Source organism: Amblyraja radiata, chromosome 3 (genome assembly GCF_010909765.2).
Source record: "Amblyraja radiata isolate CabotCenter1 chromosome 3, sAmbRad1.1.pri, whole genome shotgun sequence".
Classification (NCBI taxonomy): Eukaryota; Metazoa; Chordata; class Chondrichthyes; order Rajiformes; family Rajidae; genus Amblyraja; species Amblyraja radiata.
Genome location: NC_045958.1, coordinates 105,377,591 through 105,521,769, shown reverse-complemented (window position 1 = coordinate 105,521,769; position 144,179 = coordinate 105,377,591). Strand labels below are relative to the sequence as shown.

General features: G+C 49.1%; 2 protein-coding genes across 2 annotated transcripts; one reads left to right on the top strand and one right to left on the bottom strand.

Annotated features, from left to right (window-relative positions):
* Positions 1-35,834: 35,834 nt before the first annotated feature.
* fbxo4 (F-box protein 4) lies at positions 35,835-53,814 on the bottom strand. The gene is made up of 7 exons (XM_033018511.1): positions 53,604-53,814; positions 48,690-48,916; positions 45,684-45,904; positions 44,443-44,518; positions 41,483-41,682; positions 39,098-39,273; positions 35,835-36,140 (listed from the first exon to the last, which is right to left on the bottom strand). Exons 1-7 carry the CDS (start codon positions 53,769-53,771, stop codon positions 36,060-36,062), a joined length of 1,149 nt encoding a protein of 382 aa, XP_032874402.1. The 5' UTR covers positions 53,772-53,814; the 3' UTR covers positions 35,835-36,059.
* Positions 53,815-94,807: 40,993 nt separating this feature from the next.
* Positions 94,808-142,587, top strand: oxct1 (3-oxoacid CoA-transferase 1). Its single transcript, XM_033018510.1, has 16 exons — positions 94,808-95,205; positions 104,618-104,726; positions 106,672-106,762; positions 112,163-112,298; positions 117,204-117,353; positions 120,148-120,254; positions 121,358-121,418; positions 122,762-122,869; positions 125,200-125,314; positions 129,034-129,128; positions 129,803-129,851; positions 132,053-132,125; positions 135,713-135,788; positions 138,104-138,193; positions 139,394-139,471; positions 142,441-142,587. Exons 1-16 carry the CDS (start codon positions 95,122-95,124, stop codon positions 142,558-142,560), a joined length of 1,542 nt encoding a protein of 513 aa, XP_032874401.1. The 5' UTR covers positions 94,808-95,121; the 3' UTR covers positions 142,561-142,587.
* Positions 142,588-144,179: the final 1,592 nt, after the last annotated feature.

Here is a 144,179-nt window from a genome sequence, read left to right as displayed (position 1 = left end):
CGTAGTCGGGATCGAACCTGGGTCTCTGGTGCTATGAGGCAGCAACTCTACTGCTGTGCCACCGTGCCGCCCTTAGTGCACCCTAATATTGGAGTGTATCCTCCACTGGAGAGGGATAAGATAGACACAAAGAGCTGGAGTAACTCAGTGGGATAAGCAGCATCTCTGGACATGTCTGTAGAAGGGTCTCAGACCCAAAATGTCACTCATCCCTTCTCCAGCTTTTTCTGCCTATCTTCAGTTTAAACCAGCATCTGAAGTTCCTTCCTGTACAGAGGGATAAGATATACAGTGGCTTGCAAAAGTATTCATACCCCTTGAACATTTCCACATTTTGTCACGTTACAACCACAAACGTAAATGTTTTTTATTGGGATTTTATGTGATAGACCAACACAAAGTGGCGCATAATTGTGAAGTGGAAGGAAAATGACACATGGTTTTCAGATTTTTTTTACAAATAAAAAACTGAAAAGTGTGGGGTGCAAAAGTATTCAGCCCCCTTTACTCTGATACCCCTAAATAAAATCCAGTGCAACCAATTGCCTTCAGAAGTCACCTAATTAGTAAATAGAGTCCACTTGTGTGTAATCTAATCTCAGTATAAATACAGCTGTTCTATGAAGGCCTCGGAGGTTTGTTAGAGAACATTAGTGAACAAACAGCATCATGAAGCCCAAGGAACACACCAGACAGGTCAGGGATAAAGTTGTGGAGAAGTTTAAAGCAGGGTTAGGTTATAAAAAAATATCCCAAGCTTTGAACATCTCACGGAGCACTGTTCAATCCATCATCCGAAAATGGAAAGAGTATGGCACAACTGCAAACCTACCAAGACATGGTCGTCCACCTAAACTGACAGGCCGGGCAAGGAGAGCATTGATCAGAGAAGCAGCCAAGAGGCCCATGGTAACTCTGGAGGAGCTGCAGAGATCGACAGCTCAGGTGGGAGAATCTGTCCACAGGACAACTATTAGTTGTGCACTCCACAAATCGGGCCTTTATGGAAGAGTGGCAAGAAGAAAGCCATTGTTGAAAAAAAGCCATAAGAAGTCCCGTTTGCAGTTTGCCACAAACCATGTGGGGGCACAGCAAACATGTGGAGGAAGGTGCTTTGGTCAGATGAGACCAAAATTGAAGTTTTTGGCCTAAATGCAAAACGCTATGTGTGGCGGAAAACTAACACTGCGCATCACCCTGAACACACCATCCCCACTGTGAAACATGGTGGTGGCAGCATCATGCTGTGGGGATGCTTTTCTTCAGCAGGGACAGGGAAGCTGGTCAGAGTTGATGGGAAGATGGATGGAGCCAAATACAGGGCAATCTTGGAAGAAAACCTGTTAGAGTCTGCAAAAGACTTGAGACAGGGGCGGAGGTTCACATTCCAGCAGGACAACGACCCTAAACATACAGCCAGAGCTACAATGGAATGGTTTAGATCAAAGCATATTCATGTGTTAGAATGGCCCAGTCAAAGTCCAGACCTAAATCCAATTGAGAATCTCTGGCAAGACTTGAAAATTTCTGTTCACAGACGCTCTCCATCCAATCTGACTGAGCTTGAGCTATTTTGCAAAGAAGAATGGGCAAAAATTTCAGTCTCTAGATGTGCAAAGCTGGTAGAGACATACCCCAAAAGACTTGCAGCTGTAATTGCAGCGAAAGGTGGTTCTACAAAGTATTGACTCAGGGGGGGGCTGAATACTTTTGCACGCCACACTTTTCAGTTTTTTATTTGTAAAAAAATTTGAAAACCATGTATCATTTTCCTTCCACTTCACAATTATGCACCACTTTGTGTTGGTCTATCACATAAAATCCCAATAAAATACATTTACGTTTGTGGTTGTAACGTGACAAAATGTGGAGAAGTTCAAGGGGTATGAAAACTTTTGCAAGCCACTGTATATGCATATGGATAGACAGGTTGATTAAGGATAGTTAGCATGGTGTTGTATGTGAAATATCATGTCTTACAAATTTAATGAAGAGGTAACCAAAAAGGTTGATGAGAGCAAGGCTGTAGAAATTGGATCTATAGACTTCAGCAAGGCCTTTGTTAAGTTTTACATGGTCGGCTGCTCTGGAAGGTTAGATCGCATGAGATCCAGGGGTAGCTTGCAGACTGGATGTAGAATTGGCTGCATGGAAGGAGGCAGGGAGTGTTGGTAGGGGGGGGGGGGGGGGGGGGTTTGGACTGGAGACTCTTGACAAGTGGAGTGTCTCAAGTCGTTGTTGGGCCCATTGCTGTTTGGGGATAACATCAGCGATTTGGGTGAAAATGTTCAAGGTGTGGTTAATAAGTTTGGAGGTGACATGAAAGTGGGTGGTGGTGAAGAATTACCAAAAAATTACAGCAGGCTCTTGATCACTTGGGCAAGTGGGCTGAAAAATGGCAAACGCTGTTTAATGCAGATAAGTATAAGGTGTTGCATTTTCAGAAGTCAAACCAGGGCAGGTCCTTCACAGAGAATTGTAGTGTACTGGGGAGTGTTGTAAAGCAGAAGGCTAGAGTCATAGTCATAGAGTAATATAGCGTGGAAACAGGCCCTTCAGCCCAACTACAAGGCCCAGCTACACTAGTCCCACCTGCCTGCGCTAGGTCCATATCCCTCCACACCTGTCCCAACCATGTACCTGTCTAACTGTTTCAATAAAGGTTGGGATAGTCCCAGCCTCAGCTACCTCCTCTGGCAACGTGTTCCATGCACCCACCACCCTTTGTATGATAAAGTAACCCCTCGGATTCCTATTAAATCTTTTCCCCTCCACTTTAAACCTATGTCCCCTGGTGCTCGGTTCGCCAACTCTGGGCAAGCGACTCTGTGCGTCTACCCGATCTATTCCTCTCATGATCTTATGCAACTAGGAGTAAGGTTTATGCATATAGGAATTCCCAGAAAGTGTCATCATAGGTATATAGTGTGGTAAAGATGGCTTCTGGTACATTGGCCTTCATCAGTCAGCGTATTGAGTATAGAAGTCGCAACATTACGTTACGGTTGTATAAGATGTTGGTGAGGTCATGTTTGGAGGACTGTGTTCATTTTTAGTCACCCTGCTATAGGAAGGATGTCGTTATACTGGACAGTGTGCAGATAAGATTATCAAGCATGTTGCCACATATTTGTGGGGCTGAGCTAAAGGAAGAGAGTGGGCAGGCTAGGACTTTATTCCTTGGAGTGTTGGAGGCTTGGGTCAAATGGTGTCATTCTATACTCCAACGTTTTATGAATTTATGCACCAGTCGTAGCATCTCATTGCAGTCTCGGGTAGGAAGCGGCCTTTCCAAGCACTCCAAGCCGCTGAGAGTGTTCTCCCCACACTCCGTGTTCCATCATCCGGAGAGAGGGCCTGTAACAGTGGGCCGCCGTCGCGGTGACTGTGGAGGCCTCAATAGGCCCGACCATGGGTGAACAAGAGGAAGAGGACTGGACTTTGTTGTCTTCCCTCACAGTGGGAACCATTGTGGGGGATGTTTTTATGTTTACTGTTAAATTCTTTAATGTTGTGTTTTATTTTTATTGGTGTGCTGCAAATGGCAAGTCAAATTTCACTACACCAATTGATGTATGTGACAATAAATGACAATAAATGCCCTTTGTCCTTTGTTCTACCATTATGTGAGCATACAAGGTGAGGCAGCACCAGCATGCCATAGAGAATGGACGGATTGCAGAGAATACGTATCACCCCTGCCATCGGGAAGAAGGTGCAGGAGCCTGAAAACTGTAACGTCCAGGTTCAGGAACAGCTTCTTCCCCACAGCCATCAGGCTATTAAACACTACAACCTCATATAAGCTCCGAACTACAATAGACTATTATTGTTATTATTGCACTGTTATTGTTGTTTGTTTTTTATGTGTATGTGTGTGTATATGTACTGTATATGTGTATGTATTGTATGTGTGTGTATGTACTGTATGTGTGTGTGTGTATGTATTGTATGTGTGTATGTATATGTACTGCATGTGTGTATGTGTGTGTATGTACTATGTGTGTGTGTGTGTGCTATGTGTGTGTATGTACTGTATGTGTGTGTATGTACTGTGTGTGTGTACTGTGTGTGTGTGTATGTACTGTGTGTGTATGTACTGTGTGTGTGTGTATGTACTGTGTGTGTGTGTATGTACTGTATGTGTGTGTATGTACTGTGTGTGTGTGTGTACTGTGTGTGTATGTACTGTGTGTATGTACTGTGTGTGTGTGTATGTACTGTGTGTGTGTATGTACTGTGTGTGTATGTACTGTGTGTGTGTGTGTGTATGTACTGTATGTGTGTGTATGTACTGTGTGTGTGTATGTACTGTGTGTGTATGTACTGTATCTGTGTGTGTGTGTGTGTGTGTGCTGTGTATATATGCACACACTGAACTTTTTCTCCCTCTCGTTTATTATATTGTTTATAGTGTACTATATGTTTACTAATGTGTAGGAAGTAACTGCAGATGCTGGTTAACGCTGAAGATAAACACAAAAAGCTGGAGTAGCTCAGCAGGACAGGCAGCATCTCTTCAGACTGAAGGGTCTGGGATGCTGCCAGTCAGTCCGTGTGAGATACTCCAGCTTTTTGCATCTAGCCCCTGAATCTGGTGGTACACAGGGTTAAGCTTTTGTATTTTCTGCCCGATGAGGAAGAAAACAGTTAGGATCGTGCTTTACTGTTGTTAGAGCTGTACTCATTTGGGCAAGTCACCAACCTCTGCAGATGCGCCGTAAAAAGCATTTTATTTCCTCCCCCCCCCCCCCCCCTCCACCTAGCCATAGCAGATTCCCCCTAGTCCTCACCTTTCACCCCATCAGCCAGCGTATACAGCACATAATCCTCTGATATTTTTGCCGCCTCCAACGGGATCCCATCACTAATCACATCTTCCCATCTCCACCCTTTTCCGCCAAACGCAGAGACCGTTCCCTCCGCAACTCCCTGGTTAACTCATCCCTTCCCCCCCCCCCCCCCCCCCCCCAAACCACCCCCTCCCCAGGTACCTGTCCCTATACCTCCTCCCTCGACTGTCCAGGGACCCTTTCGGGTTAGGCAAAGGTTCACTTGCACCTCCTCCGACCTCATCTACTGTATCCACTGTTCCAGATGTGTACTCTTGTACCAAACGTAGACTGGGCGATCATTTTGCTGACCACCTTCACTCAGTCCGCCTGGACCTACCTGATCTCCCGGTTGCTGGACACTTTAACTCCCCTTCCCATTCCCACGCTGACCTTTCTGTCCTGGGCCTCCTCCATTGTCAGTGTGAGGCTAAATGCAAATTGGCGGAACAGCACCTCACATTTTGCTTGGGCAGCTTACACCACAGCGGTATGAATATTGATTTCCCTGCATCCCCTCTCTTGCCGTCTCTCCCCACCCTAGTTGTCGCACTGATTTCAAAGTCGTCTTGTTGAGTCTCATTGTCTGTAACTCATTTTCACCCAGCCCACAGCTAACAATGGCCTGTTTCCTTTATCATTACTTTTTTGCATATCATTCATCCATTTAGGAATATCGAAACATAGAAAGTAGGTGCAGGAGGAGGCCATTCGGTCCTTCGATCCAGCACCACCATTCATTGTGATCATGGCTGATCATCCACAATCAGTAACCCGTGCCTGCCTTCTCAACATATCCCTTGATTCCACTAGCCACTAGAGCTCTATCTAACTCTCTTTTAAATTCTTCCAGTGAATTGCCCTCCACTGCCCTCTGTGGCAGAGAATTCCACAAATTCACATCTCTCTGGGTGAAAAAGTTTTTTCTCATCTCTGTTTTAAATGGCCTCCCCTTTATTCTTAGACTGTGGTCCCTGGTTCTGGACTCCCCCAACATTGGGAACATTTTTCCTGCATCTTGCTTGTCCAGTCCTTTTATAGTTGTATATGTTTCTATAAGATTCCCTCTCATCCTTCTAAATTCCAGTGAATACAAGCCCAGTCTTTCCAATGTTTCTTCATATGACAGTCCCGCCATCCCAGGGATTAACCTCGTGAACCTACGCTGCACTGCCTCAATAGCAAGGATGTCCTTCCTCAAATCAGGAGACCAAAACTGCACACAATACTCCAGATGTGGTCTCACCAGGGCCCTGTACAACTGCAGAAGGACCTCTTTACTCCTATACTCAAATCCTCCCGTTATGAAGGCCAACATGCCATTAGCTTTCTTCACTGCCTGCTGTACCTGCATGCTTACTTTCAGTGACTGGTGCACAAGGACACCCAGATCTCGTTGCACTTCGCTTTTTCTCAATCTGACACCATTGAGATAATAATCTGCCTCCTTGTTCTTGCTGCCAAAGTGGATAACCTCACATGTATCTACATTATACCGCTCAGCCATGCACCTGCCCACTCACTCAACCTGTCCAAGTCATAGAAACATAGAAACATAGAAAATAGGTGCAGGAGTAGGCCATTTGGCCCTTCGAGCCTGCACCGCCATTCAATATGATCATGGCTGATCATCCAACTCAGTATCCTGTACCTGCCTTCTCTCCATACCCCCTGATCCCTTTAGCCACAAGGGCCACATCTAACTCCCTCTTAAATATAGCCAATGGACTGACCTCAACTACCTTCTGTGGCAGAGAATTCCAGAGATTCACCACTCTCTGTGTGAAAAATGTTTTCTCATCTCGGTCCTAAAAGACTTCCTCCTTATCCTTAAACTGTGACTCCCTTGTTCTGGACTTCCCCAACATCGGGAACAATCTTCCTGCATCTAGCCTGTCCAACCCCTTAAAATTTTTGTAAGCTTCTATAAGATTACCCCTCAATCTTCTAAATTCTAGCGAGTATAAGCCGAGTCACCTTGCAACCTCCTAGCATCCTCTTCGCAGTTCACACTGCTATTTGTTCTATATCTCTCTGCATCACAATCTATATCTCACATTTCCCTTTCCCCGACTCTCAGTCTGAAGAAGAACTCAGGCTGAGTTACTCCAGCTTTTTGTGTCTATCTTGGGTAGTGCATGCACCACAGGATACCTGACCTCCTGAAGCAACACGAGCTTCAGAACATTGAACAGAGCTGCAGAGGAACACACCTATTGTTCCCCGATGCCTGCGCTGAATATGATGCCAAATGAAACTAAATCCCTTCGGCCTGCACGTGATCCATATCCTCTCCACATTCACAAGCCGAACTCAATGCCTCTGTCGTATCTGCTTCCACCGCCACCCCTGGCAGCAAATTGCAGGCACCCACCCAGTCTGTGTAAAGAAAAACCTTGCCAGGAAACTGTCAGAGCAGCAGACTGAGACAGAGGTGTCGGAGATGGAAGTTGGAAGAGACCAAACAAGGAGAGAAAGAACAGAGCCGAGGCAGAAAGTAATAAGTCCTGTGGAATATCGAAGCTGGTCTTTCCATTAAATACAGAGAAGGCAAAGAGAACTGCAAACATAAATGCTTAAACAGACTGCACCTATGAAGAGAGGAAAAGGAGTTAACATTACAGATTGATGAATTTGCATCAGTAATGGATAGCTCAGATCCAAATCAGATACAGACTGGTAATGTGAAATGATTGAATTCAGTGTCGAGCTCTGTGTGCTGTAATAGGCCAAAGGCAGAGATGGGATTGAAAGTGAATTAAGAAAATTAAAGTCACAGGCACCTAAAAAGCTCAGAGTTAATCCCGTAAACTGAACATAGCAGGCCTGTAACTCTTAACGGAGAGAAGGCAATGCTGGTGTCAGATGGAGGTGTGCAGAGGGAAGTAACCCTTGCCGCCCCATCCTAGTTCCCAGACATTATATTCACTGTTCTCCTGATAAAAATTTACTAATTCTATGCCTCATTGTCACCTTCCCCATAGCCAACAATTTCCCTTAAACTTCATCCCCTTTGATCTCTCGTTTTCACACCTTGCCCTTCCATATCTCTGTGTCTCCCTCTCCCCTGACTCTCAGTCTGAAGGAGGGTCTCGACCCGAAACGTCACCCGTTCCTTCTCTCCAGAGATGCTGCCTGTCCCGCCGAGTTACTCCAGCATTTTGTGTCTGCCCTGGGGGATCGATGTCTGTGGAAATTGGAAATTGGAAATTGCCTATTCGGCAATTGTAAATCTGCAGTGTCGTGGACAAACGAAGAGATCAGACAAGAGGAAAAATAACCGGGTCAAGATGGATAGTAATAGGTGATGTGGGACATAAACATAGGCCTTCCTTGAAAGAAGGCAGTCATTTTTTAACAACACTAGGAATCTTGAGATATATGTACAACTAATTTTAGAAAGTATATAAAAAGCAAGAACATGGTTACAAAAGCAGATGTGGAAATAAATTAAAAGGCTCAGAAATGCAGTAGCATTCCACCCAGGCAGAATGGAATGCTGAACTGAGGGGCCCAAGAAGGGAATCGTGTACCTTTAGCCTAAATTGATTTGACTTCCCATGTATGAGTTACTGTTTCCGTGAGAGGAAGGAAAACCCTCAGCAATGCAAGTTTACACTCGGGATCAGATCCATATTTGTCAAAGTGAAGAGAAGGGTAAAATTCTACCGTTGGGGATAATTTGATTTTGGCTTTGGCTGCAAGCGTTCAGTGTTCAGTGTTCTGCATCTAACAGAGCATGGGTGGAACTAGGGTTGCCAACTGTCCCGTATTAGCCGGGACATCCCGTATTTTGGGCTAAATTGGTTTATCCCGTACGGGACCGCCCTTGTCCCGTATTTGACTGCTACTACTCGGGTCGAGGGGACTGTCGGGTTGGAGGGCCGCGTCCGGCCCCGCCTCACCCGTCCCGACGTAGTGCAGCCCATGGAGTGCAGCAGCAGCAGCAGCGCCTCGCCCGTGGCCCCGTCGGTCGGTCGGCAGCCCGGCCAGCTGTCCGACCTTCGGACCTTCGCTTACCGCCGACACCACCGCCCCTCCTTCTCATGGCCGATCATCGGTTCATGAGTTGGATGGGGTGCCGGGCCAAAACTCCTCAGCTGGCCCGCCGGCTGGGCTTTGTGTGTAGCCCAGCAACCGGGACAACTCATCATTCACCCAGCCACGGCCGAGTCAGTCAACGAATTGCCATCGGGAGTTTGACATTTGGCATTTTGTCCCGGATTTGGGAGTCAGAAAGTTGGCAACCCGAGATGGAATCCACATAAGAGTCTGTGGTGACAATATGCTGAAAGGTCCAAATCACAGCTCCCCAAGTCCCTTCAATCTCTCTCCTTCATTTAGGCTCCAACAGTAACTAGAGGCAGAAAACACTCACGGGAGTCATTGACTTAGGAAGAGGACTTTGAGGAAACAATGAGTTCATAAGTGTGTCAGAAGGAGCTGCAGATGCTGGTTTAAGCCGAAGATAAACACAAAAAGCTGGAGTAACTCAGCGGGTCTGGCAGCATCTCTGGTCTCAACCCGAAACGTCACCCATTCCTTCTCTCCAGAGATGCTGCCTGTCTCGCTGAGTTACTCCAGCTTTTTGTGTCTATAATAAGTTCATAAGTGGTAGGAGCAGAATCTACTCCACCATTCAATCGTGGCTGATCTATCTTTCCCTCTCAATCTCATCCTCCTCCTTCTCCCCATAACCCCTGACACCCTTACTAATCAAGAATCTATCTATCTCTGCTTTAGAAATATCCATTGACTTGGCCTCCACAGCCGTCTGTGGCAATGAGTTCCACAGATTCACCACCCTCTGACTAAAGAAATAATGGTATTTCTTATTCAATTCATCACATAATGGACGATAAATAATTCAGTTTCTTTCAATGGAGACGGCTGCACTATGATGGGGATTAAGACCATAGATCATAAGTGATAGAAGTAGAATTCGGCCATTCGGCCCATCATGTCTATTCCACCATTCAATCATGGCTGATCTATCTTTCTCTCCTAACCCCATTCCCCTACCTTCTCCCCAGCACCTCTGACACCCGTACTAATTAAAATGGAGGAGCCAATGGTATTGGTGGCAAAAGGGACAAAACAATCGGAGAGCCAGTGATCGGCATGGCCTTGCCCGAAGGTGCGTCATTCGGCGTAACCGGGGGGAGCTGGAGAAGTCGGGTGCGAGGAGCAAGGGCCTGGTGGGAGGGTAAACCGGGGTGTTGACTCCAGCATATTCAGGGACGGCTGCAGGAGGTGGCGCCGGGACACAAAGATGGCCGGGCGAGGAGAGGAGAGGAGAGGGACGTTGGTTCACGGGAACTGCTCCAGTACATCGAGCGGGGGGGGAGACAACCGGACCGTGCAGTGTGAATAATGGCGTCAAAAATGGTGGCGACCGCATGTGTAATAAATGCAAAATGAATTTCACTCTACAGTGGCACATGTGACCAATAAAACACTATTGACTATCGACTATTGAGGAGTGGAGAGGCAATGTGGCAGAATGATGTTTATTGGGGTGAGTTGAGAATGTCAAGGTTGGATGGGCCAAAGAGTCTCAAACATGCCGTGGTGTGCAAGAAGGTGAGCAGCGTGCATTGTGACACGGTGGAAGCGTCTGTGTGTGTCAAGAACAAAATGAAGGAAAAGCACTGCAAGGTGCTCAAAGTGCATCCTCTATTATGAGGATGTTGCCAGGACTAGAGGGTGTGAGCAATAGGGAGAGGTTGAGTAGGCTGGGTCTCTATTCCATGGAGCACAGGAGGATGAGGGGAGATCTTATAGAGGTGTACAAAATCATGAGAGGAATAGATCGGGTCGATGCACAGAGTAGGGGAATCAAGGACCAGAGGTCATGCTTTTAAGGTGAAGGGGAAAAGATTTAATAGGAATCCGGGGTCTATTGGTGCGTGCATGGAACAAGCTGCCAGAGGAGGTAGTTGAGGCTGGGACTATCCCATTGTTTAAGAAACAGTTGGACAGGTACATGGATAGGACAGGTTTGGAGGGATATGGACCAAGCGCAGGCAAGTGGGACTAGTGTAGCTGGGACATTGTTGGGCGGTGTGGGCAAGATGGGCCGATGGGCCTGTTTCCACACTGTATCACTCTGTTAGTCTAAGTGCATGCGTCAGCGGGGAACACACAATCCTTTCACTAATTAAATCTTTTTAAGCTGATAATGACGATAATTCTTTGCCGCAGAAGGCTGTGGAGGCAAAGTCAATGGATATTTTTAAGGCGGAGTTGGATTGTTGATTAGTAAGGGTGTCAGGGGTTATGGCAATGAATTCCACAGACTCTGACAAAATAAATAATGGTAGTTCTTATTTATTTAATTGCATAATGGGCGATAAATAGTTCCGTATTTTTCATTGGAGACATGGCTAAACTATGAGGGGAATTAAGATCATAGATCATAAGTGATAGGAGTAAAATTAGGCCATTCGGCCCATCAAGCCTACTCCACCATTCAATCATGGCTGATCTATCTCTCCCTCCTAACCCCATTCTCCTGCCTTCTCCCCATAACCTCTGACACCTACACTAATCACCGTACTAATTAAAATGGAGGAACCAATAATATTGGCGGCAAAAGGGACAAAACAATGGAGAGCAGTCAGTCGGCGAGACCTCGCCCGAAGGCTCATCTGTCAGCGATCAAAGGTAGATAGATTCTTGATTAGTACGGGTGTCAGGGGTTATGGGGAGAAGGCAGGAGAATGGGGTTAGGAGGGAGAGATAGATCAGCCATGATTAAATGGTGGGGCAGACTTGATGGGCCGAATGGCCAAATTCTGCTCCTATCACTTATGATAGTGTATCACATGATAATGTATTTGCAATCCACATGAAATGGAGAAATAATAGCGATTGGCAGCAAAACAAAACAGCACGGTAGGAATTATAACGTAGGGCGGAAAGAAGGCGTTATCCATTCCATCATTATCTCTCACCCTGGTTGTTTTCTACATGAGGGAGAGGAATACACAGGGAAGGTTGCCAGCTCCAAGTCTTGCTTCAGCAAATTAATTAACAGTCCTTGCTGGCACTCCTCCCAGCAACACATCCTCTGGGCATAGTTTACTCATTTCAACATAACACTGTTGTGACTTTTTCTCGCTGGCTGACAACAGCAATACAGGCCATGCCTTTCACAATCAGTGTGTTTCCAGATACCACGTGGTCATAGAGTCACAGTGATACAGCGTGGATACAGGTCCTTCAACCCAACATGCCCACGCTGACCAACATGCTCCAGCTACACTAGTCCCATCTCCCTGCCTTTGGCCCAGATCCCTCCAAACCTCTCCTATCCATGTACCTGTCTAACTGTTTCTTAAAGGTTGGGATGGTCTCAGCCTCAACTACCGCCCTTTGTGTGAAAATGTCACCTCTCAGGTTCCTATCAGAGGTCCTCTGGTCCTCGATTCCCATACTCTGGGTAAGAGACTCTGTGCATCTACTCGATCTATTCCTCTCATGATTTTATATATAAGATCTCTATAAGATCACCCCTCATCCTCCTGTACTCCAGGGAATAGAGTCCTAGCCTACTCAATCTCTCCCTGTAGCTCACACCCTCGAGTCCTAGCGACATCCTCATAAATCTTCTCTGTAGCCTTTCCAGCTTGACAGCATCTTTCCTATAACATGATGCTCAGAAGTGAACACAATACAGAACTGAACTGAACAAATGCGGCCTCACCAACGTCCGATACAACTGCAACATGACCTCCCAACTTCTATACTCAATACTCTGACTGATGAAGGCCAATGTGTCTAAAGCCTTTTTGACCACCTTATCTACCTGCAACTCGACCTTCAAGGAACCATGCACCTGCACTCCTAGATCCCTCTGCTCTATAACACTACCCAGAGCCCTACCATTCACTGTGGTCTGCCTCTGCGTTTGTTTATCGGCCAAGGCATTGAGTACATCATGTTACAGTTGCGTGAAACGATAGTTTGTGCGGTTCTGGTCACCACATTGTAGGAAGAATGTCATTAAGCTTGTGAAGGTGCTGGAACAATTTACCAGAGTAGACACAAAATGCAGGAGTAACTCAGCGGGACAGGCAGGATCTCTGGAGAGAAGGAACGTATGACGATTCGGGTCTTCAGATGTTGACCGAATTGGAGGCCTTGAATCACATGGAGAGATGAGTTAGGTTTGGCTTGTTTCTCCTGGAGGAAAGAAGGCAGAGGGGATACAATAACGTTGTGAGAGACTTGGATAAGCCAGATGGGCCGTGTCTGCCTCCCATTGTAGATGTATTTAAAACCAGAAGGCAGAGGCTTATAGTGAGAGGGAGGATGTTTAAAGGACATCTGACGGGTACATTTTTCACAAAGAGCATTTAGTATCTGGAATAAGCAGTTGGAGGAGATGATGCAAATCAATAATCAATAGTGTTGTAATTGTCACATGTGCCACTGCAGAGTGAAATTCATTTTGCATATATTACACATGCGGGTGTCACCATTTTGGCCCTATTATTCAAAGTTCAAAGTGCGGTCGGCCCGCGCGCTCGATGTACTGGAGCAGTTCCCGTGAACCAACGTCCCTCGCCTCTCCTCGCCCGGCCATCTTTGTGTCCCGGGGTCAACTCCTGCAGCCGACCCTGAAGATGCTGGAGGCATCGCCCCGGTTCACCCTCCCGCCGGGCCCCTTGCTCCTCGCGCCCGACTTCACCACCTCCCTCCCGGTGACCCCGACCGACGAGCCTTCGGGCGAGTTCCCAGTTAACGCCGACCGATGTTGTTAAAGAATAATAGCCAAAGCTGGAATGGTATTTTATCTGAGGTTTAATTATCAATTCATAAAGGTTTACTTTGATTTGTTTGCTTTTGTGCCTCATGTCTTAATAAAGCTAAGAGTTTAGTTTAGTTTAATTTAGTTTAGTTTAGTTTAGAGAGACACTGCGGAAACAGGCCCATTCTGCCCACTGAGTCGGTAACAATCAGCAATATCCACATATTAACACTGTCCTACGCACACACACTAGGGACAATTTACATTTACCAGGCCATTTAACCTACAAACCTGTACGTCTTTGGAGTGTGGGAGGAAACCGAGGATCTTGGAGAAAACCCACGGGGAGAACGTGCAAACTCCGTACAGACAGCACCCGTAGTTAGGATCGAACCCGGGTCTCCGGCACTGCATTCGCTGTAAGGCAGCAGCTCTACCGCTGCGCCACCCTGCTGGAGATGTGGAACACAAGCCGGGGTTAGTGGTTATAACATGTAGAAAGGAAGTTTGAACATACAAACTCCATACAGACAGCAGCCGTAGTCGGGATCGAACCCGGGTCACCGGCGCTGTGAGGCAGCAACTCTACCCCTGCGCCACCGTGCCGTCCTAAGGCTATGACTAATTTTAATGAAGAACGAGAACCACAATCTTTATTCGGTAACAAAGTTCAGAATAAATGTGTTCATGTGTCAGGCACAACAAGAATTTAATTAAAGAGTCTGAAGAAGGGTCTTGACCCGAAACATCAACCATTCCTTCTCTCCAGATATGCTGTCTGTCCTGCTGAGTTACTCCAGCATTCAGTGTCTATCTTCAGTGTAAACCAGGAAGGAACTGCTTACACATTTAATTAACAGAACCTGCTTTTACATGACGTGCATGAAGTATATAAAGAGCCTGTCCCACTTGGGCGACCTAATCCGAGAGACTAGAAGAGTGTCTTCGAACTTCAAGCTCGAGGGCACTCTCCTGGAAAGCCTCGAGCTGGATCGACCGGCCGTGTTGAAACCGTGAGCTGCATCGACCGAACTGCGAGCTGCATCTACCGGACACACACACACGCACGCACGCACAAACACACACATGCACACGCACACATGCGCGCACACACACGCACGCATGCACGCACACACACGCACGCACGCACGCACGCACGCACGCACGCACAAACACACACACGCACGCACATGCGCACACACACACGCACACACGCACGCACACACACACGCACGCACACACACACACACACACACGCATGCGCATGCGCGCACACACACACACACACACGCAAACACACGCACGCACACACACACACACACACGCACGCACACGCACGCATGTGCACACACACGCACGCACGCCCGCACGCACACACACGCATGCGCACACACACAAACACACACACACACGCACGCACACGCACGCACGCATGCGCACCCACACACACACACACACACACACACACACATCGCGAAGGCGGCTGCCAGGGTCAGCGGAGGAGCGCTGTCTGTGAGATGAAGAGGAAGTAAAACGGCTGCCACAAAGCACGGTAAGTCCTTTAGAGAGCGCGGGAGGGGGGAGAGAGAAGGGGAGAGAAGGGGGAGAAGGGGCGAGAGAGGGAGTGAGGGGGAGAGAAGGGGCGAGTGAGGGGGAGAGAAGGGGGAGAAGGGGGAGAAGGGGAGAGAAGGGGCGAGTGAGGGAGTGAGGGGGAGAGAAGGGGAGAGAAGTGGAGAGAAGAGGAGAGAAGGAGTGGAGACACTTTTAAGAAGTATAATAAAGTTTAGCGGGCATTTTACCTACCAGTCGGTCTTCCTCGGTCCTGAAAACTCCAATGAGCCAATCAAAATGCCCAGTCAGCGAAGGACATTTTGGCGGTTTTTAACAAGTAAGAAAGTATGTGTTTCATGTGTGACTGGTGTATGCCGGAAGCTGCTGTACTCCAGAAGGACTGAGCCACTCCGTGCGTCACGCCCTTTGACCTTCCGACCTTACGTGCAACCCCCCTATTCTGGAGACATTTATTCAGAAGAAGAGTCTCGACCCGAAACGTCACCTATTCCTTCTCTCCAGAGATGCTGTCTGACCCGCTGAGTTACTCCAGCATTTTGTGTCTATCTTCAGGATAAAGAGTATACCAGGAAAGTATTGAGTATTTCACCATGGGGCATCGAGAGTTTTACCTGGAATGTACCAAGAATTTCTCCTGAAAGATATTGAGATTTTCAGCAGATGTGTATCCCGTTCTAACACAGTCTGTAAAATGAATGAGCCGCCAATTTGCACACTTGAAACACACCAAGGCCTCTGCAGTAGATAGCATCAATGAACCATTTATCAATGAACCATTGTCATTATCTGAATTCCTCCAGATGGCCTGGCAGCATAATTGAACCAATGCCATGTCCGTCTCCTCAGCATTAAGCGCTGCTTGCACTCAGAAGCACTCCAAAGAGGAGGCCACGTTTGCACGACCAGCTGGAGAATGCCAAGATTCTGCTGCAAGTTTCCTCTCAGTCAGAGCTTACCAGAAGCACAGAAGAAATACTCCAAATACAATCTCGAAACTTCTTCGAAAAATGTAAGTGATTAAGCATTTGATAGAAAATAATGTGAAGGGTTTTAGGGAAAGGGTGGAAAATGGGCCGAATTGATTGTTGCACGATGAAGCTACACGGTGGTGCAGCAGTACAGTTGCCGCCTTACAGCACTTGTAGCACCGGAGATCCGGGTTCGATCCCGACCATGGGTGCTGTCCATGCGGAGTTTGTACGTTCTCCCTGTGACCTGCGTGGGTTTTCTCCGGGATCTCCAGTTTCCTCCCACACTCCAAAGACGTAATAATAATAATAATAATAATAATAATAATAATAATAATAATAATAATAATAATAATAATAATAATAATGCATTTTATTTATGGACGCCTTTCAGAACACTCAAGGTATGTAGGTTAACACGTACAGGTATGTAGGTTAATTGTCTTGGTGCATGTGTAAATTGTCCCTAATGTGTGTAGGACAGTGTTAATAATGTGCAGGGATCGCTGGTCAGTGTGGACCCGGTGGGCCGAAGGGCCTGTTTCCACCTAAAACTCTCTAAACTAAACTACATGAATCTTATGGGCTATGATTTGTTGTATGACTTCTCAAGAATCGAATCAATTTATTTTGCAATAGAATGTGATTTTTTTTTGTGTAAAAATCTTTTTCACACTTAAATTAATGGGTACCCGGGCTAGGGCATATGTAGTTTCATCCATTTTTATGGAGGAGAGACAAACTAGGGTGTGTATGCACCGATGGATCTTTGAGATATGGTTCTCCCCTCTCTAAATTGCCCAAGTTCATGTTCATAAGTGATAGGAGCAGAATTAGGCCATTCGACCCATCAAGTCTACTCCACTATTCAATCATGGCTGATCTATCTTTCCCTCCTAACCCAATTCTCCTGCCTTCTCCCCATAACCCCTGACACCCATACTAATCAAGAATCTATCTATCTCTGCCTTAGAAATATCCATAGACTTGGCCTCCACAGCCGTCTGTGGCAATTAATTCTAGTGTGTACGGAGTGGGTGAGAAAGTGGGATAAGATAGGACTAGTGTGAACGGGTAGACCCGGTGGGCCAAAGGAGTCCGTTTCCACGCTGTATCTCTAAACTAAACCGACCTTCTTATCCGGATGCTTGTGGCTACAAAACTCACAGCTCAAAGCTGCCTCTCATTCAGTTCTTAAGTCTGAAGAAGGGTTTCGGACTGAAACTTTGCCTTTTTCCTTCACTCCGTAGATGCTGCTGCACCCGCTGAGTTTCTCCAGCTTTTTTGTGTACCTTCTAATTCAGTTCTCATTGGCACCAAACGGCCATCTCAGATAGAGGAGGTGAAGAGGGAACATATTTGTGGTCTGTAGAGTTATGAAGGTAGCTAGTTTAGTTTAGTTTAGAGATACAGCGCAGAAACAGGCCCGAGTCCGCGCCGACCAGCAATCCCCGCACACTAACACTACCCTACACACGCCGGGGACAATTTACATTTACGCCAAGCCAATTAACCTACAAACCTGTACGTCTTTGGAGTGTGGGAGGAAACCAAAGAACTGGGGAGAACAAACAAACTCCATACAGACAGCACCCGTAGTCAGGATAGAACCCGGGTCTCTGGCGCCGTGAGGCAGCAACTCTACCGCTGCGCCACCGTGCCACCTCCAAAGCCAGTGAAATGAAAACGTCACTCTTACAGGGGCAGATGAAGGAATGTTCAGCACAGGATATGGCTTCGAGGCTACTAAAATAAATCATAAAAGAGTCTTAATAAAGTTGGAACAGATTGTACAAAGTGCTGAAAACAAAATATTTATTCCTGTGCTGAATGGAGTGATTTTTGCAGCCCGGCCATACTGGCAGGGAATCAGAAGTGCCTGCCTGCCTGCCAGCAGCTCAGAGTTCACTTTCCCTTTCAGTTGCAACAACTAAATAAACATCGTTACTGCTCGCTCTCTCTCCAACACTGGCTTCTGAGATTTTTGGACAGGAATGAGGCCAAAATCGTCTCAACCTCAAGAGAAAAATGATTCAGTCCAGTGAGTTAAAAGGGTAAATGCGTGCTTCAGTGGAGGGGACCACAGAGCTAGCTCAAGGTATAGACTCACAAAGGAGAGCAGATGGTGGAAGATGGAAGTGCCTCTTATACTCACTGCCCCGACTGATGAAGGCAAACATACTGTATACATGTTATCTCCTTACGTTGCCACTTTCAGGGAGCTACGGACTCAGACCCAAAAGACCCAGATGAACATTAACCATTAACGGTGGCGCAGCGGTAGAGTTGCTGCCTTACAGCGCTAGCAACGCCAGAGACCCGGGTTCCATCCTGACTACGGGTGCTGTCTGTACGGAGTTTGTACGTTCTCCCCGTGACCATGTGGGTTTTCACCAAGAACGTCGCTCGGTTTCCTCCCACGCTCCAAAGACGTACAGGTTTGTTGATTAATTGGCTTGGTATAAATGTAAATTGTCCCTAGTGTGCGTTAATGTGCAGGGATCACTGGTCGGTGCGGACTAGGTGGGCCGAAGGGCCTGTTTCTGCACTGCAACTCTTAACTAAACTAAACGTCTTATGGTCTTATCTTCATTCCCATTGCCTGAATCTATTGATTTGGAGGGATGGGAGTGAGAGCAGGCCGCCGAAGCTTGAAGAGGAACCTGTACTCTCCCTAATGCATGCAAACAGGCCCTTCAGCCCAAATTGCCCATGCGACCAAGATGTCCAGTCCATGCTACTCACACCTGCCTGATTTTGGCCCATATCCTTCTAACCCTTTCGTATCCATGTGCTTGTCCAAAGCTGCAATATTACTGACTTCCTATCTCTTATACTCAATGAAGGCAAACTTACTATATGCCTCTTTTAATATATTATCTACTCGTTTAGAGATACAGCACAGAAACAGGCCCTTCGACCCACCGAGTCCGCGCCGACCAGCGATCCCCGCACGCTAACACTATCCCACACACACTAGGGACAATTTACATTTACACCAAGCCAATTAACCTACAAACCTGTACGTCTTTGGAGTGCGGGAGGAAACCGAAGATCTCAGAGAAAACCCACGCAGGTCATGGGGAGAGCGTACAAACTCCGTTCAGACAGCGCCCGTAGTCGGGATCAAACCCGGGTCTCTGGCGCTGCAAACGCTGTAAGGCAGCAACTCTACCGCTGCGCCAACGTAACCACCCACTTGGGTGAATCTTGGGTTGTCACTTTGAGGGAGCAATGGACATGGACCCTCAAGATCCAGGGGTGGAAATCCCAGGGGGGACAGGGGGGACACATCTCCCCCCCCCCCCCCCCCCCCGACCCCTGTTTTGAGAGGTGGGGGGTAATAACAACATCTGGAACACTTTTCCTGCATCTACCCTGTCCAATCCTTTATAAATTCTAGATGTTTCTATAAGATCCCCTCTTTTCCTTCTAAATTCCAGTGAATTCAAGCCCAGTCAACCCATTCTTTCATCATATGTCAGTTCCGCCATCCGGAGAATTAACCTGGTGAACGAGGTTAATTCCCGGGATGGCGGGACTGTCATATGTTGAGAGAATGGAGCGTCTGGGTTTGTACACTCTGGAATTTAGACGAGTGAGAGGGGATATTATTGAAACATGTAAGATTATTAAGGGTTTGGACACGCTAGAGACAGGAAACATGTTCCTGATGTTGGGGGAGTCCAGAACCAGGGGGCCACAGTTTAAGAATAAGGGGTAAGGCATTTAGAACGAGGTGAGGAAAAACTTTTTCACCCAGAGAGTTGTGAATCTGTGAAATTCTCTGCCACAGAAGGCAGTGGGGGCCAATTCTCTGGATGTTTTCAAGAGAGAGTTAGAGAGAGAGCTCTTAGGGCTAAAGGAATCAAGGGGTATGGGGAGGATCAGGAACGGGGTACTGATTGTGGATGATCAGCCATGATCACAGTGAATGGCGGTGCTGGCTCGAAGGGCCAAATGGCCTTCTCCTGCACCTATTGTCTATTGAACTTATGTTGCACCCCCTCAATAGCAAGAATGTCCTTCTGCAAGTTTGGGGACCAAAACTGCACAAAATACTCCAAGTGTGGTCTCACCAGAGCCCTGTACAACTGCAGTAGGACCTCCTTGCTCCAAAGCTCAAAGGGACGAGCGTTTGAGGAGAAGCTGAGAGGCCGAGTAGAGACTGAGGGAAGCCGAGGAGAGGAAGGAATTACTGAAAGAACAGAAAGGTCAGTGGGAAAGGCTGTCTGAATTGATCAAGGGAATTTTGAATTGCAGGGGACTGCAGCTCAAAACAGGCGCTGATAAATGATATTGGGGCCATTTTGCAAGGGTTCAGTCCCAGTACAGATCCTCACTCGCACAGGCACAGTGTGTACTATTAAGTACGATAGTTATAGCTCTGGGTCTCTACTACTTTTGTAACAGGATCCAATTAGTTTTACACAAAATGCTAGAGAAACTCAGCGGGACAGGCCGCATGATGCGGCCTGTCCCGCTGAGTTACTCCAGCATTTTGTGTCTCGCTTCGATTTAATCCAGCATCTGCAGTTCTTTCCTGCACATATCCAGTTAGTTTTAGATCAGTTTAGTTTAGAGATAAAGAGGAACCAGGCCCTTCAGCCAACCGGGTCCGCGCCGACCAGCCATCCCCGCACACTGACACCATCCTACACACACTAGGGACAATTTTGCATTTACACCAAGCCAATTAGCCTACAAACCTGCAAGTCTTTAGAGTGTGGGAGGAAACCGAAGATCTCGGAGAAAACCCACGCAGGTCACGGGGAGAACGTACAAACTCCATACAGACAGCACCCGTAGTCGGGATCGAACCCGGGTCCCTGGCGCTGTGAGGTGGCAACTCTACCGCTGCGCCACCATTTTATATTTAGGTACCAGGTAAGGGACCAAAGCCTAGAATATGGTTGCAATAGAGACAGAGGGTCATCAGCTTATTGAGCAGCGAACAATGTAGCCCAGGAGCAGGCTCTTCATGCTGAACATGATGCCAAGTTAAACAAACCTCCTGTGCCTGCACATGGTTCACATTCCTCCATTCCCTGCATGTAAGATCATAAGTGAGAGGAGCAGAATTAGGCCATTCGGCCCATCAAGTCTACTCCGCCAATCAATCATGGCTAATCTATCTCTCCGGGGATACTGATTGGGGATGATCAGCCATGATCACATTGAATGGCAGTGCTGGCTCGAAGGGCGGAATGGCCTCCTCCTGCACCTATTGTCTATTGTCTTAACCCCATTCTCCTGTCTTCTCACCATAATCCTTGACACCCGTGTGCTATCCAGAAACCTCTTAAACACCTCACACTTGCCAGAGTTAAAATTCCCATTCCTTGGCCCACCATCCCAACTGATCAAGATCCTGTTATACACTTGGATATCCTACCCCATTGTGCACGATGCCATCAACTTTGGAATATCTGCAAATTTACTAACAGTTAATTGCAAATACCAGTCTGTTGGTGATGATTTCTTGAAAGTGTTCTTCGACATAGTAAATTCAATTGGAGACACAAATAACCAGCGAACCTCCCAAATGCACACACACTCCCGTCCTACTCTCCAAGCCTCCCAGTCACCCTCCTCCCTTCCCCTCCTCCATATATTAACACCCCTTCCCCAAAGTTACATATTTCCCTTTTAACCCCCCCCCCCCCCCCCCCCCCCCCCCACTCCTCTTAACATATGAGGAGCGTTTGTCGGCACTGGGCCTGTACTTGCTGGAGTTTAGATGAATGGATGGGGACCTCAGTGAAACATACAGAATAGAGAAAGGCCTGGATAAAGTGGATGTGGAGAAGGTGTTTCCACTCATGAGAGAGTCCAGGACTAGAGGTCATAGCCTCAGACTTAAAGGACGTTCTTTTAGGAAGGAGATGAGGAGAAATTTAATTTTAAGTCAGAGGAGGGCGCCAGCAATGGCTGCCTCGCCCACAGTCTGTCTGTCCTTTCCTTCTTTGTGTCTGTTTTGTTTGTGTTATGGCTGTTTGTAGACAATACACAATAGGCAATAGGTGTAGGAGGAGGCCATTCTGGCCTTCGAGCCAGCACCGTCATTCAATGTGATCATGGCTGATCATCCACAATCAGTACCTCGTTCCTGCCATTTCCCCATATCCCCTGACTCCGCTATCTTTAAGAGCCCTATCTAGCTCTCTCTTGAAAGCATCCAGAGTTGTATCCAAATTTTGTATGGCTGTTTGGTAATCTGAATTTCTCTGTACCTTAATTGGTACAATAAACTAACCTTTGTACCTTGAACATTAAACATTGAACCTGTGGAATTCTTTTCCACAGAAGGCTGTGGAGGCCAAGTCAGTGGATATATTTTAGGCAGAGATGGATAGATTCTTGCACGGGTGTCAGGGATTATGGAGAAGGCAAGAGAATGGAGTTAGGAGGGAGAGACAGATCAGCCATGATTGAATGGCGGAGTAGACTTGATGGGCCGAATGGCCTAATTCTACTCCTATCACATGATCTTTCTCCTCCACCCCTGTCCCCTTCAACCAATATCCCACTGACTTTACATTTCACTTCTCTCATTATCTGACACCCTTTTGTCACCTCTTCACCTCTAGCCTTTGTTACTTACTCCACCCATCTGCCAAATCACCCCCCTCCAACCCCCCCCCCCCCACCCCCCCCCCCCCCCCCACACACACACGTATCCACCTATCACTAAGGAGGAAGGAACTGTAGATGATGGTTTAAACAGACTAGAGGCATAAGAGAGGGGTCTCGACTCGAAACGTCACCCATTCCTTCTCTCCAGAGATGCTGCCTGTCCCACTGAGTTACTCCAGCATTGTGTGTCTGTCACCTCGGAGGCTTTACCTCCTTTTTCCAGCATTCTCCCCCCCCCCACCACTCCATCAATCTGAAGAGGGATCCCAGGCCGATAACCTCTGTCCATTCCCTCCACACTCCTCCAGCACCTTGTGTTTGTTTTGCTGGTCCATTTATTTGCAGCTTCCGTGACATCGGGCAGGGCTGGCTACATTTATAAGGCTGCAAAGGAAGAATAACGACTGTAAACTATCTCTCAACTTGTGTTGGAAGGAACTGCAGATGCTGGTTTAAACCGAAGATAGACACAAAAAGCTGGAGTAACTCAGCCGGACAGGCAGCATCTCTGGAGAGAAGGAATGGGTGAGGTTTCGGATCGAGACCCTTCTTCAGACTTAATTTAACTTGACAGCTGTCGACTAGCTTATTTTCCACTACATCAAGGGCTAAATTGCTTAACAAATATTGTGAAACATGTTCTGACTGCTGCTCATTCTTTGACAGATTAATGTTTGTTTGGCACTTAAATCTTTAATTAAATTCCCGAGTTCACCTTCCTTTTGAAAAAAATAAAGGATCGTGAAATAAAGCAGTATAGGAAGGAACTGCAGATGCTGGTTTAAACCGAAGATAGACACAAAAAGCTGGAGTAACTCAGCGGGACAGGCAGCATCTCTGGAGAAAAGGAATGGGTGATGCTTCGGTTCGAGACACTTCTTCAAACTGAGAGTCGGGGGAGAGGGAGACACAGAGATAAGGAAAGGTAAGGTGTGAAAATGATGGACATCAAAGGGGATGAAGTTCAAGGAAAATGTAGAATGGATCAATGTTAGCTGGGGAAGGTGACAACGAGGCATCTATCTATCTATCTATCTATCTATCTATCTATCTATCTATCTATCTATCTATCTATCTATCTATCTATCTATCTATCTATCTATCTATCTATCTATCTATCTATCTATTCTATCTATCTATCTATCTATCATATAAAAGTCTCGCCCCAAGACTGGACAGACTCGGCTTGTACTCGCTAGATTTTAGAAGATTGAGGGGGGATCTTATAGAAACCGATGTTGGGGAAGTCCAGAACAAGGGGTCACAGTTTAAGGATAAGGGGGAAATCTTCTAGGACCGAGATGAGAAAAACAGAATTCACTGCCACAGAAGGTAGTTGAGGCCTGTTCATTGGCTATATTTAAGAGGGAGTTAGATGTGGCCCTTGTGGCTAAAGGGATCAGGGGGTGTGGAGTGAAGGCAGGTACAGGATACTGAGTTGGATGATCAGCCTTGATCATATTGACTGGAGGTGCAGGCTCGAAGGGCTCGAAGGGCCGAATGGCCTACTCCTGCACCTAATTTCTATGTTTCTAAGTTTCCCTCTTTGCACCCCTCTCCCTCTCCCACCCATCCCTCTCTCCTCCACCCCCCTTCACTCTATACCCTATCCCCTTCCCTCTCTCCCCCGCCCCCTTCCCCCTACCACTCTGTCCCTCTTCCACCACTCCCCCTACCCCTCCCTCCCCACTCTTCCACTTCTCTCCCTCACCCCACCCCTTTCCCTCCCCCACCCCCACCCCTCACTCTCCCCCTCCCTTCCCCCTCCCTCCCCTCTCCCCCCACACCCCTTCCCCAACCCCTCTGACCCTCCCCACTCTTCCACCTCTCCCCCCTCCCACTATCCCTCCCCACTCTTTCCCCCCTCTCCCCCACCTCTCTCCCCCTCCCTCCACACTCTTCCTCCTCCCTCCACTCTTACCCCTCCCTCCTCCTCTCCGTCCCCATCCCTCCCCCCCCCCCACATCTCTCTCCCCTCCCCATCCCTCTCTCCTCCCTCTCTTCCACTTCACCTCTCTCCCCCCTTCCCCCTCCACTCTCCCTCCCCACTCTTTCCCCTCTCTCCACCAACCCCTCTCCCCTTCTCTCCCTCCTCCCCTCCCTCCCCATCCCCCCCCCCTCACCCACATCTCTCTCCCCATCCCCCTCTCTCACCCCCTACCCTGCTCTCCTTTCCCTCCCAAATCTGTCCCGTTTCATCCTCCTCCTCTTCCCTCCCTCCCCCCTTCCCCCCCCCCCTCCCCCCACCTGTGTGTTTGGGGGATGGTTAATGTGAGTGTGATGCCTCAGCCCCCCCCCCCCCCGCAAACGCCGTTGGGGAAACAGACCCAACGGGTCTGCACTTGGTCTAGTACATAACTAAAACTCTGAGCTTGTTATCTTCCGGTTTGTGTGGTCTTTCTATTTTCGCAAAAACGGTTCACGATAGCTACGATTTTTCGCCAGTTCACTCACCGTTCTCCTTGGCGAGTGCGCCAATTTTCGTTCCAATCGGTTGAATGTCGTAAAAGTTAGTGAGGTTTAAAAATCTTAAAAACCGCACGTGCGCAGATCGATCTCTTCTCCTGCCGTTCAGTGCCGCGCGGATTAGTCTCTTCCCCTGTCACTCACCGGGACGCTCCGCCCCTTCCTGTGCCATTGCGTCTTTACTGGAGCTGAGGATGGCCGGCGGAGGTTTCCAACCGGACACAATTTTCGGAGGGACCCGAAGCAGCCCAGCCCCAAGCAGCCCAGAGACGGAGACCTAGCCCAGCATCGGAGACCCAGCCCAGAATCGGAGACCCAGCCCAGAGTCCGCTGTGAGTCCCTATCGCACTGCCAATTCTGGTCCCCCTCACTGGATCCTCCCCCCGTCCCCCGTAATACCCCCCTCACGCCCATAGCTCTTCCCCCGTCTTTTCTCCGAGCTCACTCCCCTCCCCCCCTCCCCCCGCCTACAGACCCCCTCCCCCCACAACTTACCGCTGGCTGGTTAGCACACAACAACAACTTTTCACTGTACCTCAGTACACGTGACAATAAACTGAACTAAACTACAATGAAGTCAACGTATAATAGAATCCCAACAGGTACAACAAAGAAGGAGGCCATTCGATCCATTGTATCTGTGCCAGAGTAATTTATGAGTTCCATCCAACTGACTCCATCACTTTTAAAGTCTTACACCACAGAAACTGGCCCACCATGTCTATGCCAATGGCATGGTTGGACAGATGGTCGAGCTGCTGCCTCACAGTTCAAGCCCAACCTTAGCTGCTGTCTGTGCGGAGTTTGCACGTCTCCCCTGTGACCGCGTGGGTTTACTCCGGGTGCTCCGGTTTCCTCCCACATCCCAAAGGACGTGCGGGCGTGTAGGTTAATAGGCCTCTGTGAATTGTCCCCTGTGAGTAGGGAGTGGCTGCGAAAGTGGGATAACATGGAACTAGTGTGAACGGGCCATTGAGAGTCAGTGTGGGCTTTGTGGGCCAAAGGGCCTGTTTCCATGCAGTATCTTCCGATCCAACCATAAAGTGCCAATCCATATTAATCCCACACTACAGCACAGGGGCAGGTCCTTCAACCCACCTGACTGGGCCAACCATAACGCCAAATCAAACCAATCCCAGCTGCCTACACAACGTCCATATCCCGAGGCGGTATGGTGGTGCAGCGGTAGAGTTGCTGCCTCACAGCACCAGGGACCCGGGTTCGATCCTGACAATGGGCGCTGTCTGTACGGAGTTCGTACGTTCTCCCCGTGACTTGCGTGGGTTTTCTCCGAGACCTTCGGTTTCCTCCCACATTCCAAAGAGATGCAGGTTTGTCGGTTAATTGGTTTGGTGTAAATGTAAAATTATCCCTAGTGGGTGTAGGATTGAGTCAGTGTGCGGGGATCTCTGGTCGGCACGGAGTCGGTGGGCCGAAGGGCCTGTTTCTGTACTGTACAAAAGTTCGCTCTATTCCCTGCCTGTTCATATGTCTGTCTAACTACTTATTAAACATTGCTATCATTTCTGCTTCTACCACTTCCCCTGGCAGTGCTTGGTCTGTAGTATTTGACATTTTCTTAAATATTTTGAGAATTCACATACATTTCTGGTAAATCTCTTCTCTCAAGAAAACAATCCCCAGACTCCCCAGTCTATCCTGCTATCTCCCATTCCAGCAATCACTCTCATATATCTTCCCTGGGCCTCTCTATATTGCTTTCACATTCTTCCTACAGTGAGTGAACAGAAATGAAAATAATACTCAAGTTAAGGCCAAACTATGTTTAATGAAAGTTCAGCATTACAAAGGCAATGCATGAATTTTATGCTCTTTGCCTGTATCAGGTCTATGACTATATATGAAAATAAAATCTACTGCAGATGCTGGAAATCTGAAATAAAATCTGCTATCCTCAATGTTAGAACTTACCAGACCAAGTGGTACCAAGATATCCTGTCCCCCGCAGGGAGGGGGGGCACGGCATCGGCGCTCAACCCATAGGCAGGCACCCCTATCACCCCCCACAAGGAGGGGGCAGGGGGTGGGTCGTGGTTTAGGGGGGTCAAGGGGGGGAGTGGGGTGGGTTGTAGGGGGGAGCAGGGTCAGGGGGATCCGCGAATTGGCCAGGCCCAGGAGCAAACCGACAGCGAGATTCCCCTCCCGATCGGCCCTCCCCACTCCCTGCCTTGTGTCCAAACACCAGGATCGTGGGACTAAAATGCGACCAAAACTTGAGGAGCAGCCCCTTCAGATATTGGTACAGGGTCAGCAACCTCTCACACACCATTACACGTGGAATGTGGTCACTTCCTCGCCACAGAAAATACAGGCCGGCCCTGTGCAACATTCTCCACCCCTCCCTCTCTCTCTCTCTCTCCTTCTCACTCTCTCCCTCTCTCTCTCTCCCTCTATGGCAGCTTAGATTAACTGGGGCCCAGGCCAATTTCCATTTTAGAGGCCCCCAAACCAAGATCCCTTTGAAGCAGGCGTGAGGCCCATGGCAAATGGCACTCAATGCCCCCCCCCCCCCAACAGGGCCTGCTTTGGCAACCTCTCCTGCTGCCGTTTCTGTTGGCAACGTCCCATTGTGATATCATTGTGGCACTCGGCAGCTTGAGAGCCAATTGTGATTTGCGCACTTTGAGTGGCATTGTGACATCATCAGTGGAAATGTTGTGTGCGAGAACTGTGTTTTGCCTTTTTTTAGAATAACTTGAGAAATATAGGATGAAATCTCAAGTGAAGCTGAGTAGGGCGTGGTCGAGAAAAATGTGAGTTTGAATATGTAAAAATGTAAGCGCTAGCGCGTAGCGTTTTGAGAAAGATACAAAGCATACATACAACACACATTCAAGATGAGACTTTTAATAGTATATAGATAGATGGTTCACACAAATATTTCTGCAATTCATCCTACCGCAACTAGAGCAGTCCTGACCACTACTAACCACCTCATCAGAGACCCTTGGACTATCTTTGATCAGATTTTACTGGCTTTATCTTGCCCTAAACTTTATACCCTTATCATGTATCTGTACACTCTGAATGGCTTGATTGTAATTTTAGTTTAGTTTAGTTTAGAGATACAGTGCAGAAACAGGCCCTTCGGCCCATGGAGTCCGCACTGACCAGCTTTACCCGCACATTAACACTGCCCTACACACACTAAGGATTTGCATTCATACCAAGCCAATTAACCCTCAAACCTGCATATCTTTGGAGTGTGGGAGGAAATGAAGATCTTGAAGAAAACCCACGCAGGTCACGGGGAGAACGTACAAACCCTGTTCCGACAGCACCCGTAGGCAGAATCGAACCCGGGTGTCTGGCGCTGTGAGGCAGTAGCTCTACCACTGCGCCAACATGCCGTCCTAAAATTACAGAACCTACAAACTTGCACATTACAAACTTGCTTCATGTGTTGTCTTTCCGCTGGCTGGGTAGCACGCTGCAAAAGCTTTTTGATGTAACTCAGTATACGTGACAATAAACTAAACTGAACTGAAGTTTCCATAACGCCAACTGGATATAACATGTGTGATGAATTAGGGAACATTATTATATCATGTGGACCAAATTCCCTTTAAAGAGATTTTGATAGGGAACTGGAGAATCATTTCAAAGTTACTTTGACAAATTAACATGCAAAAAAAAAACTGTCTTGAATTTAAACAAAAAAAAAACTGTTTCCATGTAACCTCCCTGCAGTAATCAGACACCACTTCATCTGTAAAGCCAGCTTTATTTTAACAGCCGGTGGCCATAGAAATTGACGTGATCACTTCTATTGATACTAAAGCAATGATATCTTATTAAACAACGCAACAAAAGTCTTTGGTAGACAAAAATACTGGAGAAACTCAGCGGGTGAGGCAGCATCTATGGAGCGAAGGAAATAGGTGACGTTTCGGGTCGAGACCCTCCTTCAGTTCATATTCCTTTGCTCCATAGATGCTGCCTCACCCGCTGAGTTTCTCCAGCATTTTTGTCTACCTTCGATATTTCCAGCAACTGCAGTTCTTTCTTAAACATAAAGTGTTTGGTAGGCAACCAAATTAAACATGGATATCGAAAATCCTGCAGGAAAAATAACTTTGTTAATAAGTCTGAAACTACAAAGCCATTAACCCTCTTTCCCCCATTGACACAATTTCTGTAAAGGGTACGGGAAGATTTACGAGGACGTTACCAGGACTAGAGGGTGAGAGCTATAGGGGTGATCTTATAGAGGTGTATAAAATCATGAGAGGCATAGATCGGGTAGACGCACACACTCTTGCCCCGAGTAGGTGAATTAAGGACCATCGGTTTAAGGTGAAGGGGTAAAGATTTAATAGGAATCTGAGGGATAACTTTTTCACACAAAGGGTGGTGGGTGTATAGAATGAGCTCCTAGAGGAGGTAGTTGAGGCAGGGACTATCCCAATGTTTAAGAAACAGTTCCTGTCCCACTTAGACAACTTTTTATGCGACTACAGGAGACTATGCAGTCGGCAGATGGTCGTCACATGTTCGCGGGTGGTTGCCGGGGAGTCGCCTTCATGGGCGTGAGGAGTTCCCGCATTCTCGGAACTAGTCGCGGCTTCATTCTGGTCGCCGCTAATTTTTCAACATGTTTCAGAATTCTCGTGCCGTAGGTGCAGTGGCAGTGGTAGTGGGTCGCCAGGGGGTCGTAGGTTGTCGCCGGTGCTGACCGGTGAATTTCATTAGCTCATTGGGGAAAAAAAACGGTAGTTTTCAGAACCAAGGATAACCGACCGGTAATGTTAAATGTCCGCCGAGCTTCACAGCTGTGTATCTCTGGCTTATTAAAAGTGGTCTCCACTCCATCTCTCCACCGCATCTCCCCCCTTTTCCCCCTCTCTCCCCCCTCTTTTAAAGGACTTGTGTGATCCTTCCCGTACACTGTGCTTTCACCGTCTTAATTACAGCGCCAACCTTCCTGTTCATCGCGGTGTGCGTCTGTATCACATTGGCTTTGCACCGTGTGAATTTCATTCAGACAGTGCTCCCCCCGCTTGCCCTGTCCCCCGCCTGCCCTGTTCCCCGCCTGCATAACTGGTTGGTGAAGGAGGCGATGTGTGTATGTGTGTTTTCCACTCTGACAGTCGCCGTTCCAGTCGCCGATTTTTCAGCGACCTGCTACGACTTGACAGTCGCCGGCAGTCGCCTGAAAAATCGCCTAAGTGGGACAGGCCCATTAGACAGGCACATGGATAGGACAGGTTTGGAGGTATAAGGACCAAACACAGGCAATTGGGACTATTGTAGGTGGGACATGTTGGCCGGTGTGGGCAAGTTGAGCTGAAGGGACTGCTTCTACTTTGCATCACTCTAGGACTCTATAACTTTATAATGTGAATTTCCATAACACAATGGATGACATTTTGGGTCGAGGCCCTTCTTCTGTGTGAGACGACTGTCGGAAGAAGGGTCCTCATCCGAAACGTCATGCCTGGCCCACTGAAGTACTGCAGCACTTTGTTTTTGCTGAACGACCTACTTCTGTGATGTGCTCTGATTTCATCAGGGAAAGTGTTGCAGACCCTGGAGTCGCTTGGCTTTGCCAGATCTTGGCTTGGTTGCCAAGCTGATTCACTCTAAGCCCTCTATTGCCAAAACCCTATCTCAACATGAGCACCACGTCGCCATCACGAGGCCATGCATAGTCATTACAAGACCATGACCCCAGCTGATGTACAACAATTTCAGAAATGGAAAAATGTATTGCTGTATTGTCATCTCATTAAAAAATAATATTTCATATCTAAATTTAAACTTTCCTCTCACCTTGGGTACAGATCAGGTACAGATCAGTGGAGAAATGTATAGGAAGGAACTTCTTCTTCTTGCGTATGACGTGCACAGCCTAAAGTTGACTTGTTCTATTTGATCTTGGATTGATTGCATTAGTCGAAACAGGGCAGACCACATTAAGGTTGCAATCTCCCACTGCAGGAAGGAACTGCAGATGCTGGTCTACACCGCAGATAGACATAAAATGCTGGAGTAACTCAGCGGGAGAGACAGCATCTCTGGAGAGAAGGAATGGGTGACATTTCGTGTCGAGAAGATGAGTCTCGATCCGAAACGTCACCCATTCCTTCTCGCCAGAGAAGCTGCCTGTCCCGCTGAGCTACTCCAGCATTTTGTATCTATCTTCTGTGGTGGGCCGGCATGGTGGCGAAGCGGTAGAGTTGCTGCCTAACAGCGCCGAAGACCCCGCCGGGTTAGATCCTGACCACGGGTGCTGTCTGTACGGTGTTTGCACGTTCTCCCCGTGACCTGCGTGGGTTTTCTCCAGGATCTCCTGTTTCCCCCACACTCCAAAGACGTTCAGGTTTTGTGGGTTAATTGGCATGGTATGAATGTAAACTGTCCTGACTGTGTGTAGAATAGTGTTAAGCCCCTGTCCCACTTTCCCGAGTTGCTCTCGAATTCTCCCGCATTTTCCCCTTGATTCAAACTCGGACAATGTCCGTAGCGAGTCCTTAGGAGTCCGTAGATATTTTGAAGCGGCTCGTAATGCCAGCTGTAGGTACTCGGGGCATCAGGTAAGTCGGGACGTTTTTTCTGCATGTTGAAAAATGTCCACGAGTAAACAAAATAGCCCTACGGCTGGCATCTCCGAGTTTGAATCAAGGGGAAAACTCGGGATAATTCGTGAGTAACTCGGGAAAGTGGGACAGGGCCTTTAGCATGCAAGGATCATTGGTCAGTGCGGACTCGGTGGGCCACGGGGCCTGTTTCCGAGTTGTATCTCTAAACCGCAGATAGCAGATGGAGTTTAATATCAGAAAGTGTGAGAACTCCATCTGCTATTTAGGTTACACTTTGAGAAGTCAAATCTAAGGGGACAGTATACAGTTAATGTTCACACCGCTGGGGTGGGACCTGCCCAAGCAAAATATGAGGTGCTGTTCCTCCAAGTGGAGGAGGCCCAGGACAGAAAGGTCAGTGTGGGAATGGGAGGGGGAGTTGAAGTGTTTGGCAAACAGAAGATCATGTAGTTCTAGGCCAAGGGTTCCCAACCTGGGGCAAATTTACCCTCAGGGGGTATATTTCACCTAACCAAGGGGGTAAATGTGTTGATTCTGGATATATACATATTTTTTCTCATTGACTGACTGTGTTTGGTACTGGTATACCGTTCATCATTAGTTGTTCATCAATAAGTGAAATAACATTGTTATGTGCTATTAAAGTTGCCCGGGGTAAACGGGACAAAAAAGGTTGGGAACCCCTAGTGTAGGCAGACTAAACAGAGGTGTTCAGTGAAACGATCGCCAAGCCTACGCTTGATATCACAGATTGATCGACTGATCCTTTGATTGAGCTTGAGTGGAGCGTGACTGTTTGGGGCTGAAGGGGATGTTTCTGTGCTGAATATGTTGTAAAATATCTCTCTGCAAAAGGACTGCAGAATGTTAAAGAAAATGGCTCACTACCGCCACCTTCTGAGTAACTGGGCAAACATGCCAGTGATGTTCCCATTGCCAGTCTGAAGAGACTCTTCTGTCCTGGGCCTCCTCCATTGTCAGAGTGAGGCCTAGCGCAAATTGGAGGAACAGCACCTCATATTTTGCTTGTGCAGCTTACACCCCAGCGGTATGAACATTGACTTCTCTAACTTCAAGTAACCCTTGCTTTCCCTCTCTCTCCGTCCCCTCCCCCTTCCCAGTTCTCCCACCAGGACTGTCTTCCTGATTAAATGTTATCTTTCTATGCTTCGTTGTCACCTTCCCCTAGTTAACAATGATATAGTCTACATTTTTCTTGACCATCGTCCACTTTGATGTCTCATTTTCACACCTTACCCTTCCATATCTCTGTGTCTCCCTCTCCCGACTCTCAGTCTGAAGAAGGGTCTCGACCCGAAACGTCACCCATTCCTTCTATCCAGACAGGCAGACATGCTGCCTGTCGCAGTTAGTTACTCCAGCATTTTGAATCTATGTTTGGTGTAAACCAGTATCTGCAGTTCCTTCCAACACATCTCATTATATGACTTAAGTCCTTCTGGGAATCGACTAAACTGAAGAAGAGGCTAAACATCACTGAAAAATCACCAAACTACATTTAGAAAACATTTGCATAAGAAAGAACTGCAGATGCTGGAAAAATCTAAGGTAGACAAAAATGCTGGAGAAACTCAGCGGGCAACTTCTATGGAGCGAAGGAATAGGTGACGTTTCAGGTCGAGACCCTTCTTAGACATAGACATAGAGACATAGAAATTAGGTGCAGGAGTAGGCCATTCGGCCCTTCGAGCCTGCACCGCCATTCAATATGATCATGGCTGATCCTTTTCTTCAGACTGATGTGGTGGTGATGGGGGGTGGGGGGGGGGGCAGGAAGAAGAAAGGAAGAGGCAGAGACAGTGGGCTGTGGGGGAGCTGGGAAGGGGAGGGGAAGGAGGGAGAAAGCAAGGACTACCTGAAATTGGAGGTCAATGTTCATACTGCTGGGGTGTAAACTGCCCAAGCGAAATATGAGGTGCTGCTCCTCCAATTTGCGGTGGGTCTCGCTCTGGCAATGGAAGAGGCCCAGGACAGAACGGTCCACATAGCTCCATAGATGCTGCCTCACCCGCTGAGTTTTTCCAGCATTTTTATCTACCTTCGATTTTTCCCGCATCTGCAGTTATTTCTTAAACATTTAGAAAACATTTGGTCAGGTACATGACAGGAAAGGTTTAGAGGGTTATGGGCCAAACATGGGCAGGAGGGACTAGTGTAGATGCAGCATTCTGGTCAGCAATGCCACGAGTTGGACCAAAGGGCCTGTTCCCATGCTGTAATTCAGGCAGCATTCTCAGTCTGAAGAAGGGTCTCGACCCGAAACATCACCCAGAGATTCTCCCCAGAGATGCTGCCTGTCCCGCTGAGTTACTGCAGCATTTTGTGTCTGTCCAACATTCTGGTATGCCTCTTTTGCATCCTCTCCAAAGGATGCAACAAGGATTCACGAGAATGCTGTCACTGGCCTTTTGTCCAACCATCTGCCTATCAAAAGTGCATGTTCTTAAGTGATAGGAGCAGAATTAGGCCATTCGGCCCATCAAGTCTACTCTGCCATGGCTGATTTATCTCTCCATCCTAACCCTATTCTCCTGCCTTCTCCCCATAACCCCAGACACTCGTACCAAAGAAGAATCTATCTATCCAAAACCCCCTTCACCTGAATCCACCTATCACTAGGCCTGGCGTGAATACAGGGTCAGACACAAAATGCTGGAGTAACTCAGCGGGACCTGGAGAGATGGAATGTTCCAGTGATGTTTCGGGTCGAGACACTTCTTCAGATGTCTCCAGCCAGTATCTTCATGTAAGAAGTATCTTGCAGCTCCGCTCTTGCTCCCCCCACCCCAGTCGCGACAGAGATCGCGTCCCCCTGGTCTTCCCCTTTCACCCCATCAGCCCTTGCACACTGCACATAATCCTCCGGCATTATCACCACCTCCCAACGGGATCCCACCACCAGCCACATCATCATCCCACCTCCCCCTTCATACCTTCTGGGGCGTAAGCTGCCCAAGCGAAATATGAGGTGCTGTTCCTCCAGTTTGCGTTGGGCCTCACTCTGACCGTGGAGGAGGCCCAGGACAGAAAGGTCAGTGTGGGAATGGGAAGGGGAGTTACAGTATACAGGGTCTCTGCCCTTGGTATCATGTAGTCCCAGACCTGGGCAAGGATGCAGACTCCCTGCTTGGTGCGACAAAGGTTAGAGATCTGAAATACAGTGAGCTGGCCATTGGTATCATGGGGCCCCAGACCTAGGCAGGGACACAGACACTCTCCTCTTGACATTGAGATACTGTCCTAAACAAAGGCACTGATGGTATCTTGCATCAAACGTAACTCTGTTCCTGAATTTGGTTCATTCTTTATATTCCTCTGATCTGATTCTTTTCCCAAGACAAGGGATGTATTACTGAAGCTTTGATAAGGTGCTGGTCAGACCACTTTTGTAGTATCGTAATGTTGGGCCCGATATCTGAGGAAGGAAGTGCTGGCTCTGGAGAGGGTCCAGAGGAGGTTTACGAAAATGATCTCAGGAATGATTGGGTTAACATATGATGAGCGTTTGACGGCGCTGGGCCTGTACTCGCTGGAGTTTAGAAGGATGAGGGGAGAGAACCTCATTGAAACTTACCGAATAGTGAAAGTCCTGGATAGAGTGGATGTGGAGAGGATGTTTCCACTGGTGGGAAAGTCTAGAACTATAGACTCAGAATTAAAAGATGTAACTTTAGGAAGGAAATGAGGAGGAATTTCTTTAGTCAGAGGGTGGCGAATCTGTGGAATTCATTACCACAGACGGCTGTGGAGGCCAAGTCAATGGATATTTTTAAGGCGTAAAATGACAGAAAATGCCTTCTCCCCTATGATATGGGGAGAAGGCAGGAGAATGGGGTTGAGAGGGAGAGATAGACCAGCCATGATTAAATGGCGTAGCTGGGCCGAATGGCCTAATTCTGCTCCTATCACTTATGAACATGAATGGAGAAGTTAGCCATGTTGCCCTCAATTCCATGGGGCTGGATAATTTCCGTACGAGGCACGTGATTGGCACTGCAAAGTGACTGCACATGAAGATGACTACAGTTCACCCAGAGATATTTATCAAGACTCCAATAATACAGAAGGAAGATAGTCTGAGACATGATCAGAGGTTCAGCAATATCAACCCACTTTTACCGTGAAGTAAAATTGTGTCAAGAGCAGTTTATTCTCACGAGAAATGGGGGTCAGGTGAGCTTGTCGAATCCAAGGTCCATCCCCTTATGGTCCCCGTCTGCTTCGTCCCAGCCGTCCCTGGAAAGATTCACAACCTCCCGAGTTCCCGAAGAATCCATTCGATGCCCTCAAGAAATCCAGCAAGTGTCTCTGCATCAGAATCCTGCGTCTAATCAAAGAGATAACGGGAATTGAGGGTGCTGTCACTACACACTCACTGCTAATAAAGATGCATATATCCAGCCTGTGGGTCTATCCAGTGGAACCAGCTTGGATCCCTTATCCCTGTGGAACGCACCATACAAACATTCATCAACGTTTGGATTGCAGTTATAGAATCGTTCAGCTTGGAACTAGGCCCTTCAGCCCAACACATCCAGGCCCACCAAGTTGCTTAGCTGAAGATAAACACAATTTCCACCAGGTGGCGCTTCGATGGCAGCCTCGCCTACAGTCTGTCTGTCCTTTTTTAAATTTTTCATCGTGTTTTAAAAGTTTGTGTTAATGTTCACTGGTTTGTATAATGTGGGGGGTGGGGGAGGGGGGGTGGGGGAGGGGGTCGGGAGAATTTTTTTTTCAATCTCTAACCTTACCATGTTTTCCAGGTCGTATCTCCGGTCCCTCTGCGGCCTAACATCATGGAGCTGGCGGCCTTGATCGGGACTGACTTTGAGCCCCACCTCGGAGACGTGGACTTACGATCAGAACAGATCCCTAGTCTGGGATCGACGCTCCAACCGTGGCCTGCGGGCTTCACCATCGAGGAGCTCGCAGTCTTGGGTAAGAGACCGATGTCGGGAAGCTCCGAAAGCCACACGACGTTCGAATGGCCCCAACCCGGGGTCGATCGCCCGGCGCGGGGGAGCTGAGATTCCCCCCCACCCGCCCCCCCCCCCGCCCCCCCCCCCCCCGAAGCTGGAGCTTGATCGCCCCGACGAGGAGGCCTGCAATCAGCTACGGGAGTAAGATCGTCCCGTCAATATAGAAACATAGAAATATAGAAAATAGGTGCAGGAGTAGGCCATTCGGCCCTTCGAGCCTGCACCGCCATTCAATATGATCATGGCAGATCATCCAACTCAGTATCCTGTACCTGCCTTCTCTCCACACCCCCTGATCCCTTTAGCCACAAGGGCCACATCTAACTCCCTCTTAAATATAGCCAATGAACTGGCCTCAACTACTTTCTGTGGCAGAGAGTTCCAGAGATTCACTACTCTCTGTGTGAAAATTGTTTTTCTCATCTCGGTCCTAAAGGATTTCCCCTTTATCCTTAAACTGTGACCCCTTGTCCTGGACTTCCCCAACATCGGGAACAATCTTCCTGCATCTAGCCTGTCCAACCCCTTAAGAATTTTGTAAGTTTCTATAAGATCCCCCCTCAATCTTCTAAATTCTAGCGAGTACAAGCCGAGTCTATCCAGTCTTTCTTCATATGAAAGGCCTGACATCCCAGGAATCAGTCTGGTGAACCTTCTCTGTACTCCCTCTATGGCAAGAATGTCTTTCCTCAAATTAGGAGACCAAAACTATACGCAATACTCCAGGTGTGGTCTAACCAAGACCCTGTACAACTGCAGTAGAACCTCCGTGCTCCTATACTCAAATCCTTTTGCTATGAATACTAACATACCATTCGCTTTCTTTACTGCCGGCTGATCGACTACGCAAGGTTAGAGGCCCCCGACCTCCCGCTGGAGGTCAAAGAAGGGAGAGATTAAACTTTTTTTTTCACCTTCCATCACAGTGAGGAATGTGGAGGAGTCACTGTGGTGGATGTTTGCGTTAAAATGTGTTTTGTGTGTTCTGTTGCTTTTTATTGGTATGACTGTGTGGCAAATCAAATTCCTCGTATGTTGCAAAACATACTTGGCTAATAAAGTATGATTATGATTATGAAATGAATGGGTTAACACATGAGGAGCATGTTAAAGCACTGCGCCAACAGTCGCTGGAGAGACACAAAAAGCTGGAGTAACTCAGCGGGTCAGACAGCATCCCCAGAGAAAAGGAATAGGCGATCGTTACTCTCTGCATATCTGTCATTCACATGTTCTATATCTCTCTACATCACTCTCGATATCTCTCATTTCCCTTTCCCCTGACACTCAGTCTGAAAAAGGGTCTCGACCCTTCATATTCTCCAGAGATGCTGTCTGGCCCGCTGAGTTACTCCAGCATTTTGTGTCCATCTTCGGTTTAAACCAGCATCTGCAGTTCCTTCCTACTCAAGATGCTTAGCTGAGCTAGTCCTACATGCATGCACCTGGATCATGTGCCTCTTATCCATGTACCGCGCCAAATGTCTTATAACTTTAAATATCACACTGTAGCCACCTCTGAGCTGGCAACTCATTAATGTTGCCCCACCTGCTGTGTGAAAGAAGGATGCCCCTCAGCTCCCTTTTAAATCTTTCTTCTCTCAACTTAAGAGCATTCCAGGGCACAGTGGGTAGAACCTCTGCCTCATAGCACCAGAGCTCCGGATTTGATCTTGACCTCGGGTGCTGTCTGTGTGTGGAATCTACATGTTCTCCCTGTGACCGCTTGGTAATCCTCCGGGTGCTCCGGTTTCCTCCCACATCCCAAAAACGTGCGAATTGTAGGTTACATAGAAAATAGGTGCAGGAGTAGACCATTCTGCCCTTCGAGCCAGCACCTCCATTCATTGTGATCATGGCTGATCATCCACAATCAATAACCCGTGCCTGCCTTCTCCCCATATCCCTTGATTCCACCAGCCCCTAGAGCTCTAGCTAACTCTCTCTTAAATCCATCCAGTGAATTGGCCTCCACTGCCCTCTGTGGCAGGGAATTCCACAAATTCACAACTCTCTGGGTGAAAAAGTTTTTCCTCATCTCAGTTTTAAATGGCCTCCCCTTTATTCTTAGACTGTGGCCCCTGGTTCTGGACTCCCCCAACATTGGGAAACATTTTCCTGCATCGAGCTCGTCCTGTCCTTTTATAATTTTATACGTTTCAATAAGATCCCCTCTCTGTTTCACTAATGTTTCAGGTTCCCCCCCCCCATCACAACTGGTCAACGATGCTTCTCCTCACCGAGTCTCCCTGCCACTCAGTGTGCTTGGTTGAGGAGTCCATTTTGCTTTCCATTTAGAACTTACCAGCCAAGGCACATCCAGCAGGGATAGCTGTAAGTGGTGCGATAGGTGAACACAGGGTACACGATTCATGTCAGGCTGGGAAACACAGGACAACACCAGGAGTGGGCGGCCTGCAGGCCCAAGAGCCCGGTTGATCATAGCCTGGATCTGGAGACATTCCTCTTTCCGATCGTGCTCTGAGGGAGAGAGTACGTTAAATCTAGAAATGTTATGCCCTTCATTGAGTCATCGAGTCATACAGCATGGAAACAGGCTGTTCGGCCCAACTTGCCCATATCGACCAAGATGCCCCATCTCCTTTGTCCCTTTTGCCCGTTTCCTCCCTCTCAACATTGATGCAACTTTACGGGGCCATTAACGCGATAACGCGCAAATAAATAAACAATAATCAATAATGCAATATATTAATAATCACTAATAATCAATAGCTGGACCATAATCGTGCAAATCCCAATTACATAGCATTATCTTGATATAATATGATGGCACAATGGGCTAAGTGTTCGGCTGGCGACCGGAAGGTAGCCGGTTCGAATCCCGCTTGGAGTGCATACTGTCGTTGTGTCCTTGGGCAAGACACTTCATCCACCTTTGCTTGTGTGTGAATGATTGGTGGTGGTCGGAGGGGCCGTAGGCGCAGATTAGCAGCCACGCTTCCGTCAGTCTGCCCCAGGGCAGCTGTGGCTACAGAAGTAGCTCACCACCACGGAGTATGACTGAGGAGTGTATGAATAATGCGATGTAAAGCGCCTTGAGTATTCTAGAAAGGCGCTATATAAATCCCATCCATTATTATTATTATTATAAATGCAGAATTATCCATAAACCTGGAGCAGAGAAATGTAATGCTTGATGATTTATATGAGTCTGAAGAAGGGTCCCAACCCAAAACATCACCTATCCATGTTCTCCAGAGAGCCGCCGTTACTCCAGCACTCTGTGTGTTTTTTAATAAACTAGCATCTGCAGTTTCTTGTGTCCAGAAAATATCCTGTTGGTTCCCCATTATTATAAGGTTAAGTCATAGTCATACATGCCTTTCAGCCCAACTGACCCATGCCAACCAAAATACCCCATCCACACTAGTTCCAAAGTAGTTGAGGCAGGCACTAGAACAACATTTAAATGACATTTGTACAGGTACATGGATAGAAAAGCTTTTGAGAGACATGTACCTGTACAAATGTCATTTAAATGTTGTTATAGTGCCTGCCTCAACTACCTCCGGCAGCTCATTCTATATACCTTCCACCCTCTGTGTGAAAAACCTGCCCCTCAGGATGCTGTTAAATCTTGCCACTCTCACCGTAAACCTCAACCCCCCATGTAGATGGTTTATGCATGCAACCTATAATGTAGCTATCTCAATACCACTAACCACGCCCAGCCATATCAGTATAACTGTGATATCCTCCCCTTGTTCCTCCCTGTTTGTTCCAGTACGCCTGAAGACTAGATGCAGTCAGTACTGGGACGTGTGTAACATGTGCCTTAATTAAAGACTCAGTAAAGGTTACAGTGTGTCCGACTCCACTCCTTTACACCCCAGTTCTTGGTAGCCCTAACCTAGGAAGTAAAGGTTGCTCTGGGTCGACACGGTGGCGCAGCGGTAGAGTTGCTGCCTCGCAGCGCCAGAGAACCGGGTTCTATCCTGACTACGGGTGCTGTCTGTACGGAGTCTGTACGTTCTCCCCGTGACCAGCGTGTGTTTTCCCCGAGATCTTTGGTTTCCTCCCACACTCCAAAGACGTACAGGTTTGTAGGTTAATTGGCTTTGGTAAAGATTGTAAATTGTCCCTAGTGTGTGTGTAGGATAGTGCTGGTGTACGGGGATTACAGGTCGGCGCGGACTGGGTGGGCCGCACTGTTTCTCTAAACTCATACTTAAATGCGGTCTCGGGAGAGGCAGATGTCGGGAAGCTCCAACGACACAAAGGTTCGACCAGCCCCGACCCGGGGTCCGATCGCCGGCGCGGGGGAGCTGACATCCCCCTGATGCAGGAGCTCGATCGCTCCAATGCTGGGAAGACCAAACGCCGCCGGCTACCGGAGTCAACATCGTCCCGCGGGAGAGCAAAGAAGGGAAGAGATTTAACTTTTTTTGCCTCCCATCACAGTGAGGAATGTGGAGGAGTCACTGTGGTGGATGTTTATGTTAAAATGTATTTTGTGTGTTCCGTTGCTTTTTATTTGTATGACTGACTTGGAAAATTAAATTCCTCGTATGTTGCAAAACATACTTGGCTAATAAAGTATTATTGTGATTGATTGTGATCGTGATTGTAACTAAAATGTGCGCATTCACAGGTGATGTGAAAAACATTCCCAATCTTGTTTGGGACTTGCAGAGACAGAGGGCAGGTTTAGAGTGAGAAATGCACTAACTTCTCCTGGCTTCAGCATTGGCCACGTAGATGAAGCCATCCACCAGCCTGCACACCTGCTCCACCTGCGGGATGACGCTGTAGGATGCCCCCAGCCGCGGGGGGTCACCATCTGCTCCATCCACGTCAGCAACTCCTTGTGGCACGAACAGTTTATTAATGGCTGCACTTTCCTCCATTCTTGCACACTCTCTTTCTTTCCTGTAAAGGGGATGGTGGCGTAAGAGAAACCAGTGACTTGCAGCCCGCATTAGCCCGCGGTTCTCAGTTTGGTTCAGTTCAGAAACAGGATCTAATGGTGACCTACACTATCTTCACTGAAGTACACAATATCACGAAGGGCACGGATAAAGTCAACCCTCGCAATCTTTTTCTCTTGGTGGGGTATTCTAAAACTAGCGGGCTTAGGCGTAAGTTGAGAGGGCAGGGGTCTAAGAGGGATCTGTGGGGCAAATAGTTAATTCAGTGGGTTTCAGTTTAGTTTATTGTCACGTGTACCGAGGTACAGTGAAAAGCTTTTGTTGCGTGCTAACCAGTCAGCAGAAAGACTGTACATGGTTACAATTGAGCCGTCCACAGTGCACAGATACATGATAAAGGGAATAATGTTTTGTGCAAGGTAAAGCCAGCAAAGTCCGATCAAGGATAGTCTGAGAGTCTCCAATGAGGTAGATACTAGTTTAGGACCGCTCTCTAGTCGGTGGTAGGATGGTTCAGTTGCCTGATAACAGCTGGAAAGAAACTGTCAGGATTGGGTGAATGGTGGTCAAGAATAATAAATAGCTATTTCCTCTTTATTCTTCTGCTTTCTACCTTATTTCGACCTTATCTTCACTCTATTCTCTTTCTTTTCTCTTTTTCTTACTTTCCAATATCACACACCTCTCTATTTCTTTTCTATTCTCTTTCTGTCTCCTTTTTACTGTTAAAATACAACAAAAAAATAAGAAGCTGTACATGAACTGTAACATGTCAATATATACTAGGTACCTACGGTACCATATTATTGTACTTACTTCTAATTAAAAAATTTTTTTTTTAAACAGCTGGAAAGAAACTGTCCCTGAATCTGGAGGTGTGCTTTCTCACACTTCTGTACCTCTTGCCTGATGGGAGAGGGGATGGGTTCTGGTTGCCTCATTGCAGGCAGGATCAGAATGCTTTGGACAGGTTGTAGAAGTCGTTCCCCAGGATGCTGCCTGGAGCAGATATTAGTTCTGAGGAGAGGTTGGACAAACGTGGATTTTTCGAAGATTGAGTGGAGATCTGATAGAAGTTTATAATATTATGAGAGGCATAGGTAGAGTTGACAGTCAGAAACCTTTCGACCAGGTTGGAAATGTCAAAGACGAGAGGGTAAATATCAAAGTTTACATTGCAAGTGTAAAGAAGAAGAATGGACCTTATTTTTAATACAATAGATGCAGGAGTAGGCCAATCAGCCGTTCGAGCCAGCACCGCCATTCACTGTGATCACGGCTGATCATCCACAATCAGAACCTTGTTCCTGCCTTCTCCCCATATCCCCTGACTCTGCTATCTTTAAGAGCTCTAACTAATTCTCTCTTGAAAGCATCCAAAGAATCCAGGCAGCCATCACCCTCTGTATCCAGAAGTATCCAGAAGCATACAGAGGGTGGTGGGTGCCTGGAACAAGCTGCTAAGGGTGGTGGTGGAGGCAGGTACAATAGTGACTGTACAAGGCTTTTAGATATGTACTGTAGGTACATGAATCTGCAGGGACTGGAGGGCTATGGATCACGTGCAGGCTGAGGAGGTTAGTTTATCTTGGCATCCTGGTCAGCATGGACATTGAGGGCTGAAGGGCCTTTTCCTGTGCAGTACTGTTCTATGTTCTAGCCAGTGATAGGCACTAAATGCTGGTGTAACTCAGCGGGACAGGCAGTATCTCTGGAGAGAAGGAATGGATGACGTTTCAGGTCCAGACCCTCTTCAGACTGGAGAAGTCACTGACATCTTCCGCCAAACGTCACCCTAGCTTCTTCCAGCTTCGCACAATAGCTAAATTCAAACCATTCCTCCAATCCGACGACCTTGAAAAGATCATCCACTCATTGATTTCCTCATGCTTTGATTACTGCAACACCCTTTACACTGGCATCAGACAATCATCCCTGTCCCGCCTGCAATTGGTCCAAAATGCCGCAGCGAACCTTCTGACGGGCACCCGAAAAAGGGACCACATCACCCCGATTCTGGCCTCTCTCCACTGGCTCCCAGTGCGGTTCCGTATAAACTTCAAGCTCCTCCTATATGTATACAAAGCCCTTAACGGGCTTGCCCCCACCAATATCAAAAATCTGCTTACCCACCATTCTACCTCCAGGTCCCTCAGGTCGGCCGACTTGGGGCTACTGACTATCCCGCGGTCCAGGCATAAGCTCAGAGGCAACCGCGCTTTTGCGGTTGCAGCGCCTAGACTATGGAACAGCATCCCCCTTCTCATCAGAACTGCCCCCTCCATCGACTCCTTTAAGTCTAGACATAAAACCTACTTCTACTCACAAGCGTTTCTTGAGGTCCTCTGAGGGAGCGCTGTATGTATGTATTTATGTATGTATTGTTAGATCTATGTACCACTGTATGTGGCACGTTAGTACCTGCACTGATGTAAAGCACTTTGGTCAACGAGAGTTGTTTTTAAATGTGCTATAGAAATAAAATTGACTTGACCCATTCCTTCCCTCCAGAGATGCTGCCCTGTCCCGCTGAGTTACTCCAGCATTTAGTGCCTATCTTTGGTGTAAACCAGCATCCGCAGTTCCCTCCTACACATTTTGTTAGCCAGCGATCTTAGGGTTATGGAGCAAGCAAAGTAAATGAGATGATGAAGAGATCAGTGGTGAAGCAATGAAATGGAAGAATGAACTGTAGACAGTGAATCTCACATTCCTGAGTCCCTAAGCAGTGTTCAGCTTTTCTGTACCAACAATTGCTTACCAGGTCGTTGAATATAGAGTCAGGATGTTAAACTTGTGTTCTCTGTTGAAGAAGAAGCTGATTCCTGATCCAATTCCTGCAACAGTAAACATTGCAGCAACAATAGTGATTTTCCCATCTAACACTACCCAGAACACTGTCTTTTTGGCAAGCCAGCCACGGTTAGGTAGCCAGCCTCACTGAATGCATAGCACACAACAATTTGAGGTGGCACAGCGATAGAATCACTGCCTTACAGCACCAGAGACCCAGGTTCCATCCTGACTACGGGTGCTGTCTGTACGGAGTTTGTACGTTCTTCCCGTGACCTGCGTAGGTTTTCTCTGCGTGAGATCTTCGGTTTCCTCCCACACTCCAAAGACGTGCAGGTTTGTAGGTTAATTGTCTTGGTATAAATGTAAATTGTCCCCAGGGTGTGTAGGATAGTGTTAGTGTGCGGGGATCGCTGGTCGGTGCGAACTTGGTGGGCCGAAGGGCCTGTTTCCGTGCTGTATCTCTAAACGAAACTAAAAGCTTTTCACTGTACCTCGGTAGATATGACAATAAACTAAACTAAAGAATTGGTCATGAGTTTTGATACTGCAAACATGAAATGGATGAAAGAACTCTTCCATTCTCTCCCTCACTAGTTTAGTTTAGTTTAGAGATACAGTGCGGAAACAGGCCCTTTGGCCCACCGAGCCCGTGCCGACCAGCGATCCCCGCACACTAACACAATCCGACACGCAATAGGGATAATTTTACATTTATACCAAGCCAATTAACTTACAAACCTGCACGTCTTTGGATTGTGGGAGGAAACCGACGATTTTGGAGAAAACCCGCGCAGGTCACGGGGAGAACGTCCAAACTCCGTACAGACAGCACCCATAGTCAGGATCGAACCGGGGTCTCTGACGCTGTAAGCACTGTAAGGCAGTAGCTCTACCGCTGCGCCCAACAACATTATGCCACCCATACACACTCAGTCCATAAGTTGTAGCAGCAGAATTAGACCATTCGGCCCATGAAGTCTATTCCACCATTAAATCATAGCTGATCTATCTTTCCCTCTCAAACCCATTCTCCTGCCTCTTCCTCATAACCCCTGACACCTGTACCAATCAAGAATCTATCTATCTCTGCCTTAAAGATATCCATTGGCCTGGCCTCCACAGCCTTCTGTGGCAATGAATTCCACCAGCTGAAGGGACCAAGTATTTCAAACTCTCAATCTAAGATGTTCAACTTGAGGGACTCACCGTCGATCTGTCTTTGTGGCAAGCCCGCCAAAGGCAGCAGACTCGGTGAATTCATCATCTTTGTAACCAGGGACGTGTCCAGTTGCTCCAGCCCAGGTCCGAACATGGCCAGCCGAGGTTCTGCCTGGGATACCAGGGAGTAGAGGAAGGAGGTCACCGAGCTGTAGACTGGGTGACTGGATTTCCATTGCTTTCTGCTCTCTGGACAGCTCCTCAAATATCTGCACAAACACATCCATGTTATTGATGGTTTAGAAACATAGAAAATAAGTGCAGGAGGAGGCCATTCGACCCTTCGAGCCAGCACCGCCATTCATTGTGATCATGGCTGATCGTCCACAATCAATAACCCGTGCCTGCCTTCTCCCCATATCCCTTGATTCCCCTAGCCCCTAGAGCTCTATCTAACTCTTTCTTTAATCCATCGTGATTTGGCCTCCATTGCCCTCTGTGGCAGGGAATTCCACAAATTCACAACTCTCTGGGTGAAAACGTTTTTTCTCACTTCAGTCTTAAATGGCCTCCCCTTTATTCTAAGACTGTGGCCCCTGGTTCTGGACTCGCCCAACATTGGTAACATTTTTCCTGCATCTAGCTTGTCCAGCCCTTTTATAATTTTATATGTTTCTAGAAGAATTCCCCTCATCCTTCTAAACTCCAGTGAATACAAGCCTAGTCTTTTCAATCTTTCCTCATATGACAGTCCCGCCATCCCAGGGATCAATCTCGTGAACCTACGCTGCACTGCCTCAATCACAAGGATGTTCTTCCTCACATTAGGAGACCAAAACTGTGGTCTCACCAGAGCCCTATACAACTGCAGAAGAACCTCTTTACTCCTATACTGAAATACTCTTGTTATGAAGGCCAACATTCCATTAGCTTTCTTCACTGCCCGCTGTACCTGCACGCCAACTTTCAGTGACTGGTGTACAAGGACACCCAGGTCTCGCTGTACCTCCCCCTTACCCAACCTAACCCCAATGAGATAATAATCTGCCCCCTTGTTTTTGCCACCAAAATGGACAACCTCACATTTATCTATGTTGCATCTGCCCACTCACTCAATCTGTCTAGGTCACCCTGCAACCTCCTAACATCCTCTTCACAGTTCACACTGCCACCCAGCTTTGTGTCATCCGCTAAGTTGCTAGTGTTGCTCCTAATTCCCTCTTCCAAATCATTAATATATATGGTAAATAGTTGCGGCCCCAACACCGAGCCTTGCGGCACTCCACTCGCCACTGCCTGCCATTCTGAAAAGGGCCCGTTCACTCCTACTCTTTGCTTCCGGTCTGCCAACCAATTTTCTATCCAAGTCAACACCCTACCCTTAATACCATGCGCTCCACTTTTAGTCACCAGTCTCCCGTGCGGGTTTGTTACCAACAGACCAGCCACAGTAGCAGTCATGTTGTAAAGCAGACAGCAAGGAGGCAAGAAGTGTGGATTTCTCAAGTTTATACAGTAGAGACATCAATATTCATGGAGTCATGCAGCACGGAGACAGGCCCTTCGGCCCAACTCGTCCGTGCCGACCAAGATACCCCATATAGGTTAGTGCAGATGCTGGATTAAATCGAAGATAGACACAAAATGCTGGAGTAACTCAGCGGGTCAGGCAGCATTTCTGGAGAGAAGTAATGGGCGACGTTTCGGGTCGAGACCCTTCTTCAGACTGAAAGTCACGCAAGAGGGAAACGAGAGATATAGACGATGATGTAGAGCGATATAGAACAAATGAATGAAAGATATGTAAAAAAGTAACAATGATAAGGGAAAGAGGCCATTGTTAGCTGTGGGCTGGGCAAGAACGGGCTGGTGTGACTTGGGTGGGGGAGGGTTGGAGAGAGAGGGAATGTAAGGGTTACTTGAATTTAGAGAGATCAATATCCATACCGCTGGGGTGTAAGCTGCCCAAGCGAAATATGAGGTGCTGTTCCTCCAATTTGCGCTGGGGCTCACTCTGACAGTGGAGGAGGCCCAGGACAGAAAGGTCAGTGTGGGAATGGGAGGGGGAGTTGAAGTGTTTGGCAACCGGGAGATCAGATCAGGTCCAGGTAGACTGAGTGAAGGTGTTCAGCCAAACTATCGGCCAGTCTACGTTCATTCTCGCCGATGTATAAGAGTCCGCATCCAAAACAATGTATACAGTAGATGAGTTTGGAGGTGTATCGGGATAACAGTGAAAACCTTTCTTTGCTTGTCAAATAAACATGCTATATAATCAAGACATACGCAAGTGCAACAGATAGAGCAAAGAGAAAAACACCAGAATGCAGAATATAGTGTTATAGTCTTATAGCATTACAGTTACAGAGAAAGTGCAATTTTTTTTAAAGTGCAGGGTTTGCAATGAGGTAGGTTGGAAGATGGGGAGTGCATCCTTAGTTTATGGGAAGTCTTGTCATAGTCTGATAATAGAAGGGAAGGAGCTATTCCCGAGTCTGGTGTTACGTGCTTTCAAGGTTTGGTATCTTCTGCCCGGCGGGAGAAGGGAAGCACGGGGTTTAGGTTAAGCAGCCTCTGCTCAGTTCACAGAGGTTTTGGGATTCATTAGTACGGGTGTCAGAGGTTATGGAGTGAAGGCAGGAGAATGGGGTTGAGAGGGCGGCATGGTGACCCGGGTTCGATCCTGACTACGGGTGCCGTCTGTACGGAGTTTGTACGTTCACCCCGTGACCTTCGTGAGTTTTCTCAGAGATCTTCGGTTTCCTCCCTCACTCCAAAGACGTACAGGTTTGTAGGTTAAATGGCTTGGTAAATGTTTAAAAAATAGCCCCTAGTGGGTGTGGGACAGTGTTAGTGTGCGGGGATCGCTGGTCGGCGCGGACACGGTGGGCTGAAAGGGCCTGTTTCCGCTCTGTATCTCTAAACCAAACTAAAAAAACTAAACTAAACTAAATGATTGAATGGCGGAGCAGACGATGGGCCGAATGGCCTAATTCTACCCCTATCACTTCTGACCTTATGACTGCCAACACCCAGGTCCAGAGCTTCACTCACGCTGCCATGTAGTCCTGCTCTGCGTTTTGGGTGAGTGATTTACTGAGCAAGGCGGTGTCCGGTAGCGAGAGGTAGTCCACAGATTTCCAGAGAGGAAGGTCCCGCTGTAGGAAGTAGCGCCACAGCAGTGGGTCACGCACCACGGCGTTCCAGTACCCATTAACGCTCCCCAGTTGGCAGAGATCCCTGGGCGACAGCAGGCTCAAGATGTGAAGCTGCACCTCCACCTAAAAACAAAACCACAGCAGACACTGTCAGCCTACAGTTCAAACGTCAGAGGTGGAAGCGGGTTGGTGGGAATAGGGCTGCTGAAACGATTGGGAAGCCAATGATTAGCCAAAGCAGCAACCAACAGAAGCATCATTGATTAGTTTAGCTTGGTTTAGAGATACAGCACGGAAACAGGCCCCTCCGCCCACCGAGTCCGCGCCGACCAGCGATCCCCGCTCACTGACACTATCCTACACACACTAGGGACAATTTACAATTATATCAAGCCAATTCACCTACAAACCTGTACGTCTTTGGAGTGTGGGAGGAAACCGAAGATCTCGGAGAAAACCCACGGGGAGAATGTACAAACTCCGTACAGACAAGCACCCGTAGTCAGGATGGAACTCGGGTCCCTGGCGCTGTAAGGCAGCAACTCTACCGCTGCGCCACCGTGCCGTCTCAAATTTGTGAGACATGTTTTTAAGATACCTGGATCACTCTGCATCTCAGGGCTCAGTAATCTCTCACCATTTAAAAAATAATGTTTTCCTGTTGAAATCTACCCTACAAAATGTAACATTTTCCACATTATAATGTGTTTGCCAGACCTTTGCACATTCATTTATTCCATCATTGTGGCCTCTTTATGTCCTTTCTGTGAATAATTTTCCAAGCTATTTTCACATACAATTAATAGCAGTCCCCTAGTAGCATTGAGGTTTAGTTTAGAGATACAGCGCGGAAACAGGACTATCAGCCCACCGAGTCTGCACAGACCAGCAATCCCCACCCACTGACACCATCCTACACACACCAGGGACAATTTACATTTACAGCAAGCCAATTAACCAACAAACCTGCAAGTCTTTGGAGTGTGGGAGAAACCGAAGATCTCAGAGAAAACCCACGCAGGTCACGGGGAGAACGTACAAACACCGTTTGTACGACAGCACCCATAGTCAGGATGGAACCCGGGTCTCTGGCGCTGTAAGGCAGCAACTCTACCGCTGCGCCACCGTGCCACACAAGCATTACAACGCATTAAGTTGGACAGGGTGGACAAACTTAGATTGTTTTCCGCAATGTCAGACGCAGAGTGGAGATCTGGGGGAAGTACATACAATTATGAGCGGTATAGATAGGGTACATATAGTCTGGTATGCCAGGTTGTCATAGACTATAGGGCATAGGTTTAAGATGAAATAGGAAGAGTTTAAACACCAAGAGTGGTGGGTGTCTGGAACACTCTGCCACAAGAGGTAGTGGAGGCAGATACGATAGTGGAGTTTAGAAGGCACTTGGACACATAAGCAAGCAGAGAATCGAAGGGCACACAAAGGCTTGGATATGGAGTGGATGTGGTCAGGATGTTTCCACTAGTGGGAGAGTCTAGGACCAGAGGTCACAGCCTCAGAATTAAAGGGCATTAGGAAGCAGATGAGGAGGAATTCATTTCCATAGAAGTCTGTGGAGACCAAATCAATGGATATTTTTAAGGCGTAGATAGATAGATTCTTGATTGGTACGGGTGTCAGGGGTTATGGAGAGAAGGCAGGAGAATGGGGTTAGGAAGGAATGATAGATCAGCCATGATTGAATGGCGGAGAAGACTTGATGGGCCGAATGGTCTAATTCTGCTCCTATTACTTATGAACAAACATCAGCAGGTCAGGCAGACCTGACCTCACCTGCTGAATGACTCCAGCACTGTATCCTTTAGTGTATTAGTATTAGTTCATTGTTGAGTTTAGTTTATTGTCACGTGTTCCGAGGTACAGTGAGAATCTTTTATTGCGTGCTATCCAGTCAGTGGAAAGACAAGACATGATTATAATCGGGCCATTCACAGTGTACAGATACATGAGAGGGGAATAGCTATTAGTGAAAGGTAAAGCCAGTAAAGTCTGATCAAGGATAGTCCGAGGGTCATCAAATGATGTTGTTGTTAGTAGTTCAGGACTGCTCTCTAGTTGAGGTATGAAGCAGCATCTGCAGTTCCTTGTTTCCACAAACCATGTACAGGCAGGTGGGATTAGTTCAGATTGGTATCATGATCAGTCATTGTGGGCCGAAGAGCCTGTTCCTGTACTGTTGTGTGTTCTATCATCCTCTGAAGAACCATAGAGATTTGGTTCTCTGATCAGGGAGGAAAGGGTTGGCGGAGATGGAAGTGCGAATCTCCGACAAATGCAACTGGAAACCTGCAACCTTATGGTTTATGATGCATAAGAGAGAATGTAAAGGCCTCAGTGCATGAGATATACAAGGGATGGACAACTCAGAAGTTGATAAGTGAAAGGAGCAGAATTAGGCCATTCGGCCCATCAAGTCTACTCCGCCATTCAGTCATGGCAAATCTATCTTTCCCTCGCAACCCATTCTCCTGCCTTCTCCCTGACAACGTACTAATCAAGAATCTGTTCATCTCCGCCTTAAAAATATCCATTGATTTGGCATCCACAGCCGTCTGTGACAAAGAATGCCGCAGATACACCAAACTCTGACTAAAGAAATTCTTCATCTCCTTCCTAAAGGAACGTCCTTTTATTCTAAGGCAATTCAATTGTATCACATTGGGTCTGTTCTTCTGAAAAGGGAGAGCATTAATGTCTGACCAAAAACCACCAGGATACACAAACAGCACCTGACATTTTGCTTGGGCAGCTTACAACCCAGCGGTATGAATATTGACTTTTCTAAATTCAAGTAACCTTTGCATCCCCCTCTCTCTCTCTGCCCTCCCCAACCCTAGTCGACGTACTAGTTTCACTGTCGTCCTGTTGTGTTTCGCTGTCTGTGTAACTCATTATCACCTAGCCCACAGCCAACAATGGACCATTGTGGGCTCCACCTTTTCTTGATCATCGTTACTCTTTGCATATCTTTCGTTCATTTGTTCGAGATCGGTATATATAATGCCGTCCATATCTCTCTTTTCCCTTTTCCCTGATTCTCAGTCTGAAGAAAGGTCTTGACCAGAAACGTCTCTCCAGAGATGCTGCCTGACCTACTGAGTTACTCCAGCTTTTTGTGTCTATCTTCAGTTTAAACCAGCATCTGCGGTTCCCTCCTACACATAAACAAAGTAGTTATCTTTCAATTGGAACAAGTAAGATAGTCCTAGTAACCTGCACTGAGTTTAGAATCACCTGGTCCTGTCACATGAGGAGAGATTGGAAGAATGACAGTAAATCACACGAAAAGAAATCTGAAGCTTCGTAGGACTTTGGTTAGGCAACATTTGGAGTATTGTGTGCAGTTCTGATCAATGCGACCAATGCAGCCAAACCAAAGACCGATAAAACTGCCTTAAAAGGCTACAAGGCTAATGCATTGTTCGCAGGAAGGTTACAGGGTCAGAGAGCACAGTCCCATGACACGGGGTGAAGTATTTAAAACAGAAACAAAAGACATGAATTCACTCAGAGAACGGTCAACCTCTGCAATTCTAGTCACACATCACGGACACAGGCCCTTCGGCCCAAATCGTCCAAGATGCCCCATCTAAGCGAGTCCCACTTACTGTGTTTGGCCCATATCCCTCTAAACCTCTCCTATCTATGTACCCGTCCAAGTGCCTTTTACGGTGGCGCAGTGGCACAACTGGTAGACCTGGATTTGATCCCAACCTGTGTGGAGTTTGCACGTTCTCCCGCGACCCCGAGCGTGGGTTTCCTCCGGGTGCTCCCACATCCCAAAGACGTAGCGGGTTCGCAGGTTAATCGGCCATCTGTAAATTGCCCCCAGAGTGTAGGGAGTGAGTGGATAGGAAAGTAGGATAACATAGAACTACTATGAATGGGCGACCAATGATCAGCTTGCACTTGGTGGGCCGAAGGGCCTGTTTCCATGCTGCTTCTTTCAATCAAATATTACTATAATTCCTGCCTCAACTTCCTCCTCTGGCAGCCCGCTCCATACAACCATCACCCTTTGTGTAAACAAGATCACCCTCAGGTTCCTATCAAACCTTTAATTTTTCTGCCTGTTATAGTTATTGGGTCATACAGTGTGGAAACAGGCCCTTCGGCCCATCTTGCCAACACCAGCCCCATCTACACCGGTCCCACCTGCCTGCTTTTGGCCCATATATCCCTCCAAATCTGTCCTATCCAAGTATCAGTCTAAATGTGTTAAAACGTTGCATAGTCCCTGCCACAACTACCTTGGTCCATACACCCAGTGTGAAAAAGTTTCCCCTCAGTCTCCTATTAAATCTTTTCCCCTTCACCTTAAATCTTTTCACCTTAAATCTTTCCCCTTCACCTTAAATAATTTCCCCTTCACCTGAAACCTTCCCCCCTTCACCTGAAACCTTCCCCCTTTACCTGAAACCTTCCCCCTTTACCTGAAACCTTCCCCCCTTCACTTGAAACCTTCCCCCTTCACCTGAAACCTTCCCCCCTTCACCTGAAACCTTTCTCCCTTCACCTGAAACCTTCCCCCTTCACCTGAAACCTTCCCCCTTTACCTGAAACCTTCCCCTTCACCTGAAACCTTCCCCCCTCACCTGAAACCTTCCCCCCTTCACCTGAAACCTTCCCCCTTCACCTGAAACCTATTCAGAAGGAAGTAGATTTTCTAGGTCAGAAGTGGGAAGGTTGAGGCGGAGAGGTGGGTTAGTTGGGTTGTCAGTAGAGGGGGGTAGCAGGGTTAGAGGGGTAGAGCGGCCTGTGGCGGGGCCGAGTGCTCGCTGGTTACCGGGAGGCTGTGTAGAGGCAGTGGGTGCGTCGGCGACGGCGGCGGCGCTGGGCCGGTGTGCGGGCTGGTCCACAGGTAGCGCTGGCGGAGCTGACTGATACCGGCCCGCAGCGCCTTGTCCAGCCCGCTCCCGCTCCACTCACTGCCCGCACCCCGGGCACTCGCCATCCAGACCCGGCCCGACCCGACCCGGGCCACACGGCAGACGACAGCCTGCGCAGCAAGTTCCAAAGATCCTATAGCGAGACAAGATCCTCCTCTCCCTCTGTCAGCAATGCCCTCCTCTCCAGCACCGTCAGCAAAGTATTCCCCTCCCACTGTGAGCAAGATCCTCCCATCCCCGTCAATAGAATCCTTCTCCTCTCTGTCAGCAGCATCCTCTTCTCTCTTCTCCTCCCCTTACTTCCCCTCACTGTCTGCACTCTCCTTCCCTCACACCCCCTCCCCTTCCCTCACATCCCCTTCCCCTTGCTAGATGCAGGAAGATTGTTTCCGATGTTGGGGAAGTCCAGAACAAGGGGTCACAGTTTAAGGATAAGGGGGAAATCTTTTAGGACCGAGATGAGGAAAACATTTTTCACACAGAGAGTGGTGAATCTCTGGAATTCTCTGCCACAGAAGGTAGTTGAGGCCAGTTCATTGGCTATATTTAAGAGGGAGTTAGATGTGGCCCTTGTGGCTAAAGGGATCAGGGGGTATGGAGAGAAGGCAGGTACAGGATACTGAGTTGGATGATCAGCCATGATCATATTGAATGGCGGTGCAGGCTCGAAGGGCCGAATGGCCTACTCCGGCACCTATTTTCTATGTTTCCCTCACACCCCCTCCCCTCACACCCCTTCCCCTCCCCTCACACCCCCTCCCCTTACACACCCTCCCCTCACACCCCCTCCCCTTACACACCCTCTCCTCACACCCCTTCCCCTCACACCCCTTCCCCTTCCCTCACATCCCCTTCCCCTTGCTAGATGCAGGAAGATTGTTTCCGATGTTGGGGAAGTCCAGAACAAGGGGGTCACAGTTTAAGGATAAGGGGGAAATCTTTTAGGACCGAGATGAGGAAAACATTTTTCACACAGAGAGTGGTGAATCTGTGGAATTCTCTGCCACAGAAGGTAGTTGAGGCCAGTTCATTGGCTATATTTAAGAGGGAGTTAGATGTGGCCCTTGTGGCTAAAGGGATCAGGGGGTATGGAGAGAAGGCAGGTACAGGATACTGAGTTGGATGATCAGCCATGATCATATTGAATGGTGGTGCTCGAAGGGCCGAATGGCCTACTCCTGCACCTATTTTCTATGTTTCCCTCACACCCCCTCCCCTTACACACCCTCTCCTCACACCCCCTCCCCTTACATCCCCTCCCCTCACATCCCCTCCCCTTACACACCCTCACCTCACACCCCCTCCCCTCACACCCCCTCCCCTCACACCCCCTCCCCTCACACCCCCTCCCCTCACACACCCTCCACGCACACACCCTCCCATCACACACCCTCCCATCACACCCCCTCCCCTCACACCCCCTCCACGCACACACCCTCCCCTCACACCCCCTCCCCTCACACCCCCTCCCCTCGCTTCCCCTCCCCTCGCTTCCCCTCCCCTCAGTCAGCAAACTACTGCCCTCTTCTCACTGTCAGATCTTTGGTCAGCACGATCCTCCCTCCCCCTCACTGTCAGCCAAAGTTCTCCCTGCCCTCAGCACTGGCCTCCTCCTACTGCTTGTCACATGAGCTGGCCAGCCCCTCTCTATCCTCCTCCATCCCTGTATCTTGGCCTTGCTCACGATCCTCATGTTTGTAAACAAAACTCAGCATTTTATTTTTGGAAACTTATAATTATACACGTCTGGCTTCCAACAAGCAAGTTCTAGAAGTTGCAGACCATATATAGTCATACGGAATGGGAACAGGCCCTTCGGCCCAACTTATCCACGATGCCCCATCTAAGCTAGTCCCATTTGCCTGCATTTTAGCCCATTTTCTTTGAAATCATTCCTATCCATGTGCCTGTCAAGTGTCTTCTAAATGCTGCCTCATCTACATTGGGCGGCACAGTGACACAGCGGTAGAGATACTTACTGCCTTACAGCGCCAGAGATCCGGATTTGATCGTGACTATGGCTGCTGTCTGTACGGAGTTTGTACGTTCTTCTCGTGACCGTGTGGGTTTTCTCAGGGAGCTCCGGTTTCCTCCCACACTCCAAAGACGTACATATGTTTGTAGGTTATTTGGGTTTGGTAAAAATTGTAAGTTGTGCCTAGCGTGTGTAGGATAATGCTAGTGTGCGGGGATCGCTGGTCGGCGTGGGCTAGGTGGGCCGAAGGGCCTGTTTCCGTGCTGCATTTATAGAATAACGTAAACTTTAAACTACTTCCTCTGGCAGCTTGTTCTACTTACCCACCACCCTCTGTGTGAAAATGTTGCCCCTCAGGTACCTCTGAAATCTTTCCCCTCTCACCTTAAACCTATGTCCTCTGGTTCTTGAGCCTCCTAAACTGGGGAAAAGACTCAGTGCATTCTCAAAATAAATGGGCTAAATATAACCGTGATCATGCTGAGCGTTCTGTGAGTTACTTGTCTAGAGAAGCTGGAAGCTTATTAGCATTTTCAAAAATACATTAGTGTCCTTGAGTTTTTATGAATCTCTCCTCAAACACTCACACCACCCTTTCAACGTCCAGTACCTAACCTTAAATTACAAAGTGCCATAGTAACTCAGCAGGTCCGGCAGCATCTGTGGAAGGAATTTGCAGATGATATTTCGAGTCAAGACTATTTTAGACTCAGGGCAGATGTCGTTTGAGGTTGGGACCCGTCTTCAGACAGTAACGTCATTTGCCTTCAGTCTGTAAAAGGTCTCGATCCAAAATGGCGTCCACTCATTCCCTCCACAGACGCTGCCCGACCTGCTGAGTTCCTTCAGCACTTTGTGTTTTGCTCAAGATTCCTGCTTCGCAGTTCCTTGCCTCAACATAATCAAGGGGCAGATTCAGAAACAGCTTCTTCCCTGCTGTTATCACACAACGGATCTCTGGTAATGCGAAGAAAATATTTCTAATTTTCCAATCTGTTGGTTGAGTCTTGTTTAGCTTAGAGATACAGCACGGAAACAGGCCCGTCGGCCCACCGAGTCCGTGCCGACCAGCGATCCCCGATCACTAACACTATCCTGCACACACACTAGGGACAATTTACAATTTTACTGAAGACAGCTAACCTGCAAACCTGTACGTCTTTGGAATGTGGGGGGAATTTGCAGATCCCGGAGAAAACCCACGCAGGTCACGGGGAGAACGTACAAACTCTGTACAGACAGCGCCCGTAGTCAGAATTGAACCCGGGTCTCTGGCGCGGTGAGGCAGCAACTCTACCGCTGCTCCATCGTGGTTTATTATTTTTACGTGTTCCGAGATAAAGTGCAAACCTTTATTTGCCCGCTATCCAGTCAAATCATACTGCACAAATCATTCAATTCAATTCAATTCAATCAATGAGTGTAGTATACACAAGCTATACACAAGCACAATGGGTAGTATAAAGAGATACATATGAGAGTGCAGAATACAATGTCACAGTGCAAAAGTGTTATTGTTCAGAAAACATGCAGGGTCTACCTTCTTGTGGCCTTTGCACTTGTTCTTATCTGTGCACTTTCTGTGTAGTTTAGTTTATTGTCACGTGTACCGAGGTACGGTGAAAAGGTAGCTCTTTACACTACATTCTGCACTCGGTTTTATATATGATATGTGTTTATATATGATATGATTTGATTGGATAACACACAATGTTTTACACCGTATCCCTGTGAACACAATAATCCAATATCAATGGTAGACACAAAATGTTGGAGTAACTCAGCGATTCAGGCAGCATCTCTGGAGAGAAGGAATGGGTGACGTTTTGGATCAAGACCCTTCTGCAGCCTGATGTCAGGAAAGTGGGCGGGACAGATAGAATGTAGTCGGAGACAGTAGGACTGGTGGGAGAATTGGGAAGAGGGAGGGGATGGAGAGAGAGGGAAAGCAAGGGCAACTTGAAGTTAGAGAAGTCAATGTTCATACCGCTGGGGTGTAAGGTGCCCAAGCGAAATATGAGAAGATAGACAAAAATGCTGGAAAAACTCAGCGGGTGCGGCAGCATCTATGGGGCGAAGGAAATAGGCAACGTTTCAGGTTGAGACCATTCTTCAGACTGAGTCTACCTTCGATTTTTGTCTACCTTCGATTTTCCAGCATCTGCAGTTCCTTCTTAAACAAGCTAAATGTGAGGTGTGTTTCATCCAATTTGCGCTGGGCCTCACTCTGACAATGGAGGAGGCCCAGGATATTGGGAATGGGAGGGGGAGTTGAAGTGCTAAATCCAATATTAATACCAGAATGCGCTAAAGCCAGCAGAGGGCGCTCCAATACGGGTCAACACCTCTCCTAAGTACACAAAAATGCTGGAGAAACTCAGCGGGTGCACCAGCATCTATGGAGTGAAGGAAATAGGCAACGTTTCGGGCCGAAACCCTTCTTCATAAGCTGTGTGGAGACAAAGAACTGCAGGTGCGGCTTTATACCAACGATAGACACAAAGTGCTGGAGTAACTCAGCGGGTCAGGCAGCATCTCTGGAGAAAAAGGATAGGTGCCGTTTTGGGTGGAGACCCTTCTTCAGACTGAAAGTAGGGGTGGGGTTGAATAGCTGGAGGCAAGAATAGACCAGGACCAGTCAAGGCCGCCCACAAATGCCCTCAGGCAGAGCATTGCCTGTTAGCCCCAGGCAATCTCGGGAAGGTGTGGTCTCAAGAAAAACAATGTGAAGAACTGTGGATAGGCACAAAATGCCAGAGTAAAGGGCCTGTCCCACTTGGCCGTCATTTACGCGTTATTTGTAAATTAGGTCGACGCGTTGTGACGCGTGGGGTGTGCATGCGTTACGCATGGTGAGGCGTGGAATCGTATGCGGTGGCACGTGGTATTGCGCGGAGCTCCAGGATTTAGTACAGGAACAAAATCCTCGCGCGCCACGTGCGTGACATATCGCGTGCGCACGCTGACGGATTGGGTGCGCACGCTGACGCATTGGTGTCGCACGCGGGCGTCCTGATGTCTCACGTGTATCGCGTGGTGACGCATGGTTACGTCACCGTGCGTCAACGTCCTGCCGCTCGCCGCAGGGTATTCTAATGACGTCACGGGCACCAGATGACTGTGCTGACGCGTGATGACGCATCGACCTATTTTACATATGATACGTAAATGAGGCGCAAGTGGGACAGGCCCTTAACTCAGCCGGACAGGGAGCACCTCTGGAATGAATGAACGGGTCAAGGCTTCAGACTCTGGGTACATTTGGAGGAAGAGAGGAGGGGAGAGGAGTGTAGCTGGAAGTTACTTAAAATTAGTGAATTCAATGTTCATGCCGCTGGGGTGTAAGCTGCCCAAACAAAATATGAGGTGCTGTTCCTCCAATTAGCGCTGGGCTTCACTCTGACAGTGGAGGAGGCCCAGGACAGAACGTTCAGTGAGGGAATGCGATGGGGAGTTGAAGTGGTTGGCAACCGGGAGATCCAGTAGGCCTTGTCGGACTGATCGCAAGTGTTCAGCGAAACGGTCACCGAGTCTACGCTTGGTCTCGCCGATGTACAGAGGGCCATACCGAGAACAGTGGATTACAGTAGATGAGGTTGGAGGAGGTGCATGTGAACCCGAACGGATTGTCGGGGTCCTTGGACGGAGTCGAGGGGGGAGATAAAGGGACAGGTGTTGCATCTCCTGCGGTTGCAGGGGAAGGTACCCGGGGAGGGGCTGGTTTGGGTGGGAAGGGACGAGTGAACGAGTTGCGGAGGGAACGGTCTCTGTGGAAAGTGGAAAGGGGTGGAGATGGGAAGATGTGAATAGTGGTGGGATCCCGTTGGAGGTGGCGAAAATGTGGGAGGATGATATGTTGGATACGGAGGCTGGTGGGGTGAAAGGTGAGGACCAGGGGCACTCTGTCCATGTTGTGTCTGGGGGGGGGGGTGGGGGGGATGAGGGGGATAGGGGATGGGCGGGGGGGGTGGGGGGGATGGGGGGTGAGTGGGTGGGGGGATGAGGGATGGGGGGTGAGTGGGTGGGGGGATGGGGGAGTGGGGGGGGTGAGTGGGTGGGGGTGGGATATGGGGGGTGAGTGGGTTGGGGGATGGGGGGTTGAGAGCAGAACAGGACACAGAGGAGACACGTGTGAGAGCACCATCTACTATCAATTCCTCCGTCTCTGCCGCATCCGTTCCCAAGATGAGATGTTCCATACTAGGATATCCGAGGTATCTTCATCCTTTAGGGAACGTGGGCTCCCTTCTTCCGTCATGGATAAGACCCTCTTCAAGGATTCCCACCATCCGGGCTGTGCCAGAGACCCGGGTTCGATCCCGACTACGGGTGCTGTCTGTGCGGAGTTTGCACGTTCTCCCTGTGACCTGCGTGGGGTTTCTCAGAGATCTTCGGTGTCCACCTACACTCTAAAGACGGTTCAGATTGTCTACTCTTTCCATCTCGTTCTTCTAATCTCAAGAGACTGCCGATCCAATCGAGTCATAGAGTCATAGAGTGATACAGCGTGGAAACAGGCCCTTTGGCCAAACTCACCCACACTGGCCAACAATGTCCCAGCTACACTCGTCCCACCTCATAGAGTCATAGAGTGATACAGCGTGGAAACTGGCCCTTTGGCCAAACTCACCCACACTGGCCAACAATGTCCCAGCTACACTCGTCCCACCTCATAGAGTCATAGAGTGATACAGTGTGGAAACAGGCCCTTCAGCCCAACTTGCCCACACTGGCCAACATGTCCCAGCTGCAACTGGTCCCACTTGCCTGCGTTTGGCCCATATCCCTCCAAACCTGTCCTATCCATGAAGCAGTCTAACTGTTTCTTAAACGATGGGATAGTCCTTGCCTCAACTACCTCCTCTGGCAGCTTGTTCCATGCACCCACCACCATTTGTGTGAAAAAGTTATCCTATTAAATCTTTTCCCCTTCACCTTGAACCTATGTCCTCTGCTCCTTGATTCCCCTACTCTAGGCAAGAGACTCTGTGCGTCTGTCTACCCGATCTATTCCTCTCGTGATTTTGTACAATCTGTTCCATCTTTTTTCACAGGAGAAAGCCATGCAGGAAGCAATGTGTTGAACCTTTGCTGTACTCTCTCACCCTTTTCAAAACTACCCTGCTTATAAAAAGTAACAGCATAACTCCTTGAAGGACAAAATGATATCACAGGCGTGGGAGGTTTAATAGCAGACTGATTGCAATGCTGGCAGAGATACAGTACATTTATAGTGGTTTATTATTACCGCATGTACCGAGTATAGAAGAGCTTTCTTTGCGTGCTATCTAATTAAATCGCACTATACCTGAGTGCAAACAAGCCATAAACAAGTACAACAGGTGATTCAGAAGGAAAAATACCTGGATATAGTGTTACAGCATTGTAGTACTACAGTTACAAAGAAAGTGCAAATTAAAAGAAAGTCCAGGGGGCCACAATGAGGTAGGTTGGAATACCAGGTTGAATGGCTTCCCGTAATATTAATATTTCACGAATTTACCCCAAAAAGTGAATGCAGATCAGTGAAGCATCATTCCAGCAAAACAGACCTCCCCTCCTGCTTCCAGTTCCAATTCACAATGGAGCAGGAACAGAATGGGTTTTGATTTTTCAAATGTGGAAGGTAAATGCGCGCATCTCTCTGTCTCTGTATCACCTCAACTGTTTCTCCCAGACGCAGAGCCGTACAGCAACACCGCACAGAAACTGCATCTAAAAGTGATCTCACTGAAGTGCACAAGATCTTGAAGGGCATGGATAAAGTAAACTCTCGTTAATGTTTTCTCTTGGGAGGGTATTCTAAAACTAGGGGGCTTAGGCTTAGGCTTAGGATGAGGGGAGGGATTTAAGTGGGATCTGTGGGGCAAATATTTCACTCAGAGGGTTTTCACTGTACCAAGGTACAGTGAAAAGATTTTGTTGCGTGCTAACCAGTCAGTGGAAAGACAGTACATGATTACAATCGAGCCATTCAAGAGGAGGGTATGTGGTGGTGGGTATGTGGAACGAGCTGCCAGAGGAACCTACAGAAGCAGATACAATTGCAACGTTCCAAAGACATTCTAACCATCTAAAGAAGGGTCTCGCCCCTGAACGTCCATCACTGATTCCTTTTCTCCAGAGATGCTGCCTGTCACGCTGTTACTCCAGCATTTTGTGTCTATCTTCAGTGTAAACCAGCGTCTGCAGTTCCTTCTTACGCATTCAAACTGATATGTGGACTGTGTGTGTAGGCTGAAGAAACTGCTGATGCTGGCTGACACAAAAGGTAGACACAAAATGCTGGAGTAACTCAGCAGGACAGGCAGCATCTCCGGAGAGAAGGAATGGGTGACGTTTCGGGACGAGACCCTTCTTCGGACTTGTGATGACCCCAAAGGAAGGAAAAAGTAACCTCTGTTCCCCATTGCCGTCACATCGAGATGATGTTTAACCTGACCTGAACGGAAACCTCTGGAGACTTAGCGCCCCACCCAAGGTTTCCGTGCGGTTCCTGGAGGTTGCAGGTGGTTGCAGGTAGTGGAAGCAGGTAGGGAGACTGACAAAAACCTCCGGGAACCGCACGGAAACCTTGGGTGGGGCGCAAAGTCTCCAGAGGTTTCCGTTCAGGTTTCCTAAGTGGGACAGGGGCATTACGGGGTTTGACATTACGGAATTGCACCCGCAAGGGAATTATTCCCATACTTGTTAAGGGAACCGTTGTTGGGTAAAGGGGTATAACACGACAATCCTCAAGAGGACATAGAGTTAATGGGAGCCCGATATACAACAGGGTTATCCAAGGCTCATATGATGGGAGCAGCACAACTTAATGAGCAATTGGAACAGTTGAGAGATGATGCGGAGAGTGGCAGTACTGGGATAGAACGCTGCCGAGACACTTAGTAAGGTTGGGGAGAACGCATCACAAGCACTTTCTTAAGGAAGGTAAAATGCTTAAACCGTATGAGGGTACATTAAATAGAATGATAGACAGAGTGAGCAATATTTCTCAGGAAGACCATAGGGAACAGGTAAGTGGTGTTTATTCCAACTGGCTAATGTCTCATGGACAGGGTGGCATTCTAGCGTTGGCCAACCACCAAGTCCCCAGTTGTATGTCGAAACAACAACTGAAACAATGGAGTCAGGACATGCAATGTGACTGTGACATAGAAACATAGAAACATAGAAAATAGGTGCAGGAGTAGGCCATTCGGCCCTTCGAGCCTGCACCGCCATTCAATATGATCATGGCTGATCATCCAACGCAGTATCCTGTACCTGCCTTCTCTCCATACCCCCTGATCCCTTTAGCCACAAGGGCCACATCTAACTCCCTCTTAGATATAGCCAATGAACTAGCCTCAACTACCTTCTGTGGCAGAGAATTCCAGAGATTCACCACTCTCTGTGTGAAAAAAGTTTTCCTCATCCTAAGATCGCTGACTACAGCGAGTCAAGTGGATCAGATCTGCCAGATACTCAGGGAACATATAATATTGGAGTTCTCCATGTTCCACACCAGCTGAAGAAGAAGACTTTTATCCTATGCCAGGTGCATTATATTGGACAGTATAAGCAGGGAGCTTGGATGACATTGCATAATGCTCCTGACCATGCTGTGATAGTGGATGGAAAACAAAGGGCCCTCAGATTGGATTGATGTCATCAAAGAAGAAATAATGAGTACGATGGAGTCAGGTTGTGGATTTACTCGTTATAATAACTGTGAGAAAGCACAAAAGAAAGCTTGTGGGGAATATAAAAACCGACTAAAAGTTTCTATAGGTATGTAAAAAGCGAAAAGATTAGTGAAGACAAATGTAGGTCCCTTACAATCAGAGACAGGTGAATTTAGAATGGGAAACAAGGAAATGGCAGAACAGTTAAACGAGTACTTTGGTTCTGTTTCACTATTTCGAGTTTCACTGTAACTTAATTGGTGCGCGTGGCAATAAACTGACCTTTGAACCTTTGTCTTCACTAATGGGCCTGTCCCACTAACACGACCTTTCAGCGACTGTCTTCGACCTTCAAGCTCGAGGGCACTCGCCTGAAAAACCCCGAGCTGGATCGACCGTCAGTGATGAAAACGCGAGTCGGATCGACCGTCTGCACACACACACACACACACACACACACACACACACACACACACACACACACATATACGCACACACACACACACATATATACGCACACTCACACACACACACACATATATACGCACACACACACACACACACACACACATATATACGCACACTCACACACACACACACATATATACGCACACACACACACACATATATACGCACACTCACACACACACACACACTCACACACACACTCACACACACACACACACACACACACTCACACACATATACGCACACTCACACACACACACATATATACGCACACTCACACACACACACACACACATATATACGCACACTCACACACACACACACATATATACGCACACACACACACATATATACGCACACTCACACACACACTCACACACTCACACACACACACACATATATACGCACACTCACACACACACACACACACTCACACACACACACACACACACACACACACACACACACACATACGCACACTCACACACACACACACACACACATCGCAAAAGTGGAGGCCAGGGAAAGCGGGGGAGCGCTGTCTGAAATTCACACCCGCGATGAACAGGAAGGTAAAAGACGGCTGGCACAGTGTACAGTAAGTCCTTTAGAGAGCGTGGAGGGGTGGGAGGGGAAGAGAAGGGAAGAGAGGGTGAGAGAAGATCTGGTGGGAGGGAGGAACTGAAGGGAATCCACATTGGACAGGAAATGGTGTTCGGTAAACTGTTGGGACTGAAGGCAGATAAATCCCCAGGGTCTGCATCCCAGAGTACTCAAGGAGGTGGCCCTTGAAATCATGGATGCATTAGTGATAATTTTCCAATGTTCTCTCGACTCTGGATCAATTCCTGTGGACTGGAGGGTAGCTAATGTAACTCCACGTTTTAAGAAAGGAGGGAGAGAGAAAACGTGGAATTATAGACCAGTTAGTCTTACATCGGCAGTGGGGAAGATGTTTGAGTTGATTATTAAAGATGTTATAGCAGTGCATTTGGAAAGCAGTGACAGATCGGTCAAAGTCAGCATGGATTTATGAAGGGAAATCATGCTTGACTAATCTTCTGGAACTTTTTGAGGATGTACCAAGTAGAATGGATAATGGAGAGCCAGTGGATGTGGTGTATCTGGACTTTCAAAAAGCCTTTGACAAGGTCCCACACAAGAGATTAGTGTACAAAATTAGAGCGCATGGTATTAGGGGTAGGGTATTGACATGGATAGAGAACTGGTCGGCAGACAGGAAGCAAAGACTAGGAACTAACGGGTCCTTTTCAGAATGGCAGGCAGTGACTAGTGGGGTGCTGCAAGGCTCGGTGCTGGGACCCCAGTTATTTACAATATATATTAACGATATAGACGAGGGAATTAAATGTATCATCTCCAAATTTGCAGATGACACAAAGCTGGGTGGCAATGTGAGCTGCGATGAGGATGCTATGAGGCTGCAGGGTGAATTGGATGGGTTGGGTGAGTGGGCAGATGCATGGCAGATGCAGTATAATGTAGATAAATATGAAGTTATCCACTTTGGTGGCAAGAACAGGAAGGCAGATTATTATATGAATAGTGTCAGATTAGGAAAAGGGGAGGTGCAACGAGAGCTTGTACATCAGTCACTGATAGTAAGCATGCAGGTACAGCAGGCAGTGAAGAAAGCTAATGGCATGTTTGCCTTCATTGTGAGAGGAACTCCCTCTTAAATATAGCCAATGAACTGGCCTCAACTACCTTCTGTGGCAGAGAATTCCACAGATTCACCACTCTCTGTGTGAAAAATGTTTTTCTCATCTCGGTCCTAAAAGATTTCCCCCTTATCTTTAAACTGTGACCCCTTGTTCTGGACTTCCCCAACATCGGGAACAATCTTCCTGCATCTAGCCTGTCCAACCGCTTAAGAATTTTGTAAGTGTCTATAAGATTCCCCTTCAATCTTTTAAATTCTAGCGAGTACAAGCCGAGTCTATATGAAGAAAGACTGGATAGGTCCCACATAAGAGATTAGTGGGCAAAATTAGGGCACATGGTATTGGGGGTAGAGTGCTGACATGGATAGAATATTGGTTGGTAGACAGGAAACAAAGAGTAGGGATTAACGGGTCTCTTTTAGAATGGCAGGCAGTGACTAGTGGGGTACCGCAAGGCTCGGTGCTGGGACCTGCAGCTATTTACAATATACATCAATGATTTAGATGAAGGGATTCAAAGTAACATTAGCAAATTTGCAGATGACACAAAGCTGGGTGGCAGTGTGAACTGTGAGGAGGATGCTATTAGGATGCAGGGTGACTTGAACAGGTTGGATAGGTGGGCAGATGCATGGCAGATGCAGTTTAATGTGGATAAATGTGAGATTATCCACTTTGGTAGCAAAAACTGGAAGGCAGATTACTATCTAAATGGTGTCAAGTTGGGAAAATGGGAAGTACAATGGGATCAGGGGTCCTTGTTCATCAGTCAATGAAAGTAAGCACGCAGTGAAGAAAGCAAATGGCATGCTGGCCTTTATAACATGAGGAGTCGAGTATATGAGCAAAGATGTCTTTCTGCAGTTGTACAGGGACCACACCTAGAATATTGTGTGCAGTTTTGATCTCCTAATTTGAGGAAGGACATTCTTGCTATTGAGGGAGTGCAGCGTAGGTTCACAAAGTTAATTCCCAGGATGGCGGGACTGTCATATGCTGAGAGAATGGAGCGGCTGGGCTTGTATACTCTGGAATTTAGAAGGATGAGAGGGGTTCTTATTGAAACATGTCAGATTATTAAGGGTTTGGACACGCTAGAGGCAGGAAACCTGTTCCCGATGTTGGGGGCGTCCAGAACCAGGGGCCACAGATTTAGAAGAAGGGGTAAGTCATTTAGAACGGAGATGAGGAAACACTTTTTCACACAGAGATCTATGAGTCTGTGGAATTCTCTACCTCGGTGGAGGCCGGTTCTCTGGATACTTTCAAGAGAGAGCTTGATAGGGCTCTTAAAGATAGCGGAGTCAGGGGATATGGGGAGAAGGCAGGAACGGGGTACTGATTGTGGATGATCAGCCATGATCACAGTGAATGGCGGTGCTGGCTCGAAGGGCCGAATGCGGGCACGTGCCGTTACGGTAGGCAAGATAGGCACTGCCTACCCTGACTAAAATTATAAAATGGTAATTATTAAATATAAATAGTAAAGGCATGGGAGAATTATGCCTATCTAAGAGATCGATCTCTTAGGTAGGCATAATTCTCCGTGCCTTTCACCCGCAGCACTTGTAACACGCGAAGGTCTGTGCAGCCCACGTGCCGTCAGCGCTGCTTCAAGCCGTCAATGACAAGCGGGGCTGAAGGCAGCTGAAATTCTGCCTTTGCTGTACTGCGCATGCGCAGCAGCCTACAACGCATGCGCAGCGCTAGTATCTTGGCGGGGTTTTCAAACATGGATTGCCATTATCTGAAGAGTATCTTAGGAAACAAAGAGAGAAGAATGGAATTTGTGTACCAATAATGTGGTGAGTGCATTTCTTGGTGCTGTATGCTTTTAAATACCGTATTTCCCGAAGTGGGGGGGGGGGGGGGGGGGGGGGGGGGGGGAGAGAGTTCCTTTCACAGCGTATGGGGAGTCTGGCCAGGGGTAAAGGTAAGGCAACTTTATTTATATAGCACATTTCATACACGAGGCAGACTCAAAGTGCTTCACATAAAAACATGTCATACAATAAAATGAAATAATAAAATGGAAGAATTAAAAGAAAAGAAAAGCAAAGTTAAAAATGCATTATAGAAAAGTGCAAAAGTTAAAAGTGCAATGTAGTTAAGATTTAGCTGAAAGCTAAAGTAAACATAAAAGTTTTCAGTCTTTTTTAAAATTGGTCAAAGTTGGGGCAAGTCTTAAATCTTCAGGAACTTTATTCCAGCTATTTGTTGCATAGTAACTAAATCCTGCTTTCCCATGTTTTGTATTTACTCTGGGAATCACTAACAGATTGGTCTCAGAAGATCTTAGCGGTCTAGAAGGCTTATATAGTGGAAGCATGTCAGTGATATACTTTGGTCCGAAACCATGTAGTAATTTATAGGTGAGCAGCAGGATTTTGAAATCAATTCTCTGACATACAGGGAGCCAATGTAAGGATTTACGAATTGGTGTAATGTGTTCAAATTTTTTGGTCTTTGTTAGAACTCTAGCAACAGCGTTCTGAACAAGCTGTAGCTGCCTGACAGTTTTTTTCGGAAGACCTGCAAGGAGACCGTTACAATAATCTAGCCTACTAGTAATAAAGGCATGTACAAGTTTTTCTAAGTCTTGAGCTGACATGAGTCCTCTTAGTCTTGCTACGTTTTTGAGGTGATAGTAGACCGATTTTGTTACTGATTTGATGTGACTGTCGAAATGTAAATCTGAATCCATAATAACCCCGAGAATTCTGGCTTTGTTTGAAGTTTTCAGGGACAGAGAGTGAAGGTGTTGGGTTACTTTAAGCCTTTCTTTTTTAGCACCAAAAACAATTCTCTCCGTTTTGTCCTTATTTAGTTGGAGGAAATTTTGGCACATCCAGTCTTTGACTTGCTCAATGCACTGTCAAAGCAGATCTATGGGGTGATAGTCTTTTGGTGATTGGCGGCGCGAATCTCGTCAGCAGCGGCCTCTGCAGTCCGTCTGCATTTTTATTATTTTATGTCTATGTTTTTATGTAGTTTTTGTTATTTTTGTTGGGGTATGTGTGTGGGGGGGTGGGGGTGGTGTGGGGGGGTTGGGGGTAACTTTTAAATCTCTCCCTGCACGGGAGACCCGACCTTTTCTTTGTCGGGTCTCCGTTGTCGTTGGGGCTGCAACGAGGAGCGGCCTCCAACAGGAAAACCGGGGGCTGTGGTGCCGACTACTCACCTCACCGTCGCGGAGCTGGCCGAGTCCAGAGCGGGTGGAGCTGTGGTGGACGCTGCTGCGGCCCGACCCCCGGAGATTCGGTGGCTGCAACTGCGGGTTTGGCGGACAGTGACACCGGGAGCCCGCGGGTCCCTGGAGGGAGACCGCTTTTCGGGGCTTCCGCAGCGGCGACTTCTCCCGCCCGAGTTGCGGGGTTGAAGAGCTCCTGGAGCGGGGCCTTACAGCACCGCCCCGCGCGGCTTGGAATGGCTGCGGGACTCTGCGAGCGCACGCCGGGGGCTCTAACACCAAGACCCGGTGCGCGACCTTGCATCACCCGACGTGGCTTTAATGGCCACGGGACAATCGCCATCGCCCGCCGGGGGCTTTGACTTTGACTCTGACATCGGGGGGGGGGGGAGAGTGCAGTGGAGAGAGAAGTTTTTTTGGCCTTCCATCACAGCAATGTGATGGATGTTTATGTAAATTATGTTGTGTCTTGGGTCTATTTGTTTGTAATGTATGGCTGCAGAAACGACATTTCGTTTGGACCTCAAGGGGTCCAAATGACAATAAATTGAATTGTATTGTATTGTATAGATTTGAGTGTCATCGGCATAGCAGTGGTGGTCAATATTATTATTTCGCATGATTTGCCCTAGTGGGAGCATGTAGATGTTGAATAAAGAGGGCCCTAAGATCGAACCTTGCGGGATTGGTTGGTTCTGATACAAAGTCGCCAATGGAAACAATTGGTTGCGGTGAAGTTGCGGGGAGGGTAGGAGTGGCCTACTCCTGCATCTATTGTCTATTGTCAATTGTCTATTGTCTATTGAAAGGCTTCCTGTAATATTAATATTTCACAGATTTATCCCAAAAAGTGAATGCAGAGCAGTGAAGCATCATTCCAGCAAAACAGACCTCCCCTCCTGCTTCCAGTTCCAATTCACTGTGTAGCAGGAACAGAATGTGTTTTGATTTTTCCGATGTGGAAGGTAAATGTGTGCAACTCTTTGTCTCTGTATCACCTCAGCAGTTCCTCCCTGCCACAGAGCCGTCCAGCACAGAAACAGCATTTAAAGGTGACCTACTGTCTTCACTAAAGTATACAAGATCTTGAAGGGCATGGATAAAAGTTAGCCTCGCAGATGTTTTCTCTCAGTGGGGTATTTCAAAACTAGCGGGTTTAGGATTAAGGTGAGGGGGGGAGGGGGGGGGTTTAAGAGGGATCTGTGGGGCAAATATTTCACTCAGAGGGTTTCAGTTTAGTGTATTGTCACGTGTACCGAGGTACAGTGAAAAGCTTTTGTTGCGTGCTAACCAGTCAGCGGAAAGACAAGACATGATTACAATCGAGCCATTTTGGTGGTGGATATGTGGTCAGGAGTTCCCCCGCCACGGGTACCATGAAAATCCCGTGCTACCCGCTCCATGGTCGGATAGTTGGCGACTGAACCATCTCCCCCACCTGGCTTGCCAGGTGAGGATTTGGCTGTGGACCCCCAGCAGGACCAAAAACAATGCCTGTCAAAGGGCGGACGAGCTCCTAGCGAGCCAACGGCCATTCATCCACACTTCAGTAGAGGTTGTGATCACTGTTGTACACGGCATTGTAAGGAATGATGATAAAGCACACACACACACCAAAATCCGATACTTCCAGCGGCGGAAGTCCGCAGGAACTGGAGGACAGAGATGTGCGGTGCGTCCGTCACCGTTCCCGTCGGAAACCAGCGCCACTGCATCGCTAATGTTTTCAACGATGATGAATGAATGAATGACGTATGTGGTGGTGGGTGTGTGGAACGAGCTGCCACAGGAAGAGGATACAATTACAATGTTCAAAAGACATTCTAACCATCTGTAGAAGGGTCTGGACCCAAAACATCCGTCACCCATACCTTCTCTCCAGAGATGCTGCATTTCCCACTGAGTTACTCCAGCATTTGTGTCTGTCTTCGGTGTAAACCAGCATCTGCAGTTCCTTCTTACAGATTAACATAGAAACATAGAAACATAAAGAATAGGTGCGGGAGGAGGCCTTTCGGCCCTTGGAGCCAGCACCGCCATTCATTGTGATCATGGCTGATTGTCCCCTATCAATAACCCGTGCCTGCCTTCTCCCCATATCCCTTGACTCCACTAACCCCTAGAGCTCCATCTAACTCTCTCTTAAATCCATCCAGTGATTCGGCCTCCACTGCCCTCTGCGGCAGGGAATTCCATAAATTCACAACTCTCTGGGTGAAAAAGTTTTTTCTCACCTCAGTCTTAAATGACCTCCCCTTTATTCTAAGACTGTGGCTCTTGGTTCTGGACTCGCCCAACATTGGGCACATTTTTCCTGCATCTAGCTTGTCCAGTCCTTTTATAATTTTATATGTTTCTATAAGATCCCCCTCATCCTTCTAAACTCCAGTGAATTCAAGCCTAGTCTTTTCAATCTTTCCTCATATGACAGTCCCGCCATCCCAGGGATCAATCTCGTGAACCTACGCTGCACTGCCTCAATCACAAGGATGTCCTTCCTCAAATTAGGAGACCAAAACTGTACACAATACTCCAGATGTGGTCTCACCAGAGCCCTATACAACATTCGAACAGACATGTGGATAAGTGTGTGTAGGAAAGAACTGCAGATGCTGGTTTACACCGAAGATAGACACAAAATGCTGGAGTAACTCAACGGGACAGGCAGCATCTCTGGAGAGTATGGGTGATGTTTTGGGTTGATACCCTTCTTTGGACTGAAGAAGGGTCTCGACCTGAAATGTCACCCAATCTCTGGAACTCTCTGCCAAAGAGGGTAGTTGAGGCCAGTTCATTGGCTATATTTAAGAGGGCGTTAGATGTGTCCCTTGTGGCTAGGGGGATCAGGGGGTATGAAGAGAAGGCAGGTACGGGATACTGAGTTGGATGATCAGCCATGATCATATTGACAGTATGTAGATTCTTGATTAGTGCGGGTGTCAGGGGTTATGGGGAGAAGGCAGGAGAATGGGGTTGAGAGGGAGGGATAGATCAGCCATGATTGAATGGCGGAGTAGACGATGGGCCGAATGGCCTAATTCTGCTCCTATCACGTGTGAACCTGAACTTATGAACAGCACGGGAACAGGCCCTTCGGCCCACAATGTCCGAACATGATTTTCACACAGAGAGTCGTGAATCTCTGGAACTCTCTGCCACAGAAGGTAGTTGAGGCCAGTTCGTTGGCTATATTTAAGAGGGAGTTAGATGTGGCCCTTGTGGCTAAAGGGATCAGGGGGTATGGAGAGAAGGCAGGTACGGGATACTGAGTTGGATGATCAGCCATGGTCATATTGAATGGCGGTGCAGGCTCGAAGGGCCGAATGGCCTACTCCTGCACCTATTTTCTATGTTTCTATGTTTCCTTCGCCTCAGATATATGGATAGGATGAGTGTAGATGGATATGATCAGATCACCTTTCTCTCTCTGCTGGAGGAATTCAGCAGGTCAGGCAGCGTCTGTGGAGGGAAAGGAAAGGAATTGGGTTGCTTCTTAATTCTGAATCCGATCAGAAATGTCACCTGCCCATCCCTTCCACAGACACTGCCCGACTTGCTGAGTTCCTCCAGCACTTTGTGCTTTGCTCAAGATTCCAGCACCTGATTTCCCCGTGTCACCTGTCCCTCTGTGTCTTTGTTCCCTCTTTGTTCGTCCGATCTCCCCGTGACCTGCGTGGGTTTTCTTCGAGTTCTTCGGTTTCCTTCCACACTCCAATGACGTGCAGGTTTGTAGGTTAATTGGCTTGGTGTAAATGTAGAATTGTCCCTAGTGTGTGTAGGATAGTATTAGTGTGCGGGGATCGCTGGTCGGTGCGGACTCGGTGAGGGCCTGTTTCCACGGTGTACTGTATCTTCGTTTTAGTTTTAGAGGTACTGCGCGGAAACAGGCCCTTCGGCCCACCGGGTCCACGCCGACCCGCGATCCCCGCACACTAACACTATCCTACACTCAGTAGGGACAATTTACATTTATACCAAGCCAATGAACTCACAAACCTGTACGTCTTTGGAGTGTGGGAGGAAGCCGAAGATCTCGGAGAAAACCCACGCTGGTCACGGGAAGAACGTACAAACTCCGTACAGACAGCACCCGTAGTGCGGGATCGAACCATGGTCTCCGGCACTGCATTCGCTGTAAGGCAGCAACTCTACCGCTGCGCCACCCTGACTGACTATCTCTAGCTCAGGTTTCTAATTCTCTTTCCCTCCCCTCGCATCCAGTTTTGTGCCAACCTAGTTTACGTCATGCTTATTGTAGTCTCTTTGTCACCACCCCCTGGCTTGTGTTAAGTCTCATTGAAGGGTGAGCAAGGTCATCGATGCCTGGTCTCTGCCGGACTGATTCAGCTATGTGAAGAATCCGTGTGAAGAGAGACATGTTCTCAGCTGCTGCCTGTGAGCTATTGCCAGCGAGGGGCTCATTATTTCCACGGTGCTTGACATTGTTCATGTTGAAGCGGCAGAATATCTGCATGGAACATTGGTCAATGGTCGAAGATAGACAGACAAAACAAAATGCTGGAGTAGCTCAGTGGGACAGGCAGCATCTCTGGAGAGACGGAATGGGCGACGTTTCGGGTCAAGACCCTTCTTCAGACTGAGAGTCAGAGAGACGGAATGGGCGACGTTTCGGGTCGAGACCCTTCTTCAGACTGAGAGTCACGGGAAAGGGACATTTTTAGTCTGAAGAAGGGTCTTGACCTAAAACGCCACCCATTCCTTCTCTCCAGAGATGCTGAGTTACTCCAGCATTTTGTGTCTATCTTTGGTTTAAATCAGCATCTGCAGTTTAGTTTAGTGATACAGTGCTGAAACAGGCCCTTCGACCCACCAAGTCCGCACCGACCAGTGATCCCTGCTCATTAACACTCTCCTACACACACTGGGGACAATTTACATTTACACACTTACACCAAGCCAATCAACTTACAAACCTGTACGTCTTTAGAGTGTGGGAGGAAACCAAGATCTCGGAAAAAAACCCACGCAGGTCACGGGGAGAATGTACAAACTACGTACAGACAGCACCCGTAGTCGGGATCGAACCCGGAACTCTGGTGCTGCAAGCGCTGTAAGGCAGCAACTCTACTACTGTGACCACCAAGTTCCTTCCTTCACATTGGTCAATGGTCAGTGGTTCTTTATTGCCATGTACAAACAGCACAGTGAAACTCTGTTGCACAGCCCACAAAATGCACAGTCGCCACCAGTTGGCAGCAGCCTAGGCCACGAAACGCCTCCCTCCCCTCACCCATCTGCCCCCATCTGCACACCATCTCCTCACCTCACCTACCGGCCCCTTCCTTTGTCCCTGCCTCTCACCTCTTTATAATGCCTGTCTCCACTCTCAGTCCTGGTGGAACCTTCCCTCTGACTCCACAGATGCTACCAGAAAGACTGGGTTCCTCCAGCACTTTGGTTCTTGATCCAGCTTCAGGCACCTTGTGTCTCCTTCTGAAAACTGCTGGTCCTCATTGCATTTAAAAAGTATTTGGCAGCACGGTGGTGCAGCGGTAGAGTTGCTGCCTCACAGCGCCGGAGACCCGGGTTCCATCCCGACTACGGGCGCTGTCTGTACGGAGTTTGTACGTTCTCCCCTTGACCTGCGTGGGTTTCCTCCAAGACCTTCGGTTTCCTCCCACACTCCAAAAACGTACAGGTTTGTCGGTTAATTGGTTTGGTATCAATGTAAAATTGTCCCTAGTGTGCGTAGGATAGTGTTAGTGTGCAGGGATCGATCACTGGTCGGCGCGGACTTGATGAGCCAAAGGGCCTGTTTCCGCGCTGTATCTCCAAACTAAACTAAATGTACTGATGTACTAGTGGCCAGAGGATCCAGGGTGACGGAGGAACTGAAGGACATTCACAGTCAGGAATTGGAATTGGGTGGCCTGATGGGACTGAAGGCTGATAAATCCCCAGGGCCTGATGGTTGGCATCCCAGAGTACTTAAGGAAATGGCTCTAGAAATCGTGGACACATTGGTGATGATTTTCCAATGTTCTATAGATTCAGGATCATTTCCTGTAGATTGGAGGGTAGCTAATGTTATCCAACTTTTCAAGAAAGGAGGGAGAGAGAAAACAGAGAATCATAGACCAGTTAGCCTGACATCTGTGATGGGGAAGATGCTGGTGTCGATTATCAAAGATGCAATAGCCACACAATTGGATAGCAGTAACAGGATCGGTCCGAGTCGGCATGGATTGACGAAGGGGATATCATGTTTGATTAATCTTCTGGAATTTTTTGAGGATGTAACTAGGAAAATGGACAAATGAGAGCCAGTAGATGTAGTGTACCTGGACTTTCCGAATGCATTTGATAAGGTTCCACATAGGAGATTAGTGGGCAAAATTAGGGCACATGGTATTAGGGGTAGAGTGCTGACATGGATAGAGAAGTGGTTGGCAGACAGGAAACAAAGAGTAGGGATTAACGGGTTCCTTTCAGAATGGCAGGCAGTGACTAGTGGGGTACCGCAAGGCTCGGTGCTGGGACCGCAGCTATTTACAATATACATCAATGATTTAGATTTAGCAAATTTGAGAATGACACAAAGCTGGGTGGCAGTGTGAACTATGAAGAGGATGCTATGAGGATGCAGAGTGACTTGGACAGGTTGGGTGAGTGGGCAGATGCATGGCTAAATGTGAGGTTATCCACTTTGGAGGCAAGAGCGGGAAGGCAGATTATTATCTAAATGGTGTCAAGTTAGGAAATGGGGAAGTACAACGGGATCTGGGGGTCCTTGTTCATCAGTCACTGAAAGTAAGCATGCAGGTACAGCAGGCAGTGAAGAAAGCTAATGACATGTTGGCTTTCATAAAGAGAGGAGCTGAGTATAGGAGTAAAGAGTTCATCCTGCAGTTGTACAGAGCCCTAGTGAGACCACACCTGGAGTATTGTGTGCAGTTTTGGTCTCCTAATTTGAGGAAGGACATTCTTGCTATTGAGGGAGTGTAGCATAGGTTTACAAGGTTAATTCCCGGGATGGCGGGACTGTCATATGAAAGAATGGAGCCGCTGGGGTTGTATACACTGGAGTTTAGAAGGATGAGAGGGTATTTCAAGTTCAAGTGAGTTTATTGTCATGTGTCCCTGTATAGGACAATGAAATTCTTGCTTTGCTTAAGCACACAGAAATAGTAGGCATTTACTACAAAACAGATAAATGTGTCCATATACCATGATATAAATATATACACACATGAATAAATAAACTGGTAAAGTGCAAATAACAGAAAGTGGTTATTAATAATCAGAGTTTTGTCCGAGCCAGGTTTAATAGCCTGATGGCTGTGGGGAAGTAGCTATTCCTGAACCTGGTTGTTGCAGTCTTCAGGCTCCTGTACCTTCTACCTGAAGGTAGCAGGGAGATGAGTGTGTGGCCAGGATGGTGTGGGTCTTTGAAGATACTGCCAGCCTTTTTGAGGCAGCGACTGCGATACATCCCCTCGATGGAAGGAAGGTCAGAGCCGATGATGGACTGGGCAGTGTTTACTACTTTTTGTAGTCTTTTCCTCTCCAGGGTGCTCAAATTGCCGAACCAAGCCACGATGCAACCGGTCAGTATGCTCTCAACTGTGCACCTGTAGAAGTTAGAGAGAGTCTTCCTTGACAATCCGACTCTCCGTAATCTTCTCAGGAAGTAGAGGCGCTGATGAGCTTTTTTGATAATTGCGTTAGTGTTCTCGGACCAGGAAAGATCTTTAGAGATGTGCACACCCAGGAATTTGAAGTTCTTGACCCTTTCAACCATCGACCCGTTGATATAAATGGGGCTGTGGGTCCCCCTCCTACTCCTTCCAAAGTCCACAATCAGTTCCTTGGTTTTGCTGGTGTCGAGGGCCAGGTTATTGCGCTGGCACCATATGGACAGTTGCTCGATCTCTGTTCTGTACTCTGATTCATCCCCATCAGTGATACGCCCCACAATAGTGGTGTCGTCAGCGAACTTGATGATGGAGTTCGCACTGTGGTTCGCTACGCAGTCATGGGTATAGAGTGAGTGCAGCAGGGGGCTGAGCACGCAGCCTTGCGGTGCTCCAGTGCTAATTGTTATCGAGGCTTACACATTTCCACCAATACGAACAGACTGTGGTCTGTGGATGAGGAGGTCGAGGATCCAGTTGCAGAGGGATGCGCAGAGACCCAGTTCTGCGAGTTTGGTAACCAGTTTGGAGGGGATGATTGTCTTAAATGCCGAGCTGTAATCAATGAACAACAGCCTGACATATGAGTTTTTATTGAAACATATAAGATTGTTAAGGGATTGGACCCGCTAGATGCAGGAAACATGTTCCCGATGTTGGGGGAGTCCAGAACCAGGGGCCACAGTTTAAGAATAAGGGGTAGGCCATTTAGAACTGAGATGAGAAAAAAAAGTTTTCACCCAGAGAGTTCTGAATTTGCAGAATTCTCTGCCTCAGAAGGCAGTAGAGGGCAATTCACAAGATGCATTTGAAAGAGAGTTAGATAGAGCTCTTAGGGATAGTGGAATCAAGGGATATGGGGAGAAGGCTGGAACGGGGTATTGATTGTGGATGATCAGCTATGATCACATTGAATGGCGGTGCTGGCTCGAAGGGCCGAATGGCCTCCTCCTGCATCTATTGTCTATGTATCTATGTGTTTGGTCTCTCTAAATGCAAAAGCTTAAATTCTGCTGAAGCTTTTCTGAGGGACTGATTGTACGGATAGCATGGATTAAATGGGTTGAGTGGCCTTCTAACGTGGTGCAGTATCCTATAATTCGAGGGCGTTTAGTAAGGACATCGGGGTGTACAGGATGTTGGTGAGGCCACACGTGGAGCATTGTGTTCAGTTTCAGTCAGCCTGTTACAGGAGGGGTACCATTAGGCTGGAAAGGTGCGGAGAATATTTACGAGGATGTTGCCAGAAGTGTGCGGATTTACAAAGATTTCGAGTGCCTCAGCTATGAGGAAAGATTAGGCAAGCTAGGACTTTATTCCTTGGAGTGCAGGAGGACGAGGGGTGATCTTATAAAGGTGTACAAAATCATGTTCTTGATTCCCCTCACGTCAAGGAACTGGGTCTCCGCGCATCTGTCTGCAACTGAATCCTCGGCTTCCTCATCCACAGACCAGTCTGTTAGAATTGGCAGGGATACTTCTTCCTCAGTAACAATCAGCACGGGAGCACCTCAAGGCTGCACTCTCAGCCCCCTGCTGTACTCACTCCATACTCATGACTGTGTAGCCGGACATAGTGCGAACTCCATCCTCAAGTTCGCCGACGGTACCACCATTGTTGGACGAATTACAGATGGCGATGAGCTGGAGTATAGAAGTGGGATCGACCGACTGACCAAATGGTGACAGCACGACAACCTGGCTCTCAACATCAGTAAGACCAAGGAACTGATTGTGGACTTTGGTTGGGGAAGGATGAGGACCCACAATCCTCTTCACATCAATGGGACGATGGTGGAGAGGGTCAAAAACTTCAAATTCCTGGGCGTGCATATTTCTGAAGATCTTTTCTGGACCCAGCACACCGATGCAATCATAAAGAAAGCACATCAACGCCTCTACTTCCTGAGAAGATTACGGAGATTCGATATATCAAAGAGGATTCTCTTGAACATTTACAGGTGCACAGTGGAGAACATATGGACCGTTTGCACCGTGGCCTGGTTCGGCAACTTCAACGCCCAGGTGCTGAAAAGACTACAAAAAGTTGTGAACACTGCCCGGTCCATCACTGGCTCTGACCTCCCCACCGTTGAAGGGATTTATCGGAGTCGCTGCCTCAAAAAGGCAGCCAGCATCATCAGGGACCCACACCATCCTGGCCACACACTCTTTTCACCCCTGCCATCGAGAAGAAGGTCCAGGTTCTGTAACATTCAGGTTCAGGAACGGCTTCTTCCCAACAGCAGACAGGACAACACAGCAACCTCAAATAAGCTCTGAACTACAATAGACTATTATTATTATTGTACTACTATTGTTGTTTGTGTATATATCTATATGTCTGTGTGTACTTGAGAGTATGTGTGTATATATACACACACTGTTTACAGTGTACTATGTTTACTATATTGTGTTGTGCTGCTGCAAGTAAGAATTTCATTGTTCTATCTGGGACACATGACAATAAAACACTCTTGACTCTTAGGGGAATCAAGAACTAGAACGTGAGTGGGGAAAGATTTAATAGGAACCCGAGGGGCAAAGCTTTCCCACAGAGGGTGGTGGGTTTGTAGAATAAGCTGTCAGAGGCAGGCACAATGACAACATTTGGACAGGTACATGGATACGAAAGGGTTAATGGCATATGAGCCAAATGTGGGCGAATGAGACTAGCTTAGATAGACATAAGTTCATAAGCGATAGGAGCAGAGTTAGGCCATTCGGCCCATCCAGTCCACTCCACCATTCAATCATGGCTGATCTGTCTCTCCCTCCTAACCCCATTCTCCTGCCTTCTCCCCGTAACCCTTGACACCTGAATCTATCTCACTCTGCCTTAAAAATATCCACTGACTTGGCCTCATCAGTCATCTGTGGCAATGAATTCCACAGATTCACCACCCTCTGACTAAAGAAATTCCTCCTCATCCCCTTCTTAAAGGAACATTATTTTGTTCTAAGGCTGTGGCCTCTGGTACTAGACTCTCCCACTAGTGGAAACATCCTCTCCACATCCACTCTATCCAGGCCTTTCACTATTGGGTAAGTTTCAATGAGGTACCCCCTCATCCTTCTAAGCTCCAGCGAGTACAGGCCCAGTGCCGACAATGCACCTCAGACAAGTTGGGCCGAAGGGCCTGTTTCCATGCCGTATGACTGACTCGTATTCGGTGTTTCATTGGTCTCATGTCTTGCAAACTGAAAGTCGGAACGCAGGGAGTAACTTTCTTTATGTTTTTATGACTTTAAGTTTTATGTTATAACAGGTCGTTGATCCCTTATGTCCAGGTGAAACACTGCATGAAAAGAGCCTTATACTCTTAGAGCCTAATAATAAAAGAGCATCAAGCTATCATCATAAAACACTCCCACACACTATTCATAGCGCTGAGCTGCTGTTTAAACTCAAATTGAAAGCATTCCTTTACAATGATAATCATCTCATGTGGTTGCTACCCGCATACTTTCGTGGAAGTGGGCTTTGTTTTCCCAAATTTTAGTCTAGTTTAGAGATACAGCGCGGGAACAGGCCCTTCGGCCCACCGAGTCCACACCGACCAGCGATCCCCGCTCTCTAACACTATCCCACACACTCTAGGGGCAATTTACACTTACACCAAGACATTTAACCTACAAACCTGTACCTCTTTGGAGTGTGGGAGGAAACCGAAGATCTCGGAGAAAACCCACGCAGGTCACGGGGAGAACGTGCAAACTCCGTACAGACAGCACCCGTAGTCGGGATCGGACCCGGGGTCTCCGGCGCTACAAGCGCTGTAAGGCAGCAACTCTACCGCTGTGCTGCCCCATCTATCTTCAGTTATACAGGACACATGCTATTGCAGAAAGGATGAATATCTGTGCTGTGAGTTTAGTTGTAGTTTGGCGTACGTGTGCTGCTTCCATATCTTATCTCCCCTGATCACTACTACAAACAAGCTGGTGTTCATCTGGTGTGTAGAAAGGTCATTGACCTCAAAGAGAGACACAATATGTTGGAGAGACACAATAAACTCAGCGGGACAGGCAGTATCTCTGGAGAGAAGGAATGGGTGACATTTCAGGTCGAGACCCTTCTTCAAACTGAGAGTCAGCGGAGAGGGTGTTTAGAGATATGGAAGGGTAAGGTGTGAAAATGACAGATCAAAGCAGATGCTAAGGAAATGTAGAATGGTTCATTGTTGTCTGAGGGGAAGCTGACAACGAGGCATAGGATCAGTAATATTTAATCAGGAGGACTAGTGGGAGAACTAGGGTGGGGGAGGGATGGAGAGAGAGAGGGAAAGCAAGAGTTACTTGAAGTTAGAGAAGACAATGTTCATACCGCTGGGTGTAAGCTGCCCAAGCGAAATATGAGATGCTGTTCCTCCAATTTGCGCTGGGCCTCACTCATCTGAGGAAGAGTCTCGATCTGAAAGATCACCCATTCCTTCTCTCCAGAGATGCTGCCTGTCCCGCTGAGTTACTCCAGCATTTTATGTCGATCAACACTCTGACAGTCCTCTGAAGGTAGACTCAAAATGCTGGAGTAACTCAACGGGACAGGCAGCATTACTGGAGAGAAGGGATGGGTGACATTATGGCTTGAGACCCTACTTTCGACCTAGTTTCTCTTTCCTTGGTAGGTGCCTGATCTACTGAGTATTCCCAGAATTATCTATTCCTATTCCCATTTCCAACATCAACAAAGTCCTTTGCTGTTATAACATTGTCACCAAAACTCTTTTCCATCTGCTATGCTAACAGCTTGTCTGGCAAGCCATAAACTAGTCATAAGCCTAGATCACTGTTCACTGTTTCTTATGCCAACACATTATATTTAGAATCAATAATTACAGAGAGGAGACGGCTGATGGTATGCACAAGATGTGAAGAATTTAGATAATTAATTTAAGGCAAGCTCGTGCAAGTTTAGTCTTGTTTGATTCCATTCTTTCACAATTCTTTTGAAGGGTCTCAGACCCGAAACATTAACCGTTTCCCTTTCCACCGATGCTGAATTTTGACAGCGCTTTTTTTTTTGTTTTAAATTTAGATTTCCAGAATCTGCAGGGTTTTTTTTGGAAGGTTGCCTGGAGGTTGCCACATCAGGATAGAAATCAGCCGGAAAGTTGGGCTGAGCATTGGCAGTTGGAATTTAACCCTGACCAGTGGGAGGCGATGTATTTTAGGGGATAGGACATATACGGTAAATTGTGGAGTGCTCAGGGATGTCGACGAACAGAAAGACGGAGGAGTCTCAGTCCAAGTAGATAAATGGCATGTGGACAAAAATGCTGGAGAAACTCAGCGGGTGAGGCAGCATCTATGGAGCGAAGGAAATAGGCAACGTTTCAGGCCGAAACCCTTCTTCAGTCCGAAACGTTGCCCATTTCCTTCGCTCCATAGATGCTGCCTCACCCGCCGAGTTTCTCCAGCATTTTTGTCTACCTTCGATTTTCCAGCATCTGCAGTTCCTTCTTAAACAAAAATAAATGGCATGCTTGCCTTTATAGGTCGAGGCATGGAATACAAGAAATGGGACTTTGCAAGTGTGAATGAATCAATTCATCAATGAATGAACGATACATTATTCTCACCTGTGACAACCACAGTGTGATTCTTTGGTTTGGCGTACACAAGGTATGCAAAGAGTCGCCACAGATAGGGCACTGACAGAGTTACAGTCTACTCTCCAATGGTCCCCCTTTGTTCTCTGCGCCCCCCCCCCCTCCCCCCATGCTGCATCCCCCTCCCTCTCGGCGCCCCCCCCACCCCCACCCCCACGTCGGGTCCCCGGTTATTCTCGGTGACCTGTCCGACCGTCGGCATCCGCCGCCGAACCGTCCTCAGCCGCCACACCTGAGACCATGGCCACCGTCACCCACCCTTGGCCAAAGATTATATAGAGATATATAGATATAGATATAGATATAGATATAGATATAGATATATATATATATAGAGGATATAGAGATATAATCTTTGCCCTTGGCCACGACCCCAGCCGCTGGTTCAACCCTGACCCCAACCCGTGCAGCCGCCAGTGGCCACCATGACGCCCTGTGCCCCCATCCTCTTCCACCGGCGCAACCTCAATCTTGACCTCCGCCGTTACCGGCTCCTCTCCGCGGCTGTCGCCCAGAGCACGTCTGCGGAGACCCTGGGCTACAAGTTTCCTGCATCTTTCACCCAGAGAAGGAATATCAAGAACTTGAGACGTTGGTTTACAGAGACAGGTTGGTATCTGGAACAGAGATGGTGATAAAGTCATCGATGATGGTGGAATCAAATATAATTACGATATCAGTAATATTTAGTGTGACCTCACCTGGAGAAAACACACATGTTCGCAGGGAGAAGGTACAAAGCTGCACCTGACCCGAAACGCCACCCATTCCTTCTCTCCAGAGATGCTGCCTCACCCGCTGAGTTACTCCAGCATTTGGTGTCTACCTTCGATTTTACCAGCATCTGCAGTTCTTTCTTACCACAAAATGCCAGATGCTGGTTTAAATCGAAGGTAGACACAAAATGCTGGACCCGCTGAGTTACTCCAGCATTTTGTGTCTGCCTTCTATCCTTGGCTGAACCCCTGTCCTTGGCCCAGTCCCACGATCACATTTAAGTTTAAATACTACTTGGCAGCTCTGTGGAAGACCCCTCCAACACACGGCTGAGAGCTAACAGTGTGGTAATTAGCACGTGCAGACTTTTTCTGTGAGTGTTCCCTTATTTAATTTGTTTCTCCAATTTCTCTATACCAACGTTTATATTTCCATTTATAATTTTGCTGCCTCTTTCGCTACCTGTAAGAGCATCACAGACTGTTTACAGAATCCTGACGACGGGTGCTGTCAGTACGGAGTTTGCATGTTCTCCCTGTGAGCGAGCGGGTTTTCTCCAGGTGCTCCGGTTTCATCCCACACTCACACAGATAGTGAAGATGGTTGTGAACGATTGCAGCAGGATCTGGGTCGATTGGCCAGGTGGGTGGAGGAATGGTTGATGGAATTGAATACAGAGAAGTGTGATATGTTGCGTTTTGGGACGTCGAACAAGGACAGGACCTACACAGTGAATGGTAGGTCTCTGGGTAGTGTTGTAGAGCAGAGGGATCTAGGAGTGCAGGTGCATGGTTCCTTGAAGGTCGAGCCGCAGGTAGATAAGGTGGTTAAAAAGGCTTTTGGCACATTGGCCTTCATCAGTCAGAGTATTGAGTATAGAAGTTGGGAGGTCATGTTGCAGTTGTATAAGACGTTGGTGAGACCGCATTTAGAATATTGTGTTCAGTTCTGGACACCATGTTATAGGAAAGATATTGTCAAGCTTGAAAGGGTTTAGAAAACATTTATGAGGATGTTGCCAGGACTAGAGGGTGTGAGCTGTAGGGAGAGGTTGAGTAGGCTGGGTCTCTATTCCATGGAGCGCAGGAGGATGATGGGTGATCTTATAGAGGTGTACAAAATCATGAGAGGAATAGATCGGGTAGAAGCACAGATTCTCTAGCCCAGAGTAGGGGAATCGAGGAGCTGAGGACAAAGATTTAAGGTGAAAGGGAAAAGATTTCATAGGAATCTGAAAGGGAACTTTTTCACACAAAGGGTGGTGGGTGTATGGAACAAGCTGCCAGAGGAGGTAGTTGAGGCAGGGAGTATCCCAACTTTTAAGAAACACAGGTACATGGATAGGACAGGTTTAGAGAGATATGGGCCTAATGCAAGCAAATGGGACTAGTGTAGCTGGACATGTTGGCCGGCGTGGGCAAGTTTGGCCATAGGACCTGTTTCCACACTGTATCACTCTATGAATCTGACTCAAAATTGTGTGAGTTTGTAGGTTAATTGGCTTCTGTAAAAAAACAAAACATCATCCTTAGTGTGTAGGATAGCAGAGTCAGGGGATATGGGGAGAAGGCAGGAACGGGGTATTGATTATGGATGATCAGCCATGATCACATTGAATGGCGGTGCTGGCTTGAAGGGCCGAATAGCCTACTCCTGCACCTATTGTCTATTGATAGAACTTGTGTCAGGGTGATCGTCGATTGCCACGGACTCAGTGGGCCGAAGGGCCCGTTTCCATGCTGTATATCTCTAAGTCAGCTGTTTATAGATAAATCGCCTATTTACAGAGACACAAGAGACAGCTGGAATCATGAGCTAAAAGAACGTAACTCAGCGGGTCAGGCAGCATCTGTGGAGAAAATGGACAATGCATTTCGGGGCAAAGAATTGTCTGTCCATTTTCGCCACAGTTGCTTCTGACCGACTGAGTTCTCCAGCGTGTTGTGTTTTGCTCAACTTGTTTACTCTCATTTTCTATTTTCTCCCTTTGGTTTTTGATTCTTGGGTCATACGGACTAATTTACTTGTTTTTCAAACCCCACCTAATTACATCATGAAATTTATTTTAGCAACATGGGCGGTCATGGTGGCGCAGCGGTAGACTTGCTGCCGTACAGCGAATGCAGCACCGGATAACCGGGTTCGATCCCGACCACGGGTGCTGTCTGTACGGAGTTTGTACGTTCTTCCCGTGACCTGCGTGAGTTTCCTCCGATATCTTCGATTTCCTCCCACACTCCAAAGACGTGAAGGTTTGTAGGTTAATTGGCTTGGTAAATGTAAAAATTGTCCCTAGTGTGTGTAGGATGGTGTTAATGTGCGGGGATCACTGGTCGGCACTGTCCCGGTGGGCCGAAAGGGCCTGTTTCCACGCTGTATCTCTGAAACTAAACTAAACAAAACATTATGAGTCATTTCCCTTCATGATCAAATCACACAATTCAGGTCAACCACAAAAGAGTGGCTTTAGGTAAATGCACGACTGCATCCCTAAGTACGGATCCAACGCCATCATTAAGTTTGCTGACGACACCACGGTGGTAGGACTGATCAGTGACAACGATGAGTCAGCCTACAGAGAGGAGGTCCAGCACCTGACAACCTGGTGTGCCAATAATAACCTCGTCCTCAACTCCAAGAAGACGAAGGAACTTATTGTCGACTTCAGGAAGGTCAGAGGGGGCAGACATACCCCCATCCACATAAACGGGACTGAGGTGGAGCGCGTCTCCAGCTACAAATTCCTCGGGGTACACATCTCGGAGGATTTGTCCTGGTCCCTCAACACCTCCAAGCTGATCAAAAAGGCACAGCAGCGCCTTTACTTCCTGAGGAGGCTCAAGAAAGCCCACCTGTCCCCACAGATCCTGACCAACTTCTACCGGTGTACCATCGAGAGCATCCTGACCGCCTGCTTCACGGTATGGTACAGCAGCTGCACTGTTGCGGACAGGAAGGCACTACAACGGGTAGTGAAAACCGCGCAGCACATCATCGGTGCCCCGCTCCCTGCCATGGATGCCCTCCACCGAAAACGGTGTCTGAAACGAGCTGGGAAGATCATTAAAGACCCCTCCCACCCCAACCATGGACTGTTTGCCCTCCTCCCATCAGGGAGGCGGTACAGGAGCCTCAGGTCTCTTACCAGTAGGATGAGGAACAGCTTCTACAATAATACCGTCGCATTGCTGAACTCGGAGTCCCGCCGATAGATTCCTCCGGTCCCTCCATCCCCATTGTTTAATTATTCTGTATTTTTTTATTATTCTGTATCTTTTTTTTTTTTTTTTTAATTTCTATATTGCACTACTACGGACTGACGCAAAACTGCATTTTGTTGTACCCATACTCAGTATTTGTGCAATGACATTAAAGTTGAATTGAATTGAAAAAAAAAAGAGAGTTGACTTGTCCAAGAGTCATTACAGCACAGAAACTAGCCCATCAGCCCAGGATTGAATGGCGGGGTAGACTTGATGGGCCGAATGGCCTAATGCTGCTCTTAGTTTAGTTTAGTTTATGGTTACTGCACGGAAACAGGCCCTTCGGCCCACCGAGACTGCACCAACCAGTGATCCCCGCATATTAACACTATACTACACGCACTAGGGATTTACACCAATTTACACTACACCATTTACACCAAGCCAATTCACCTACAAACCTGTACGTCTTTGGAGTGTGGGAGGAAACCGAAGATCTTAGAGAAAACCCACATGGTCACGGGGAGAAGGTACAAACTCCGTTCAGTCAGCACCCGTAGTCGGGATTGAACCCAGGTCTCCGGTGCTGCAAGCGCTGTAAGGCAGCAACACTACCGCTGCGCCACCGTGATCCCCCTGAGAACTTATGAACGTATGGACAGCATGCAAAATTCAGATATTCACCGTACCTCGGTACAAGGTGACATTGATAAACCGAAACTTATGTCTAAAATTATTTTTTATAAATGACAATGTGTAAAGGTTGAGGTATCTGATAGTCAATGTCGAAACAAGGAAAATAGGTGCAGGAGTAGGCCATTCGGCCCTTCGAGCCAGCACCGCCATTCAATGTGATCATGGCTGATCATCCCCAATCAGTACCCCGTTCCTGCCTTCTCCCCATATCCCCTGACTGTGCTATTTTTAAGAGCCCCATCCAGCTCTCTCTTGAAAGCATCCAGAGAACCGGCCTCCACCGCCCTCTGAGGCAGAGAATTCCACAGACTCACCACTCTTTGTGAGAAAAAGTGTTTCCTCGTCTCCTTTCTAAATGACCTACTTCTTATTTTTAAACTGTGGCCCCTGGTTCTAGATTCCCCCAACATCAGGAACATGTTTCCTGCCTCTAGTGTGTCCAAGCCCTTAACAATCTTATGTGTTTCAATGAAATTCCCTCTCATCCTTCTAAACTCCAGAGTGTACAAGCCCAGCTGCTCCATTCTCTCAGCATATGACTGTCCCGCCATCCCGGGAATTAACCTTGTAAACCTACGCTACACTCCCTCAATAGCAAGAATGTCCTTCCTCAAATTAGGGGACCAAAACTGCACACAATACTCCAGGTGTGGTCTCACTAGGGCTCTGTACAACTGCAGAAGGACCTCTTTGCTCCTATATTCGATTCCTCGTGTTATAAAGGTCAACATGCCATTCGCTTTCTTCACTGCCTGCTGTACCTGCATGCTTACTTTCATAGACTGATGTACTTGGCTGATCATCCTAAATCAGTAGCCCGTTCCTGCTTTCTCCCCATATCCCTTGATTCCGTTAACCTGAAGATGTATACTCCCATCTCACATCCAGTCCTCCAGAGGCTGACGTCAGGATCATGAGCTTGTCCCATTGCTAATCCTTCCGCACCCTCACGTGTTTGATGTACATCGGCAACAAAGGGCACCAGGAATAGGCATCGCAAACACATGCGTCACCCAGCAACCAGCCACCTTGTGGGACTGCATTAGCAGTTAAACTCACGCACTGCTCACCGCTCCCTCCACTCACCTGACCCGTTGCCAGCTCCATTAGTTACTCTTCTCACAGCAATAAAAGCCGCTGCTAAGCAAAGAAACAGTCTGCAAGCCAAGAGTTTGCCAAGGCAGGAGTCGTGTGCACAGATCAAGGAAATCAAACGTTGCAATTAAAGTAACTGGGGGGGCAAACCTTTTTTCACAGAGAGGGGGGCGGGTGTGTAGAACGAGCTGCCAGAGGGGGTGGTTGAGGCAGGGACTATAACAACATCAGTCTGAAGAAGGGTCTCAAGCCGAAATGTCACCCATTCCTTCTCTCTAGAGATGTTGCCTGTCCCGCTGACTTACTCAGGCATTTTTGCCTCCACAGCCGTCTGTCACTAAGATTCACCACCCTCTGACCAAAGAGTTTGGCCCATATGTCCCCAAACCTTTCCTATCCGACTACCTGTCCAAGTGTCATTTAAATGCTGTTACTGTACCAGCCTCAACTACCTCCTCTGGCAGCTCGTTCCATGCACCCACAAGGCTCTGTGAGGAAACATATTGTTCCACGCCAAAACTCTACATATGACATTCTTCCAGTTGTACTCTGATCCCTTTGCAGTCAAAGCCAGCATACGGTGCAGTCCTTATCACCTGGCTCCGCTGTTTTCAATGCCCTTCCTTAATTCATAAGGTCAGATACAAAGACTTTTACTGGCAATCGTATTCACATTCAGAGAATTATAGAGGTGTACAGCACGGTATAAGGCCCTTCGGCCCACCTTGTTCATGCCGACCAATGTGGCAGACTGTTTAGTTTAGTTTAGTTTAGAGATACAGCGTGGAAACAGGCCCTTCGTCCCACCGAGTCCGCGCCGACCAGCGATCCCCGCACATTAACACTATCCTATACACACTATGGACAATTTGCATTTATACCAAGCCAATTAACCTACAAGCATGCATGTCTTTGGAGTGCGGGAGGAAACCGGAGCACCCAGGGAAAACCCACGCAGGTGGGGAGAACGTACAAACTCAGTACAGACAGCACCTGTAGTTGGGATCGAACCGGGGTCTCTGGCGCTGTAAGGCAGCAACTCTACCGCTCTGCCTCTACCCATGCCGCCCGAGTGGGATAATCCTGTTTGCCCACTTCCTATCTTGGTGGGGAGTGGAGGGATATGGATCACGTGCAGACAATGGAGATTAGCTTATCTTGCCATCATGTTCGGGCATTAGATACATAGATACATAGAAAATAGGTGCAGGAGTAGGCCATTCGGCCCTTCGAGCCTGCACCGCCATTCAATATGATCATGGCTGATCATCCAACTCAGTATCCCTTACCTGCCTTCTCTCCATACCCCCTGATCCCTTTAGCCACAAGGGCCACATCTAACTCCCTCTTAAATATAGCCAACGAACTGGCCTCAACTACCTTCTGTGGCAGAGAGTTCCAGAGATTCACGACTCTCTGTGTGAAAATCATGTTCGGACATTGTGGGCCGAAGGGCCTGTTCCCGTGCTGTTCATAAGTTCAGGTTCACACGTGATAGGAGCAGAATTAGGCCATTCGGCCCATCGTCTACTCCGCCATTCAATCATGGCTGATCTATCCCTCCCGCTCAACCCCATTCTCCTGCCTTCTCCCCATAACCCCTGACACCCGCACTAATCAAGAATCTACATACTGTTGTAGGTTCTAATCAGATATTTGTCCAAATGTCTTTTAAACAAAGATTTAAACAATGTATTTTTGGGCGGCCCGTTGGAGCAGTGGTAGAATTGCTGCTTTACAGCACCAGGGACCCGTATTCAACCCGGGTGTAGGAAGGAACTGCAGATGCTGGTTTAAACAGAAGATGGACACAAAATGCTGGAGTAACTCAACGGGACAGGCAGCATCTCTGGAGAGAAGGAATGGGTGACGTTTCAGATCGAGGCCATTCTTCGATGGGTGCTGTCTGTGTGGAGTCTGTACGTTCTCCCCGTAACGTGCGTGGGTTTTCTCCGAGATCTTCAGTTTCCTCCCACACTTCAAAGACGTACAGGTTTGTAGATTAATTGGCTTGGTGTATGCGTAAATTGTCCCTAGTGTGTGTAGGGTAGTGTTAGTGTGCGGGGATCGCTGGTCGGCGCGGACCCGGTGGGCCGAAGGGTCAGTTTCCACGCTGTATCTCTAAACAAAACCGTCAGAAGTGTGAATTCCATCCACAACTCCTGAGCAAATGGAACTGCCTTAAAATCCTTTAACAGACGCTGTAGATAAGGTTATCACACACTCCGAAATTTCCCCGAAGCCACTGTCTCTTCCTATCAAGAAGGGCAGGAGGATTACGGAGACACCTTCCTAAGTCCTACACCCTGGCCAGGGACAGTGAAGGGAGAGACTGGGGTGAGGTTAGGTGGAAATCCCGAGGTACTCTACGTTTAAATAATCTTTATTTTATGGCATTGTAAAACAATTACGAGGAAATCAGGAATCCTTTTTGTCAATGTCTAACTCGCTTAAACCCCTTATCAAGACTTTAGGATTTTACAGTCTTCACGGAGGTCACATCATCGCCTGATTCAGAGTTAAAGCGGACTGGAGACAGTCACAAAATGCTGGAGTAGCTCGGCCGGGACAGGCAGCATCTCTGGAGAGAAGGAATGGGTGACGCTTTCGGCTCGAGACCCTTCTTCGGAAGGTTAGGCATCATGGTCAGTATTGATGCAGTGGGCTGAAGGGCCTGCTTCCCTGCTGTACAACTCAATGGCTCTGATCACCGGAGAGGAAACAGTCAGGAAAAGACCTTTGAAGACAGTCTGAAGGGGGGTCTCGATCCGAATCTTGTTTGCTCAAGATTCCAGCATCTGCAGATCTCCAGAAAGAGGAAGGGTCTCGACCTGAAACGTCACCATTCCTTCTCTCCAGAGATGCCGCCCGTCCCGCTGAGTTACTCCGGCATTTTGTGTCCATCTGCGGTGTAAACCACCACCTGCAATTCCTTCCTACACATTTTGTCTGTGGTTCTTGATGTCTCTCTTGCACACGTGCAGTTTGATTTAACTGGATAGTCTTACAGAACAAGCGTTTCACTGTATTCCTGTACAGGCGAAAATAAATAAATAAACCGAAATAACCCCTTAAAGACCTTGCAACAGCCTTTATGGACACAGTCCTAGCTCTGTATCGGTGGGGAGTGAGGGGGGAGGAGAATACTTTGCTGGGCTTCAGATGAAGTGATGTATGAAACCTCGCTGTGTCTGCGGAAACAGAAACAAATTACTTCAACCGTTCAGGAAATTCAGATCTAAACCGAATCAGTCAGCTGCAATGTGTAGGAAGGAACTGCAGATGCTGGTTTACACCGAAGATGGACACAAAGTGCTGGAGTAGCTCAGCGGGTCAAGCAGCATCTCTGGAGAACATGGTTAGGTGACGTTTCACAGAGTGCTGGAGTAACTCAGCGGGTCAGGCAGCATCTCTGGAGAACATGGATAGGTGACGTTTCACAGAGTGCTGGAGTAACTCAGCGGGTCAGGCAGCATCTGGAGAGGAGGTGGATAGGAGATGCTTCAGTTCAGGACCTGACTTGAAACATCACCTATCCATGTTCTCCACGGATGCTGCCTGACCGCTGAGTTACTCCAGCACATTGTGCTTTGCCCGTGAGCACCCACATTCACATTGGCTTGGCATAAGTGTACATTGTCCCTAGTGTGTATAGGATAGTGTTAGTGCACGGGGATCACTGGTCGGCACGGAACCGGTGGGCCAAAGGGCCTGTTTCTGCGCTGTATCTCTAAACTGAAGTAAACTAAAACGTGCGTGCAGGGCCGTGGGGAAGGGTCTGGAAGTTGGAGAGGAATGTGAGCCCCCACTGTCAGCCTCTGCCTTGCAACTGTCCACACAGTGACAGGCAAGAGTACAATAGAGACACAATCCTCACGGCACATCACGAGACAGAGGCTCTCGTTTAGCTGTTCATTATCAGCTGCTGATATATTTAATCCCATTCGCAGACAGATGTATCTCCACTCTACGCAGTGCCCCACTGATAACAACCAGAGTGTTACACAGCAGTAGACCCAGGCCCACTGGGAGTAGTTTTAGTTTTAAAGGCAGGACATGGAAACAGGCCCTTCGACCCACCGAGTCCATGCCGACCAGCAATCATCCATATACTCGTTCTGTCCTACGCAGTAGGAACAAGTTACAGAAGCCAATTAACCTACAAACCTGCACGATTTTGGATTGTCGGAGGAAACCAGAGCACCGGAAGAAAACCCTCATGGTCACAGGGAGAACGTACAAACTCTGTACAGACAACACCCGTAGTCAGTATCGAACCTGGGTCTCTGGCGCAGTGAGGCAGCAACTCTATCGCTGTGCCACATTACCACCCAGTGTTATAGTGAAAGACCCGTCCCCACCAGTACTGTACCCCAGTGTTATAGTGACAGAAGGTAGACAGAAAATGCTGCAGTAACTCAGCAGGACAGGCAGCATCTCTGGAGAGAAGGAATGGGTGACGTTTCGGGTCGAGACCCTTCTTCAGACTGATGTCAGGGGAGTGGGCGGGACAGAGCTAGAATGTAGTCGGAGACAGTAAAACTGGTGGGAGAACTCGGAAGGGGGAGTGGATGGAGAGAGAGAGAAAGCTAGGGTTATCTGAAGTTAGAGAAGTCAATGTTCATACCACTGGGGTGTAAGCTACCCAAGCAAAATAAGAGGTGCTGTTCCTCCAATTTGCGCTGGGCCTCACTCTGACAATGGAGGAGGCCCAGGACAGAAAGGTCAGATTGGGAATGGGAAGGGGAGTTGAAGTGCAGAGCGGTTGCTTAAGACGGACTGAGTGGCGGTGTTCAACGAAACGATCGCCGAGCCTGCGCTTGGTCTTGCCGATGTACAGGAGTCAACACCTGGAACAGCGGATACAGTAGATGAGGTTGGAGGAGGTGCAGGTGAACCTCTGCCTCACCTGGAAAGACTGTTTGGGTCCTTGGATGGAGTTGAGCGGGGAGGTAAAGAGACAGGTGTTGCATCTCCTGCGGTTGCAAGGGAAAGTACCTGGGGAGGGGGCGTTTTGGGTGGGAAGGGACGAGTTGACCAGGGCGCTGCGGAGGGAACGGTCTCTGCGGAAAGCAGAAAGGGGTGGAGATGGGAAGATGTGACCAGTGGTGGGATCCCGTTGGAGGTGGCGAAAATGTCGGAAGATTATATGTTGTATGCGACGGCTGGTGGGGTGGAAGGTGAGGACAAGGGGGCCTCTGTCCTTGTTACGAATGGGGGGATGGGGATAGTGACAGGCCCCTACCCACCGGTACTGTACCCCAGTGACATATCATGAACTCTTCCCGTTTTCCCTTTTCAAAGATCCCCTCCACCAGATTGTAAATTTACCTCCGACTATCTACCTTTTGTGTCTATTAATTCACCTTTTCCCTCCGCACTTACAAGCACAGGCAGGTATCGATCCTGTGCTCCATAATGACATATCCTGTTGGACACAGAGTGCTGGAGTAACTCAGCGGGTCAGGCAACATCTGTGGAGAACATGGATAGGTGACGTTTCACAGAGTGCTGGAGTAACTCAGCAGGTTAGGCAGCATCTCTGGAGAACATGGATAGGTGACGTTTCACAGAGTGCTGGAGTAACTCAGCAGGTTAGGCAGCATTTCTGGAGAACATGGATAGGTGACGTTTCACAGAGTGCTGGAGTAACTCAGCAGGTTAGGCAGCATCTCTGGAGAAGGGGAATAGTTGACGTTTCGGATCGCGACCCTTCTTCAGATCAGACATGCTGCCTGACCCGCTGAGTTGCTCCAGCTTTTAGTGTCTATCTTTGGTGTAAACCAGCGTCTGCAGCTCCTTGCTACACATTTCCCATTAGTCTGCTGGCCTTTCGTTGTCCCATTCATTCCCCATGGCTGTCTGCATTCCACCTTCTGTTCAGTTGCTGTTACGATTTAGCTTTCAACAAGCCTTTCCCTGAGCCACTACTGCACTGCCAGCATCGCCTGAACACGCTTTCTCTCTTTGTCCAGCCTGGCTCTGGGCCCAGTTCTAGTCACCGCCTCCTTTCCGCTCATCACTGTATACGTAAGGCCACCGCCTCTCACACACCCCCCTCATGCTGGCTGTCTTAAAGCAAGCCTGTAACCAGCTGTGTAGGAAGGAACTGTGCATGCTGGTTTAAACCGAAAATAGGCACACAAGTGCTGGAGTAACTCAGCAGGTCAGGCAGCATCTCTGGAGAACATGGATAGGTGACGTTACACAGAGTGCTGGAGTAACTCAGCGGGTCAGGCAGCATCTCTGGAGAAACGGAATGGGTGACGTTTTGGGTCGAGACCCTTCTTCAGTTGGCACTTTGAACAGGAAGGAAAGGCTTCAATGAACGCCCACAAACACACACACATCAACGCATAATAGAGGCTTCCGGAATATCAGAAATTTCCTGTATTTTCTTGCTTGGCGACTAACTTAATTTCAGCAGAGTTTGGGTTGGTCTCTCTGGAAGGTCAGGGATTGAGGGGAGACATGATGGAAGTACATAAAGTTACGAGAGGCAGAGATGGGGGAGACAGTCAGAATCCCCAGGGTGGAAATCTTAGTTTCAGCAGAGGTCAGATGTACATGAATAGTTTTCTTGGAGTCTGAGGGGGGGATGTGACTGACATCATATCACAGTATGAGAGGCATAGTTATAAAAAATATCTGAGCTGCTTGAAAAGGAGACATCCTCTCTCCCCACCCCCACCGCCTATACATTTCCCTCCACGGATGCTGCCTGACCCACGAGAGGTGAATTGCCAGATGCACCGAAACAGAACGATTCAATTCTTATTGCGTGTGTATGTGTGCGTATATATTTGTGTATTTGTGTGTGTGTGTGTGTTTGTGTGTATATGTGTGTGTATTTGTGTGTATGTGTGCGTATATGTGTGTGTGTATATGTATATTTGTGTATATGTGTATGTATGTGTATATTTGTGTGCGTGTATGTATGTATGTGTACATGTATGTGTGTGTATGTATATGTGTGCGTGTGTATGTATGTGTGTGTGTGTGTGTATGTGTGTGTATATGTATGTATGTATATGTGCGTATATGTGTGTGTGTGTGTGTATGTGTATGTATATGTATATGTGTGCGTATCTATCCTCAGCTGACCTCGAGGGACAGTGAGTGCGCACCTCTTAATCTTTCAGTTTATAAAACAGAAGGCGGATCTTTTATTTTTTCCCCTCTGCTGCTCGGAGGAGTGTTGGTTGGTGGAAGTGTTTCAGCGTACACGGCGAGCAAGGCTGCATGAGGTCGTTTTGTACCGCTGCGAGGAGGCTGGTGGTGCTTTAAGGCTGGAACCCGCCTCACTCGCTCGCTCGCTGCAGCTGCTGCTCCTGCGCCTCTCTCTCCGACCTATATAAGCGCGTTTGCTCGCTCTGCCAGACGTTGCTGGCTCGAGTTTCTTCACCTCCTCCTAGTCGGCGGCGGCGGCGGCGGCGGCGGCGGCGGCGGAACATGGCGGCTCTGTGCAACATATTGCTGAGGGCGAAGCGCAGATGGTGCATCCTCAGCCTGGCGGGATGGAGGCGGCAGCAGCAGGTAGGAGGGAGAGAGAGGAGACAGCAAAGTGCAACATCTGGCAGCCAGCGAGTGTAGCAATTTGCAGCCCCAGGGAAACTGTTACATTACCTGCGCCTGCACGGTAGGCGAGGTGCCAATGCAGGCAGGCGCTGCACCAACACACACACACACATCCATCCCTCCCTCCCTGACCTTGTCCCTTCACCGCGGGCAGGACTCATGCAGCACACACACACATACACAGATACACACAGACATACACATACAGACACCCCTCGCGTCTGGACACCGCTGCAGACATTTCTTTTGTGGCATTAAGAGTTCTGCTTCATCGTGTGTCATGACCTTTCTTTCATTCTCTGCTGCACGGAAACAGGCCCTTCGGCCCACCTTGTCTATGCCGCTTTCTTTGGAGTGTGCCGGCCGGAGGTGTGACCTTATTGGAGTCCCACGTTTCACTTTCATCCCCCCCCCCCCCCCCCCCACACCCACGTCCCACCCACCGGCCCCACAATTCACTCCTCCTGCTCACCTTCATTTGACACCCTTTTGTCATTTTACCCTTGCACTCACATTCTCGCTCTCTAGCTTTGCCTTTCACTCCTCTCCTTATGTGACCCCCCCCCCCCTCCCTTTACCTTTCACCACCTCACACCTCCAGTCTCTTCATCCACCCATCTGCCATTCACCCCGCCCCCTCCCTTCATGTGTATCCACCTATCACTCGCCAGGCTTTGTGCTGCCCCCACCTCGTTTTTTTCCCAGTTCCCCCACCCCCCCCCCACTCCAGTGTGAGGAAGGGTCCCGACCCGAAACGTCGGCAGTCCATTCCCTCCGCACATTCCTCCTGACCCGCTGGTTTACTCCAGCACTTTGTGTTCTGCTCTGAAATTCAAGCACTTGCAATGAAAAGGTCATAAGATCAATTATAAGAGTGATACAGGAAACAGGCCCTTCAGCCCAACTTGCGATACTGGCCAGCATGTCCCACATGCCAGTATTTGGTCCATATGCCTCCAAACCTGAACTATCCATGTACCTTTCTAACTGTTTCTTAAACTTTGGGATAGTCCCCGCCTCAACTACCTCCTCTGGCAGGCATTCCATACACCCACCACCCTTTGTGTGGAAAACGTTATCCCTCAGATTCCTATTACATTTTTTTTCCCCTTCACCTTAAACCTCTGTCCTCTGGTCCTCGATTCCCCTACTCTGGGCAAGATACTCTGTGCGTCTACCCGATCTATTCCTCTCATGATTTCATACACCTCTATAAGATCATCCCTCATGCTCCTGCGCTCCAAGGAATAGAGTCCCAGCCTGCTCAACCTCTCCCTGTAGCTCAGACCCTCGAGTCCTGGCAACATCCTCGGAAATCTTCTCTGTAGCCTTCCCAGCTTGACAACATCTTTCCTAGAACATGGTGCCCAGAACTGAACATAATCTTCTAAATGTGGCCTCACCAAAGTCTCGTATAACTGTAACATGACCTCCCAACGTCTATACTCCAGTTCCTTGCATCTGTACTGCTACAGTGCCATTTACCCAATGCAGAGTCCACACTCCCAGCGCTGTAGAGACTGACGGAGCTCAGCCGAGCCTGAGAAGGTGCCCTCTGCATCTGAGCTCTCACCCCCCCCCCCCCCCCCCCCCCCCCCCACCCCCCCATGGCCAAGTGGGAAGAAAGCAGTGGACCTCGCCTTCAGTAACTAACTACCAGTGGGTCAGGCAGCGTCTGTGAAGGCAATGATGGACAGTCAACGTTTCGGGTCATGACCCTTCCCCTGCACTAACAGAGTGGTGCTGTATAAAATCGTGACGTGAATAGATAGTGTGAAATATTTTACCCAGAGTCGGGGAATCGAGAACCAGAGGACACGGGGTCATGGTGAGAGAGGAAAGCTGTACTAGTTCATAAGTGTGGGTGGCACGGTGGCGCAGCGGTAGAGTTGCTGCCTTACACCGCCAGAGACCCGGGTTTACGGGTGCTGTCTGTGCAGTTTGTACGTTATCCCCGTGACCTGCGTGGGTTTTATCCGAGATCTTCGGTTTCCCCCCCCAAACTCCAAAGACGTACAGGTTTGTAGGTTAATTGGCTTGGTATAAAAAATGTCCCTTAATTAATGGGCGTAGGGTAGTGTTAATGTGCGGGGATCGCTGGTCAGCGCGGACTCGGTGGGCTGAAGGGCCTGTATCCGCGCTGTATCTCTAAACTAAAACAGGCGCAGGGCTAGACCATTCGGCCCATCGATTCTACTCCGCCGCTCAGTCATGGCTTTCCCTCTCAACCCAAGTAGGAACCTGAGGGGTAACTTTTTCCACACAGAGGGTGGTGGGTGTATGGAGCGAGCTGCCAAAGGAGGAAGTTGAGGCAGGGACTACAACAACATTTAAAGGGCATTTGGACATACATTTGATCAGCCATGATCATATTGAATGGTAGTGCAGGCTCGAAGGGCCGAATGGCCTACCATTGCACCTATTTTCTATGTTTCTATGATAATGGTATATTGAGGACGGGGGGGAGGGGGGAGAGATGGATGTTTTTTGTGGGGCGAGTGTTGGGTCAGGTATATTTTGAGGGAGGTGGAGGAGCTGGACTGGGTGGGGGTTTTTTTTAGGGGGGGCATCCAGGTTGGGATTATTTAGGGGGCAAAGTGCCATGCTAGGTTTAGTGGAGGGGGGGGGTGGGGATGAGGGAAAGAGCTGGACTAGGTTTACTTTAGGAGAATTTAGAATAGTGAATAGATTTTAGAGTAGTGAGAGGCTTGGATAGAGTGGTGTGAGAGCGTCTAGGACTAGAGGTCACAGCCTCAGAATTAAAGGACGTTCCTTTAGGAAGGAGATGAGGAGGAATTTCTTTAGTCAGAGGGTGGTGAATCTGTAGAATTCATTGCCACAGAAGGCTGTGGAGGCCAAGTCAATGGATATTTTTAAGGCAGAGATAGATAGATTCTTGATCAGTACGGGTTTCGGGGGTTATGGGGAGAAGGCAGGAGAATGGGGTTAGGAGGAGAGATTAGATCAGCCATGATTGAATGGTGAAGTCAATTTGATGGGCCGAATGGCCTAATTCTACTCGTGTCACTTAAGATCTTATGAGGGACACAAAATGATGGAGAAACTCAGTGGGACAGGCAGCATCTCTGGAGAGAAGGAATGGGTGACGTTTCGGGTCGAGACCCTTCTTCAGACTGAGAGTCGGGAGAGGGAGACATAGAGATATGGAAGGGTAAGGTGTGAACACGAGAGATAAAAGGGGACGATGAATAAGGGAAATGTAGAACACATCAACATTGGTTGAGGGAAGGTGACAACGAGGTGTACAAAGTAAAAATTAAACAGGAGGAAAGTGAAACTAGTTGGAGAACTAGGATGGGGGAGGGATGGAGAGAGAGGGAAAGCAAGGGTTACTTGAAGTTAGAGAGGTCAATATTGATACCGCTGGGTTGTAAGCTGCCCAATTGGAGATAAGGATAGGAATGATTTGGAAGGATAGACACCAAATGCACGTATCTGACACTAGCCCAGACTTGGCTGGCAGGGAGAAGGAGGGCCAAAGGGCCTGTACAGCACAGTCTATGACTTGCTATAAAGGTGGTAACAGATATGTCTTCCTGACTTAGTGGTGAATCTGCAGAATTCTCTGTCACAGACGGCTGTGGAGTGGAAGTCAATGGATATATATTTAAGGCAGAGATATATGGATTCTTGATTGATACGGGTGTCAGGGGTTATGGGGAGATGGCAGTAGAATGGGGTTAGGAGGGAGAGATAGATCAGCCATGATTGAATGGCGGAGTAGACTTGATGGGCCGAATGGTCTCACTCTGCTCCTGTGCCGTGTGAACTTGGGAGTAACCTACCATAGTCACGGACTGACACATCGAGTTTGTAAATAATACCTGGTCCTTGGCAAAGATCCATGAACTGGCTGACACTGCGTGCCTGCCAGCTTTCCTTTAGCAGTTCGCGTCTGGCCACACAAGTGTTTCCAGTTCCAGCCTCTCTGACCTTGTACCAGGCATGGAGCTAAAGGTAGAATCTGGTACTACACCACATGTAATGCTGAGGCTCTATAAGGCGCTGGTCAGACCACATTTGGTGTACTGTGAGCAGGCAGTTCTGGGCCCAATATCTGAGGAAGGATGTGCTGGCTCTGGAGAGGGTCCAGAGGGGGTTTACGAGAGTGATCCCAGGAATGAGTGGGTTAAGACGCGATTGGCATTTGTTGGCACTGGGCCTGTACTCGCTGGAGTTTAGAAGGATGAGGGGGCAACTCATTGAAACTTACATTGGTGAAAGGCTTGGATAGAGTGGATGTGGAGAGGATGTTTCCACTAGTGGGAGAGTCTAGGACCAGAGGTCACAGCCTCAGAATTAAAGGACGTTGTTTTAGCAAAGTGAGGGGATTTTTTTTTAGTGAGAGGGTGGTGAATCTGTGGAACTCATTGCCACAGAAGGCCGTGGAGGCCAAGTCAATGGATATTTTAAAGGCAGAGATAGATAGATTCTTGATTAGTACAGGTGTTAGTGGTTATGGGGAGAAGGCAGGAGAATGGGGTTAGGAGGGAAAGGTAGATCAGCCATGATTAAATGACGGAGTAGACTTGATGGGCCGAATGGCCTAATTCTGCTCTTATCACTTGTGAATGAGTGCTGACGCCCACATACCAACTGCAATCCTGTCCCCTGGGGAGGAGGAGGGGGGGGGGGGGGGGGAGGGAGAAAGAACGTGAGCATTCACTTTATCCGTGCCCCTCATAATCTTGTAACCTTCTCGGCTCCAAAGGAAATAAAGTCCCAGCCAATGTACCCTCTCCGCCTGTACCTACCTGATCTCCCAATTGCCCTACACTTTAACTCCCCCTTCCATTCCCACACTGACCTTTCTGTCTTGGGCCTCCTCCATTGTCAGTAAGGCCCAGTGCAAACTGGAGGAACAGCACCTCATATTTCACTTGGGCAGCTGACACCCCAGCGGTATGAACATTGACTTCTCTAACTTCAAGTAACCCTTGGCTCCCCTCTCTCTCACCATCTCCCCCCCCCCCCCCCCCCCCCCCCCCCCCCCCCCACCCGAGCTCCCACCAGTCTGACTGTCCTCGTGATTAATTTTACTGTTTGCACGCCTCGTTGTCACCTTCCCCTCAGCCAACAATGATCCATTCTACATTTTCCTTGATCATCCCCTGCTTTGATCTGTTGTTTTCACACCTTCCCCTTCCATATCTCTCTGCCTCCCTCTCCCCTAACTCTCAGTCTGATGAAGGGTCTGGACCTGAAACGTCACCCATTCCTTCTCCCCAGAGATGCTGCCTGTCCCGCTGTGTTACTCCAGCACTTTGCGTCTGTCTACTGCCTTATAACTCAATTGTTTCCTGTAATAAAACTACAGGATAAGCGGTGTCTGAGGAATGGTCACTGATCAGAAGCATTTACTCATCTCTCTCTGGCTGATCAACGTGTTCTCAGCAATATATTTCTGATTAACATAGGTACATACTTAAAGTGGTACAGTTACACATGACGTGGACATGTGCTGAAGGATTTGGTTTTTGTGCTCCGACTCTCTGGCTCCAGCACCTGCACTGTTTTGAATGTTGAACCTTTACTAATGTGAGGGGAACGTGGACGAGCTCTGGCTGTACCGCGTCCTGCGCAAAGCCGCCGGCACGGCCGCGCACCTTCTGTGAACGCGTTTAAGAAAGAACTGCAGATGCTGGAAAAATCGAAGGTAGACAAAAATGCTGGAGAAACTGAGCGGGTGAGACATGCGAGGATTGCACGAGGCTGCCTCACCCGCTGCGTTTCTCCAGCATTTTTAGTCTACCTTCTGTGAACACGTGATTTGATGCCTGCCATCCAGGGCAGGATGGGGCGGGATCCATGTGTATCGATGTGGCCCGCCATCCGCTCACAGACATGCGTCCCGGCCCCTATGCAGAACTAGGTTGCCCACCCCCCGATCTAAATGGCGTTAAGTTGGGGAAAAGGGGAAGTACAACAGGATCTGGGGGTCCTTGTTCATCAGTCTATGAAAGTAAGCATGCAGGTACAGCAGGCAGTGAAGAAAGCGAATGGCATGTTGGCCTTTATAACAGGAGGAGTTGAGTATAGGAGCAAAGAGGTCCCTCTGCAGGTGTACAGGGCCCTAGTGAGACCACACCTGGAGTATTGTGTGCAGTTTTGGTCCTCTAATTTGAGGAAGGACATTCTTGTTATTGAGGGAGTGCAGCGTAGGTTCACGAGGTTAATTCCCGCGATGACGGGACTGTCATGTGCTGAGAGAATGGAGCAGCTGGGCTTGTACACTCTGGAGTTCAGAAGGATGCGAGGGGATCTTATTGAAACATATAAGATTATTAAGGGTTTGGACACGCTAGAGGCAGGAAATATGTTCCTGATGTTGGGGGAGTCCAGAACCAGGGGCCACAGTGGTAAGCCATTTAGAACAGAGATGAGGAAAAGCTTTTTCACACAGTTGTGAATCTGTGGAATTCTCTGCCTCGGAGGGCTGTGGAGGCCGGTTCTCTGGATGCTTTCAAGAGAGAGCTAGATAGGGTTCTTAAAGATAGTGGAGTCAGGGGATATGGGGAGAAGGCAGGAACGGGGTACTGATTGGGGATGATCAGCCATGATCACATTGAATGACAGTGCTGGCTTGAAGGGCTGAATGGCCTACTCCTGCACCTATTGTCTATTGTTGCTCCAGCACTCTGTGAAATATCATCTATCCATGTTCTCCAGAGATGCTGCCTGACCCGCTGAGTTACTCCAGAACTCTGAAACGTCACCTATCCATGTTCTCCACAGATGCTGCCTGACCCGCTGAGTTACTCCAGCACTCTGTGCTTTGCTCCGCAGTCCCTTGTGTCCGCAGGTTAAAGCTCGCTCTGCATTGCATCAACACTCACACCTGGGGCACAGACAAGAGCAAAACAGCCGATATCAAGGGGAGCACAAGGAACCGCAGATAATGGAATCTTGAGCAATAAAATAAACACAAAGTGCTGGAGGAACTCAGTGGGTCAGGCAGCATCGCTGGAGAAAAGGAATAGGTGACATTTCGGGCTGGGACCCTTCTCCGTCGGATGGAGTTGGGGTGAGGGGTGGAAAGTGAAAAAGGGAGGTGGGCTGTTGGCAAAGCCTGGCAAGTAATAGGTGGATATATCTGGGGGAGGGGTGGGTTGATGGTTGAAGTATGTGACAAAGGCTAGAGGTCAAACAGTGTCAGATAGGAAGATTGACAGAAAATGCTGGAGTAACTCAGCGAGGACAGGCAGCATCTCTGGAGAGAAGGAATGGGTGATGTTTCAGGTCTGAAAAGAAGTCTTTGGAAGGGTCTTGACCCGAAAAGTCGCCCATTCCTTCTCCCCAGAGATGCTGCCTGACCCGCTGAGTTACTCCAGCATTTTGTGTCTATCTTTGGCTGAAACCAGCATCTGCAGTTCTTGCCTACACATTACAGACAATGAGACTCGAAAACAACAAGAAGATTGTGTGGTTAATGAGTGGATAATCTAATCTGCAAAACATTCCCCATCCAGACAACAATCTGTCTCTGAAGGTCACCAAGACCAAAGAGATGATTGTAGGGTTCAGGAGAAGGCAGGCTGCCCACTCCTCAAATACCACCCCCCCCCCCCCCCCCCCCCCCATCAATGCGTCCATTGTGGAGGGGGTGAGCTACATCAAATTCCCAGGGGTGCACCTTGCTGATGACCCCTCCTGGTCTCTCAAGACTACACACCTAGACGGGAGGGCTCAGCAGGGGCTATACTTCCTCCGGAGGCTGAACCGAGAGAGGCTTTCCCCACCCATCCTCCCTATGTTATACCACAGAGAGCGTCATGACCAGCTGCATCACCGTCTGGTCCGGGAGATGCACCGCATCAGGCAGGAAGCCCCTGCAGCCGATTAGTCAGGACAGCGGAGAACATCGTAGAGGAGCCTCTCCCATCCATTCCGGACATTTTCAACAAAGGATGCCTCCGAAAAGCCTCCAACATTAGAAAGGAACTCCTCCCACCCCGCCCGTGGACTCTTTGCCCCTCTGGCATGAGGTAACAGAGCATCAAGGCCAGCACCACCAAGATGTGCAAGAGCTTCTTCCACCTGTCTGTTAGAATGACGAACACACTGCTGCCCCCGAACGCACGCACACACGCACCTCATCTAAATCACACACCTCTGCTGCACTGGCACCTTCTATCAATATCACCACCAACAACAGAATGGTTAAACACAAATTTAAACCCGTTATCAAGGATGGGTGAGGGGGAGAAGGTATATCTCCATCTTCTCTCTTCTTATTTCTTTTCTTTTCTCTTGCACTTCTTTGGCAGCTTAGGGGTCTTTTTCTTGCTTTCTCTCATTTTATTTCTCTTTCCTTATTCTCTTTTTTCTCTCTTTTTTCCTTTTTTTTTAATTTAGGTTTTAATGTTAAAAATGAAGCTGTACAATAATTGTATAACTGTTATGTCGATCGCCTTATCCCTGTACAATGGCTTCTAATAAAATTAATTAAAAAAAAATAAAAAAAAAAAAAAGAAATTTATATATATCACCAACCATGTACCTTGCACCTCAGTCCCGTGAGGAACGACATTTCGTTCAAATGTATACTTGCATGTTCGAATGACAAATACATTAACTATTATTATTACCCAGGTCAGTCCAAACAGCTAAAGCTAAAGCAATCGGAGGCTCTCCAGTGAAAGATAGAGGGACTCGCTACAGTACGGAGTCACTGCATGGCCGCTCACCACCAATGTGAACACGATGACAAACCTAGAGACACCAATTCACACCCAGTCTTAGAACATGGGGCAGTACAGCACAGGAACAGGCCATTCAGCCCACAATGTCCATGCCGAACTTGTGCCCGGTTAATCTAATCTCCTCAGGCTGCACGTGATCCATATCCCTCCATCCGCACATGTCCATGTGCCTATCTAAAAGACTCTTAAGCACCACTATCGTATCTGCCTCCACCCCCATCCCTGTCAGCACGTTCCAGGCACCCATCCCCCTCTGTGTAAAAAACATGCCCCGCACATCTCCTTTAAACTTTCCCCTCTCACCTTAAAGCTAGGCAGCTGAACCTCAACTATAGAGCAGTCCTGCACTACTATCTATCTCATTGGTGACCCTCGGACTATCATTTTTTTAGTTTAGAGATAAAATAAAGAAACAATAAATTGCCTGACCCGCTGAGTAACTCCAGCACTCTGTGAAACGTCACCTATCCATGTTCTCCAGAGCTGCTGCCTGACCCGCTGAGTAACTCCAGCACTCTGTGAAATGTCACCTATCCATGTTCTCCAGAGCTGCTGCCTGACCCGCTGAGTTACTCCAGCACTCTGACAGTTTTTCTCTGAGGATCTGCTGGTGATGAGTATCACTGTGGTCTGCTTCCTTTCCCTAGAGCTGTGGCTGCCTTCTCTCCACCAGTGCCCTGCGACGCACAGAGTTCTATGATGACCCAGTAGCTGCTGTGCAGGACATACCAGACGGAGCCACGCTGCTGGTCGGAGGTAAGCTGACCGTGACGTCCCTCTCCCCGTGCCCTTGACCGTGCCGCGTGCGGTGGCAACCAGTCTACTCCGCCATTCAATCATGGCTGATCCATTGTGAACACACAATGCTGGAGTAACTCAGTGGGACAGGCAGCATCTCTGGAGAGCAGGAATGGGCGATGTTTCAGGTCGAGACCCTTCTTCAGACCCGACCTGAAACGTCACCCATTCCTTCTCTCCGGAGATGCTGCTTCACCCGGTGAGTTACTCACCCGCTTCTTTATCTTTCCCTCTCAACCCCATTCTCCTGCCTTCACCCCATAACCCCTGACACCCGCACTAATCAAGAATCTATCTATCTCTGCCTTAGAAATATCCATTGACTTGGCCTCCACAGCCTTCTGTGGCAATGAATTCCACAGATTCACCACCCTCTGACTAAAGAAATTCCTCCCCATCTCCTTCCTAAAGGTACGTCCTTCAATTCTGTGGTTATGACCTCTGGTCCTAGACTCTCCCACGAGTGGAAACATCCTCTCCACATCCACTCTATCCAGGCCTTTCACTATTCGGTAAGTTTCAATGAGGTCTCCCCTCATCCTTCTAAACTCCAGCGAGTGCACTTAGTGCACCCATCGGACAATCCCAGGCAGAGTTTTGGTGAATCTCCTCTGCACCCCTCTCCAGTGTAGTCACCACCTCCTTCCAGTGTGGTATCCGACACTCCACGCCCACCCCCCCCCCCCCCCCCCCTCCCCCTATGACCTGACCAAAGGTTTATTAAGACACACACAAAAAGCTGGAGTAACTCAGCGGGACAGGCAGCATCTCTGGAGAGAAGGAATGGATGACGTTTCGGGCCGAGTTCCTTCTTCAGACTCGGAACGTCACCCATTCCTTCCCACCAGAGATGCTGCCTGTCCCGCTGAGTTACTCGGGCATTTAGTGTCTATCTTCGGTTGAAACCAGCATCTACAGTTCCATCCTACACAATGTCTAATAAAGTTGTACCCAGAACCCCTCGGATTAATCCTCTATGCCCTTGCTCATGGATTGCATCTCCTTGGACACCCATTTTGCACCTTAAGGGATAATTGCACTCACTTTCTCAGCATTTTATGGTAATCCCAAAATGTGTTGCTACATGTTATTGTTAGAATTAAACACCATCTGCCAGTTAGTCACACAGTGTGGAAACAGGCCCTTCGGCCCAACTTGCCCATGCTGACCAACATGTCCCATCTACACCAGTCCCACCTGCCCGCATTTGGCCCATATCCCTCCAAACCCGTACTATCCATGTATCTGTCTTAACTGTTTCTTAGACGTTGTGATGTCCCAGCCTCAACTACCTCCTCTGGCAGCTAGTTCCATACACCCACCACCCTCTGTGTGGAAAAGTTACCCCTTGGATTCCTATTCCTGGATGGAGTGGATGTGGAGAGGATGTTTCCACTAGTGGGAGTGTCTAGGACCAGAGGTCGCAGTCTCAGAATTGAAGGACGTGCCTTTAGGAATGAGGAGGAATTTCTTTAGTCAGAGGGTGGTGAATCTGTGGAATTATTTGCCACAGAAGGCTGTGGAGGCCAAGTGATAGCCTCCACTAAGGCAGAGATTGATAGATTCTTGATTAGTGCGGGTGTCAGGGGTTATGGGGAGAAGGCAGGAGAATGGGGTGAGGAAGGAGAGATAGATCAGCCATGATTGAATGGCGGAGTAGACTTGATGGGCCGAATGGCCTACTTCTGCTGCTATTGCTTATCTTTCCCCCTTCACCCTAAATCTATGCCCTCTGGTCCTTGATTCTCCTACTTGTCTACCCGTCCCTTGTTCCCTTGAGTGTTCTCTACTTGAACCTGATGAGCTTGGAGCCATTGGATGTGCAGCCATACTCTGTCCTGACCTGTACCCCTCTCTGATCTCCACCCCCCCCCCCCCCACCCACCCATCCTCTCTGCCTTAGGGTTTGGGCTGTGTGGCATCCCGGAGAACCTCATCGGGGCGCTGCTGAAGACAGGCGTTAAGGGCATCACTGCCGTCAGCAACAATGCGGGGTGAGTGTGGGTCGTGAGGGAGGGTGCGAGGCGGGGGGGTTGCGTTCTGTTGAAATGATCAGACTCTTACATAGTGGTAAGAATCTATAGTCTTTTATTAGCAACTCTACGGAGGAAACACTGGGTGCTTTCATCTGCATGCATTCAGCTAGGGGAGGGAGAGGGAGGGTGAGAGGGAGAGGGGGAGAGATTTCCTCAGATGGGAGAGTCTAATAGCCTCACAATTAAAGGGTGCTCTTTTAGAAAGGAGGTGAGGAGGAATTTCTTTGTGAAATGCACAGGGCACCAGGGAGAACGTGCAAACTCCACACCTTCAGCAACCCAAGGTCAGGATTGAACCTGGGTCTCTGGCACTGTGGGGCAGTGGCTCTACCCGCTGGGCCTCTGGGTCATCTTGCGGAGGTTGGTGGGTTGGTCAGAGCATCTCTTTGTCAATCTGTTCCTGGGCTTGGCTAAGGTGGACACACACGGGCCCAGGCACCAGGTAGTGGAGGGTTACAGCCGTCTGGCCCTCTTCTCTGGGTACGTTCCCCCTGGCCGACGTGCCCCTGGAGATGGAGCACACCCTGCCCACAGAATCCACATGCCCCGGCACCGACCCCCTGCTGGAACTCCACTAGTCACTGGCAGCCAACCTGAAAAAGCCCCCTTTATTGCAACTCTTTGCTTTCTGCCATCCAGCCAACCCGCTATCCATGCTAGTATCTTCCCTTTAATACCACGGGCTCTCATCTTCCCCTCGCAGCCTGACTTGCGGCATCTTATCGAAGGCCGCCTGAAAATCTCCGGCTGCTCCGGTTTCCTCCCATATCCCAAAGCCGTGCGGATTTGTAGGTTAATCGGCCCTCTGTAAATTGCCCCTATTGTGTAGGGAGTGGGTGAGAACGTGGCAGAACTAGTGTGAACGGGCGGCGGATGGTAGGCGGGGACTGGGTGGGCCGAAGGGCCTCTTTCCTTGCTGTATCTTTCAGCCAATCAATCGTGGGTCTGAAGTGTAAAGGGCCTGTCCCAATAGGCGATTTCTTCGGCGACTGCCGGCGTTATATCAGGGTCGCCAAAAGATTTTGAACATTTCACAAAAAAAAAGTTGCGACACTTGAAAAAACGCCACGCGTCACCGGCGCATCACGTGCAACATTTTTTGGTGACCTGATACGTCAGTCAATGATGCCGGGAGTTGTGGAAAAAATCTCCAAGTGGGAGAGACCCTTAACTCTGCAGATGTTGCAGAACAGGTTTGCTACCGGCATTAGGCGGCAGTAGCTGTTGGGAGAGGTTAGGCAAACTTGATCTGTCATCTCTGGAACCGAGGCCTGACAGGAGTACATTAATCATCATTAGAGTCAGGAAAAAGGCCATACGTAGCCTTTTCATGCCTTTTTCGATGATTCACCAGGATAATGCCTTTTTCACGATCGAGTACCTAAATCAGTCTTTTTTTGCCATTTTGCTAAAAGGTTGTGCTATTTTCTCTCGTTGTACCGTGATTACACGTTAATATGAATGTTATTATTAACGTGTTAAAATTGTATAAATTACAACAAAAAAATCCACCACCGGGGGCGCCAACGTCGGTCGTTCATTAGTTCATGCAGCTGCCCGCTGGTTCAGTCTTCTCCAAAATCTACTTATTACTTCCAATTTTGCAAACTTCCCACAAGCTGCCACTTCCCTTGAGAACGTGGCGGAACATTAGTGAATAACTTGCAGGTTTTCAACAAAGTAACTGACGATATCCGTAAAGTTCCTGGCGATGTAGGTAAAGACATACAAGGAAAATGTGAGAGAGTGATTTTAGCTAACAAACATCTTGAAGAAATACAAAACAAAGTTAAAGTTCACAAAGGTAGTTGTAATGCACAAGATATCAACATGAATATAGAGTCTGTAGCTTGTTTCGGGTATGCACCAGTGACCTCAGCTGAGGTAGAAAGAAGTTTTTCACAACTGAAGCATATTCTGTCTGACAGACAGCATAGTTTAACACCAGATAATTTGAAAAAAAATGCTAGTAATTATGTGCAACTTTGGTCATTTAATGTAGTATGCCTTTATATTATCATTTTTAACCATATTTTGGTGGTGGAAATACATGCCTTTTTATACCTTTTTTGGTCTATAACTGCCTTTTTCGTGCCTTTTTTGTAATTTTTATTATGCCTTTTTGCTTGCCTATTTGATCAGCCATGATCATATTGAATGGCAGTGCAGGCTCGAAGGGCCGAATGGCCTACTCCTGCACCTATTTTCTATGTTTCCTTTCAGAGTATTTTAGTGCCTAAACATCCTGGCTTTAATAATCATCATTATCATCATAATTATACTTTATTAGCCAAGAATGTTTTGCAACATACAAGGAATTTGATTTGCCATACAGTCATACCAATAAAAAGCAACAGAACACACAAAACACATTTTAACATGAACATCCACCACAGTGACTCCTCCACATCCCTCACTGTGATGGAAGGTGAAAAAAAACGTTAAATCTCTTCCCTTCGTTGTTCTCCCGCGGTCGTGGGCCTCGAGCCTTCCGTTGACGGGACGATCTTGGCTTCCGTAGACGGTGGTGTTGGGGCCCTCCGTGTCGTGGCGATCAAGCTCCTGCAACGGGGGGGATTCTCAGCTCCCCCATTGCCGGGCAATTGGACCCCGGGTCGGGGCTGGTCAAAACCTTCAGCATCGTTCGGAGCTTCCCGACATCGGTCTCTGCCCGAGACTGCGAGCTCCTCGATGTTGAAGTCCGCAGGCTGCGGTTGGAGTGTCGATCCTAGGCAAGGGATCGCAGGCTCCGATGGCAAGTCCACGTCCCCGCGGTGGGGCTCAAAGTCAGTCCAGAGCAAGGCCTCCAGCTTCATGATGTTAGGGCTCAGAGCGACCGGAGATACGATCCGGAAAACAATCGCATCTCCGGCTAGGTGAGAGATTGGAAAAAAAGTTTCCCCCCACTCCCCGCCCACCCCCCACATAAAACAAATCAGAGAACATTAACACAAACTTTTAAAACACACTAAAAATAACAAAACAAAGACAGACAGACTGTTGGTGAGGCTGCCATTGTGCAGTGCCCCCATAATTACGGGTGGCAGAGACAAGGTAGACAGTCAGAACCTTTTCTTTCCTGGGGTAGAAATGTCAGACTAGAGGGCATAACTTTATGGTGAAAGGGGCAAAGTTGAAAGGAGATGTGCGGGGCAAGATTTTTTACACAGAGGGTGGTGGGTGTCTGGAACGCGCTGCCAGAGGTGGTGGTGGAGGCAGAAACGATGGTGGTGTTTAAGAGGCCTTTAGACAGGCACACGGATATGGAGGGAATGGAGGGATGTGGACCACGTGCAGGCAGAGGAGATTAGTGTAACAATGAGGGAGGGCAAGTACCACTGAGGGTGAGGGGTTGAAGTCTGCACCCTCTGGCAGCATCCGGTGAGGGGCGGGAGTGATGTGGAGGCAGGGGGGTGGGTGGGGATCTATGTCTAACCCTTGGGTCAAGAGTGTTGTCATATGCACCAACCTCTTGGGGCAGCTTAAAAGGCCCGTAAACGCAGTCGCCTACAACTAGTGGCCACACGATGGCGCAGCGGTAGAGTTGTGCCTCACAGCGCCGGAGACCCGGGTTCAATCCTGACTACGGGTGCTGTCAGTACGGAGTTTGTACGTTCTCCCTCTGACCTGCGTGGGTTTTGTCCGAGATCTTCAGTTTCCTCCCACACTCCGAGGACGTATAGGTTTGTAGGTTATGTGGAGTTCTCTGCCACAGAAGGCAGTGGAGTCCAATTCACTGGAAGATTTTAAAAGAGAGTTAGATAAAGCTCTAGCGGGCTAGAGGAATCAAGGGATATGGGGAGAAGGCAGGCACGGGTTACTGATTGTGGATGATCTGCCATGATCACAATGCATGGCAGTGCTGCCTCAAAGGGCCGAATGGCCTCCTCCTGCACCTATTTTCTATGTTAATTGTCCATAGTGTGTAGGATAGTGATAATGTGCTGGGATCGCTGGTCGGCGCGGACTCAATGGGCCGAAGGTCCTGTTTCCGCGCTGTATCTCGAAACTAAACTAAGTAGATGGCTGGATTGTAATCGTGTGTTGTCTTTCCGCTGACTGGTTAGCACGCCACAAATAAACCTTTCACTGTACCTCGGTACACGTGACAATAAACGAAATATACAAAAATCAATTATACTCTAATGACTATAATACCTGGTATCCATAAAAATTGATGTCTTTAGTGCCACAAAAGACACAGCGTTTAGTTCAGTTTAGTTTATTGTCACGTGTACCAAGGTACAGTGAAAAGCTTTTGTTGCGCGCTATCCAGTCAGCGGAAAGACTATACGTGATTACAATCAATCCATGCACGGTGTACAGATACAGAATAACGTTTACTGCAAGGTAAAGTCCGATTAAGGATAGTCCGAGGGTCACCAATGAGGTAGATAGTAGTTAAGGACCGCTCACTAGTTGTTCAATGGTTGCACAGTCCATAGAAGAACATCTGAAGAATGGTCCCGACCCTGAAACGTTGCCTATTTCCTACGTTCCATAGATGCTGCCTCACCCGCTGAGTTTCTCCAGCATTTTTGTCTACCTTTGATTTTCCAGCATCTACAGTTCCTTCTTAACCATAGAAGATCATAGTTGCTGAGGTTAGTGTTGTGCAGTGTTCAAGAGCCTGATGGTTGTTGGGAAGAAGCTGTTCCTGAACCTGGAGGTCAGGGTTTTCAGGCTCCTGTACCTTCTTCCTGATGGTAGCAGCGAGAGAAGAGCATGGCCAGGGTGGTGTGGATCTCTGATGATGCTGGCTGCCATTTTTGAAGCTGCACCTCCGGTAGGTCCCTTCGATGGTGGGGATGTCAGTACCCGTGATGGACCGGGGCAGTGATGGTCACCACTCTCTGTAGATCCCTTTGACGGTTGGGAAGGTCAGTACCCGTGACGTTCACAGATGCTGAGGATGGTGTTGTGCAGGTGATGGCAGCTGAGAAGAAGCTGTTCTTGAACCTGGTTGAGTTTAGTTCAGAGATACAGCGTGGAAGCAGGCCCTTCGGTCCGCCGGGTCCGCGCCGACCAGCGATCCCCGCACACTAACACCAACCTACCCAATGTTTACATACACCAAGCCAATTAACCTACAAGCCTGCACCTCTTTGGAGTGTGGGAGGAAACCGAAGATCTCGGAGAAAACCCACGCAGGTCACAGGGGGAGAACGTGCAAACTCCCTACAGACAGCACCCGTAGTCGGGATCGAACCCGGGTCTCCGGCACTGCAAGCGCTGTAAGGCTGCAACTCTACCGCTGCGCCACCGGGACCGCTGCTTCTCGGTCTCCTGATGGGAGCGTGGCCCGCAGGGTGTGGTGGGTCTGTGCTGCCTTATGCGTGAACCTTGTCCTCTCTGCAGGGTGGACAACTTTGGTCTGGGACTCCTGCTCCACACCAAGCAGATCAAGCGCATGGTGTCCTCGTACGTGGGCGAGAACGCGGAGTTTGAGCGGCAGTACCTCGCCGGGGAGCTGGAGGTGGAGCTAACGCCACAGGTGAGGAACTCTACTGAACCACCCAACATGTCCGCATCCACTCCCCCCCCCCCCCCCCCCTCCCCCCACATTCCCACTTCTACCTCCATGTGTCTTCACCTCATAGTCATTCTGCACGGAACCGTGATCTTTAGCCCAACTTGTCCACACCAGCCAACATTTGGAATTCATTGCCACAGACGGCTGTGGAGGCCAAGGCAATAGGTATTTTTAAGGCAGAGATAGATAGATTCTTGATTAGTACGGGTGTCAGGGGTTATGTGGATAAGGCAGGAGAATAGGGCTGAGAGGGAAAGATAGATCAGCCATGATTGAATGGTGGAGTAGACGTGATGGAACGAATGGCCTAATTCTGCTCCTATCACTTATGACCTGATGTCCCATCTGCATGAGTCCCACCTGCCCACCTTTGGCCCATATCCCTCCAAACCTGTCCTATCCATGTACCTGTCTAAATAATTCTTAAACATTGGGATAGTCCCCACCTCAACTACCTCCTCCGGCACTCCGTTCCATACACCCACCACCCTCTGCATGAAAAAGTTCCAGGTCAGGTTCTTATTAAATAACATTTCCCCTTCACCTTAAGCCGATGTCCTCTGGCTCTCGATTTCCCAACTCTGGGCAAGAGACTCTGTACATCTACCCAATCTATTCCTCTCATGATTTTATACACCTCTATAAGATCACCCCTCATCTTCCTGCGCTCCAAGGAATAGTCCCAGCCCACTCAACCTCTCCCTATAGCTCAGGCTTTCGAGTCCTGACAACATCCTCGTAAATCTTCTCTGTAGCCTTTCCAGCTTGACAACATCTTTCCTATAACATGGTGCCCAGAACTGAACACAATATTCTAAATGCGGCCTCACCAACGTCTTATACAACTGCAACACGACCTCCCAACTTCTATACTCAATACTCTGACTGATGAAGGCCAATGTGCCAAAAGCCCTTTTGACCACCTTATCTACCTGTGATGCCACCTTCAAGGGAACCATGCACCTGTACTCCTAGATCCCTCTACTTTACAACACTACCCAGAGGCCTACCGTTCACTGTGTAGGTCCTGCCCTTGTTAGACGTCGCAAAATGCAGCACATTTCACATTTAATTCACATTTCTCTGTATTCCATTCCATCAACCATTCCTCAGCCCACCTGGCCAACTGATCCAGATCCTGCTGCAATCGTTCACTACCACCTTCACTGTCTATAATATCACCCACTTTAGTGCCATGTGCAAAGTTGCTCATCATGCCATGTACGTTATCTTCCTTCACTAATGTCTCCTCCCCCGCATTCCCTTCACATCAGAGACTGTCTGGAAAATGCTCAGCTATTCAATATTCGCTGACTCTCACAAAAAACGGCACGTGACCAGGCCCTTCGGCCCACAATGTTTATGCTCAACATGATGCCAGCTAAAGTGTCGGAAAGAACTGCAGATGCTGGTTTAAATCAAAGGCAGACGCAAAATGCTGGAGTAACTCAGTGAAACAGGCAGCATTTCTGGAGAGAAGGAATGGGCGTCGTTTCGGGTCGAGACCCTTCCTCAGACCAACTAATCTCCTCCCCCTGCCCGTGATCCGTAACCTTTCAATCCCGTGAAACCCTCTCAAACGCCACAATCGAATCTGCCTCCACCACCACCACCCCAGGCAGCACGTTCCAGGCACCCACTGTGTAAAGAAAACAACTTGCCCCACACGTTACCCCTCTTTCCATAAATCTATGCCCTTTGGTCTTTGACATTTCCACCCTTTTTTTGTATCAAAAAATAATTTAAATTCCAACATGGAGTTTGGAAGGATGAGGGGGCGGATCACTCCATGGTTCTGGAGTACCGTCTACATGAGGGGAACCACTCCATGGTTCTGGAGTACAGTCTGAAGAAGGGTCTCGACCTGAAACGTCATCGACTCATGGTCTCCAGAGATGCTGCCTGAGCCGCTGAGTTAGTCCAGCACTCTGTGAAACATCACCTATCCATGTTCTCCGGAGATGCTGCCTGACCCGCTGAGTTACTCCAGCACTCCGTGTATAACTGCGAACTGCAGACCAGTTAGCTTGAGAGTGGCAGTGGGAAAAATGCTGGAATAATATTTAATAATAATAATAATCTTGACAAGAATAGGCAAATAAATACAAGGGACTGCAGAGGCTGGAATTTTGTGCGGAACACAAAGTGCTGGATGAACTCAGTGGGTCAGGCAGCATCTGTAGAGGGAATTGGTGGTCTGATGAAGGGACCCGATCCAAAATCATGTCCTCCAGAGATGCTGCCTGACCTATTCGTTTGTTCCATCACTTGGTGTTCAATGGAAAATCTCTGAGTCAGCACTGATTTAGGGTTATTTAGGAAACGGGGATTCCCCTCTTCCATCCTAGATGAGGCTCTCACTAGGGTCTTCTCGATATTCCGCAGCTCCGTTCTTATTCCCCCTTCCTCCTCACTCGCAACAAGGACCGAGTCCCCCTTGTCCTCACTTTCCACGCCACCATCCATCGCCTACAACATATAAACCTCCAACATTTTCGCCATCTCCAACAGGATCCCACTACTGGCCACATCTCGCCATCTCCACCCCTTTCTGCTTTCCACAGAGACTGCTCCCTCCACAAATCCCTGGTCAATTCGCCCCTTCCCACCCAAACCACCCCCTCCGCAGGTACTTTCGCCTGCAACCGCAGAGGATGCAACACCTGTCCCTTTACCTCCCCCCCTCGATTCCATCCAAGGACCCAAACAGTCTTTCCAGGTGAGGCAGAGGTTCACTTGCACCTCCTCCAACCTCATCTACTGTATCCGCTGTTCCAGGTGTCAACGTCTGTACATCGGCGAGACCAAGCGCAGGCTCGGCGATCGTTTTGCTGAACACCTCCGCTCAGTCCGCCTTAACCTACCCGACCTCCCGATGGCTCAGCACTTCAACTCCCCCTCCCATTCCCAATCTGACCTTTCTGTCCTGGGCCTCCTCCATTGTCAGAGTGAGGCCCAGCACAAATTGGAGCAACAGCAACTCAAATTTTGTTTGGGCAGCTTACACCCCAGCGGCATGAACGTTGACTTCTCTAACTTTAAGTAACCCTTGCTTTCCCTCTCTCTCCATCCCTCCCCCTTCTCCCACCAGTCTTACTGTCTCCGACTACATTCTATCTCTGTCCCGCCCACTCCCCTGACATCAGTCTGAAGAAGGGTCTCGACCCAAAACGTCGCCCATTCCTTCTTTCCAGAGATGGTGCCTGTCCCGCTGAGTTACAGCAGCATTTTGTGTCTACGCCCAGGATTTAAACCAGCACCTGCAGCTCTTTCTTACGCATGGATTTAGGGTGTGGCCATTTGATTTATTTTTTTTCGAAGTTGTAATGAGACAAATGGAAACAGACAAACCAGTTGATCTGGATCATTACACTTTAATGGAAACTTAATTTAAAGATCGGAAGCCAAATCTAGTGATCCCTGCAGGGATATAGCTGGCTTGTAGCCATCAGCTGGGGGACATGCAGGAGAGGTAAGGAGATAACTGTGCGAGGAGCTGGGTAGCAACGGGTGCTGTCTGTACGGAGTTGGTTCCTTCTCCCCGTGAACTGCCTGGAACGTGCTGCCAGGGGTGGTGGTGGTGGAGGCAGCCTGGGTTTTCTCCAAGATCACCAGATTCTCTGCCTCGGAGGGCAGTGGAGGCCGGTTCTCTGGGTACTTTGAAGAGAGGGCTATATCGGGCTCATAAAGATAGTGGAGTCAGGGGATATGGGGAGAAGGCAGGAACGGGGTACTGATTGGGGATGATCAGCCATGATCACATTGAATGGCGGTGCTGGATCGAAGGGCCGAATGACCTACTCATGCACCTATTGTCTATTGTCTCTGGTTTCCTCCCACACTCCAAAGACGTACAGGTTTGTAGGTTAATTGGCTTGGTATAAGTGTTAAATTGTCCCTAGTGTGCGGGGATCGCTGGTCGGTGCGGACCCGGTGGGCCGATGGTCCTGTTTCCGCGCTGTATCTCTAAACCAAACTAAACGAGGTGACAAAGGAAGTGAGACGGGTAGGAATGAAATGTAAAGATGGTGGGGGGGATATGGATGGGGAGGGGCAGGAGAGAGAGGAGTGATAGTGGGAAATATGAGTGTGTACGAGGGTGTGGTGGTGTGGGTGCCATGAGAATGACATCTGGAGTGACTCAGCGCGCCATACTCTTGATGTTTCACCATCTCCAGTCAAGTCCTAGCGAGTCACATCAAGAACCTTTTCATTTAATACAGGATATTTTTACACAAAGGGACGGTTGGGTGCCTGGAACATGCTGCCGGGTGGTGGTGGAGGCACATACGATAGTGGGGTTTAACGGGCTTTTCGACAGGCACGTGGATATGCAGGGAATGGAGGGATGTGGATCACCTGCTGGCAATTGAGTTGGTCTTGATAGCATGGACATTGTGGGCCGAAGGGCCTGTTCCTGGTCTGTACTATTCTCATGGGTCACCACCCTCTGACTGAAGAAATATCCACCTCATCTCCTTCCGAGTCCTTTCATTCTTTTTCTCCACCCGCCGATCTTGAGAATGGTGTTTTGTTTCCACCCCCCCCCCCTACTGCTGCCCCACCTCATGTCCCCTGCTCTTCCACACTTCCTTCCCCCCCCTCCTGCACATCCCCCCCTCTCCTGCACCTCCCCCCCCCCTCCTGCACATCCCCCCTCCCCTGCACCTCCCCCCCTCTCCTGCAGGGGGCTGCGATACACGCGTCACAAACCCAGCCCCCCCTCTACTGCATGGAGAGGAGGTTGGGGTCCTGAACGCTGGTGCTATTGAGGATGAGGACCAGTGCATCTGTGACTGAGTGGGGGAAGGAGGTTTGCTGACCTGTGTATCGTGGCCCCCCTGTTCACCCACATTGTCCCCACAGGGAACGCTAGCGGAGAGGATCCGCGCCGGGGGTGCCGGCATCCCTGCCTTCTTCACGGCCACCGCCTGCGGCACGCTGATCGAGGAGGGCGGCGCCCCAATCAAGTACAACCGGGACGGCAGCATCGCCATCGGCAGCGAGCCCAGAGAGGTGAGAGAGCCCGCCCCCCCCATCACCGTCTCACCACCACGCCACTGGTCTTCCTAAAGGAACGTCCTTTTATTCTGAGGCCTCTGGTCCTAGACTCTCCCACTAGTGGAAACGCCCTCTCCACATCCACTCTATGGTCGTAGGTGGACGTCCTAATGGGTCGCCGGTTGTCGGTAGCTTGACGTCGAGTAGGTGGTAGGTTGTTGTAGACATTGTCGTGGGGGGGGTCCAGTCGCCGGTTTTTCGGTGACCTGCTACAACTGTGGCAGTCGCCGACAAAATCGCCTAAGTGGGACAGGCCATTTGGAGATTGGGAAGCTTAAAGGGCCTGTCCCACTTGGCGATTTTTTTCAGCGACTGCCGCGTCATATCAGTGGCGCCAAAAGATTTTGAGCATTTCAAAATCCAGTGGCGACAGACAAAATGTTGCGACACTTGAAAGAACACAGCGCGTCGTACGTCATCACACCGCGATGTGATCTGATACGTCAGTCAATGATATTGTATATCTTTATTGTTATTTTCCTGAGTACTCACATACCCAGAGGAAACAAAAAAACGTTACTCAAACCAGTGTCCATTCAGTGTGCAGTAAAAAATAAATAGAAATAAAAATACATATATCATGAACAAGTTTAACACTACTCTCAACTAAACATCAACAGGCGTTCCGATCGGCAGCGGCACGACAGTGGCTCTGTCCAGGTTGGTGGTTGGTGCGCGATACTTTGGCAGGGGGCAAAGTCCGTTTAACAGTCTTATAGCCTGCGGGAAGAAGCTGAGGAGCATCCTGCTGGTTTTGCAGCTAATGCTCCTGTACCTCTTCCCAGATGGCAGGATGGAGAATATGTGATGCGATGGGTGGTAGGGGTCTTTGATGATGGAGATGGCTCTGTTGATACATCTCTTCCTGTATATGTCCAGTAAGAAAGGGAGTGGAGCACCAATAATCCTGCTGGCGGTCTTCACAATCCTGTCAAGTTGGTGCCGTTCGTACGCCTTGCAGCTCCCGAACCAGGAAGTGATGCCGTTGGTTAATGTGCTCTCGATTGTCCCCCTATAAAAAGTTCGTAGATGTGTAGTGGGGAGACCTGCTTTACGTAGTCTTCGGAGAGGGTGTAGTCGCTGCTGGGCTCTCTTGACCAGTGCTGTGGTGTTGGTTGTGGACATCAGGTCATCTGACAGGTGGAGTCCTAGGAACTTCACGCTACTGACCCTTTCCACATCAGCTTCATCGATGTGCAGATGAATCTGCCCATGAACCCATGAATCTGCCCATGACCGTACTACGTCGAGTGGACTATCTTGCTCGCTATAGGATCTTTGGTTTAGAGACTTCCAAAAAGCTGTGGTGACTGCGGGGGTCTGAGTGTTTCCCGGATACCTGCTGACAATGTTCTAGTTTGGTGATTGATGTTTGCAAACTGCATGAACAGCAGATTTGATTCACGCATTGTTGTGTTAATTGCGAGTGAATAAAAGCTCCCTTGTTCAGGCCGAATGATATTGGAGGTTAACAATGATCTGTATTCTCACATTCACTCTGTGTGGGAAGGAACTGCAGATGCTGGTTTACACCGAAGATAGACACAGAATGCTGGAGTCACTCAACTGGACAGGCAGCATCCCTGGAGAGAAGGAATGGGTGACGTTTCGGCTCTGATGAATGGTCTCGACCCAAAACATCACCCATTCCTTCTCTCCAGAGATGCTGCCTGTCCGCTGTGTTACTCCAGCATTTTGTGTCTATCTTCACGTTCACTTTTACTGATTCCTGTGAATAACGCAGAATAATTGGACAGTTGAATGCATTTTACCAACCCCAGATAGGTTAATTTATTTAGTTTAGAGATACAGTGCGGTAACGGACCCTTCAGCCCATCGAGTCCGCACCGACCAGCGATCCCCGCACACTAACACTATCCGACGCACACTAGGGACGATTTTACATTTGTACCAAGTCCATTAACCTACAAACCTGTACGTGTGGGAGGAAACCGGAGCACCCGGAGAAAACGTACAGACTCCGTAGCTGGGATCGAACCCGGGTCTCTGGTGCTGTGAGGCAGCAACTCTATTGCAACACTGTGCTGGCCTACTTGAGTTTAAACTGGACCTCGTGCCCCTAGAGTTGTCCCTGGGCAAGTTGTCGGGGATACAGCCAGTGGTGGGGGCATTGCAGGAGTTCAGTTCAGTGTATTGTCGCGTGTACCGAGGTACAGTGAAAAGCTTTTGTTGCGTACTAACCAGTCAGCGGAAAGACAATACATGATTACAATCGAGCCATCCACAGTGTACAGATACATGATAAGGGAATAACGTTTAGTGCAAGGTAAAGCCAGTAAAGTCTGATCAAAGATAGTCTGAGGGTCACCAATGAGGTAGATAGTAGTTCAGGACCGCTCTCTAGTTGGTGGTAGGATGGTTCAGTTGCCTGATAACAGCTGGGAAGAAACTGTCCCTGAATCTGGAGGTGTGCGTTTTCACACTTCTGTACCTCTTGCCCGATGGGAGAGGGGAGAAGAGGGAGTGGCCGGGGCGTGACTGGTCCTTGATGATGCTGCTGGCCTTGCCGAGGCAGTGTGAGGTGTAGACGGAGTCAATGGAAGGGAGGTTGGTTTGTGTGATGGTCTGGGCTGCGTCCACAATTCGCTGCAATTTCTGGCGGTCTTGCATGGAGCTGTTCCCAGACCGTGCTGTGATGTAGCAGGATAAAGTGTTTTCATCGGTGCATTTTGGTGCGAGCTGTTGTGACGTGCCGAGCTTCATCTGACCTCATCGTGTGTGTCCCCAGGTGCGAGAGTTTAATGGCCGTCACTACATCATGGAGCGGGGAATCACGGGAGACTTTGCCCTCATCAAGGCGTGGAGAGCGGATCGAGCCGGGAACGTGGTATTCAGGTAATCCCGCAAAGTCACCGCGCAGCACGGACACAGACCCTTCGGCCCGACTTGTCTATGCCGAGCGAGACGTCCATAGAAGCAAGTCTCACCTGCCCACGTTTGGCCGATATCCCGCTAAACCTTTCCTCTCCATCTACTGTCCAACTGTCCTGTAAATGCTGTTTCTAGCGCCTGTCTCAACTACCTCCTCTCGCAGCTCCTTCCATATACCAACTTCCCTCCTTGAGTGGAAAAGTTGCCCCTCCGGTTAGTCATAGATTCACACAGTGTGGAAACAGGCCCTTCTGCCCAACTTGCCCACACCGGCCAACATGTCCCAGCTACACGAGCCCCACCTGCCTGCATTTGGTCCATATCCCTCCAAACCTGTCCAATCCCATGTACCTGTCCAACTGTTTCTTAAACGTTGGGATAGTCCCTGCCTCAACTACCTCCTCTGGCAGCTTGTTCCATGCACCCGCTGCCAGGGGTGGTGGTGGAGGCAGATACGATAGTGGTGTTTAAGAGGCTTTCAGATAGGAATGTGGGCGTGCAGGAAATGGGGGGCTATGGATGACATGCAGACAGAGGTGATGAGTTTAACTTGGCTTCATACTGGATGTAGATATTGTGTTCTTGTGTACTGTTCGACCTCCTATATGTACCAGTCCTACTTTAATCTCATATGTTAACCCATTCATTCCTGGGATCGTTCTCGTAAACCCGCCTCTCGACCCTCTCCAGGGCCAGCACATTCCACCTCAGTCTGAAGAAGGGTCTCGACCCGAAACGCCACCCGTTCCTTCTCTCCAGAGATGCTGCCTGTCCCGCTGAGTTACTCCAGCATTTTGTGCCTTAACTTCGGTTAAAACCGGCATCTGCAGTTCTCTCCCGCACACCCTTCCTCAGTTATGGGGCCCCAAATCTGCTCGCAGTATTCCAAAGCCTCGGCATTACATCCCTTGTGAGATAGCAGGTGGCGCTGAGGGGCCGAGTGGCCTTCTCCTGACGGGGCTGCCCTGGTGGGCTGGCTCTGGCCTCCGCGAGGGGGTGCCTGACCTCCGCCACCTGACCCACCCGCCTTTGCTGACCCTGCTCTCAATTCTCGTTGCTCCTTGCAGGAAAACTGCGCGTAACTTCAACCAGACGATGTGCAAAGCTGCTAAAGTCACCCTGGTGGAGGTAAGTGGAAGTGCATCGCTGTGCACTCTATAATTCCAGAAATTCTACAATGTTCAGAGAGAAACAGCGCAGAAACAGGCCCTTCGGCCCACCGGCTCCGTGCCGACCAGCGATCCCCGCACACTAGCACCACACACACACACACACACACACACACACACACACACACACACACACACACACACACACATTAATGTTGCTGAACCAGTCTCCGTTGCCGAGCCAGCAGGTCCAGGAACAGCTTCTTCCCGGCGGCTGTCACTCTACTCAACAACGTACCTCGGTGACTGCCAATCACCCCCCCACCCCCCGGACACTTATTATCACTTATTATTATTTATTCAAATCATTTGCTATGTCGCTCTTCCAGGGAGATGCTAAATGCATTTCGTTGTCTCTGTACTGTACACTGACAATGACAATTAAAATTGAATCTGAATCTGACACACACACACACGACAATTTTTTCTTTTAACATTTACACCAAGCCAATTAACCTACAAACCTGCACGTCTTTGGAGTGTGGGAGGAAACCGAAGATCTCGGAGAAAACCCACGCAGGTCACGGGGAGAAGGTACAAACTCCGTACAGGCAGCACCCGTAGTCAGAATCGAACCCGGGTCTCCGGCGCTGCATTCGCTGTAAGGCAGCAACTCTACCGCTGCACCACCGTGACTGCCCTAAAGTCTTTTATTCTTTATTTTGGGACATGCTGGCAATCTTCTAGATTTTTTTTTAATTGCTGAGGTACAGTTCACAAGTGATAGGAGCAGAATTAGGCCATTCGGCCCATCAAGACTACTCCACCATTCGATCATGGCTGATCTATCTCTCCCTCCTAACCCCACTCTCCTGCCTTCTCCCCATATCCCCTGACACTGACAGCGAACTGCTTTGTTTTGCTTGCTATCCAAACAGTACATTAATACAACCAAGTCAAACTCCAGTACGGTAGGCAGAGCAAGGGGGAAGATACAGAGTGTAGAATAACGTTCTCAGCATTGTAGTGCATCAGTTCCAGACTCCAATGTCCGCAATGGGGTAGAGGCAGAGCGGTAGAGTTGCTGCCTCACAGCGCCAGAGACCCCGGTTCGATCCTGCCTACGAGTGCTGTCTATACGGAGTTTGTACGTTCTCCCCGTGACCACGTGGGTTTTCTCCGGGTGCTCCGGTTTCCTCCCACACTCCAAAGACGTGCAGGTCGGTAGGTTGATTGGCTTCTGTGCATTGTAAAACAGTCCCGAGTGCGAGTGAGATTGTGCTGGTGAGCGGGGTGAAGGGCCTGTTTCCGCGCTGTATCTGAGCTAAAAGCCACGAGGGCCGTGTTCTGTGCGCTCCGCAGGTGGAGGAGATCGTGGAGACGGGCTCGTTTGCCCCCGAGGACGTGCACATCCCCAGCATATACGTGCAGAGAGTGGTGAAGGGCCGGCACTATGAGAAGCGGATCGAGGTAAGTGTCCCAGCCCTACAGACTGGGAAGCGGACGGAGCAGACTGCCTCCGCTTCCCAGTCTGTGCCTCATCATTTACCCGGCACCCTGACTCATCAGGAACCGGCACAGCACCCAGCTCAGAAGCCAGCTCGCTCGCGTAACTGGCCGGATTCAAACCCTGCACAGCCATCGAGGAGACTGTGGATAATGTGAGCGGAGAATCTAATCAGAAAACCATTCCCCACCCAGACTGATCACCCAGGTCAGGCCACAGAGCTAAAGCAATCTGACACACTCCAGTGAAAGATAGAGCAACTCACAGCATTGCTTTTCAATCAAAAAATGTCTTCAATTATTAGAAATAATATTTACAATACAACAATACAAACAGAACCCACCACCATAATACAGGACAAACGGATACACTAAATAAACTGCTATACAACTATGTTACACTCCTTGTCCAGGATGCATTCCACCCCCCCGCGGTGCCCAGCGGTCCCGGAAATGCCCCAGGGTGTCGCACACGCACACGCACACACACAAAACACGCGCGCATACACACCACACACACACGCGCACACACACACTCATGCGCGCGCACACACACGCACGCGTAGACAGACAGACCAACAGACAGATGCACACAGAGAGACAGTAACACACACACACACACACACACACACATACGCACACACGCGCGCACACGCAGACAGACAGACAGATGCACACAGAGAGACAGTAACACACACACACACACACACACACACACACGTGCGCGCGCACACAGACAGACAGACAGATGCACACAGACAGTAACACACACACACACACACACACACACACACACACACACACAGTCAGGCGCAGACAGAAAAACAAAGACAGACAGGCAGACGCACACAGAGACAGATGCACACAGACAGACAGACAAGCATACAGAGACACTCACACTCACACCTCACCCAGGGATCGTCTGCCCTGGTCCAATATAATAAATTTATGTGTAAGAAAGAATTGCAGGTGCTGGTTGAAATCGAAGGTAGACACAAAATGCTGGAGTAACTCAGCGGGTGAAGCAGCCTCTCTGGAGAGAAGGAATGTGCAGCATTTCGGGTCAAGACCCTGGGATTCCTGTCCATGGAGGGTGTATGGTTTCTGTCACTGTGTGTACGCGATGCTGGATCAAAGGGCTTTTAGCCGCTGGAATAAGCCACCAACCCAGGCAGTAAGTTCCAGTCAGCCACTAATTAAAAGAAAAAATGCCTCGCGCAACTCTTTAAAAACGTAGAACAGTACTGCAGAGAAACCGGCCCTTTGGCCCACAATGTCTGTGTCGAACATGATGCCGAGACCAACTCTTCCATACTTGCTCAGAATCCCTACCCCTCCATTCCCTGCATGTTCATGTGGCTGCCTAAAAGCCTCTTAAACACCACTATCGTATCTGCCTCCACCACCACCACTGCCAGGAGTGTGATTTGGCGCGTGTGTGGAATGTCACCCATCCACTTTCTCCAGAGATGCTGCCTGACCCGCTGAGTTACTCCAGCACTCTGTGAAATGTCACCTATCCATGTTCTCCAGAGATGCTGCCTGACCTGCTGAGTTACTCCAGCACTCTGTGAAGTTTAAGGGTGGATCTTATAGAAACTTACAAAATTCTTAAGGGGTTGGACAGGCTAGATGCAGGAAGATTATTCCCGATGTTGGGGAAGTCCAGAACAAGGGGTCACAGGTTAAGGATAAGAGAGAAGTCTTTTAGGACTGAGATGAGAAAATCATGTTTTACACAGAGAGTGGTGAATCTGTGGAATTCTCTGCCACAGAAAGTAGTTGAGGCCAGTTCATTGGCTATATTCAAGAGGGAGTTAGATGTGGCCCTTGTGGCTAAAGGGATGGGATACTGAGTTGGATGATCAGGCTCGACGGGCCAAATGGCCTACTCCTGCACTTATTTTCTATGTTTCTATGACCCGCTGAGTTACTCCAGCACTCTGTGAAACGTCACCTATCCATGTTCTCCAGAGATGCTGCCTGACCCGCTGAGTTACTCCAGCACTCTGTGAAACGTCACCTATCCATGTTCTCCAGAGATGCTGCCTGACCCGCTGAGTTACTCCAGCTCTCTGTGCCTGTGTTTGTGAACCAGCATCGGCAGTTCCCTGTTTCTACGCAGTGACACTTTGCTTTAGAGGTTTGGGGCAGATGTGGGGGAGAGCTTGGTTGCTCCAGCTCTCTCTCTCTCTCTCGGCCCGTTGGGGGTTGTGTTCTTGGGGCAGGACGTGTTGGGGGGCGACCGTTTCCCCCTGCCCAGCGTGTCCGTGACGTACCTTGCTCCTGTCCAGAGGCTGACACTGAGGAAGCCGGGAGATGACCAGCCCAAAGCCACCACAGAGGCCGACATCATCAAGGAGCGCATCATCCGCCGGGCGGCGCTGGAGTTCGAGGACGGAATGTACGGTATCCTTTCCTGCACGGAGCACCCATCTACTCCCACTCCCCCCGCCGGCCGAAACAACAAACAACCTTTTCTTTTATTTTTAATCAAAAATATTAATGCTAATATTTAAATAATATATACAGCACAGTAAAAAACAAACCAGGACCCACCACCATAATACAAGACTGCTATACAACTATGTTACAATCCTTGTCAAGGATACATTCCACCCCCCGCGGTCCCGGAAACCCCCCAGGGTGCCCGTGGACAGGGCGTATTCCCTTTCTAACCCCACCCGGGCACGGACGTAACCCCGGGGAAAGGGGCAGGCAGCCGGCTCGGGTAGACCCGTCTTCCACCTGGTGCCTTGACTCGTGGATGGCCAGCTTGGCCAGGCCCAGGAGCAACCCAACCAGGACATCTTCAGCCCTACCCTCTCCCCTACGCACAGGGTGTCCAAATATGAGGATGGTCGGTGGGAAATGCAGCCAGAGGCAAGGAGCAGCTCCTTTAGGTATTGGAACAGGGGCTGCAGCCTCACGCACTCCATGTACACGTGGTACACAGACTCTTCCAGCCCACAACAGTGGTAGGCGGCTGGCTAGTCTGTGAACCGCGAGAGAAACGGGTTGCAGGGGAACACCTCGGTACAGCACCCCAGGTCCCTGATGTAGTCCCTGTGTAGAGGGACCCCCACTGGGGGCCCCCTCGCGACCGGAAACAAACAACCTCCAGGAGCAGATCGGCAACCCGGGCACCATCTGTGGAGCCATAGAATTACACAGCATGGAAACAGGCCCTTCGGCCCAACTTGCCCACACGCCATCGTGTCCCAGCTACGCCAGTCCTGCCTGCATTTGGCCCATATCCCTCTACACCTGGCCTGTCCCATGTCCCTGTCTAAATGTTTCTTAAACGTTGGGATAGTCTCTGCCCCAACTACCTCTGGTCAGCATCTCATCACCAAGAGCCTGCAGAAGGGTCCCAACCCAAAACGGTCGCCTGTCCATTCCCTCCACAGACGCGGCCTGACCCACTGTGTTCCTCCAGCATCCAGAATAGATCAGGTAGATGCACAGAGTCTCTTGCCCAGAGTAGGGGAATCGAGGACCAGCGGTCACAGGTTTAAGGTGAAGGGGAAAAGATTTAATTGGAATTTGAGGGGTAACTTTTCCACACATTTGTGGACGAGCTGCCAGAGGAGATAGTTGAGGCAGGGACTATCCCAACGTCTAAGAAACATTTAGACAGGTACATGGATAGGACAGGTGTGGAGGGATATGGGCCGAACGCGGGCAGGTGGGACTGGCGTAGCTGGGACATGTTGGCCAGTGTGGGCAAGTTGGGCCGAACGCGGGCAGGTGGGACAAGTCTAGCTTGGACATGTTGGGCTGAAGGGCCTGTTTCCATGCTGTATGACTCTATCTACAGCAGCCTCGTCTCTAGTTAGACTGTGGGTAGTACGGGGTTAAGCAGCAGTAGGTCGGCAGAGTGAGATGGAGAGTTGTGTGTTGTGGCGAGGTGTGTGTGGAGATAGATATCAGGCTCGTGAGGGCACGTTAATCTGGCTGTCAAAGGACAAATGAAGTGGCTTTGCTGATGGTATCTCACTGTGCAAACCAGCAAACTGATCACGAGGACGTTTGTTTCCCCGTGGCTTCGGGAAGGGCAGCAATGGGAAAGCTGTCACGGGCACTTGGTTATGGAGATACAGCGCGGAAACACGACCTTCAGCCCACCGCGTCCGCGCCGACCAGCGATCCCCGTACACACACACGAGAGACAGTTTACAATTTTACAGAGGCCCATTAACCTACAAACCTGTACGCCTCTGGGATGTGGGAGGAAACCGGAGCACCCGGGGAAAACCCACGCAGTCAAAGAGAGAGCACACAAACTCCGTACAGACAGCACCCGTAGTCAGGATGGAACCCGGGTCTCTGGCGCTGTGAGGCAGCAACTCTACTGCTGCACCACCGTGACCCCCTCAAACTTATTTATCATATGTACAGGCAAAGCACATTGAAACTCTAACCAGTGTCAGCTTTCCAAGCTGGTAAATATAATACAATACCCTCCATAATGTTTGGGACAACGACCTATATTTATTTATTTGCCTCTGTACTCTACAATTTGAGATTTGTAATAGAAAAAAATCACATGTGGTTAAAGTGCACATTGTCAGATTTTAATAAAGGCCATTTGTATACATTTTGGTTTCACCATGTAGAAATGGGGGGGACTATGTATAAACACTGCTGTAATTTATACATGGTGAAATAATGTATAAAAATGGCCTTTATTAAAATCTGACTGTGCACTTTAACCACATGTGATTTTTTTTCTATTACAAATCTCTAATCGTGGAGTACAGAGGCAAATAAATAAATGATGGGTCTTTGTCCCAAACATTATGGAGGGCACTGTGACAACCAGGCCAATCTACAATGAATTAATAATTAGTATTACTAGGTAACCAGAAAATTAATAGCAGGCCGTAGTGCAACCGAAGATCATGGTTGCTTAGGTTAGTGTTCAAGAGCCTGATGATTGTTGGGGGAAAAGTTGCTCCTGAACCTGGAGGTCACGGTTTTCAGGCTCCTGTTCCTTCTTCCCGATGGTAGCAGTAAGATGAGAGTGTGGCCGGGGTGGGTGTGGGTCTCTGATGATGCTGGCTGCCTTTTAGAGGCAGCGCCTCCTGTAGATCCCTTCGATGGTGAGGAGGTCAGTACCCGTGATGGACCGGGGCAGTGTCCACCACTCTCTGTAGATGCCTTCGATGGTGGGGGAGGTCCTGAACGACGGGTGCTGTCTGTACGGAGTTTGTACGTTCTCTCCGTGACCTGCGTGGGTTTTCTCCGAGATCTTCTGTTTCCTCCCACACTCCAAAGACGTACAGGTTTGTAGGTTAATTGGCTTGGTGTAAATGTAAATTGTCCCCAGTGTGTGTAGGATGGTGGCAGTGTGCAGGGATCGCTGGTTGGTGCAGACTCGGTGGGCTGAAGGGCCTGGCTCCATGCTGTATCTCTAAAAGAACACGTTTGGGGGTGGGGGTGGGTCAGGGACACAGACACTGGGTGGGTGAGGCAGTGGGGTGGGGGAGGGGAGGCTGGAGGATGGGGTTCCCTGCCAGTCACTGATGTGATTTGGCGGGCAGATTATGATGCAGAAGAGGGCAGTGCAGGAGTGGAGTGACCCATTCCCCTCTGACTCCATAAGTGATAGGAGCAGAATTAGGCCATTCGGCCCATTCATTCATGGCTGATCTATCTTTCCCCATTCTCCTGCCTTCTCCCCGTAACCCCTGACACCCGTACTAGTGAAGAATCAGTTAATCTCCGCTTTAATAATCTCCGGCCTGACCCCCTCTCGCCCTCTGACCCGGCGTGACCGCACTCACCCCTGACCCCGCATGAACCCCTCACCCTTTGATCCGGCATGTCCCCCCTCGCCCTCTGACCCAGCGTGACCCCCACTCACCCCATACCCCTCATGACCCCCCTTGCCCTTTGACCCAGCATGACCACCCCTGACCCGAAGTGACCCCCACTCACCCCTGACCCGGCATAACCCCCCTCACCCCTGACCCAGCGTAACCCCCCCCCCCTCTCCCTCTGATCCTTGCATGACCCCCACTTGCCCCCTGACTACGTGACCCCCGCTCGCCCCCTGACCCCCGCTCGCCCTCTGACCCACTCGGTGTGAACGGTCCGCTGTTGGCCTTGACCAGACCTGGCAGCAAATCTGGGCATCGGGATGCCAATGCTGGCCAGCAACTTCATCCGGCCCGACATCACAGTCCATCTGCAGAGTGAGAACGGAGTGCTGGGCCTGGTGAGGAGAGGGGGGGGGCACATGCTGGGCCTGGTGAGGAGAAGGGGGGCACATGCTGGGCCTGGTGGGGAGAGGGGGGGGGGGCACATGCTGGGCCTGGTGAGGAGAGGGGGGGGGCACATGCTGGGCCTGGTGAGGAGAGGGGGGGGCACATGCTGGGCCTGGTCAGGAGAGGGGGGGGGCACATGCTGGGCCTGGTGAGGAGAGGGTGATGCTGGGGGGGCAGTGGGAGGAGGGGGGAGAAAGGAGGGGGCGGGCAGTAGTGGGGGAGGGTGGGAGTAGCTAAGGGGGGGGGTCAAGTGCTGGGCTTGGTAAGGAGAAGGTGAGTGGCGGGCAGCTGGGAGGGGAGGGGAGAAAGGGGGGGGGGGTGGCTCACGACCTGGCTCTGGTAACGGGTGGGCAATGGGGTGAGGGGGTCAGGAGCTGGGCTTGGTGAGGGGGTAGCAGGGGAAGGGGGTAGTGCAGGCCTGGGCTGGTGGGGGTGTGCTTGCGTGCTGCTGAAACGAGGGAAGGGGGTGTGAGCCGGTGATGGGAGGGCCAAAGGCCATGACCGTTGGCAGACTGACTCATCCATGCCAGGGCCTGCCCGCAATGGGGTGGGGGGCTGGGGGAGTGGGAGGAGGGAGTGAGAGGTGGTGGGAAGAAAGTTTCTCTAACCACCGCTCTCGTTCCAGGGCCCCTACCCTCTGGAGGGAGAGGAGGACGCTGATCTCATTAATGCAGGTGAGCCCTCCACCCCCGAGTACAGTCATCCAGGCCCTTCAACCCAACCCATCCATGCTGACCCACACTTGGCCCATATCCTTCTAAACCTGTCCCATCCATGTACCTGTCTAACTGTTTCTTAAACGTTGGGATAGTCCCAGCCTCAACTACCTCCTCCGGCAGCTTGTTCCATACACCCACCACCCTTTGTGTGAAAAAGTTACCCCTCCGGTTCCTCTTAAACCTTTTCCCCTTCACCATAAACCTATGTTCTCTGGTCCTCGATTCCCGTACTCTGGGCAAGAGACTGTGCATCTATCTACCCGATCTATTCCTCTCATGATTTTATACACCTCTATAAGATCACCCCTCATCCTCCTGCGCTCCATGGAATAAAGACCCAGCCCACTCAACCTCTGCGTATAGATCACACCCTCTAGTCCTAGCAACATCCTCGTAAATCCCATGCACCCTTTCCAGCTTGACAACATCCTTTCTCTAGCAGGGTGACCAAAACTGAACACTATAAGTTCATTAGTGATAGGAGCAAAATTAGGCCTTTCGGCCCATCAATACTCTGCCATTCAATCATGGCTGATCTATCTCTCTCACACAACCCCATTCTCCTGCTTTCTCCCCATAACCTCTGACACCCGTACTAATCAAGAATCTATCTATCTCTGCCTTAAAAAAATCATTGACTTGGCCTCCACAGCCTTCTGTGGCAATGAGTTGCACAGATTCACCATCCTTTGACTAAAGAAATTCCTCCTCATCTCCTTCCTAAAGGAATGTCCTTTAATTCTGAGGCTGTGGCCTATGGTCCTAGACACTCCCACTGGTGGAAACATCCTCTTCACATCCACTCTATCCAGGCCTTTCACTATTCGGTACGTTTCAATGAGGTTCCATCCCCTCATCCTTCTAAACTCCAGCGAGCACAGGCCCAGTGCTGACAAACGCTCATCATATGTTACCCCTCTCATTCCTGGGATACTCCAAATGTGTCCCCTGGTCCTTGATTTTCCTCTCCCCTGTGGAAAATGAGTTGGAGATGACTATTTCCTCCCCCAGAGAGCTAGCACACAAATGATGGGGTGAGTGGCAGCTTACTTATCCTTGCACTTTAGTTCCACAGTCATTGTTCTCACTGTCTTGTGCTGTTAGAGCCGCTGCCTCACAGCGACAGAGACCCGGGTTCCATCCCGACCTCGGGTGCTGTCTGTCTGTGTGAAGTTTGCACGTTCTCCCTCTGACCGCGTGGGTTTCCTCCGGGTGCTCCGGTTTCCTTCCACTTCACAAAGACGTGCGGGTTAGGTTAATTGGCCCTGTCTATATTGCCGCTAGTGTGCAGGGAGTGGATGAGAAAGTGGGATAACATAGAACTAGTGTGAACGGGTGATCGATGGTTGGCATGGACTCGGTGGGCCGAAGGGCCTGTTTCCATGCTGTATCTTTCAATCAATCACAGTGCCCTCCATAATGTTTGGGACAAAGACCCATCATTTATTTGTTTCTACTCCACAATTTGAGATTTGTAATAGAAAAAAATCACATGTGGTTAAAGTGCACATTGTCAGATTTTAATAAAGGCCATTTTTATACATTTTGGTTTCACCATGTAGAAATTACAGCAGTGTGCGCTTTAACCACATGTGATTTTTTTTTTCTATTACAAATCTCAAAGTGTGGAGTACAGAGGCAAATAAATAAATGATAGGTCTTTGTCCCAAACATTATGGAGGGCACTGTAGTTTGGTTTAGAGATGCAGCGTGGAAGCAGGCCGTTCGGCCCACCAAGCCCTCACCGACCAGCAATCCCAGCACATTAACGGCTCCTGCACACACTGGGAACAGTATGCAATTCCACCAAGCCAATTTACCTACAAATTGTACCTGTATGTCTTTGGAGTGTGGGAGGAAACCAGATATCTGGGAGGAAACCCATGGGGAGAACGTACAAACTCCGTACAGACGAGCACCCGTAGTTGGGATCGAACCGGGGGTCTCTGGCGTTGAAAAAGCTGTGAGGCAACAACTCTAGCGCTGCGCCACCGTGCCCGCCCAGATAGTGTATGTGTGTCTGTGTGTTTGTCTGAGTGTGTGTGCCAGTCGTTGTCATTGCGTGGCAAGATTGTCACTGTAGCTGTACCTCACTGTGTGAGTGTACGAGAACGTGATGAGGCGGTGAGATGAAAGGTGAACTTTCTCTCTGACAGGTAAAGAAACGGTGACGGTCCTGCCCGGGGCATCCTTCTTCTCCAGCGATGAATCCTTTGCCATGATCCGAGGGTAGGTCAGGTCGCGGCAGGGTACCAAGCTGGAGGGGGGAGGGGGGTCTTGGATGGGGCTGAGGTGCAGTTGACAGGACCACAGGTGGGACTACCGACTCAGCAGAAGGTGGACACAGAGTGCTGGAGTAACTCAGCGGGTCAGGCAGCATCTGTGGAGAACATGGATAGGTGATGTTTCACAGAGTGCTGGAGTAACTCAGCGGGTCAGGCAGCATCTGTGGAGAACATGGATGGGTGATGTTTTGGGTCGATGTGATGGGACGATGGGTGGGCTAGAGGTGGCAGCTATTTGGTGGGGTGGTGGGCGACAGGCTCACACCCGGGGTACAGTTCCTCCACACTGTCCCGTATGATTAAGCACAATGGTCCCTCTGATACACCAGTCCCTGTGTCGGACACATACTGCGCTCGCGTCTAAGTACCTAGAAATTAAATTGCACACCACAATCTTGAATTTAGGAAGCAAAACTGAAATTGGGAACTGCACAGGAACAGGCCCTTCAGCCCACCATGTCTGTGCTGAAGCCACGTTAACGTGCACGGTGGCGCAGCAGTAGAGTTGCTGCCTCAAGGCGTCAGTTCAATCCTGACCACGGGCGCTGTCTGTACAGAGTTTGTACGTTCTCCCCGTGACCTGCGTGGGGTTTTCTCCGGGATCTTCGGTTTCCTCCCACACTCCAAAGACGTACAGATTTGTAGTTTAATTGGCTTGGTGTAAATGTAAATTGTCCCTAGTGTGTGTAGGGTAGTGTTAGTGTGCGGGGATCGCTGGTCGGTGCGGACTCAGTGGGCCACAGGGCTGTATCTCAAAACTAAACTAAAACTAAACATGGAGCCAAGTTAAACTGATCTCCTCTTCCTGCACGTGATCCATATCCCTCCATTCCCTGCAAAGCCTGTCTAAAAGCCTCTTAAACACCACTCTCGTATCTGCCACCACCCCTGGCAGCGCGTTCCAAGCACCCACTACCCTCTGTGTAAAAAATAACTTTCCCCGTACATCTCATTACAGCACAGGGATGGAGATTGAGGAAGGAACTAGTTGGATGCAGGGCAGAGGGAAGTGAGAGTGGGGGGGGTTTACTAGAGCAGGAACCAGCAGCAATATGGTCATCGGTGTGGCAGGTCCAGGTGAAGGAAGGGAGCTCGAGTCTGTAAATGGAGACACAAGGAACTGCCAATGCTGGAGGAAGGGCCCCGACCCAAACCATCATCCGTCCACTGCCTCCGCAGATGCTGCCTGGCCCGCTGGCTTCCTCCAGCACTCTGTTGTTGCTGCTGCCTTCCCGGATGAGTCTTTCCCGCTGTGGTTTTGCGGCTTCCGTGGTGGCCGAGGATGTGGGAAGTGAAGTCTATGCAGCAGACTGTGTGTGTGTGTGTTACTGTCTCTCTGTGTGCATCTGTCTGTCGGTCTGACTGTCTGCGCGCGTGTGTGTGTGCGCGCGTATGTGTGTCTGCGCGCTTGTGTGTGTCTGCGCGCTTGTGTGTCTGCGCGCTTGTGTGTGTCTGCGTGCGTGTGTGTGCGCGTGCGTGTGTGTGCGCGCTTGTGTGTGTGTGTGCGCGTGTGGTGTGCGCGCGTGTGTGTGGTGTGCGCGCGCGTGTGTGGTGTGCGCGCGTGTGTGTAGTGTGTGCGCGCGTGTGTGTGCGCGCGTGTGTGTGGTGTGCGCGCGCGCCTGTGTGGTGTGCGCGCGCGTGTGTGTGGTGTGCGCGTGTGTGGTGTGCGCGTGTGTGGTGTGCGCGTGTGTGGTGTGCGCGCGCGTGTGGTGTGCGCGTGTGTGGTGTGCGCGTGTGTGGTGTGCGCGTGTGTGGTGTGCGCGCGATGTGTGGTTCGAAAGAGGCGCGAGTGTGCGTGCGCGCGCGCTGTGTATGGTGCAAGAAACGCCGTGTGTGTGGCTGCGAGAGCGGACTGCGTTGTGGTTTGCGCGCGCGTGTGGTTTGCGCGCGCGTGTGGTGTGTGCGCGCGCGCGCGTGTGTGGTGCGCGCGCGCATGTGGGGTGTGCGCGCCTGTGGGGTGTGCGCGCATGAGTGAGTGGGTGTGTGTGGGTTGCTGTGACGGGGTGGGTTTATGTGTGCCTGTGGGAGTGTGTGGGCGTGTGTGTGTGTGTGTGTGTGGGCTGATGTGAGTGGGTGTGAGTGTGCGTTTGGACGTTAGTGTGTGAGTGTGGCTGGGCTGATGTGAGTGTGTGTGTGTGTGGGCATGAGTGTGGACGTGAGTGTGTGTGTGGGAGTGTGTGATGGGGTGAGTAGGTGGATGTAGACCTGGGCGTAGACACAAAAAGCTGGAGTAACTCAGCGGGACCGGCAGCATCTCTGGAGTGAAGGAATGGGCGACGTTTCGGGTCGAGACCCTTCTTCAGACTGATGTCAGGGGAGTGGGCGGAACAGATATAGAATGTAGTCGGAGACAGTAAGACTGGTGGGGGAACTGGGAAGGGAGAGGGATGGAGAGAGAGGGAAAGCAAGGGGTACTTGAAGTTAGAGAAGTCAATATTCATACCACTGGGGTGTAAGCTGCCCCAGCAAAATATGAGATGCGGTTCCTCCAATTTGTGCTGGGCCTCACTCTGACAATGGAGGAGGCCCAGGACAGAAAGGTCAGATTGGGAATGGGAGGGGGAGTTGAAGTGCTGAGCAACCTGGTGATTAGGTAGGTTCCAACGAACTGAGCGGTGTTCAGCGAAACTATCGCCGAGCCTGCGCTTGGTCTCACCGATGTAGAGAAGTTGACACCTGGAACAGCGGATACAGTAGATGAGGTTGGAGGAGGAGCAAGTAAACCTCTGCCTCACCTGGAAAGACTGTCGGGGTCCTTGAATGGAGTCGAGGGGGGAGATAAAGGGACAGGTGTTGCATCTCTTGTGCTAGCAGGGGAAAATACCTGGGGAGGGGGTGGATTGGGGTGAAGGGACGAGTTGACCAGGGAGTAGCGGAGGGAACGGTCTCTGCGGAAAGCAGAAAGCGGTGGAGATGGGAAGATAGAGATGGCGAAAATGTCAGAGGATTATATGCTGTATGCAACGGCTGATGGGGTGGAAGGTGAGGACAAGGGGGGACTCTGTCCTTGTTACGAATAGGGGAGGGGGAGTAAGAGCGGAGCTGCGGGATATCGAGAAGACCCTAGTGAGAGCCTCATCTATAATGGAAGAGGGGAACCCCTGTTCCCTAAAGAATGAGGACATCTCTGATGACCTGGTATGGAAAACCTCATCCTGGGTGCAGATGCGGCATAGACGGAGGAATTGGGAGTAGGGGATAGAGTCTTTACAGGAAACAGGGTGGGTGGGTGTAGTTTTGTGTGTGTGGTGGGTGGGGTGTGTATATGTGGAGGATGGGGCGCGTGTGTGTGTGTGGGCGCGTGCGGTGTGTGCGTGCGATGTGTGTGTGCGCGAGTGTGTGGTGTGTGCGATGTGTGCGTGCGATGTGTGCGCAGTGTGTGTGTGGTGCGTGCGGTGTGTGGTGCGTGCGGTGTGTGTGTGGTGCGTGCTGTGTGTGTGTGGTGCGTGTGTGGTGCACGTGTGCGTGCAGAGCAGTAGCGTGCATGTTCTCTGTGCCGGGCACCCCCACTGACCAGTTTCACCCTTGCAGGGGCCACGTCGACATGACCATGCTCGGAGGCATGCAGGTCTCCCAGTTCGGCGATCTGGCCAATTGGATGATTCCGGTGAGTGCTCTCGCCCTGCTCCATGTCGCGGTATATCAGGGGCTGCAACATGCACGTTTTCCCATGCGGCGCATGTTTGACCCCGGAATGCCACGCATGTTCTGCCTCATTAGTGGGATCTCCAGCTGTTGCAGGACAGCACGGTGGCGCAGCAGTAGAATTGCTGCCTCACAGCGCCAGAGACCCGGGTTCGATCCTGACTACGGGTGCTGTCTGTACAGAGTTTGTACGTTCTCACCCTGGCCTGCGTGGGTTTTCTCCGAGATCTTCCATTTCCCACACTCCAAAGACGTACAGATATGTAGGTTAATTGGTTTGGTCTAATTTTAAAATTGTCCCTAGTGGGTGGGCAATTGTTAGCTGTGTGCTAATTGAAAACGAGTTACGCAGCTACCAACGGCCTGTTTCCTTTATCATCATTACTGTTTTGCATCTTTCATCCATTAGTTCTATATCTCTCTACATCACCGTCTATATCTCTCGTTTCCCTAATCCCCGATTCTCAGTCTGAAGAAGGGCCTCGACGCGAAACGTCGCCCATTCTTTTTCTCCAGAGATGCTGCCTGTCCCGTTGAATTACTCCAGCCTTTTGTGTCTATCTTCGGTGTAAACCAACATCCTGGTGAATCTCCTCTGCAACCTTTTATAACCGAATGCCATCCTTCCTGTAGCTGGACGCCCAGAACTGCAGGCAGGTGTCCCAGTGTGGTCTCACCAACATCTTGTACAGCTGTGACCAACTGGGAAGGGTTGGTGTACTCCGGCGTTCCCGGCAGGAGCATGTGTTGGGTGCAACTGTCCCCTGTGAAACGTCAACAACAGGCTAACGGGGGTGAAGTGAGGGAACATGGTCGGGGCGCCAGTAATCTGTAGACAGTCACCCCGGCACCATGTGATGTTGGCAAGGTACACAAAAATGCTGGAGAAACTCAGCGGGTGAAGCAGCATCTATGGAGCGAAGGAAATAGGCGACGTTTCGGGCCGAAACTTGGCAAGGCGCTTGGTTATAAATACGCTCCATAAAGGGTGAATATATTTTCAATTCTCGTTGCACTCTTGCCAGTTTAGTTTAGAGATACAGCGCCGAAACAGGCCCATTCGGCCCACCGGGTCCGCGCCGCCCAGCGATCCCCGCACACTAAGATGATCCTACACCCACTAGGGACAATTTACATTCATACCAAGCCAATCAACCTACAGACCTGCACGTCTTTGGAGTGTGGGGGGAAACCGAAGCCCCCGGAGAAAACCCACGCAGGTCACAGGGAGAACGTAGAAACTCCGTACAGACAGCGCCCGTAGTCAGGATCGAACCCGGGTCTCTGTAACTCTACCGCTGTGCCACCATGCCGCCCTGTGTCTGTGGAGGGGAGGGATTTATTCATCGATGTTTAGGCATTGGTTTTGTGTTTGTATAATATTTTAACTTATTGAATTTATTTTTGATGTTTATTATGGTGTCCAGTGTAAGTACTGTGCTTACATTCCTGTTGTGCTGCTGCAAGCAAGACTTTCATTCTGTTCCGTTTCGGGATAGATGACTGTAAAATGTTCATGACTCTCCCTCCCTCCCTACCATCCCTGCCTCCTCTGCCCACCCGACATCATTCACCTTTCAGTGGGTGGTGAGGCAGAGGTTCACTTGCTCCTCCTCCAACCTCATCTACTGTTCCAGGTGTCGACTCCTGCGACATCCGCGAGACCAAGCGCAGGCTCGGCGATCATTTCACCGAACACCTCCGCCCAGTCCGCCTAAACCTGCCTGATCTCCCGGTGGCCCAGCACTTCAACTCCCCCTCCCATTCCCAATCTGACCTTTCTGTCCTGGGCCTCCTCCGCTGTCAGAGTGAGGCCCAACACAAATTGAAGGAACAGCACCTCATATTTCGCTTGGGCAGCTTACACCCCAGCAGTATGAACATTGACTTCCCTAACTTCAAGTATCCTTGCTTTCCCTCTCTCTCCATCCCTCCCCCATCCTAGTTTTCTGATTAGTTTCACTGACCTCCTGATTAAATTTTACTGTTTGCATGCCTCGTTGTCAACTTCCCCTCAGCCAACAATGAACCGTTCTACATTTCCTTACTATCATCTGCTTTGATCTGTTGTGTTCACACCTAATCTCTTTGGCTCCCTCTCCCCTGACTCTCAGTCTGAAGAAGGGTCTTGACCCGAAACGTCCCCCGTTCCTTCTCTCCAGAGACGCTGCCTGTCCCGCTGACTTACTCCAGCATCTTGTGTCTGCCCACAGTGTAAAGCAGCATCTGCAGTTGCTTCCTCCACGTTTGGTCTAATGTGACGCGGTTTTGTTACAGGGGAAGATGGTGAAAGGGATGGGCGGTGCCATGGACCTGGTGGCCAGCGCAGACACCAAAGTGGTGGTCGCCATGGAGCACACGGTCAAGGTGAGGCTCCGCACCGCACCGCGTGGCCAGTGGGACAGCCCAGTGCCGCTACCCCACGCATCTACCCTTGGTCCCGTTGACGTATGTATGGCTGTTGGGTCGGGCAGGGTGACGGTGACATTTGGTTGAATCAGTTCAGTTTAGTTTATTGCCACGTGTACCGAGGTACAGCGAAAAACTTTTGTTGCGTGCTAACAGATGGCGGATGTGCGGGAGTGGGCGCCGTCTGTGTATGGCAGCCTGCCCGCAGTCCGCCTCTACACCTTTCTTTATTTTATTTTATGTTAGTGGAGGTCTTCTATGTGGGGGGTGGGGAAGGGGGAAACTTTATTCTTAGTTCCCTACCTGGTCAGAGAGGCAGCATCCCTCCGTGCTGTTTCTTCGCCCCGTCCTCGCGGCCTACCACCGAAAGGGGAGCGGCGTTTTCCTGTCGGGACCGGCCGGGACTACAGCTTCGGCGGTGGTGGCGCAGCGCTGGGATACCAACAAGGAGCGGGCGATGCCTACCGGGTCGCCGTGCGGTAAGCTCCGGAGCGCTTTGGTCGCCGACTTCCAACATCGCGGAGCTGTGGCTGCGGGCGTTCGGCCGCGGGCGGCGCTGGATTTGGATTTGGAGCGCCGCAGAGCCAGAGATCGAGTTCGCCGGGGTCGGAGCTCCAGCCGGCGCGGCCGGAGGACTACGAGTGCCGCGGTCTCCGGTCTCCGGGGAGGGGACAGCCGCTCCAGACTTTTCCAAGCCGGTGAGGAATGTTTCACCCGACGCCGATGTTTCATCTTTGCGGCAAGAGGGCCCTGAAAATCATCGGACTGGCTGCACGGCCACAGATGGGCCCTGACCTCGGGATGTTTCACAGAGGAAGAGGACTTAACTTTCTGGTGCCTTTCCCCCGCAGTGGAAATGTTTTGATTCTGCTGTGGGGGGATGTTTGTGTTGAACTCTTTAATATGTTGTGTCCATTTTTATTCTTTTTTTTTTTCTTTTTTAAAACCTTTTTCTATGGAACTTATTATTATTTAAATTATGTGAAGCGCTTTGGGGTCAATGCAAATTGTCTTAAAATGCGCTATATAAATAAAGTTTACTTACTTACTTACTTAACCAGCCAGCGGAAAGACAGTACATGATTACAATCGAGCCGTTCACAGACTCTATATCTGCTGCCTCTGACAAGTCAAGTAACATCATCGTCTGTTCCCCAGGGCGTTCACAAGATCCTGGAGAAATGTACGTTACCCCTCACCGGGAAACGGTGTGTCAACCGCATCATCACAGATAAGGTAAGAGTTTAATTTAGTTTATTGTCACGTGTACCGAGGTACAGCAAAAAACTTTTGTTGCGTGCTAACCAGTCAGCGGAAAGACAATACATGATTACAATCGAGCCACTCACAGTGTACAGATACATGATAAGGGAATAACATTTAGTGCAAGGTAAAGCCAGTAAAGTCCGATCAAAGATAGTGCAAGGGTCCCCAATGAGGTAGATAGTAGTTCAGGACCGCTCGCTGGTTCGGATAGGATGGTTCAGTTACCTGATAACAGCTGGGAAGAAACTGTCCCTGAATCTGGAGGTGTGCGTTTTCACACTTCTGTACCTTTTGCCCGATGGGAGAGGGGAGAAGAGGGAGTGGCCAGGGTGAGACTGGTCCTTGATGATGCTGCTGGCCTTGCCGAGGCAGCGTGAGGTGTAGTTGGAGCCAATGGAAGGGAGGTTGGTTTGTGTGATGATCTGGGCTGACATCCACACTGACCTCTCTGTCCTGGGCCTCCTCCATGGCCAGAGTGAGAACAAACGCAAATTGGAGGAACAGCATCTCATATTTGGCTTGGGCAGCTTACACCCCAGCGGTATGAGCATTGACTTCTCCAGGTAACCCTTGCATTCATTGTCTATAACACGTTTTCACCTAGCCTGTTTCCTTTATCATCGTAACTATTTTGTGTATCTTTCATTCATTTGTTCTATATCTCTCTACATCACCGTCTGCACCTCTCATTTCCCTCTCCCCTGACTCTCCGTCTGAAGAAGAGTCTCCACCCAAAACGTCACCCATTCCTTCTCTCCGGAGATGCTGCCCAAAGATCCTATAGCGGAGCAAGATAGACCACTGTTTCTAAATACAATGGGCTGACATGTAGTACGCAATGGAGCGGAACGTGGGACTTTTTTTCATCCATTTCAGTAACCCGACCCAACTCGCAGTGTAATCAACGTTGCGGGGGAACAGTTTGTGTTAATAAATTAAAATTCTGAAAATGAGGAGAAGATGTTTGCCAAAGAACTTTTATTTTTACGAGGATGTTTCCGTCTCCGCACTAGTATCTTTGCTCCGCTATGGGATCTTTGGTGCGGAGACGGAAGCCGGTTACGGAAATGGGGCCGAAAATTAACCATGAATCTGCCCATGACCGTACTACGTCTTTTTCGTCGAGTGATCTATCTTGCTCGCTATAGGATCTTTGATGCTGCCTGTCCCACCGAGTTACTCCAGGGTGTTACCTGGACTTGCGGGCTTGAGTGATAGGGAGAAGTTGGATAGTCTGGACCTTTTTGTTTCTCTGGAGCATAGGAGGTTGAGGGCTGACCTTGTTGATAGGTACAAGGTCATGAGGGGCATAAATATACTCTTTCTCCCACTGTGGAGGAGTCAAAAACTAGAGGGTACGGGCTTAAGGGGAGAGATTTAAGAGGAATCTCGGGGACAATTCTTTCACACACATGTTAGTCCGAGTCTGGACTGAGCTGCCAGCAAAAGCAATGCAAATGGATACAATTATACTACATCCTCCAAGCATCCCGCCACTACTAGCGAGCAGTCCTGAACTACTATCTACCCCATCGGAGACCCTCGCACTATCCTTGATTGGACTTTGCTGGACATTATCTTGTACTAAACATTATTCACGCTATTGCCTTGATCCTGCATCTGTGCCGCCCACAGTCTTGGCTTCTGTGTCTGCTTCTCCAGTCCACCAGCTCTCTGTTGCCATTATAACCAGGCGACGCCTCGTGGGGCGCTGCCGACTCGAGATGCCCCCCTACTTTGTGCAACTGCCAGCCATGGGGCGGCACGGTGGCGCAGCGGTAGAGTTGCTGCCTTGCACAGCTTGCAGCGTCAGAGACCCAGGTTCCATCCCGACTACGGGTGCTGTCTGTACGGAGTTTGTACGTTCTCCCCGTGACCTGCGTGGGTTTTCTCCGAGATATTCGGTTTCCTCCCGCACTCCAAAGATGTACAGGCACAGTATGTAGGTCAATTGGCTTGGTAAGTGTAAAATTGTGCGTAGTGTGTGTAACATGGTGTGGGTGTGCGGGGATCGCTGGTCGGTGCAGACACGGCCTGTTTCCGCGCTGTATCCCTGAACTAAAATAAACTAATTTCCGACCGTCGTTTCTCACTTGGTCAGACCACAGAGGAGGAACTGTGAGCTTCGTCAGAGACGGCTTCCTGCACAAGTCCCCGACAATAACACCCCATGCACCACCATGAAGGGACTGATTATGTGTTGCACTAATGTCTTTTGTTTGTTAGTAGTCGTCTTTCTCACCCCCCCCTTGTCCTCTTAAATTCATGTGCAATTTAGGTTATTGTCCTTAGGTTAGTTGTCTTGGGTATTGTCCATATCCATGTCCCTTCATTCCCCACCAGAGAACTATGGGCCAACTGTAGACACATGGGATTAGCCTAGTCAGTCGAAACGGTGGCGCAGCGGTAGAGTTGCTGCCTCACAGCGTTAGAGATCCTGGTTCGATCACGACTACGGGTGCTGTCTGTACGGAGTTTGTACGTTCTCCCTCTGACCTGCGTGGGTTTTCTCCGGGTGCTCCGGTTTCCTCCCACACCCCAAAGACGTACAGGTTTGCAGGTTAATTGGCTTGGTGCAGGTGTAAATTGTCCCTAGTGTGTAGGATAGTGTTAGTGTGCGGGGATCGCTGGTCGGTGCGGACTAAACTAGTTCTCCCAGTAGTCTTACTGTCTCCTCCTACATTCAATCTTTGTCCCGCCCACTCCCCTGACATCAGTCTGAAGAAGGGTCTCGACCCGAAACGTCGCCCATTCCTTCTCTCCAGAGATGCTGCCTGTCCCGCTGAGTTACTCCGGCATTTTGTGTCTACCTTCGATTTAAGCCAGCACCTGCAGTTCTTTCTCACACATTCCATGCTCAATACCCTGGCAGAAGGCCGGCGTGCCAAAAGCCACCTTCACCAGCCTGTGACACGTGCAAATCTGCTTTAAATCTGCAGGCGGTCTTCGACGTGTGCAAAGACAAGGGCCTGACGCTGATCGAGGTGTTTGAAGGCGTGACAGTGGACGAGGTGCAGAAGAGTACTGGGTGTAATTTCACAGTGAGTATCTGTGGCTGAGACCAGGCAGTGTCACTAATGAATGGAACTGTACCACACGCCTCTTTACCACGATCTACTGCTGTTATCACATGCAGGGATACAGCTGTGGACTTGGATCCCAAGATCCATTCATACATCACTGATGTTAAGGGTCATGCCATTCATTTGTATATTTTGCACTTACATTTGACCTCTGAAAATCTCACACTTGCTCAGAATAAACTCCATCTGTGATCCCCCACCCCCCCCTCCCCCCCTCCCAGTTCAGAACCTCCGGCTAAGCTGAGAAACATTACTATATTGATGAACTGTACACTGCAAGGGCCAGGAAGTGAGCGGGTAAGATCATCTCTGACCCCTCTCACCCTGGCCACAAACTCTTTGAATCACTTCCCTCTGGAAGGCGACTCCGGACTGTCAAAGCTGCCATAGCCAGACATAAACACAGTTTTTATCCATGAGCAGTTGCTCTACTCAACAGCCAAAAGTCTGTAGCCTCCTTTTGATCTGGTATTTTATTTAATCCACGTGTTTAATCGATGATGTTTTATTATTAATATTTAATGTTTTATGTGTCATTCTTAACTGTCACTGTATGTCATGTTGTCACTTGCGGGCGGAGCACCAAGGCAAATTCCTTGTATGTGAATACTTGGCCAATAACGTATTCATTCATTCATTCATTCATTCATTCATTCATTCATTCATCTCTGGGTTTTCCCCGGATGCTCTGGTTTCCTCCCACACTCCAAATATGTAGTTTTGTAGGTTAATTGGCTTCGGTAAAGATTGTAAATTGACCCTAGTGTGTAGTATGTGCTGGTGTAAAGGGGGTCGCTGGTTGGAGCAGACTCGATGGGCCAAAGGGCCTGTTTCCATGCTGTACCTCTACTAACTAAACTATGCTAAACTAAACTAAACTAAGATGGGCACGAAATGCTGGAGTAACTCAGGCAGCATCTCTGGAGAGAAGGAATGGGTGACATTTCGGGTCGAGACCCTTCTTCAGATTAAATTAAATCATATTCCAGAGATCCGCACCATAGGAGTAACTCATTGGAGTAGAATTAGGTCATCCGGCCCATCGAGTCTACTCTGCCATTCAATCAAAGCTGCCCTCCTAAACCCATTCTCCTGCCTTCTCCCCATAACCCCTGACACCCGTACTAATCAAGAATCTATCTATCTCTGCCTTAAAAAATATCCATTGACTTGCCCTCCACAGCCGTCTGTGGCAATGAATTCCACAGATTCACCACCCTCTGACTAATGACATTCCTTCTCATCTTCCTAATTTATTTATTTTAATCTAAGGCTGTGACCTCTGGGTCTGTACTCTCCCACCAGTGGAAACATCCTCTCCACATTCACTCCATCCAGGCCTTTCACTAGTTTCAATGAGGTCCCTCCCCCTCATCCTTCTAAACTCCAGCGAGTACAGGCCCAGTGCCGTCAAACGCTCATCATATGTTAACCCATTCATTCCTGGGATCATTCTCATAAGTCTCCAGAGCCAGCACATCCTTCCTCAGATATGTGGCTCAAAATTGCTCACAGTACTCCAGATGCGGCCTGACCAGAGCCTTATAGAGCCTCAACATTACATCCCTGTTTTTTGTGTACAAGCCCTCTCGAAA

Coding starts and splice junctions, on each gene's coding strand:
- fbxo4 (XM_033018511.1), bottom strand. CDS start 53,771: ATGGCGAGTGCCCGGGGTGCGGGCAGTGAGTGGAGCGGGAGCGGGCTG. Junction 41,683..44,442: donor ACTCTATATTCAACGACCTG/GTAAGCAATTGT, acceptor TCCCCTTTACAG/GAAAGAAAGAGAGTGTGCAA. Junction 36,141..39,097: donor TGCTGGATGTGCCTTGGCTG/GTAAGTTCTAAA, acceptor CTCTTTGATTAG/ACGCAGGATTCTGATGCAGA.
- oxct1 (XM_033018510.1), top strand. CDS start 95,122: ATGGCGGCTCTGTGCAACATATTGCTGAGGGCGAAGCGCAGATGGTGC. Junction 104,727..106,671: donor AGCCACGCTGCTGGTCGGAG/GTAAGCTGACCG, acceptor TCTCTGCCTTAG/GGTTTGGGCTGTGTGGCATC. Junction 120,255..121,357: donor GCCGGGAACGTGGTATTCAG/GTAATCCCGCAA, acceptor TGCTCCTTGCAG/GAAAACTGCGCGTAACTTCA.